The sequence below is a fragment of the Mytilus galloprovincialis genome, chromosome 11 (assembly GCF_965363235.1).
Source record: "Mytilus galloprovincialis chromosome 11, xbMytGall1.hap1.1, whole genome shotgun sequence".
NCBI lineage: Eukaryota > Metazoa > Mollusca > Bivalvia > Mytilida > Mytilidae > Mytilus > Mytilus galloprovincialis.
In genome coordinates, this window is record NC_134848.1 from 43,259,590 (window position 1) to 43,403,768 (window position 144,179).

A 144,179-nucleotide genomic window follows, 5' to 3' on the forward strand; every position below is an offset into this window, starting at 1 on the left:
TGTCCTTTATATTCACTTTTTAACAGTTTTCATCAAATTTGTAAATTTTCACTCACATTTTCCACTGAAACTAACTGGGCCAAGTTCATTATAGATACAGATAATTGTAAGCAGCAATAATGTTTATTAAAGTAAGATCTACAAACACATTACCATCACCAAAACATGAATCCATCTGTGTCCTTTGCTAAATATTCACATACACCAAGGTGAGCGACACAGGCTCTTTACAGCCTCTAGTTTTTCATAACTTAAGTTAACAAATTAATTAACATGCTTAAAATAGACAAAACTGTTTTAACATGTTGATTATTTATTAAATATGATTAACAAAAAAGTTCATACAAGACATGACATATTAATGGTCATAAACACAGTTTTTGATTTTTTTTCCATTGTAATCAGAATGTAAACTAACAGTAATCAAGATAGCAGTTTTCCTTTAAAAGTAATTGATTGAATTACATGTTTTCCGATTTTTTGACTGAATAGTTATTACAATGATACTTGAGAAAATGAAATTAATTATAGCTGATTAATGATAACAATTACAATTTTAAATGATAATTAGTCTGATCCGTTATGATACATAGTTTGTGACAGATTTTTTTTGAAGTCATATTGAAACACAACATAGATTATTCTAGAAAAGTGATTGATTAATTGAATGTTGTTTAATTTACGTCTAGGGGTAAATAAGTCATGCAGATTCAGGACTAGAAGTTATAACCAATAAATAAATTTTGTAGGTCAAGCAATATAACTCGACCGGGATGATATGCTTTAAATAGCGAAATATAGAAAATGAGGGTATATTGAATAGTGAAAGACATTTAACGATTTAACATGTCCAAACAATACCGAAATAATGATCATTTGTCTTTACCTCAGTCACCTTTGGGGTTGGCGTGAATTATGTAAACATGATAGTTTAATTTTTTTTGTAGAAGAAAAGAAAACAAAGGCAACTTTCAGCATTCAACATCAGGTGCAATGCCGACAAGTGTGGTCCATTATTATGCAAATATGCAGGAACGTTGGCGTCGGGAAATGACATTTGCCTTGCATGGATCCTGTAATCTAACAGAAAAGAAATTTGCGCGCGATGGGTTTTTCAAATTGAATGATGACCTCGTTGAATGTTTTTCATGCGGAATCGTGAAGGAGGTCAATCTAAGTAAGTATTTTCTTCTAATATGCATCACCAAATGGCTAAACGTGTCCTTTGTCCGCTCTAATCCACGTCCTTCAGTGCATCTATCCGTATTTTTGAAAGATTTTAACTCTCTCTCTCTCTCTCTCTCTCTCTCTCTCTCTCTCTCTCTCTCTCTCTCTCTCTCTCTCTGGATATGTTATTCAAGACATTTTACATTTATATATATAATTCGTTGTCACTATGATTTAAAGATTAAAAGATAAAAAAAAAATACATGTTTGCAACCAAGAAGCACGTTCAATTTGATGAGAACAGAGTCTCAAAAAGATGTTTCACAATATTTAAAAAAAAATGATTGTCACAGTTTAAAAGTTATTGGGTATACAAAAAGGTGTTAAATGGTTTCTTCTCCAAAATTTTCAAAGGTATCTTATTTTAAATGTTTTTAATATGCACAAATGTGTATTGAAAAGTTCTTGAATAAACCTCCTTACAAGACTTTTTTGTTATCATTGTTATCATTAATTGTTCAGACCATTCTGTTGTATCAATAACCAACAGTTTTCCCCGTATAAAACAGTGATTTTTGTTAGTTGAATAACTACATCTACTAACTTTGTATTGTAAATTTGGCGATGATTTTCTTCAAGAAAGTACTACAATATATAAAAATAAATATGTTCGTGATGAGTAAGGTCATTTAATGATAGCACACATACCCTTTCCCGTTTAATGTACATATGTAATACGTACGGGAAAACATCCATAGAAGAACATCATATATTTGTTTCTAAGGATAAAATGCAACTGACAGAAATCCCCGTATTAGAAAAGCATAGTAACACATCCTCGCAGAAAGAAGTTTTACATCTTTTAGAAATCTCAATCAGCTTTTTTCTGAAAATCTAAAACCGTTTTATATCCTTGGTGTATCTTGTATGAAAATTACAGCTGCTGCCAGCCACCATTGCGCTTTGACAACAGCACTTTTATCCAGCTAATTGGCAGATAGGTATTATAGGAATAAAGATGTACCATGCCAAGTAGGCATTTTAAACTATCATCACTAAGCATGTTACACTTAATTCTCTTTGGGTTTACATTCGAACTGAACTCATACAATAATGAAGTGAGCTCTGTTAACCTGGAGTGTGATAGGTTTGGCAATGCAGTCATTTAGTGGACCAATTGTAAACGAAAAAGTGATGTAATTACTTTAACTTTCCAAAATAGCATGACTTCACAATGTTATCAGCTCTCTTGAACTGCAGATTTCTTTAATCTTTTAAGTTAAAATCATTTTTGTGATACAGTTCAAATCTAAAGAAAAAAATCTCCAAAAAATAAATATTTTAATGGGACTAATGTAGATCTCAGTCACGACCAAGAATAAAATAAGATCTGAATATTGTTTACTTCAAACCAATAGTGGTTTTGTCTTTAAAGCATTTATTTTCAAACCTGAAACTTTATAAAAAAGATCCAAAACATGAAAGTTTTTTCCTCAATGGTATTTCCCTTCCACGTTACATAAGGACTGTGTTATCTGCAAACTAGTATTGTATCATCGTTGAAAATTATTCCAATTATATCAGGATTACCTTTGAATTTAAAATAGTAAGGGAGCTTTCATTCGATTTTTAAAGGAAAAGAAGGGGGAGGTTAGGCTAGTAGGAAAATTTTGTCCTGCATTTTTGTAGATGTAATCTCTGTCCTGCCTTTTTAGTTTTCATTTTATGCGGTTCTGTATTTTTTATTAGTTTACCCTGAAATTTTCTTACATAAATTGTAATCCTGTTTTGCCAAGTTGCTCATCCTGGAATGCAAGTTATTACTTTTTGATAGTGAAAGTTAGAAGATTGTCCACCCTTATATTCAAAGGGAATAGCCTGAAAGCAAAAGGGCATACATACATGTATATTTCAAAATCAATTAATAAATATCTTCAGTGTACCCATCAGAACCTGGAGTACTATTTGTTTTAAACTTTTATAAATCAGCACATTCTTTAAAAGTTAGTTTGCCTTCACAGAATCCACTTTGTTCTTCTGTACGCTTAAAGTTTGCCGTTAGGATTGAAGAATTATGTATCAATGCAATCTACTTTTTTGATTGAATATACTTTTTCATAAAAAAAAATGTCTGTTGTTCCATCAGAATATTTGATTGCTCTGAAATATGTTGACCTTTTCCATATTTTAGTTTTGTTGTTGTGCCCAAGTAAATTGTTATGCCTCACTTGATTAGGATCATTATGTTTCACGGTCTCTGCGTTCGTTCGTTCGTTATCCGTCTGTTCGTCCAATCGGCCGTATGTACCGCTTCCAGTTGAGGCTTGTGTTTAAAGTTTTTGGTAAAGGTAGTTTGAAATCACACAACTTGAAACCTGGTACACATGTTCCCTATGATATGATTTTTTTCCAATTTTATTGCCAAATTAGAGTTTTGACCCCATTGTCACGGTCCAATGAACATAGAAAAATGCTACTTGGGCATCCGTGAACTAAAGATCTCTCAAAGTACTCTCTTGTTGTACTTTCGTATTAACTTGAACTGTTGATACAATTTATAACGTCTTTTTGTTATATGATGTTTACTTATTTAGTTTTATATCTCGTCTCTCTGTTTGCAATTTCTACCAGCTTTAATTAGTGTTTGGTACGACTATAAATTTTAACTTCTAGTCTTGTACTATGATCAACAAAATTGTATATTTTGTAGACAACTATTTCCATTTGTGTTATCGTTACCCGTCTAGTAGGTTCACCCTTTTTAAAGGTCACTCCCTTATGAGATAAAATAAAACAGTCTATTTACATAAAATATATTATAACTACCTGTGTAGTAACACCATTCATATGGATTGTTCTTTTAATGCATTTGCCGTCCCTTATGTTGTCACATTTTAATTTCACTTTATAATGTAACTTTGTTTATATTGAATCAAGTATAAATTGAACGAGTAATTTCTCTTCTTCAAGCCTATCAACTATATTCTCATGGTAGTTGTTTCTTATGTACTCTAATGTCTTTAAATGTAGTAGGAAGTGATTTAATTTGTCTCTCCTTCACTTACGCCGCATGAAGTTCACAAACCGGATTCTTAGTAATCGGAGAATTTTGACCTATCAGGTTGTAACTAAATGTTCTAGTCACTGCTTTCGCTTTGTCTTCAGCCTATTTTGCATCTTAAACTGTGTTTTATAACATTTTCAGATTTGATGAGGTTTCCAAATGGGTTGAGCTCCAGATTTATTCAAAAATATCTCCAGTTTCAGTTGTTCTGGCCAACAAACATGCAATTTGTTCGTCTGATTAGTATATTTGTTTGACATGTTTGTCCTTTGATTGTCCGACATATGTTTTTTGTCCAACCATTCGTCCGGCATATTTTAAGTTTAGATTTGCAGACTCATTTTCTAAACTGACAATTCAAGATTTTATTTGAAAATTGAATTTAAAACATATCGGTATTTTATTACTTCAAAAATAAGTAAAGAAGGCCTAAAACAAAATGTTTGTGTTCGTCCAACGTAATGTCATCATGATGTATGTTTGTACGACATTTCTTTTTTATTGCCTAGTTGTTCAAAATTTATTTAGTTATTCAACTAAATGTTTTGAGATAATGCCATGACATTTTACTAAAAAAAAGACCTTACAAATTATGCATATAAGAAAACTTAAATTTATAAAACCTGCTAGTTTTAAATGTTCATGTTCGTTTGACACAGTGTAGACAGTCATATACATTTCAATTATTGGAACTATTTTCATGTATATTGGGTAATAATAAAACAAATACAAAAGATTTAAGAACTGCTATGTACTAACTAATTTAAAACATCTCAAAGCTCTTAATCTATCGAGAACTTGACAACCAGTGATAAAAAAATGTCTCAGTTAGTGCATTTTTTTTAATTGAATTTTTGTCTGTTCTTTTCGAGCTGTAGAGTGAAAAATTAATTATTTTCTGTTTGACCAACTTTAATTCGATTATCAAGGCAAAAAGTAAAGTCACAAAATTCCGGACTCAAAATTTAAAAAGGAAAGTCCCTTATCAAATGGCAAATCGAAAACTCAAACGAATGGATAACAACTGTCATATTGCACACCATCCGATTCAATATATTTCCAATAGTATTTTTACCATTGCACCATATAACTAAAGCAACTTTTCTTTTGATTTTTTTTGTTGGTCTTATGTCACATATTTGTTACACTGAATACTAAGTCATTCATCTGTATCTATTTGTTAATTTTTCATAGCCACTTTATCATGATTATGAAAACGTTTACACTCTTCTTATCTTTGTAACTTAACATGTTTATATATTGATATGAAATAAATTAGTTGTACTAATCTAAGAACATGTAGTAGTTAAACATTTAGAAAACATGAATGTTTTTCCTTTTTTTTTAGGTATCGAATGGAGAACGTATGAAATTTCAAGACTCCACAGAGCATGCTGTGATGTTAAACGTTAAATTTGTTTTATGCATGCAGATTCTTTTCCTGATATTGACGAATTGATGGAGTACATACTGAGTGGATAGAAATTGGAATCGACATCATGGAAAGTACACAGAATAAATTAACTTGCCTTTTTCATATTTTTAATTAATATGGTGCTAAACATCCAATTGTCTTTACCTTAATTTTATTTTATATTTTACATATTTTAATTTTATATATTACAAGTATTAATCATACATAACGCTTGTCATTTGTTTATTTATTTCAGTAATTTTTTCAACCGGCTATGCAATGTTCTTAATTATGCTTAAATCAGATTTTTTCTGTATTTATAGTAATAATACACAAACCTAGTCATTTGTTTTACAAGTAAATAATTATTTACGTCAGGAATTCATTTTTTTCGCCACCATGCAATGTTCATCATTACACTTAAATCAGGGGTTTGCAGCATTTGAAGATGATATTATGTAATTATATATTGTTTACTATTTGTCATTTATATAACATAAGCCTTCAAAAAATATTTTCAATATTATACTCAAAATATCTATCATAGATACAGCAAGATGTGGTGTGAGCCTTGGCTCACACCGAACAAAAAGCTATAAAGGGCCCCACAATCACTAGTGAAAAACCATTCAAACGGTCTCATGTTGTTATTTCATTGTAAAGAAATAGACGAAGTGTTTAAAGTCTATATTAAGATTTGTTGGTTGATTTTCAGATAACAACAAGTATTTTTCTTATAATCTATGGTATTCTCATATTTACATTGTGCAATAAAACATTATCAAAAAGGTATGTGTACCATTTGGTTGTCAAATTATATAGTTTCTTTTTATTGATAAGAACAATATCAATAAATATGTACGTGTAGTGTGCGCATGTTTGTGTTTCATTGTATAATGGTTACTATTAGGTTGTGCCTACAAAATCATATCATCTAATAAATAGATGAGACATATGGAATAAATGAATACATAAAATGATAGACGGCATACGAATATCACTTTTAAGATTTAATATAATAGTTAATAATAGATGCATTTTTACAAATACTGATTGTAAATTAAATGCATTGTGAAAATTGATTTTCACTAAACGAAACTCTTTGCTTTGTTTTTATATTATAATCTAGGTTTTATATAAACTGTATTGGCAGTAACTGTCAGTAGTGTTAATGTTCCAGACCGTATGAGTATTTGGACCGTACGCGTACGGTCTGGACCGTATGCGTACTTTTTCAAAATACTCATACGGTCGGACCGTACGCGTACGGTCTGACTAATATTTAAAAGTTGGTCAAGTTTATTAGATACAAATGCATATAACAGATCAACATAACTTAACTATCAAATTAATATAACTTAAAAAGTGCAATTGTAATTGAAACAAAAACTTTATATTTTAACTATTTTTCAATTCACGCTAATTAAATATGTTAATCTCTTGTATTAAGCATGGCGATCAGTAATACATTAATTGCATTATGAATTGAAGATATTGGAAGTAAACATAAAGTGTTTTAGAATATTTAGCAACTTTGCCAAAAAATGCAAATGCCGCAAAAGAACATGACCGAACTGCATACATGAAAATGCTAAAAATAATACGTTACTTGAATTGTGTCACCTTGGGCGAGCGTACCAAAATAGGATTCAGATATACAATTACACAAATACCTAATTTCAATTGTTCGTTTGTTCATTTTATCTATTTAATTGTAATAAATTATCAATAACAATTTGTAAAACTAAAAGTAAAGATTGTTTCAATGATACCCATATGATCAAATAACATATATGGTCAGCTCGTACTGGACCGTACGCGTACGGTCCAAATACTCATATGGTCTGGAACATTAATAAAAAATAGTCAAACGAAGTCATGATATTTACCTTTTTATAAAGGTCAAAATATGTTCAATCAACTAAATATGTGTTAAATATAATGTATAAGTATACATTGTAGGTGATTCAATTTAAAAATGCAGATGGGTTACCATACTGCAAATTATGTTTCCATTATCAAGCTGTATATGCTCAATTATGTGTGCACAACCGTGGAAGATCTATTTAGAAAATATATTAAAAAATAGATGCCAAATATATCACTAAAACTTTTCTCTTTTACGTCACTTATATAAATATCATACAAGAGCATTGACTTGTTATGAGAATTGATAATGTACACAGTGAATAAATTGTATATACGCGTAAAAAATGTATTAAACAACATCAACATATCTTTTCAGAAGAAATACGATACGTCTTCTCAGGAATTAAAAGAACATTTATAAGGAGTCTCGAAAAATAAAAACAATTATGTATTTTGTTTATTTCGACAAACATCTGAATGATGCAAACTCTACTAAGTTAGTAATTCATCATGAATAGATTTGCTGTGAAATATATTTACCATTATTTTTCGTTATCTTTAAAATAAAATATGTTAAAGGCAAACTTGTTATAATTTGTTCGCTTATTGGTTGAGCGTAATAGAATATCAATTTCAAAGATGGCGACGGATTTGTCAAATTGACGTTGGCTATTTATTTTAGGTATTTTTGACATATAGCTCTTCAACGGTTTCGGTACTTATACATCCTCGGATTTCAAATGTTTGGCTTTGAGCGTTCCTGATGAAGGTAAATCCAGAAAGCGTTTCGGACGCATGAAATTATTAAACGTGTTGTTTTCAATTTTTTAACACAATCCTGTTTCCTTTCCCCCTATTGAGAAACGATAAGACTTTTCACTGTATATGTACACTTATATAAGCAACACAACCGATTGGTGTCACATGCGGGGCAGGGTTTGCCTACCCTTCTAACGAACATGGAATCGACCCCTGTTTTTGTGTGGTTTGTGTTGCTCAGTCTATAGTTGTATACGTTGTGCTTTGAGTATTGTTTTGAGTAATGTTGTTTGTCTGTTCGTCATTTTTTTTGTCATGGCACTGTCAGTTAATTTATTTTCGATTCATGAGCTGAAATGTCCCTTTGATATCGTTTGCTTATTATTTTTTTTTTTAAAGAAAGCTGACAAGTTCTGTTTGTAGTAGAATATCGCACGTAAGAAAGTCTTGTGCCGTAATACAATAAAAACTATATACAAGTGGAATGGTTACTCCAATATTTTAGAGGTTTGACACAACGGCCTTGAAGGCCTTTGGAATGTCCAGTTGATGTGCAACCCACTCCCTTTTACTGGTAGCCTGTATTAAATACGAGTGTGTGGTGCTAGGTATGATTTTAGATGGATATTTTTCGCCTTTCTTCAAAGTTGACGAACATAGTCAGTGGCGGATCCAGAAATTTTCATAAGTGGGGGCCCACTGACTGACCTAAGAGGGGGCCCGCTCCATTCACGCTTCAGTGATTCCCTATAAAAGCAACCAAATGTTTTCCCAAAAAGGGGGGGCCGGCCACCCTCCCCTAAATCCGCCTCTGATAGTATTATCGATTTTATAAAACATGACGACTCTGGTTTTCTTTCTTTTTTGTATTGTTTTCAACACGTGTTTATATATTATTACTGTTAAACTAGCAGTTTGGTGTGTACTTATTTGTCACGTATCTTACAGCCCTTCTTTTGTTCTTTTTTTTAGGCCGGGTCAAAAACAGTTGAAGCAAATACTAGTCCAATGTAAACCTTGGTTGCTACTTTTGATCATGGATTTCTTATTTGTTCCTCGAAATTTCATTTGTTTTATTCACTTTGTCAGATCGTCCTAGTTTTTTATGTCTTGTCGTCATCTGCAAATATGCGAACTGAACCATTAGTCTTCAAGTCATTGATAATAACGGGGGGAAAGGTTTGGCCCAACTACTGAGTCCTGGGATACTACTAGTCTACAGATACTGGTGTTGAATTGCACCTTTTTAATACGAGTTTGTGTTCTTCATCTCAGCCAGATCTTTATCAAAGTATGTGAATATGTTGCCCTTAAGTCTGTAAGACTAGTAATATGTTTACATGTAACATGTTTTACCTTATAGAAGGCTTTGGAAAAGTCAATTATCAGAACATTTGTGAGTTGTCCCATGTTCATGTTTGCTAGATCATATACGAATTTCTTTCCGGAAGCCATGTTATAACTTAAAATCCAAATATGTATTTTTCATCTCGGATTTTTTTGTTTGTTATATAATTCTTTATTCCTTACAGTAGATCAGTCAGCAATTTTTCGTACCCAAATTTAGTTTGCATTTGAGATTTTAAATCTATACATGCGAGACGTATATTTTTAGTGTTGTAGGCTATATGTATCTTCGAAACCGTCAGTTTGCCATCTTATAGGGTGGTAGGAGTCTTGTTTGTTCCTAAATGGTAGTATGCGTGTCAAACTTTGTAAAAACTATATCATGATCCGATATCATCGAGAGGAAATCTACCCTATGAACTAGACATGGTGCATTTGTAAGAGTGATATCTAACGTTAATTTCTGCAAGTAATTGTATAAGATGATGGTTGCCGATTAGATTTGTTAAAGGATTGATGTGGGGTGCATATTAAGTCAATTCTTTATACATTGTTATACTGTGGTTCTTCCATTCCCATCATGGTAAACATTATCCCCGTCAATAAGTAAGTTTGAATTGGGATGTAACTTAGTGCGATTGGTGATTCCAAACATCTTACGCCTAATTCTTTGGTAGATGTCTTTTAACATATATGCATACAGATTCTAATCTGATACTAAAGTTCATTTAGAAATTACGTGAACCTACTCTAATGACTTTTTGTTGAGTCTTTTCAATAACTGGTGTAGTTTTCTGGGAAAATATCCGAGCTTTTAACATTCAAGTCTAGTCACGTTTCAGTGTATGTTATTATGTGTGGTTGTATGCCCTCTATTACTTTTTCTAATCAATATAGTTTGAGTTTAATAGACCCACAGTTTGCATTTAGAATATGTAGGGTGTGTTTTCCTTTGTGATTGTTTTCTTATGGATGTAGATAAGTGAAATTGTTTCTTACAAGAAGTAGAATCTGCTTCTGAGCAGTTTGATAGGCAGCTAACACTTTTACAGAGCGCTGTTGTTACCACATTACTATATCGCTATGTCACTATAGTTAGAAACATTACAAATCAAGCATTGCCAGTTTAGATATAAGAATATGTGGTATGAGTGCCATTGAGACAACTCTCCATCCAAATCACAATTTGTAAAAGTTAACCATTATAGGTCCAAGTACAGTCTTCAACCTGAATGAATCCTTGGCTCACAACAAACAGCAAGCTATAAAGGAACCCAAAAGTGACTAGTGTTAAACCATTCAAGCAGGGAAATCAACAATATAATCCATATGAAAAAAAGAAACGAGAAACATTTATAAAACCACATCAACAGACCACAATAACTGAACATCAGATTCCTTACTAAGGATAGTTGCAAACAAATGCAGCGTGTTTAAACGTTTTAATAGGTACCAACCTTCACCCTTATCTGAAACAATATTGTAATATCACAACATTGAAAGACACACTATAAAATATCAATTGAAATGGCTTAATGTTGTTGTCTCTTTGATAAATTCACCATTTCCATTCTCAATTTTATAAATCTATCAAATACATATAAACACAAGTGAACATACACTGAACGGATATATTTGATCCATGATAAAATGTAAATACAATATCATTGGTGTGGATCATCTCACCCTTTTTATTGAAAACATAATACACATTGGATGCAGTAGGATAATACAAAATGTACTTAATATTGAAAATTGCTTATTAATCCAAAGTCATTGGACCACGAGCTAGGGGCAAGACCTCGAAATAGTTGTCAAACTGATATTCACTAACAGTAATGTAACTTTATCATGTTTATATCGCATGTCAATGATCTATCACATGTAGTTCCAATCAAACTAACGTGAACAACAACTTAACCATTGTTGTAGTAGGAACAGTCATTATGTAGGCTTTCTGAGACTATCATTGAAGGTCGGACAAAATCTGAAATAACATTTTCAGGGGGAATACACTCATATATTTATTAAACAATGTATCATGTTAAACATCATGAAACAGTCAAATAACAATCAGATTCAGTTTGCTTTTTACTAGAAAACAAACTGGTCACAAGATAAGGTCACTGCAACAAAAAATATTTCATATTTCATTCTGAATATTTCATGGTAACTCTATATACACAATCATTAATTGATGGGTATAATTTAATAATCAATAACAGTTATTCTTCAATGTAATACATATATAAAATAAAACACTGTGTGTCTGAATGGGCATAGTGTTTAAGTTTCCAATTTTGAATACAGAATGGAACAATTTCAATTCAACAGAAATATAGTTTTGCATTATAGGTATGACAGGTATCAAGCATTGATGTTTTAACTGCAATAAATTTACAATCTACTAGAAGTAAAAGATTATTAACATTTTCTAGATAAGGTAAACCCTTCTAAGTATGGAATTCTGATGTATTTTAGAGAGCACTTCCTAACACAGCCAAATGAATGATGATTGACAATAACAATACAAGGGATTGAGAAGTTGTATCTCTGTGATGAATATCACCTTCCTTTTTTTCATGAGTTTTGGTTATGCTGTTATCTGACAGCTGTACCTACCAGTACCTTGTTAATTGTATGTCAACAGAATTTCATAGTCATTTGGTTGAATTACATCTCTACATATAACTGAAAATATGCATTCCATACAAAACTTTTCTGTTGATACTGTGAAAGTACTTAAATTCGTGGGTATCAATGTTCGTGGTTTGAACAGTATTTACATGTTCGTGGGTTTTTAAATGCGTGGATTTTAGTTTTCTATAAAAAAAAATTGAAATTAAAGCCTTTAGAAACGAAGGTAACAAATATAAGTCTTGATTGAAGGAAATTGCAAAGTAAACATTGACCTGGTAGTGATAACACTAATTAACCCATGATAAAGTGATCACCATATTAAAGACCATCAAAGGTGTTAATTAGGCCATAAACATGGCACCTAAAAAAACAGTATTATAAACAAATACTATAAACGTATTTTGAATTGTCAAATAATTCTTATCAAAATCAAGTCCAGCATGAAATTATTATTTCCCATATGTATGTGAACTATGAGGATATAAAATGAACATTTTATCGTACTAGCATATCAATACCGGAAAGCTGACTTTCATCGATCAAAAATATTTTTATGAGAATTAAAAGATCAAAAGTTGTGTAGTTTAGGTTATTAAAGATTAAATAGGTATAATCGTGTGACTGCTATTAAAGTATTCTCAGTTTTGGCGTTATTCAATATATTCTCTAGTTCATATCAGTAGTCAAACCTACCGATGGGGATCTTTCCATGTCTTGATTTGGACAACGGTTGTTTTATTTCGTTGGACACTTAAATTTGTGGATAAATTCATCCACAAAAACCACGAAAATTGATACCCCACGAATAAAAGTACTTTCACAGTAATTTTCTTATGATATAATGGGAAGAAAATCTACTTAAATAATTCTACAAACATATACAATCTGTAATACCTTCTTTTTCTGATTTTAAGAAAATTAAATCCATAGTAAGCAGTAATGATGTATCTTAAATATGTTAATGAGATATTTGATATGAAAAACATTCACTGTCTTCAAAACAAGATGTATTTACTAATCGTCTAATACTTCTGTATGTAAATTGCTGTGTAGTAAGGCAGATAACCTGCAAATTCTTGGTTATAACTAAGATATATTTAAAAGACTTAACTCTGTCAAGGTATGAGTGATGAATATTGTTCCGTTCAATGTATTGCTGTTATTATTATTGACTGAATGTTATGAACTAACAGAACTCTGTATAAATTTCTATGTATGTGTAACTGGAATATTTGATTGAAAGAAATAATCAAAAATTATAAACTAGACAGTAACTTTCGTTGAAACAGACACCAAAAATAGTAAGCAGGGATTTGTAGCTTTTAAATGTACATACAAAGTTAACATGAAACAATAAAATGAATTATTTGTTAACAATCAAAAACTGATTTATACAATATTGAGAAACAGTTAAAAATATAGCTTACTACAAGTTCATCAGTATTACATTTGTAGAAATATATCTAATTGTGTCATATTCATGTAAACATAAAGGCTATTAAGTTCACATAGTGCTTGCCTTGAAATAAGTTTGATAGGGTAATCATGAATTTTCCAAGTATACACAATATTTAATAAATGCACAGTGATCCCTCTTTTATATTCAGTGTTTTATATGCAAGTGATTCAATATATATTAAGTACTCAGCAATTCTAAACATTCACAAACTTCTTTTATCCTGTCTTGCATTTTTTTTAAATAATACAACATAACATTTTTTTAAAATTTATAACAATTTATAGATAACAAGTTCCCATCAGACAAATAAAGATTTATCATAAAAAAGAGAGACAACTCTTGTTAAACAGAAATGCCTGACAACTTTTTACCAAATAAGGATTTAAAGAAAATGGCAGTGGCCCAGCAGTGTACATTTCTAACATCTCTGACATCAACTTTCCTTAGTTTTACTCTGTTTACTACCTTCATCCACCACACAATTTAACTCATTATTCGAATTCTTATTACTTGTTTTACCGTTGTAACTATTCAAACTTTTAGAACTTTTCTCAGCATCGCTATCCAGTCTCAGACTACCCATATCACTGCTGATACTTTCTGTTCGTTGACTTCGACTACTTGTATCTGTTTCGCTACATATACTATAAGATCTTTGATAATCGTAATCACTGGTAACACTCTCAGTAGTTTGACTTTCTGTTCTTTGTTTATCTATATCACCACTGGAGCTGTCCTTTCTCTGTATCTTCACTTTGTCTATATAATACTTCAGTTTGTTCATGATGTCTACGGGTGTGGAATTCGTTGTTGGTGATGATGGTCCTGCACTGGAATTACTAGAGGACGGCAAACTTGGTCCTACACCTGAAATTATAGGAAATAGAAGATAAACAGTCACCATAATAATCCAAATTATTGAGATCCACTAAATTCATATCATCTGTTTATTTTTAGCAGATTTTGAAGAAATTTAATTGCACATGAAATATCTTCTTAAAACTGATTTTCACTTAAAAAAAACCCTGCATGTGGCAGGAGTATTCAGTTCAAGTTCAGAAATACTAAGGCTTTTTTACCCCCAGGAATTGATTACCTTAGCTGTATTTGGCAAAACTTTTAGGAATTTTGCTACTCAATGCTATTCAACTTTGTTCTTTATTTGGCATTTTTAATTTTTTTGGATTCCAGCGTCACTGATGAGTCTTTTGTAGAAAAAAAGTGCTTCTGGCGTTTATATAAAATTTAATCCTGGTATCTATGATGAGTTTATTCAATCTTATTTGAGTACACTCACAAGATTAAAGTTCTCTCAGATCACCTGGCTTCCTCCACAAATTAAAACTGTTTGCCACATAGAGCTGATATTTGTGAAAGTGGCATTAAAACCACACAATCAACCAAAGACATATTCTTACAGTGGCGGATCCAGGGGGGGGGGGTTCCGGGGGTGCGCACCCCCCCTTTATTTTTGCCGATCAATGCATTTGTATCGGGACATATGTTTTGCACCCCCTGCACCCCCCCCCCCCCTTTGCCCTGGGTTAGCACCCCCCCTTTCGAAAATTCCTGCATCCGCCCCTGTGCCTGATCATATTAAAACTGCTTCAGTTATACAAATTTCTTACCTCTAAATGTCATTGAGCCTCCTGGAGATTCAATTGGAGTGGGATTCATGAATTTCTTCGTTGTTGCTCGTCTCAGGAAATCTGACAACTGTGCCATTGTCAAATTATGATGCAGTGTCTCTAACGCTCTGATAGACGGCACCATGTTAAAACCTTCAAAAGCTGAAAAATAAACAATCACTATGTTACAAATATAAAAAATATGTTAAAAAAACCTTTTATACCCTAACCTAAATTATATATAAGACTGTGATCACTTAAGTAAGTTCGCTTGTCATGTTTTGGAATGTTTGTCAGATTTTTTGGAATCCTCTGGTTTTATCCATTTAGATGCCTTAAAAAATTATGCCCATTGACCCTCATTTTACTTTTATAAATCTTTTACATGCATAATTAGAAGCCATCTGTAAAAGTCTTATAAAATCTTTGAGAACTTAAACTAGTCAATGATACAGCTATGAAAAATCAAGAGAGATTTCCCTGCCATATTTTCAGTGGCTAACATCTTGAAAACAAGCAAATTGACCTATACTTTATGTTTTCTCTTTTTGTTCCTTTATTAATTCTCTATCAATATATACTAGTGTATGAAAACCTTATTATTTTGAAACTGAGTAGCGAACTTCCTTAAAGCAGTATATAAAGAAGACTGAACAACAATTGAAGTTAAGTATATGCCACAAATAGTTGAGTTGTATCAGAAAGGTTGCCATTATAATTGGAATCGAAAATGAAAAGACAACATAGTAAAGAATGAAGAAAACTTTCTCTTCGAGTAAAGACGTATAAATACCAAGAGGTAAGTAAATTACTGTAAATTCAGAAATTATTGTGTGCATTTATTATTTCGATCTTTGAAAAATGAACAAAAGTGTGAGATTGGACTTCAACTTCATCCAAAACTACCTTGACCAAAAACTTCACAGACGAATGAATGAACAAAAGGACGCACAGACCAGAAAACATAATGGCCATAAATGGGGCATAATAATAGGGACTAATTATGATAATATTTATAACGTTCCATTTTGTCACAATAGGTTTTTAATCTCTGAATTTAAGACATGCTTTCATTTTTTAGATTGTGTAGTTTCAGATGGGGTCAAATTAACAACCAAATTAAATCAAAGTGCTTGTAAGCACTGAGGGTAAAGATTGCTTCAATTTATCAGTGGGAAGAAACATTAAATATTGCATTTTGTAAAGAATTGGTTGTAGTTGATTTAACAGAAATTCTAGACAAAAGAATATAACTGCAATTTTTAAAGATGGCTTTAAGAATGACATCATTATTTTTTTTTGAACAGTTATTAGATTCTTGCACCTTGCAAAAGTTGACAAGTATAACACCATTTGAGCCTTGCATATCTGAGCACATATTACATCCATAAATTTCTGGAAATGTTCATGGATAAGATGTATAGAATGTTAGGATCAATGCACTATATTTTGTGTATCAAAAAGGTAGTGATAAATCTTGAAAGATTTAGATATCAAGTCAGTCCCATAAGGTTTTTATTGCATTTCATGCAATCTGTACCTAAAAAACAGACTGAACATTTGGTCTCTTGTATAGAGTTGTCTCATTGGCAAACATACCACATCTTCTTTATATAACGCCAGCAATATATTATAACATAAAAAATATTTGTTGTTGAAACAGAGAATAAAAATCAACAATCTCAAGATCATACAAAAATGAAGCAAGGGCCTTAGAAAAAAAAAACTAAAGTCAAACTGTATGCAAGTTGTTGATGCATTATAAGTTATATATGTAGAGAACATTTAACATATTAACACAAGATACAGTAACACTAAGGAAAGGTTTCAAGGTTTTGACATGCAGGGTAAAAAATGTTTTGTATTTTGTATTTCATATAATTTTGTTTTTGTTTCAGCATTTCATTCTTTAAAAAAAGCAACTGTTTATGATTAGAGAAAGAAAAACTGTACATATAATACTATGACAATTTGAATTTTATAACAATCCTAATACCTGTATTTCATGAAATCAGTATCATATTTGTTTTTGCTTATTTCAAAATACAGTATGATAAACACATGCTAAAAACTATCATATTCAAAACATTAAAATCAGATCTGCAAGGAGGAAAAACAGTGGGAACAACAATAAAATACAGTCAAAAATAATAATTTCATAAAGCAATGACTCTTTTCTGCCTATATTTTTTTCTGACAATCAAAAGTATTCATCAAATTATAGATTGTGTCATTTCTTTCTTTCTTTCATAATGTGAAATTATTCTATGTTAGATTCCACAGTGCTGTAGTACCATTATCTATTCAACAATAAGTAATTAAAGGACAAAAAAGTGTATACATAATATGAGTTGAGTCGAATATAAATGGATGCAACTGTCATATAAGTGAGAGGTTTAGCGCTATAAAACCAGGTTTAATCCACAATTTTCTACATTTGAAAATGCCTGTACCAAGTCAGCAATATGAAAGTTCTTGTCCATGTGTTTTTGATTTGTTTTGTTATTTTGTCATTTGATTAGGGACTTTACGACTGAATTTTCCTCGGAGTTCAGTATTTTCGTGATTTTACTTTTTATGCAAATGAATATCAACACATCTATTAACTGTGTGTGGGTGAAAAATTTTGACGTAAAGACTCAAACTGTTTGAACATTGGAGTTGTTATGAGAATTCTACAAATTAGACTAGAAGTTATCTTTTATTTCATATTTGAATGTTCTAAGACCTATGAAAGTCTTATACATACAGGTATATTTATACATGTACTTGCATAATGTCCTTTTCTATTCGACAAAGCTCATGTGTAATAATTGTTTATTCAACAATTCATACAACATTTTGTATACACAATTTTGTCACTCTATTACCTTTCAAATCACAAAATAACTAAGCAAAGAGTCATTATAAGTCTCTTACAAAACTAACATTTTTGACTGTGTGTGAATAATTAATTTAAGCAGTAGTTGTATACTCACTAAGACAAAAAGCCATGCAGTGACACAAACTCCTGTAAATACATTTAAAACCGGGAAAGCAAGCAAACTTACACACACACAGCTTAAGAATGTGTTTCACAAGAACCATGCAGATATCAAGAAAAATTTGTTTGGATCTATGGGAGTATGTACAATGATAATTGGGAAAAGATTTTGATCTATCTGTCAGGTTGAATTTTTTATTGTGTCCAGTGTAAAATAGTTCATGCTATTGGGAATAAAGGGATTCTAACTCATCATTTCAACAAGCAGGTTTCTAGATCATGGCTTTATATTGGGTAGTGAAAAAAATATACACTTTAAAGGAGAAAACATATACCCATAATTTATTGATATATTTGTGGTAAGAATTCAAACTCTAATTTGGACTTCCTGAATGTTGAAAGTCTTTTTATTGCTAAATAATCTCAGACTGGTAAAATCAGCAACTTTAATGAAAACCTAATCAAAAATTTAAAATTGAAGTTTTTGTTCTTATTCTTCAATTTTTTTTACAATTACTCGTACTGAAATTGATTTGAAGAATGATCATCAAACAAAATAGACATAAAAACAAATATTGATACTTTATAGATACTTTAACATACAAAATAGTGTAGACTTTGAACGACCAGATAAACAGAAATCACAATAAATTACATCTTTATTGAAGACATTGGAGCAATTCACCATAAAACTTTGCAGGCCATGCCATACTCCTTATAGGAATCATTTCATGTTAGACATTATATGTAGTTTTAGTTTTCAAAATAGATTTAAATAGAAGTAGAGTTATTCCCCTTGACAGACAAGTTTTAGGCAATGTGTTTGATTTTCTAATTTGAACATGTGGTACACAAGTCTCCTAAAAGATTCTTTCTAAATTATAGTAATGGACTATATAAGTCTTAAACTAATGAAAATTGGTCAGTCAACCACTTTTCCTAAAGTTTAATGGTAAAATAACAAGCTCAATTTGTTATTGAAACTTTTGGAAGTTACCTTCAAAATGACAAAAGAAAAGATCTTTCGAACAGTTTCGAAACAGTTTAGCAATTTTTTGGCTGTTTGATGGAATTTCTGCCCTTTGCTCTTCAGATGCCAGTCAAGGGAAATAATTCTAACTCTAATAACTTAAATATAACCCTATCTAATGACAACATTGCTAATTTTATTTGATATCTGCATGAATTCTTAGTGATATATACCAGGACTAGTGATAAACGAGGCAGACTTGGCTCGAATCATTTCTCTCACAGTCTTGTCTTCTAATCCTGCAGCAAAACAAGACAAAAAACATTTCAAGACTTAGTTCCCTTTCCCTTTTCTTAAAAGTTATCTTCTTTTTCAAATTCTTTAAAGTTATCTACCTTTCAGAAATTCTTAAACTTTTCTCCTTTCGAATTTCTTCAAAGTTATCTCCCTTTCAGAAATTTTTTGAAGTTATCTCCCTTATTATTTTCCAAAGTGTTATTTCCCTTTCCCTAGTAACCAATCTATCAGATGTATGTCAGTTATTGTTTTCTTTCCCGTAATTTATTTGTGATGCATTACAAATTTAATTTCTGTAAACCAACATATATTTGTACCCAATTTAATTCACTTATTTTGCTATTTATAAATAGAAAAGAAAAGTTAATATAATGAGTTGGAAATATGTCTTTTAGATGAGTACACAATCAAAGTTAGAAAATCTTTAATGATAGCCTCTAAAAAAATGTATAAAATAGCTAAACGCAAGAAAAATATCTGCTAAAATAAGCTGATTTTCAGCGTCCATAAGATTTCCACCCACACAAATGTTTTCTGCTAAGATTAAACTTTACCACAGTTCGGGTGATTTGTAATTTCAATCTTTTCTCAGTGGCAGCTGGCAAATAGCCAGTTTGCTGTCCAAGGAAGTAATATTGCTGATTCTTAAATTGTACAATCAAAATTGACCATGGTTTTGAAAAAGATTTATAAATTTTGAAATTTTATTAATTGTAAAAATTTGAATGAACAGTAGTCAGTTGTATTTATTTTGCAGTTTGTAAAGACAAAATCATCCTGAAATGAAGTTAAATTTACAAATAAAGAATGAGTATTGACTAAAAAAACTGTTATACAATGAACCTTAATAAAACAAGAATGTGTCCGAAGTACAAGGATGCCCCACTCGCACTATCATTTTCCATGTTCAATGGACAATGAAATTGGGTAAAAAATTTAATTTGACATTTAAATTAGAAAGATCATACCATAGTAAACATGTGTACTAAGTTTCAAGTTAATTGGACTTCAACTTCATCAAAAACTGCCTTGACCAAAAACTTTAACCTGAAACTCCCACTTCCATTTTCTATATTCAGTGGGCCGTGAAATTGGTGACAAAAGTCTAACTTGGCTTTAAAATTAGAAAGATCATATCATAAGCAACAAGTGTTCTTAGTTTCAAGATGATTGGACTTCAACTTCAGCTTCATCATGTTCATCAAAAACTACCTTAACCAAAAACTTTGACCTGAAGCAGGACAGACGGACGAAAGTACGGAAGAACAGACAGACGGATGCACAGACCAGAAAACATAATGCCACTCTACTATCGTAGGTGGGGCATAAGAAAGCACACAATTAAAACATAAAAGTTTAGGAATTAATCAAAATCTTTTATAAAATTTGCATTTTAAAAACACTGATGACAAAGCAAAATTTTTGTGTTTAGAATTGAATTAATGTTTATTCATTATTTTTATGTTGAAAAACAAATCAATGTATAATAAAGTTAGTAGACTAGCCAGTGACATAGTAGTTTAACTACTTAAACCACTTAGAAAATCAAATATGGAACAGAACGGCTGATTTAAGGAAAACACCAAAAGACAGGTAATAATATTATAATGCCTCTCTACTTTTAGATTTGTGCATTAAAAAAAACATTCTGAAATCATCAACATGAAGGCAGTATTTAAATTTACAAACTATAATAAAGAATATATGAACTTTATTTCAATTTAAATTTCAAACAACTACTTCATTTGTAATATTAAAAAAAAAATATAAAAAATTTTTTAAAAAATAAAGAAAGAAAGTGCAAGCTATCGTTTCCAATAGTCTTCTTGCAATAAAATATTGACAATATGCAATGCTAAAATGTGATAGAAGCTTGTGATTTTTGAAAGAATTACATAGATGTATTAAAGTTGCAGAACTTAAAAAAGCCTTCTGCTACCTCTTGTGTGGCATAAATAAAATTACTATTTAAATATATATAATTTGAAAGTGAAATACTCCAGCAATAATTGAGGGGCCTGATGGGGGGTCTCATCACAATTCACGAGTTGATTTTTTTGTCAATCACGATACACAGAAAATAAATTTCCATGATTACGGATCACGAAATTATAAAAAAAAAATCTGTAGAAAAACAGATCACGATAGCGAAAATGAGCCGATAGCGAAGAACAAAAATAACCCATCAGGCCCCTCATAATTATTTATAGCTGTTCTATTTAAAGTAGTGTCAGCTTGTCAAATCCACCTATTCATTGAAGTGATCTTAGAATGGGCAAGACTGCTAGACTGTCCCCTTTATCCCACCTATAAACTGGGAATTTTATTTACTTTTCAGTCATCTTTAGTGGAGTATATCTGATAAATTAAAGAAAAGGTTTATAGATTTTTAATTACAAATTTTTAGAAAACCTTTAGTTACATTAAAGGACATGACAGGTCTGACCCCTGTAACAAGATTGAATCCACAAAATCCACCTGAACTGTGGTGTAAGTACAGTGGATTCATTTTCTTGGGTTCCAATAAAATGTATTAACATGGATATTCAATATCATTGTTTTGCCTAAGTATTTCCAGGCCTTGCGGTCATAAAACTTTCAAGTCTGTTTTTTGTACTCGTACTCGAAAATCAACCAATCAAAATGCTGGATTTCATGTTTCGAAAATGAATTTGTGCTCTGAGCACTGAGCAAAGTTTTATGACTTCAACCCCAGAAGTGTATTAATATTTGTACTTTGTTGAACTTGTAAATTTTTTTTATTTACCTATACTTGTGAGATCAACCAAAATTTGATATCCAATCATATAAGAAAAAATCCACAGTATCAGTGGCGGATCCAGGGATTGGAACCCCCATTTTTTGGACGATCAATGCATTTGAATGGGGACATGTAGTTGGAACCCCCCCCCCCCCCCCCCTTGTCCTGGGTTAGGAACCCCCCCTTTTTAAAATGGCTGGATCCGCCCCTGAGTATACAACTCTTTGTACACTTTTATTAATCTTTTTATATTTGTAAGCAGTAAAACAAATCTATGAAAGCCTAAGCCAATCACAGTTTAGAAGATTGTTTGTTTAATGAATCAAAATATCGCAATTAAGTTTATAATCAAAAACTTTTTTAATATTTGAAATCTTGAAGCTCCATAACATACTAGAACAACTTCCTTCACCCAACTACACTGAATACCTAAACATAGCAGATACTTTTTTATAAAATATATCTCACCTTTAAATGCTTCTGGGTTGAGATAAAATAGACTAGAAAATGAATGACGGTGTTTGTCTGTGGCGATCGGTAGATGCACAGTGAGGTATTGTCTCTCTACAAAGTAATCTGTAATAGAAAATGATTGACGGAGTTTATCCAAGGCTGTTGGTAGATGCATAGTGTGGTATTGTCTATCCACAAAATAATCTGCAAGTAAAATAATTGATGATGTAGTAAAATTAACCAGAATGTTTTTAAACCATTACATCATAAATCAAGTATTTTCAGCTTTAAACTAGAGGTATAAAAGTTGACAGAAGGAAAAACAAGCACACTTAGTAAATCCTGTTATACTTGCACATAATAGTTGCACTCATTTTTGAAGGTATTGTGACCAACAGACCTTTATAAAATCTATGATAAATGAAACTAGAGGCTCTAAAGAGCCTGTGTTGTTCACCTTGGTCTATGTCCATATTAAACATAACCAAAATCTACGTTTCCCCCTATGTTTTATTTTTAGCCATGGTGGCCATCTTAGTTGGTTAGCTGGGTCATCGCAAACATTTTTAAAACTAGATACCCTAATAAAGATTGTGGCTAAGTTTGGTTAAATTTGGCCCAGTAGTTTCAGAGGAGAAGATTTTTGTAAAAGAGTACAAAAATTTACGTAAAATTGGTAAAAATGACTATAAAGGGCAATAACTCCTTAAAGGAGTCAACTGACCATTTTGGTTATATATATGTTCCAGACCATATGAGTATTTGGACCGTACGCGTACGGTCCGGACCGTATACGTATACTCGTACGGTCCGACCATACGCGTACGGTCGGACCGTATGAGTATACGCGTATGGTCCAGTACTAGCTGACCATATGTAACATGTTATTGGATCATATGGGTTAAATTTAAATACATATTTATCACAATTTTTTATTTTTATTTTTACAAATTGTTATCATTACAATTAGATAAATAATATGGACAAACAAACAATTGAAATTAAATATTTGTTTAATTGTATATCTGAATCCTATTTTGGTACTCTCGCCCAAGGTGACACTTGCTACCACAAGTAACGTAATATATTAATTAAAATTTCACATTTACATGTTTGCAGTTCATGCATGTTCCTTTCCATTTGCATTTTGTTGAAAAGTTGCTAAATATTGTAAAACAATTGTCCTCCCACATTGTGTTTACTTCAAATAACTTCAATTTCAGTGATCATCATTCAGTTAATGTATTACTGGTCGACATATGCATACTAAATACAAGAGATAAACAGATTTAATTAGTGTAAATTCTTTAAATAGTTAAAATATAAAGTTCTTATTTCAATTGCAATTGAACCTTTTTATATTAATTTGAGAGTTAAGTTATGTTGATCCTTTATATATGCATTTGTATCTAAATAAACTTGACCAACTTCTTAATATAAGTCAGACCGTACGCGTACGGTCCGACCGTATGAGTATTTTGAAAAAGTACGCATACGGTCCAGACCGTACGCGTACGGTCCAAATACTCATACGGTCTGGAACATATATATATATATATATATATATATATGTTGACATATTTGTAGATCTTACTTTGCTTAACATTATTGCTGTTTTAAGTTTATCTCTATCTATAATAATATTCAAGATAAGGCCAACTGAAATTAATAAGTATATTTTCATCCAAATTTTTGAAAAAAAATGGGGCGGGTGGGAGGATTTTATTTTTTAATTTTTATTTGAGCTGCGTCGGATAGAAATCGACCTTATGCAAATTAGTATCAATACATCTATTTACCCCATTTGGGTTGACAAAAATCTCATTGGGAAGTATATAATTGTTTGAAAACTGATTTGTTATAACTAGTTTAAGAACACTTAAAAATTGACCAATATTTACCTTTTAATTTCGTATTTTAATGTACCAAAATCATTCAAAGTCATATAGCTGAATATGTAAACGTACATTTGCATAAGGTCGATTTCTATTCGACGCAGCTCATTTCTTATGCAACCCTCTTGTTACGTGTTATTCAAATATTCAAGTGTAATAATAAGCTTATATTATGTATATACATATATAAGGAATCGTACATAATATTTCAAATCTTAACATGAATAAAAATCTCTAATTGGCAACCACTGTTCTACATGTAATTGCTGCTTTAGAGTGTCTTTTTAAGCGACCATTTTTTGTCTCCATAAAATGAAACAAATATGCAACTAAAGAATTACGAGTTCAGAATAAAATGAAACCGTTTTGAAAACGAACGGGTTGGTGCTTTTATGATTCTTCTTATAGATGCAAATATAATTAGTATGTAAAACATAAACTTAACCAAAAAGGAGAAGATGTTTAATGGCTCTATTGAGGGTATTGGGACACAAGATGTTTGTGCTGTTTGTCAACAAAAAAGCCATGGCTAAATCTAAGTGTATGTTTGCCGACTTTTTGAACTCAATTATACTGTTATAAATCTAACAAGTTCGTGCTTGCGTCATTTTAATTATACAGTTATGGTTTTGTACGAATGTGCTCCACGATTCGTGCTCTTTGGGTATAATTCACAGTCCAAAATTCCTGTCACAAATTCATTTTATCAATAAAAAAATCAACGGTTTTCTAAATCACAGAAATTTGTGTCATGCCCCGATTTGCCATCTTGGACACAGCGTATTACTTGTAACCCAACTATTTCATGCTCTTCTTGAAATTAATTTCTATTCTCAGTAGACGATTTTGTCATCATAGAGTTGCAGAATCTTTTCTGATTACTCGAAGTAATACGTAAACCGAAATTTGAAACTGGAAGTTTGGAAGGAAACAAAATTTTTGACGGTTACCAGAAACGGAGATGAAAAAAGCAAGATTGGTAAAATTTCAAAATAAAAAAATCGGGGCGGGACGATTTCAGAAGGGCGGGCGGGGATGAAAATCTATCAATTAATTTTAATTGGCCTAATAACCAAAAACAGCACAATGTCCTTAAAGTTACCAATTCAGGGGCAGCAACCCAACAACCAGTTGTCTGATTCATCTTAAAATTTCAGGGCAGATAGATCTTGAATTGACAAACAATTCTACCCCTGTCAGATTTGCTCTAAATGCTTTGGTTAAAGAGTTATAAGCCAAAATCTACATTTTACCCCCAATGTTCTATTTTTAGCCATGAATGCCAACTTGGTTGGTTGACCGGGTCATTGGTCACATTTTTTAAACTAGGTAACCCCAATGATGATTGTGGCCAAGTTGGTTAAATTTGGCCCAGTAGTTTCAGAGGAGAAGATTTTTGTAAAAGTTAACGACGACCGACGACGACGACGGATGGCGGACGACAACAGACGCCAAGTGATGAGAAAAGTTCACATGGCCCTTTGGGACAGGTGAAAGTGACAGGTGAGCTAATAATAACAATTGTGTAGGAGAATGATATGCAGATATATTGACGCTGAAATAAACTAAATGTGTCAAAACGCCAGAAATGGCCCCGAAGCGAAAAAAAAAAAAAAACAAGTCTGGACATAGACATGAAAAAAAGTCTATATAACTGTTATTGCCATGAAATTTTCAGGCTAAAGCCTGTAATACCAGCTGAAATCAGCAGATCAGAACGAAACATAAACTTGAACTGTAACTCATCATACATCATAGAGAACTCACATACCATAAATCAGCTCAATATCTGAAGCAGTTTTGAAAAAAACTCTGTGTAATGGTTTGTTGGGGAAGGACAGAATGACGGAATAATGGACAAGGGTAAAACTATATGGCCCCAACCACTTAGAGGGCGGGGCCATAAAAAGCAGTATATCATGTGAGGATTACAAAGGTTACAATTGTTATATTACTATATTATCATTGTCAATATTCATCCTTTTCCATATCCGCCTGGGTATCATACTATGATCAATATATCAACATGAGATGTTATATTAGTCCAGGGATGATAACCAGGCCAGTATGGATTGGACACACATGTATAAATCTTTTTATCATATACTATCATATTAATGCAAAGTATATGATAAACAAGAATGTGTCCCCAGTACAGGGAATTGCCCCATCCACACTATCATTTTCTTTGTTCAGTGGACAATGAAAATGGGGTAAAAACTCTAATTTGGCATTAAAATTAGAAAGATCATATCATAGGAAACATGTGTATTAAGTTTCAAGTTGATTAGACTTCAAGTTCAACTTCATCAAAAACTACATTGACCAAAAACTTTAACCTGAAGTGGGACAGACGAACGAACGCACAGACCAGAAAAAATAATGCCCATAAAAACGGGGCATAAATAATATTAATATAATATCAATACCTGTCCTAGGATCTTTGGGATTCTTATCTTCCAAACTACGACTTCTTTTTTCTTCTAGACTCTGGGATTTTATGGATTCTAAAAAATAAAAAGAAAAAACTCATATTTTCAGTAATACATATAATTCCTCTGTTAAAATACTTAAAAATTCAAAAATACATATCAGAAACAATTTGCATTCTATAGACCAAAAAATGCTAAAATATTCCTAGAAACAAAACTTACTGGATAAATATATTATATATATCTGATGTTACTTTTTGAATTATCATAATGATCTTGTTATATGACAAATGATATCATACATGTTGGTAATATAATCAAACATAGATCTTAAATTTTAAATTTTAAATGAAATTTCATAAGAATGCTGCAGTTCACCCTAGTTCAAGATATATATCTAACACATTACATTCCAGACCATGTGATAATAAATAGTTCAGTCAGACAGTTATTTATAAGCCTTTTGTCCAATAATATTAATGAAATATCCCATAATTTTCTTTCTACAATTCATCCAAACTAATAATAATTTTGTACTTGAGAACATTTGTTAGCAACAAATTCAAGTATTTTAGTACTTTTTCCCACAGCTTAAGCATTATCCTATTCCCTTGATGCAAGCTTGATTATTAATGAAATGTTGTTATATATAGCACTATGCATTTTTTTACCAGATGTCTATTCCACAGCTCTTTATATTCATATTTTTACATTTGAACACAACACACAACCAAGGAGCATTAAATATGTTCAGGTCCACAGTTCTACATACTCTACATTTTTATAAATGAACATAACATGCAACGAAGGAGCAACAATATATTTTCACATTTACAGGTCAAAGTTCTATACACATATGCATACAATAGAAAATTCACCATGCAACGAAGGAGCAACAATATATTTTCACATTTACAGGTCAAAGTTCTATACACATATGCATACAATAGAAATTCACCATGCAACCAAGGAGTAATATATATTCTACCTAGCTTTTACATACATGTAGGAAGATACAGTGGATTCATTTACTTTCATTGTGACCAATTTTTCATGGATTGACAAAAAAAAAATATATTGTCATGGATTTTTAATTTTATGGTTTTACCCAAGTTTGAATACAAACCTATGGAATATTTAATTCATTGAAAATTTGGTATGCATGGTTTGCTTAAGGTGGTACCCAACACTTTGACTAAAATTAATTTGGCTTGTTTAATTTTCTTAAAATTTTGACAAAGTATTTACTTTGACCCTTTGGCAAAAACATAAAAATTTGAACCAACCGTTTTATCAGAAAAATTACACAGGTTATATAGCAGTTTGACAAACACTTATTTTGATCACTGAGAAGCTTAATATTCCCTTAACAACACAACGTAATTAAAACGTTTTGCTGACTTTACAGAGTTATCTCCCTGTAGTGTTCGGTACCACCTTAAACCCACAAAATCCATTGGTATCCTACGAATGATAATGAATCCACATAACGCAATAAGAACATACCAAAATATTCAGTAATTTCTGGGGCTGGTAATAAGGAATGATATAAAACGAATCAGAATAATCTCTCAGCTAACATAAGGCCAAATAAAAATATATGTGTGGTTCCAGTTACATACTTTTGAAAAATAGGGTCGTTAAGTCGGTAAATTTTATCTATTTTTTTCTAAATTTTATTTAGGATTGTCAAAATCCGGAAAAAAATCGTGTGTTTACCGAAATTGTGTCCAGTATTACACACGTCAATACCGGAAGTCGGCCATTTAAAAAGTGTTTGGTTGCAAAATAAAGACAGTCATTTACGTTTTTCATTAATTTTGTTGCATTTTGACAACAAATTGTTATGAATTCTTGCACTTTACCAATAACAGATACTTGAAATTCAAATGACAAAAATCTACGAATTTTATATTATTTTAATTCACAATCCTCAAAATTAGATCGTTTGAAATTTAGAAATAAAAAAAAGTTCTAGGGTCGGGAGGTTTAAACTAGGGTCGGTCGGGAACCACACATATATTTTTATTTGGCCTAATATACACATAGTTTACATTCAATTGAAGTTTATATTACCACAGCTCAAAGAAGAGTGCACAGGCTAAAATGTCTTATAAAAATTAGAAGTTTAGAAAATTGACTATGGGATAACTCTAGATCTCCACCATAGATCAAACCATGTAAAAGTTAACAACTTTAGGTCACTGTACAGCCTTCAATAATGAGTTACACCCATACCCCATAGTAAGCTATAAAAGTTCCCAAATGCCTGAATGATTGAGTTGTTATTGAACTTTTTGAAGATAAGTGTTTAATACAATTATCATATAAACTTAACATTATCCATGTAAATGAGGTGAAGGTCAGATGAAGACAGCCAGACAGACATGTACACTATAAAATCATACCAAACACCAAATATATAAAGCACATTTTGTATGATGAATGTCATGAGTGAAACTTTGTTTGTGTACTTTTAACTATAATAATAGGAGCAAAGTGATTCATGTCAATAAGAAGCCTTTGTACAGCCATGTAAAAAAATTATTTAAAGAGACATTTTAAAATATGCAACAAATATTAATAAACTAAGTTGAAAAAAATTATATAACAGGCATTAAAGAAGCAACAATATTACAGCTGTTATACTTGAGTGTGTGCAATGCATTTAAGATTGCCTTTTTATTGGTCCCCAGGTTATCTATATGTCAGTGATAATGGATTGGTGATTAATGTATAGGGGCTAATATAAACTGAATGATAACAAGTTTTAAAATCTTATAATAATAAGGATATGAACCCTTCTTTAAAGAAAGACTAATTAGCTGAAAAGTTTTTCAATTGTGATTGTTTACCAGGCCTCACGGTCATAAAACTTTCGAGCATGATTTTTGTACTCCAACTCGAAAATCAACCAATCAAATTGCTGGATTTCATGTTTCGAGCATGATTTTTGTGCTCCGAGCACTGAGCAAAGTTTTATGCCTTGTTTGAAAGAAGACAACTCCAAGCCAACCAGTCTGTACTGAAACTCCTAAATGCTTAAATTATGGCAAATACCAATTTGTGGTTGACCTTGTTGAGGAGCACATTCAAGGAATCCTGCACTCACAGAGAGCATGCTATCATTAGACCACCAGTGTCAACTTTCAATATTAGCCAATCAAACAGTTAACAAAAGGTTCAGTAAAAATTGGGTCTGAGCATTTTTGAAAATATTATTACAATACATGTTCAAGCAAACTTAAATAACATGCATTGTTGACACACTCAGGCTGAACCTAAAAGTGGAAAGACATTTTGTTGTATTTGTGCTGTAAATTCATGCAGGTCAGAATTATATGACAAGAACAAATTTAGACTACTGTGGATTCATAATTATTCATTGGATACCAATTTTCGTGAATTCCAAGTATAAGGGAAACAATGAATTTAATGCTAAAAAAATCATGTATCATCAGTGGACATTAAAATACTCGAAAAATCACTCATCATCAAAAAGAATGTTGGCTTCCTTAGGCTAAACTACAAAATTGAATATCCATGAACAGCAAATTCACCTCATTCCACAATAATTGATACCAATGAAATAATTAATGAATCCACAGTACTTTTTGGAAGGTTTAAACATGATATAATGTACATACTAGGAAAATTAACATCTTCAAGATATACACTGCCTATAACGAAATAATGAAATAAAAGTTTAAAATAAAATATAACACAGTCACATACGCCATGTAGCTTTCATGCAGTTTGTACATACAGGAATATTTGGAATAGAGAAATTGGAGTTTGCCAGATCTTTGATAATCTCAATCTCTAATAAGGACAAGTTTAAGTTTAGCTTACAGCGGATTCCATTGAGTGTGTAGCAAAAGTTAATATATTTGGTTAGCTTGCTTGTTAGCTGAACCGTGAAGTCATTGTAAGGTAAGGTAAACAACCCTACTTTAAGAATAGACTCATCTGACAGAAAATCAATCGATCCATCTGTTGGACTATGCTACTTCGAAAGGAGGGTAGTATACCTTACCTTATAACGACTTCACGGTTCAGCTAACAAGCAAGCTAACCAACGATATTACCTTTCGCTACACACTCAGTGGAATCTTCTGTAAATACAGCTTGCACTCCCAACTGTGTCAGAAAATATCAAAAGGTCTCATTGGTTTTTAAATGGATCTTTTTTAAAAGCCTTAATGATAATGGATGGCTGCTTAACATCCAGCAGCAAATTAGTTTGCATACTCAGGATGTGAACAAGTTAATGTAATATGAATATCAACTCTGCTTTGTACTAGACCGACACACTCAGCAGGATTTTATATGTGCTAGTTCACAAAAAGACATGTCAATGATCTTTTTTTAGATTTTCTGAAACAAAAACTTCAGGAAAGCCTTAATGCTATTTTTTTTGTCTTTTTCATAATAGAACATTATAGGCTCCAACATCAACACAGTATGGAATTTTGTCAAAAGACAATGCTTATGTTTGATTTTTTCAAGAAAAAAATCTTCAGGAAAAGCTTGACCACAACCTACAAACCAATAAAATCTGTATCCAAAAAAATGCAAAGGTTTATATTGAATACCTAGACACAAATATTTTCTGAATCAGGGAGTTGTGGCCAACACTAAACAAGACCAACCAAAGTTAGAGATTAATTGATTGCAAATTGTAGAAAAATTGATTATCAGATATCAAAATATGAGTTCTTATTACATGTACTTCTTAATTTACAGTAAGTGTTCAAAATTTTTTGTTTCATATTCCATAATCTGTTTCGCATTCAATAATTTAAGAGAGGCAAACCAATAAATTGTACTGAGACCAGAAAATTTTAAAAACATAATCTCTAAAGTTCTAAAAACTTAAAACTGAAATGCATATCAATCAATAATATGAGATATATTTTCTCAAATCCACATTGACAAGAATATTTACCATGCCTGTCATAAACATAGTCAAAATACTAATTCTAAAACAAGACTATTATATAGAACAGTTTACCATCTCTCTGCACCCAATATTTACCACAAAATAAGGAGATAATACATTTAGGACTGTTCCATATAAAGCAAACAAAATCTTTTCAATGGACTTGTTTCAAATAAAACAAACAAAAGTGTGTCTAGACTTTTTCTAAGGGCATTGAAAATAATCTTTTGGAGATGTGCTTTTGCAGTGAAGGATTAGTGAGGGAAAAAATGTCATTTAGTTTTGAAACTGCTATCTTTGATTATACAGGAATAGAAATGGTGCTTTTCAAATAGCTTTTAAATTGGTGGTAATATTAACAGTTAACATATACTTTTCTGATAGTAATAACAAATGAGCTGTGACTGATAGAAATCTAGCTTATGCAAACGAATATTAATACATTTCGTACATCTGTTACCCTTTTTCAGTTGAAAAAAAACTCTACAGAAAAACTTGTAACTGTTAGAAAATTGAGCTGTTATAAGAACCCTACAAATGAGACCAAAACTCATCTTTTATTTCATATTAAATGTTTCAAAATCAACTAAATAGATATAGGAAGATGTGGTATGAGTGCCAATGAGACAACTCTCCATCCAAGTAACAATTTATAAAAGTAAAGCATTATAGGTTGAGGTACGGCCTTCAACACAGAGCCTTTGCTCACACTGAACAACAAGATATAAAGGACCCCAAAATTACTAGTGTAAAATTATTCAAACGGGAAAACCAACGGTCTAATCTATAAAAAAAAAAAGAAAAGGAGAAACGTGAAACACATATAAAAAACATTAACAAAAAGTTTAGATCTTATACTTGTGCAAATGTACACCCAATTGCACTTAAGGCAGATTTCTATTCGCATTACTCAAATACATTTGTAAAATTAGATGATTTCCCTAGTCAAAATTTGTCTCTTGTACATATTTTAATAAAATAATACTCATCAGACCAGATATATATGACTTACTACATAAACTGTTAAAACAATGAATATATTCAGAAAAGAATGACCCTTGCCTAAACATTTCATTAGAACTCAATTAAGACTAAAAACTACTAAATATATATATGTTGGTACCAAATAAATAAAAGTACAACAAAATAAATACATGAATGAAACTACAGTACAATAAAGCGTGCCTCATGTGGCTTACCTAAAGTGTGAGTCGTCTCTTTACCTTTGTCTTCAAAAAGTTAAAATAGTATGTGATGATTCCGCAGTGAATAATAAGGTATGATACATGTATGGACTATTTCAGGAAAAAAATAATGGAAAAGGGGGGAGGGGGGGGGGGGGGGGTTAAATTGTGTTGGGTAAATTACCTTTGTTTTAAAATATAATGTGATTCTGCAGTGTATGATAAAGCATGATACATGTATGGACTATTCAGCGAAAAAATATAGGGCATTGTAGGTGGCTAATTTACCTTAATCTTAAAAAGTTATAATACAATGTGATTTTGCATTGAATAATAAAACATGAAACATGTACAGGCTATTTCAGGGGGGGAAAATAGTGGGGCTAAATTACCTTTGTCTAAAAAGTTAAAATACAATGTGATTCGGTAGTAAATATTAAAGCATACTAAATGTAAGGGCTATTCCAGGGAAAAATTAGGGGGCGGGGAGTAACAGAATTGCATATGATTCCAGTCCTATCACCACCCTCCTCCTTCCCCCTTCTCCTCCTTACCCATAGATCTTATTTTCATTTATATCAGCAGAACTATTTTGGATTCAACTACTATTACCCACAGCAAGTAAAATTCATTTTCAGACCTAATCTCCGATACACTTTTTCCTGGAATAGCCCTTAATAGTAAAATTAAAATAAAATTTGGAGATGGCAGTGTAAAATGAGATAGTCTGGATATAAATGAAGGTCAGGATTGTATGTATATTATGATTTAATGTGCAACATTTGTTCTTGACGTTATACAACAGTCACTTTTCTTTTGTGGCATCATACATTATCTATTGTGACATCAAAATTTTTACAGGAACATTAGAGTGGGGGGCAGATATTCGCCAGGGACACAATTTCGTCGTTTTATGATTTTGAGGTGTCAACACTTCAAAGGATGGCTAAAATGGAAGAAATATGCTGATAAACTATCATTTTGTAACAAATATGATTATTTTTTAAACTTAAACAAAATTGTGGCACTTACTGCAAAGGACCAAAAAACAGACAACGATTTTCGGTCAATTTCCTGAATGAAAAACATGATTATCCAAGAAGATTTTCGTAGTAATTTTTTTACTGATTGGCCTAAATTTCTGTTTTTTGAAATATCTGCTGTTCATCTATAATGTAATTTATTTGATAAATATTATATAAAGCTGCAGTTATTTGGTTTTAAATAGATGTGTAAAAACGGCGAATATGTGTCCCCCATTGACAAAACACCAGGAAATTTCAAACACCCTTAAATCTAACTTTACAGATGATTATTTTCAAACAAACATGTTTTCAAGCTTAGGAATGTTTTGCATTTGAAGTTATCTTCATATAGAAATATCAGTATACTTTAAAAACATATAGACCTGAACATAAACTGCAGAAAACATGGAAAGATATGGCGAAAATGAGCGCCCCACTCTAGAGATATCCAGTTATGGTAGGTAAATAGCGATAAGATGTATGAAGTATATGTGGCAGTTCATTAAATTCCATGAAAAATATTGAATAAAACTTGAGGGTTAAAGGTTATATACAAAGCTGCTAATGGATAAATCTACAGTGGTTCAAGTTAGTCCAATCAGCTAAATCTGTTTTAGCTACAAGCACAAAACTGGATTTTCAAGAAAATATTTCTGTAAGTCCACCAATTACATTCTCACTTGTATTCCAGCTAGTAGCTAAATGTGCAGACTACTGTTGATAATTATATTAATGACTGGAAGCTACAAATGTACCCATTAGTGCTAGTAAGTCTTGTCACATTATATATAATCAAGTGAGTTCGAAAAACATTAAATTGCTCTTATGTTTGATGGACCAAATTTTATTTATTACTTTTGTTAACAACCCACTTCATGATTACTGTAAATTTAGAAATTATTGCGATGTTTTTATTATTGCGAAAAATGCGACAGGGTTATAATCGCAATAATCTAAACTTGCATTTTGGAATATTTTATATGAATAAAAAAGGATTTTTCTCAATATCGCAAAGATTTAAATCGCATTTGAGTCTAAAATGACAAAATCGCTATAATAAGTGCACGCAATAATTTCTGAATTTACAGTATTATCTCTTTCAACTTGAACCACTGTTGTAATATTTAATGTTGGTCAAACATTAATTTGGAGATAAAATAAATTATAATTATTTTTTAGTGTTAAGTAAATAAACACCATACCTAGATTAGCTCTAGAGTCAATACCAGCTTGTTCTGACTGTATTGGGATGGGTTGGGAAACACTTTTACTGAGGCTTTCTGTCACACCCTGTTCAAAGTTGTCATTATCCTAAAAAAAAAGAAATGCTTTATATCATAGTTTTGTTCAGAAATTCAAAACTTTTTTTCTTTCAAAGTAATCCATCAATACATTATAATTGATTGATTGTTGGTTGTTTAATGTCCAGTGGCAAATATTTCATGCATGTTCAGGACAAGAACACATAAACAATAAATACACTAGGTTGGACCTGTAATCGACTGTGTGGGATGAAAGTTGGGGAAATATTACACTAGGAAAGCTTTGAACAACAGAATGTATCGGAAAGGAATAAGAAACAAAATTACTGCAAAGGCTGTTTAAAATGCTGTTCTCAAAGTTTCAACTATCCTATACTGAAAACATGTTATACTTCAGAGAGATTCAACCATAAGTTTGTTCTACTTGCATGTAAAATTAAAGTAATTTAACCAGAAACGGATGAGTTTAAAATAGAGAATAGGAAATATCAATGTGTACCAAGATCCCTATGAAGCTTTCCATAAAAATAAATGGATGTACAAAAGAGAATTCATAAAATATTCACTATAACTTCTTACCTTGTCTGGAGAAACACTACTTTTCTTTGAATCAGACCCATCTCCCCAGTCCCATTCTGGTATATTAGGGTCTGGAGACTGAGGCTCAATAGAGGTCTGCTTCTTCTGTAATATAATATAGAATATTAACTTACTTAGGCTTCAATTTACAATCAAAGTTTAAGATGTGAAATTAGTGTAAAATCATGTTATATATATTCATTATAAAAAGCTTTTTATCGGCTGATTTGTAGTGTACTTATATTTTATTTTGTTTGTTAGGTTCTCTGCATGTCCATTTCAACGCTTTCATTTTTACTTATTTTTAATGAAAACAATTTTTTAAAATGTGCATTTGGTGCATCAAATCAAATGGTGTATATTTTCAATAAATATTTTTTCTTTTCATCAATATCTAAGGGCTATTCTATTATTAAAATGAATTTAATCAATGGGAGACAACTTTGAAACTATAAATACTGAAAAATAAAGAATATAAATGATCAGAATGAAATATTTCTAATTCTTTAAATTGAACTGTTGAAATTCATTAATGGGAGACAACTCTGGAACTATGAACATACTACATAGTGTCTTAGATTTAAATTATCGGAATCAAACAATTCTTGTTATTCAAACTACAAGGGAGATAACTCTTGAAAATTAATTAATGGGAGACAACTCTGGAACTATAAAAACAAGGAATCATACAAAGTGTCTTACACTCTTTAAATGATCGGAATCAAACATTTCTGATTCTTCAAACTCCTCATTGGTCTCTTGTATTACCATTGGTGCTGAGAAAGATCTACTCTGTGGCTTTGTGATGTTGACAAAGGTGGGATTCAAGGGTTCAGGTGATTTATTGATAGACTGCAATGACAAAATGTAAAAAATAACATCACAAATATACTGAACCTAGAGGAAAATACAAAGAATCGCATATACAAAACAAAAACCACCAAAAAATGAAAGACAATACATACACATTGACGAGATGTATAAGTACTGAGCCACGTCAAACCGATATCACATAGAACCGTAATTTATAATCATGGGTTTAACTGAGAAATACAAACACAGGTTATTGTGTTGATACTTTTTGGTTTGATCAGGTCGTCAAAGTTTGATTCAGGTTTTGCCTTTCAAATTTTCAGGCCTTGAGAATCACTGAAGAGACACTAATTGTTGAAATGCACAGCTGGTGTAGTAAAATTGTACCCTTTGTATTATATACATATTTCTATACATTTTCATCAGAATGTTACATGTGTGAAAAACATATTTTCAATTCAACATACAAAAGGTAAACATATTACACATAAGTATGCAACAAAAAGACTTGACAAAATTTGGAATTGTAATTACTTTGGATTCATTTATTTTTGTGGGCACCAACTTTTGTGAATGAAGGAAAACTTGCATGTTCATGGACATTTAATTTTGTGGTTTAACCAAAGTCTTTATACAAGCCTTTAAAAAATTTGTCATTCGTTGAACATTTAATTTCGTTGTTCGCCTATACCCACGAAATCAACAAATATTGGTATCCAACGAATAAAAATAAATCCACAGTATACCAAAAAAAAAGTAAATAACATTATATTCCAAAAGCTTCTAATTGCATGTTCACAACATATGACTCTTTTCCATATTCACATAAAAGCTAAACTTTTGTTTCAGTCAGCTAAACAGAGAAGTTATCTTGTAGCTCAACCTTTTACTCAGGAGATTGGTTGATTGGTGGAAGTTATCTTGTAGCTCCACCTTTTATTCAGGAGATTGGTTGATTGGTGGAAGTTATCTTGTAGCTCCACCTTTTATTCAGGAGATTGGTTGATTGGTGGAAGTTATCTTGTAGCTCCGCCTTTTATTCAGGAGATTGGTTGATTGGTGGAAGTTATCTTGTAGCTCCGCCTTTTATTCAGGAGATTGATTGATTGATTGGTGTTTAACACCACTTTTAAAACTATTGTGCTATATTTATATTGATGATACTTCTGATGTGAGTGTGTCTGTAGATTTACTATCTTCTCCCCAGTCCCATTCTGGTGTACTCTGTAGATGGTACTTACCTCTGATGTGAGTGTGTCTGTAGATTTACTGTCTTCTCCCCAGTCCCATTCTGGTGTACTCTGTAGATGGTACTTACCTCTGATGTGAGTGTGCCTGTAGATTTACTATCCTCTCCCCAGTCCCATTCTGGTGTACTCTGTAGATGGTACTTACCTCTGATGTGAGTGTGTCTGTAGATTTACTATCTTCTCCCCAGTCCCATTCTGGTGTACTCTGTAGATGGTACTTACCTCTGATGTGAGTGTGTCTGTAGATTTACTGTCTTCTCCCCAGTCCCATTCTGGTGTACTCTGTAGATGGTACTTACCTCTGATGTGAGTGTGTCTGTAGATTTACTGTCTTCTCCTCAGTCCCATTCTGGTGTACTCTGTAGATGGTACTTACCTCTGATGTGAGTGTTTCTGTAGATTTACTATCTTCTCCCCTGTCCCATTCTGGTGTACTCTGTAGATGGTACTTACCTCTGATGTGAGTGTGTCTGTAGATTTACTATCTTCTCCCCAGTCCCATTCTGGTGTACTCTGTAGATGGTACTTACCTCTGATGTGAGTGTGTCTGTAGATTTACTATCTTCTCCCCAGTCCCATTCTGGTGTACTCTGTAGATGGTACTTACCTCTGATGTGAGTGTGTCTGTAGATTTACTATCTTCTCCCCAGTCCCATTCTGGTGTACTCTGTAGATGGTACTTACCTCTGATGTGAGTTTTTCTGTAGATTTACTATTTTCTCCCCAGTCCCATTCTGGTGTACTCTGTAGATGGTACTTACCTCTGATGTGAGTGTGTCTGCAGATTTACTGTCTTCTCCTCAGTCCCATTCTGGTGTACTCTGTAGATGGTACTTACCTCTGATGTGAGTGTTTCTGTAGATTTACTATCTTCTCCCCTGTCCCATTCTGGTGTACTCTGTAGATGGTACTTACCTCTGATGTGAGTGTGTTTGTAGATTTACTATCTTCTCCCCAGTCCCATTCTGGTGTCCTCTGTAGATGGTACTTACCTCTGATGTGAGTGTTTCTGTAGATTTACTATCTTCTCCCCAGTCCCATTCTGGTGTACTCTGTAGATGGTACTTACCTCTGATGTGAGTGTTTCTGTAGATTTACTGTCTTCTCCCCAGTCCCATTCTAGTGTACTTTGTAGATGCTACTTACCTCTGATGTGAGTGTGTCTGTAGATTTACTATCCTCTCCCCAGTCCCATTCTGGTGTACTCTGTAGATGGTACTTACCTCTGATGTGAGTGTTTCTGTAGATTTACTATCTTCTCCCCAGTCCCATTCTGGTGTACTCTGTAGATGGTACTTACCTCTGATGTGAGTGTTTCTGTAGATTTACTATCTTCTCCCCAGTCCCATTCTGGTGTACTCTGTAGATGGTACTTACCTCTGATGTGAGTGTTTCTGTATATTTACTGTCTTCTCCCCAGTCCCATTCTGGTGTACTCTGTAGATGGTACTTACCTCTGATGTGAGTGTGTCTGTAGATTTACTATCTTCTCCCCAGTCCCATTCTGGTGTACTCTGTAGATGGTACTTACCTCTGATGTGAGTGTGTCTGTAGATTTACTGTCTTCTCCCCAGTCCCATTCTGGTGTACTCTGTAGATGGTACTTACCTCTGATGTGAGTGTTTCTGTAGATTTACTATCTTCTCCCCAGTCCCATTCTGGTGTACTCTGTAGATGGTACTTACCTCTGATGTGAGTGTTTCTGTAGATTTACTATCTTCTCCCCTGTCCCATTCTGGTGTACTCTGTAGATGGTACTTACCTCTGATGTGAGTGTTTCTGTAGATTTACTATCTTCTCCCCTGTCCCATTCTGGTGTACTCTGTAGATGGTACTTACCTCTGATGTGAGTGTGTCTGTAGATTTACTATCTTCTCCCCAGTCCCATTCTGGTGTACTCTGTAGATGGTACTTACCTCTGATGTGAGTGTGTCTGTAGATTTACTATCTTCTCCCCAGTCCCATTCTGGTGTACTCTGTAGATGGTACTTACCTCTGATGTGAGTGTTTCTGTAGATTTACTGTCTTCTCCCCAGTCCCATTCTGGTGTACTCTGTAGATGGTACTTACCTCTGATGTGAGTGTGTCTGTAGATTTACTGTCTTCTCCCCAGTCCCATTCTGGTGTACTCTGTAGATGGTACTTACCTCTGATGCGAGTGTTTCTGTAGATTTACTATCTTCTCCCCTGTCCCATTCTGGTGTACTCTGTAGATGGTACTTACCTCTGATGTGAGTGTGTCTGCAGATTTACTGTCTTCTCCCCAGTCCCATTCTGGTGTACTCTGTAGATGGTACTTACCTCTGATGTGAGTGTTTCTGTAGATTTACTATCTTCTCCCCAGTCCCATTCTAGTGTACTCTGTAGATGGTACTTACCTCTGATGTGAGTGTGTCTGCAGATTTACTATCTTCTCCCCAGTCCCATTCTGGTGTACTCTGTAGATGGTACTTACCTCTGATGTGAGTGTGTCTGCAGATTTACTGTCTTCTCCCCAGTCCCATTCTGGTGTACTCTGTAGATGGTACTTACCTCTGATGTGAGTGTGTCTGTAGATTTACTATCTTCTCCCCAGTCCCATTCTGGTGTACTCTGTAGATGGTACTTACCTCTGATGTGAGTGTGTCTGTAGATTTACTATCTTCTCCCCAGTCCCATTCTGGTGTACTCTGTAGATGGTACTTACCTCTGATGTGAGTGTGTCTGTAGATTTACTGTCTTCTCCTCAGTCCCATTCTGGTGTACTCTGTAGATGGTACTTACCTCTGATGTGAGTGTGTCTGTAGATTTACTGTCTTCTCCCCAGTCCCATTCTGGTGTACTCTGTAGATGGTACTTACCTCTGATGTGAGTGTGTCTGTAGATTTACTGTCTTCTCCCCAGTCCCATTCTGGTGTACTCTGTAGATGGTACTTACCTCTGATGTGAGTGTGTCTGTAGATTTACTGTCTTCTCCCCAGTCCCATTCTGGTGTACTCTGTAGATGGTACTTACCTCTGATGTGAGTGTGTCTGTAGATTTACTATCTTCTCCCCAGTCCCATTCTGGTGTACTCTGTAGATGGTACTTACCTCTGATGTGAGTGTGTCTGTAGATTTACTATCTTCTCCCCAGTCCCATTCTGGTGTACTCTGTAGATGGTACTTACCTCTGATGTGAGTGTTTCTGTAGATTTACTATCTTCTCCCCAGTCCCATTCTGGTGTACTCTGTAGATGGTACTTACCTCTGATGTGAGTGTGTCTGTAGATTTACTATCTTCTCCCCAGTCCCATTCTGGTGTACTCTCATCTGGTGAACGGGTACCATATGCATGTTTCTGAAATAAATAGAAATTAAAAAAAACTTTGTCCAATACATAAATAAAGGCATTAGTAGTGTACTGCTGTTTAAAACTAGTCATTATTGGATTCAGCCAAAACGAATCTGGGTAACAAACTAAAACTGAGAGATCATCATCAATGCCCAAGACTAATATTTTGGAAAGTGTGACAACTGAGAGGTTAAACAAGAATGTGTCCTTAGTACACAAATGTCTTATTCCCAAAATCATTTTCGATGATCGGTGGACCGTGAGATTGGAGTCAATACTCTTTTTTGCATTTAAATTTGGCATTAAAATTAGAAAGTTCAAATCATAAGGAACATGAATATATGTGAACTAAGTTTCAAGGATTGGACTTCAATTTAATCAAAAACTACCTTGACCAAAAACTTTAATCAAAACTTTAACCTGAAGGGGAACAGACAGACGAACGAACAGAAGCACAGTTTTTGTTTTTGTAGATATTTTTTATGAAATATCAGGAGAAATCTTTTTCAACTTAAAAATTTCAGAAGCTCTTATAAAGGATAAAGACTATTATATTGTTTTCCAATAATATCCTTGCATTTTACATTCTTAATTGCAAAAGTCTTCATTTTCAAATATGTTGATATTTCAAATTTCAGCGGCTTTATACATTACTACCCTTTTATCCTTTTAAGGTGGTACCTAACACTACAGGGAGATAACTCTGTAAAATCAGCTAAATGTTTTAATTATGTTGTGTTGTAAAGGGAATATTAAGTTTCTCAGTGATCAAAATTGGTGTTTGTCAAACTGCTATATAATCAGTGTAATTTTTCTGATAAAATGGTTGGTTCAAAATTTTTGAAATTTTTATATTTTTGTTAAAGGGTCTAAGTAAATACTCTGTCAAAATTTTATGAAAATTAAACGAGCCAAATCAATTTTAGTGAAAGTGTTGGGTACCACCTTAAAGATATAAATAACTGTAACATACGTTTTTCTTCAGTTTTGATTCCAAAATGTCTGATTCCTCTAACTCCTCTGTTTCCTGGATAACCATTGGTGCAGACACTGGCCTATCGTAATGCTTGTTCTTTACTATCTCAAGTCTTTTCTCATCCAGTGTCATCGGTACTTCATTACTCTTCTTTATCTACAAAGAAAAAAATATATAATGATAATAATTTCTTTATTTAAAGAGCGTAACTCAATAAGAACTAGTCTAATTTTTATTGAAGTCCTCAAATATTATTCAACTTGCATAGAATTTGTAAGAAAATGATTATAGCAATGTTTCTAAATTGGACATAACTAAAATGAAACCTGTCTAAACTAAATCTCTTGAAACAAATAAAATTTCGAACCTACTCAATTCTTAGACAAAACCCCTTTAAATTCACAAATTTATTTTGTCTTACTATTTTTTTGCTGTTATTTGATGCTGTCCTACATCCTGATCCAAATGGGAAAGAGAATGCTTTATCTGTACAGGTGTAAGCTCCAGGACTAAAATGAAGTTCTATGTGAAATCTCTCATCTGAAGAGGGATCCTGAAAAGAAGAAAGAATATCATAGATTAAAAAAGTTTCAATTGGAATTTTTAAAACCAATTGGAAATCAAGTTTCTTCTGCAAAATAAACTTTAACTAAAATTAGACACATAAACAATGCTATAGTTTTTTTTCTTTCCCTAAATGTACAAATAAAATCAGAATGAATATGTAGAAACAAGAAGCACACCTATCAGTATTGCCAACCTGTTAAAAAATCAAAAGTTTGCTTATTGGTCTTTTATATGCATATAAAGATATGAGTGCCAATGAGACAACTGTTCATCATAGTCACAATTTGTAAAAGTTAACCATTATAGGTCAAAGTACAGCCTTCAATATATTATACAGTGAAACCTGATTAAATCGAACCCTGAATAAACCGGAAACCTGTCTAACCCAAACTTGTCCTGAAGACCAATCATATCACATTTTATGCATTGTGAACCTGATGAAACCAAATACCTGCCAAAACCGAACAAAATCTCAAATCTTTTCATGTTCACCTGTCCTTAATCAGGAAACTGATGTACAGTGGTTGTTGTTTGTTGATGTGATTAACAAGTGTTTCTCATTTTCTTTATAGATTAGACCTTTGGTTTTCCATGTTTGAATAGAATTACGCTAAACATTTTTTTAGCCTTTATAGCTTGCTGTTCGGTGTGAGCCAAGTCTCCCTGATGCAGACCGTACTTTGGCCTAAAATGGTTTACTTTTGTAATTGTGACTTGGATGGAGAGTTGTCTCATTGGCACTCATACCACATCTTCTTGTATCTATTAACCTATTGTCTCATTGGCACTCATACCACATCTTCTTGTATCTATTAACCTACCTTTATAGTTTCTTTTAAGATAACAGTGAAAAAATCAACCTTATTTGAATTAAAAATGTGTGCAAGCTGATTTTCACATGAAATCTAAAAATATTAAGAACCCATAAAAGCTCTTTAGAGGAAAACCAACCTTTGTGGGATCTTCAAACATCATTATAACAATCTGTGTCATATAGTTCAGTTCTGATGTAGCACTCAAATAATTCATAGCTTTCTCCCATTGTTCATCATTATTCTCCTACAAAATAAAAATAAACAAGAATGTGTCCAAAGTACACGGATGCCCCACTTGCACTATCCTTTGGTCAAAAGTCTAATTTGGCTTTAAAACTAGAAAGATCATTTCATAAGCAACAAGTGTACTAAGTTTCAAGTTGATTGGACTTCAGCTTCATCAAAAACTACCTTGACCAAAAACTTTAACCTGAAGCGGGACGAACGAACGAACGAAGGAACGAAGGAACGGATGAACGAACGAACGGATGGACGGACGAACAAATGGAGCCACAGACCAGAAAACATGATGCCCCTCTACTATCGTAGGTGGGGCATAAAAATTAATGTCTTTGTCATTTCATCTCTTGTGGAGAATTTTCTCACTAGCAATCTTATAACATCTTCTTATTCTTATATGTCAAAGCCACAACATGATATAAATAGCAATTATGAAACAAATGTTCAGGTATAGTTAAACCCCCAAAATTAATTAAGTGATTGGATCTGTGCATGTTTTTGGTAAGCTGTGTTTTTTCCAGTTCAACAAAGTGTGACATAGAAGCAACAACCATTCTGTTTCTCTTATAAACGTTATATGCTTCTATTTATTTTTTTAATTGCTTAACAGATATACAAGAACCATGTAATTCATTTGTTTGTTGCTGTCGGCCTTATTTGCCTAGGTTTTTTTTTATTAGCATAATCAGTTTTCACTTTTAAATTGTGAAACATATTCATGCCAGGGACATTTATAGCTTTTTCACTTTTAAATTGTTAAACATATTCATGCCTGGGACATTTATAGCTTTTTCACTTTTAAATTGTTAAACATATTCATGCCTGGGACATTTATAGCTTTTTCACTTTTAATTGTTAAACATATTCATGCCAGGGACATTTATAGCTTTTTCATTTTTAAATTATTAAACATATTCATGCCAGGGACATTTATAGCTTTTTCATTTTTAAATTATTAAACATATTCATGCCAGAGTATATTTATAGCTTTTTCAATTTTAAATTGTGAAACATATTCATGCCAGGGACATTTATAGCTTTTTCATTTTTAAATTATTAAACATATTCATGCCTGGGACATTTATAGCTTTTTCATTTTTAAATTATTAAACATATTCATGCCAGGGATATTTATAGCTTTTTCACTTTTAAATTGTTAAACATATTCATGCCAGGGACATTTAAAGCTTTTTCACTTTTAAATTGTTAAACATATTCATGCCAGGGACATTTATAGCTTTTTCACTTTTAAATTGTTAAACATATTCATGCCTGGGACATTTATAGCTTTTTCACTTTTAAATTGTTAAACATATTCATGCCTGGGACATTTATAGCTTTTTCACTTTTAAATTGTTAAACATATTCATGCCTGGGACATTTATAGCTTTTTCACTTTTAAATTGTTAAACATATTCATGCCAAGGACATTAACAGCTTTTTCACTTTTAAATTGTTAAACATATTCATGCCAGGGACCTTTATAGCTTTTTCACTTTTAAATTGTGAAACATATTCATGCCAGGGACATTTATAGCTTTTTCACTTTTAAATTGTGAAACATATTCATGCCAGGGACATTTATAGCTTTTTCACTTTTAAATTGTTAAACATATTCATGCCAGGGACATTTATAACTTTCTATATAGTATTGAAGGACGCCTCCGGGTACGGGAAGACCTGTTGGTGACCTTCTGTTGTTGTTTTTTTCTATGGTCGGGTTGTTGTTTCTTTGGCACATTCCCCATTTCCATTCTCAATTTTATTGGATGAACTCTTGTTGAAGGCAAAACAGTGCCCTATAGTTGTCTACATTCTAAACCTTTGAATTCTGGTGGATGGTGGTCTCATTAATTGGCAATCATACCACATCTCCTTATTTTTATATTGATAATAACAGTTAAAGATGGAAGGGGGCAGGACCTTTTTCTGGACATCGAGAATGGGTGTTTTTAAGCTCGAGATTTCAGGATTGATCCTTTGGGGATCCGGGAAAATTTTGAATTTCAGGATGTTGGGATTTTAATTTCTTTAAATTTGGGACCTCAAGATTTCATGTATCCTGAACCCCTCCAACCCCCCTCACAGGCAGTAACTCAACCTTACCTCAAAACCAAGTGACAATAACAGATCTTAACACTTTAGTAATAAGATAAAGAATTATCAATGGCATTTCTAAATGTAGTGTATTTAATGATGTAGTTTTTTCCCTGGTTATAAATACTTACATTACAGAGTCCTCCAAATCGTAACATATTCAGTAAGGAATGAATGTGGCTTTCACTGGTAAAATACAGCCTTGTCCTCACAAATCTCTCAGGGGAGGAAACTCCTTTGGAATATCTAATTAAAATAAATACATGTGTGTCATTGCAGTTGTGAAAAGGTGTTTAATCCAGGTCTTCCAATTTTGATATAATTGTTCGATGTATCACTAACACACTAACAGTGCCAGTAGCAAATAGTTGATATAAATTAGAAAGAGAATTAGCAGGAAATACCTCAAGTAATTTAGGGGTTTTAAGTAATGGCAGACAAATTTGCCAACAAGTGTAAATATATCATGTTTTCGTCATGGACAATCAATTAAAAAAAATGCAATTAAACCCTTATTGTGCTGCTAACCACTGCTTATTTTCTACTTCATTTGTGTTATCATATATTAAATCACTTCTATGCCATGGCATATTACCATATCTTTATGTAAACCTACTGAGAATTAAGTCTGGTACTTTCATCGTCAGGGTCAGGCATAACACATTGTTCTATATCACTTCTGATCTTTCTCATTAAGGGTGTACATAAATTCTGGGAAATGTGTAGCTTCTCTTCTACTGTTATACCATACTCCTATGGAAACAAAATATGAAAAAAAAATGAAAAAAGTTGCCCTCTTTGTTCCTACATTATATCTTTTGGTATTTTGAGTTGTTTAGTTGCAGTCTCATTGATGATTACCAAACAAGGTCTTTTAATAATATACAAACACAAGTGTTTGTCCTTCATTTCTTATACAGTGTTCCAGCTAGGATTTGAAAATAGAGGGGCGCGTTTTTAAAAAGGGCACTTTAGCGCGTTCTCACTGAAAAAAATCAGATACTTAATATTACCACATAAAGACATATTTTTAGCAAGCATGTAGCTAAGTTAAATAGCTATTATATACAAGTTTAAAAATCATTTATTTAGAACAAATAAGTTAAAATCAAACTGATAGCAATAGTAGACATTACTATATTCATTTCTCTTTCAGAACTACAGATTTTTTCAAAGAAGAGTTCAAATGCAAATAAATATTAAACAACAATGACAAATCTTCTGTTTTTCTTTTTGAAGAAGGTTGTCACACATTGATCAAGATTTTTTTCAAATTTAGTTTCATCACAGTTTAATTTTACAGTTAATAGTAAAATCACAAAAATACTGAACTCAGAGGAAAATGAATTTAAAATAATTAATATTTTTGTTAATGTCTGTGTTTTCAAGTTTGCCCTGTGACTTGTCTTTATCAATTTGACCTGAGAGAATATTTTCTCCACCTCTGCTGTACTGAGTGGTTGTACATGTCATATTGCAACACTGAATAGTTTCAGGGTCCATGTCAAATGTATTTGCCAGAGCTTCTATCTCTGTATAACCATACATTGTTTCACTGTTATCTGTTCAATTCAACAAGCATCTCCGTATATTTCATGTTGACCGTATCTAATAAAATCAATAAGTTTGTCAAAACGGATTTCAATCACAGGCACTTGTTTCTATCCATTGGAAGACCCCCTATCAACGTATATTTACGGAAATATACGTTGATAGGGGGGTCTTCCAATAGATAGAAACAAGTGCCTGTGATTTCAATAAGAAAATTGATACAAAAATCAGACTTTCGAGAGCTCCGTAATTGGCACAATAATAAATTGATTCAATTTTGTAAGTCTATTATCAATTCAACAAGCATCTCCGTTTACTTCATGTTGAGCGTATTTAATAATATCAATATTAAAGTTAGTCAAAACGGATTTCAATTTAAGAAAAAATGATATAAAATTGGACTTTCGAGTGCTCCGTAATCGGCGGAATTTACAATAGAAGCAACAATTGCGATATTTGATTGAAACCTTTCTTCTTCTCGATTTTTCATAAAGGTAAAGAATTAAATTATTTTTTTACTTTTGATGGTCATTATTCTTGAAAAAAGATGTAATAGACTGACAAGTCTTTGATATTTTCTTCTTGTCATTTCCGAGTTGGTCAATTTTTCTTTTTTTCGTCGGCATTTTGCGTGTTGACCTATTGGAATGATTCTTTTTAAATGAACGTTATTTTATAAATAACAAATACGATAGAAATGAACACCATTCACATTTATTTTATAAATTCTATTTTGCATCGTCAGGTGTTAAAATAATCAATTCATTTAACTTCGATGTTTGGTGCTTCAGGGCAAAGGGATTAGACAGGGTCTTAAATTTCACCTGATTAAGTAATTGACTCTAATCAAATAGGTGATTATATACAGGTAACAAGTGTCAACAATTTTAATCTGTTGTCTTAATGAAGTGTGTGTATAAAGAACTCAACAAAATGGCGATGATATGATGAGGAAAAAAGATCGTTTTTTAAACTTTTTTTCAAAAGGGCACAGAGGGGCGCTTAAAAAGGCAGAGGGGCGCAAAATTTCGGGGGCGGGGCGTGGCGCCCATCCATTTCATGCTAGCTGGAACACTGTTATAAATCTAATGGATTGAGAGGCTATCAATTTGCAATATAAAAAAGACCCAAATATTTGTCTATGGTATATAACAGAAATGTACAATGGAAATCATTATCATTTCTAAATTGATTCTCTTTTTTTTTGTCAAGGTGTCCCAGCTAAAAATCCATCAGAGCTTTTGGAATGGCAGAATATACTTTATCATATTCAGATGAAGAGTAAATTTCAAAGTTTAAATCACTACGATATAATTTGAAAAACAGCATCATAAATTTTAACAAAAACAAATCTAAAAGACAATGGCGATAGTTTCAAGTCAGTCTCTGGGTTGCGTGATTTTCTTGCCATATTAAAGACTCATTGGTAGCCTTCAGCTGTTTGTTTGTTTACTCTTCGCTCAGGTTGTTGTCTCTTTGACATATCCATTCTCAATTTCAAGATTCTGATTAAGATTTTACGAATGAACTGCCCTAGTTGACCTAGTAATTAAGGGGAAAACTTGTCATAGGAAGTTATGACGTACAGATATTAGCTTAGTGACAACCATTCTTTCTGAGATAAAGTACCAATTGGAAGATTATATATTATCATATATATATTATAACCATACCTGTGGAATAACTATGTCTGCCAAAGCTTTAGAATATTTAAACAGCTCAGTTGCTCTCTCATACTGTAAAGTTTTCTGGTTGTGTTGTAGGTCATACTTGATACAATCATAAATATCAGGAATTTTACTGATTTCAAATCGGCCATCTTTCATTCTAAAATCTTTTTCTAGCTTGGCCCATCGTCTTATCAACAATTCCCAGCTTTCTCCATTATATAACTTTAGATCTAGAAAATTAAAAAATAAAGCTGACAATAAATTAAATTTTTTTTTAATGAAAGTAAATTCAACAAAATAGTATTTTAAATCCATCAAGATGAAAGATAATGATAATAAAGTTAGATATTCTTTTTATAAAAATAAAATCAACATTTTTATGCCCCATCTAGATAGTAGAGGGGCATTATGTTTTCTGGTCTGTGCCTCCGTTCGTCCGTCCGTTCGACCGTCCGTCTGTGCCTCCGTTCGTCTGTCCGTCTGTGCGTCTGTTCGCTTCAGGTTAAAGTTTTTGGTCAAGGTAGTTTTTAAAGAAGTTGAAGTCTAATCAACTTGAAACTTAGTACACTTGTTCTCTATGATATGATCTTTCTAATTTTAATTCCAAATTAAAGTTTTGACCTCAATTTCACGGTCCACTGAACATAGAAAATGATAGTGCGATGTTATGTTTTTCTCTTTCGTATATGAATGCAACTATGTATTGCACTTCCTTTACTTGCATAACATTAGTGCACACTCATGACAGTTTTAGAACTAAACAATTATTTCCTACTCAAAGTCATACCTCTGGTTCTGTGTTCCAGCTTCAGATTTCTAACTTTATTGGTCAATTCCTGCACCATTGCATAAACGTATTCACAAAATTTTCTGGGATTCTTAATGTAGTCTAATGCTTTAACTAAAGATTCGTTTTTAGTTGGTGCAAGCTGAAAGAAACAACAAAAGTCATGAAACTATATTAGATAAAAGATGATAAAAAAATGTAAAAAAAACTATGAGCTAAGCTCTCCAATTCATTCCCTATGCTCCCAATATCTGATAATCCATTTACTGATTTAGTATTTATGAATAAACAAGAGTGCACACACTGAAATGTCTCGCCTTCTTTACTGATCATTGATATTATGTTGATAGTCCTAAGCTTTATTACAACTGTCACATAAACGTTACATTAACCAAGATAACTAAACAAAGACCAATGAACCATGAAAATGAGGTCAAGGTCAGATGAACCATGCCAGGCTGACATGTACAGCTAACAATGCTTCCATAAAACAAATATAGTTGACCTAATACTTATAGTTTAAGAAAAATAGACAAAAACACAAAAACTTAACACTGAGCAATGAACCGTGAAAATGAGGTCAAGGTCAAATAAAACCTGCGCGACTAATATATAAATCATAAAATATTTCCATACACTAAATATAGTTGACCTATGGCGTATAGTATCAGATAAAAAGACCAAAACTGAAAAACTTAACTTTAACCACTGAACCATGAAAATGAGGTCAAGGTCAGATGACATCTGTCCGCTAGACATGTTCACCTTACAATCATTCCATACAACAAATATAGTAGACCTATTGCATAAAGTATGAGAAAAACAGACCAAAACACAAAAACTTAACTATAACCACTGAACCATGAAAATGAGGTCAAGGTCAGATGACACCTGCCAGTTGGACATGTACACCTTACAGTCCTTCCATACACTGAATATACTAGCCCTATTGCTTATAGTATCTGAGATATGGACTTGACCACCAAAACTTAACCTTGTTCACTGAGCCATGAAATGAGGTCGAGGTCAAGTGAAAACTGTCTGACGGGCATGTGGACCTTGCAAGGTACGCACATACCAAACATAGTTATCCTATTACTTATAATAAGAGAGAATTCAACATTACAAAAAATCTGAACTTTTTTTTCAAGTGGTCACTGAACCATGAAAATGAGGTCAAGGACATTGGACATGTGACTGACGGAAACTTCGTAACATGAGGCATCTATATACAAAGTATGAAGCATCCAGGTCTTCCACCTTCTAAAATATAAAGCTTTTAAGAAGTGAGCTAACACCGCCGCCGCCGCCGCCGCCGCCGCCGCCGCCGTAGCCGCCGGATCACTATCCCTATGTCGAGCTTTCTGCAACAAAAGTTGCAGGCTCGACAAAAATGCCTAATAACTGTTGCCATGCTTGCAGAAAAAGGTTTGTCCCTGCATCACTTTTTTTTTGGAAGGAGTTGTGAATAAAAATCCCCCTTCCTCTTATACTGCCTTCATTGTTTAATTATTTAGTAATGCTGAAACAGATTCATTTCTTTCACAGGAATTTTGGATGTGACAGTATTTCTGAAATGATCCATTTACTAAATATGAGGAAGTTGAAATATCTTTGGTTTCTACTCATTATTCTTACTTTCTGTATTTCATCTTCAGTAAAATCCTTGTCTTCATTTAGTATCTGTGTCAATCTGGACTTGACACTATAAATAAAAAATATGGACATATATAGAGTATTAGTTTACACTTGGTACTATATAAAAAAGTATTGGATATAGGCAATTTAGTTTGTTAGCTTATACAATAACTGTCTGCTGATTTGATGCAGTATAATATCTAACTGATCTTAAATCACCCATTTCAGCTTTTAAGAATCATGGGTAATTTCATTGGTGTTACACGGAAATACTATTTGCGTATCCATAATTTAGGCCATTGTAAAATAGAATATTGTTGAATTGTTTGATGTATGCTTTTGAAAAGCTTTACCAGAACAATTACACTGGGAAAACTTAACCACAATAGATCTTAAGACCAATTGATTATTAATAACTTACGATGAAATATTTGTGTCCAATTGTGAGTAGAACTTGTAAAATTTGCCGAAAAAAAAGACAAAACTGAAAAATCATATGTATGCATGTTTGAACAGAAATTAATCATCAAAATAATTTTTTTTATTGAAGCTGCTTTTAAAAAGTGCAATGATATGAAGCAAGCTTATTTACTTTTAAGCTGACAAATGCCCAATACAACAGCTAGGTACTATCACTAGGTAAATTCTGATCTGAAACAGACATTTTGTTCAGATCAAATTGGCTGTATCAGACTAAAATTCATAAACTAATGACAGGCAATAAATCATATACAATACACAAGGTTAGGCAAAGTGATGCAGTTGGGTAAATATCCCTAATGCGCTTCAAAATGAACAACTAAAATATGCTACTGAGAACAGGCAATAAGATGGACTAGCTAGGCCATGATAAATACAGACAACAGGAAACACATCCATTACAGGGGGGTCTCATTGGGGGGTTCCGATCCCGGATCCCGCTTACTGTTTTGTCAGATTCCTGTATCCCGCTTAAACTATGTACGTAAGCAATTCTCATTTTTTTGTCATTTCCCGGGTCCCGCTAGACCTCATTTCCTGTTTCACGACACAATTATTTGACTTTCACGTGTCACACTTACAAAAAATCTGCAATCCCGCGCCACGCTTAGACCCCAATGAGACCCACTTACAGAAGAAGAACACATACACTGAGAAAACAGTATTTACCACACGATTCAAGTATTACTTAAAGGAAACATGCAAGTTGACGAAATACATACACAGCTTGTTTTGAACAAGACAATCTCCGTAACAACTCAAGAGGTAAACTAAAATCAAAATTAAGACAATGGCTGATTAATTCAATTAAAAGTTTCCCTTTACCAAACATAATAAAACAGGCAGGTAAATAAATACATAAAAAATAAACCAGCCCATAAAAATTTGGAACAGATTTTACATTGAACCAGGTGCTCCGCAGGGCGCAGCTTTATACGACCGCAGAGGTCGAACCCTGAACAGTTGGGGCAAGTATGGACAAAACATTCAAGTGTGATACAGCTCTGAATTTGGATTGTGATCAAATTTTTGACATTATATGTTTTTTTTTTACACAAAACAAATGTCAAGATTTTACAAATCAATTAAAGATTTCTTCAAACTTTTTAAATCTAAAATTAAATAGTTGACACAGCATAGGTTTCTGACACAGAATGAATGTGGTCTAATGAACTTAAAAGTTTTTTTTTTGCCTTTGAGCAATTCACTATGCTGTTGAATATTAATCCTCTCAAAAAAATGTTTGAAGAAATTTTCTTTTTATTTATGAAATCTGAAATGAGAAAAATTTAAACCCCCCCCCCCTTTTTTTCACATCCCCGTTTCCCTTTTTCCAAAACTGATATCAATTCAAATTTCTAATGGAGTTTGCAACAATAACTACTCTTTTAAATACATCATAAGATATTAAAATGTAAAATAAAGTGCTTGTTATCACTGAATGGTAAAGATTGGTTGGTAGTAAAAGTGAATATACATTGTTTATTGTATAAAACAATAAAAAAAACTTCATCAGCAACATTTTATATTGGCAAATTTCCAATGAAGTTATTTACATAAAGTTATTGGCAAATAAAAATAGAAAATGACATCATAGTCATGTCTGGCAAATGTCCAACATACATTATCTAAAAACATTTTAGATAAGATAAGGAAAAAAAGCTTCATCAGCAACATTTTATATTGGCAAATTTCCAATGAAGTTATTTACATAAAGTTATTGGCAAATAAAAATAGAAAATGACATCATAGTCATGTCTGGTAAATTTCCAACATATATTATCAACTACTATTCTATACAAAGAAAGATAACTCCAATTGAAAATTAATTGCTATTGCACAATATTGTGCAATTAGATATTTCTTGCTATTGTGCAATACTGTGCAATTGAAAATTTCTTGCTATTGCACAATACTTGATATGGAATCCTGATTTGGACCAACTTGAAAACTGGGCCCATAATCAAAAATCAAAGTACATATTTAGATAAAGCATATCAAAAAAGCCCAAGAATTTAATTTTTGTTAAAATCAAACTTAGTTTAATTTTGGACCCTTTGGACGTTAATGTAAACCAATTTGAAAACGGGACCAAAAATTAAGAATCTACATACACAGTTAGATTTGGCATATCAAAGAACCCCAATTATTCAATTTTTGATGAAATCAAACAAAGTTTAATTTTGGACCCCGATTTGGACCAACTTGAAAACTGGGCCAATAATAAAAAATCTAAGTACATTTTTAGATTCAGCATATCAAAGAACCCCAAGGATTCAATTTTTGTTAAAATCAAACTAAGTTTAATTTTGGACCCTTTGGACCTTAATGTAGACCAATTTGAAAACGGGACCAAAAATTAAGAATCTACATACACAGTTAGATTCGGCATATCAAAGAACCCCAATTATTCAATTTTGATAAAATCAAACAAAGTTTAAATCTGGACCCTTTGGGCCCTTTATTCCTAAACTGTTGGGACCAAAACTCCCAAAATCAATACCAACCTTCCTTTTATGGTCATAAACCTTGTGTTTAAATTTCATAGATTTCTATTTACTTATACTAAAGTTATGGTGCGAAAACCAAAAAAAATGCTTATTTGGGTCCCTTTTTGGCCCCTAATTCCTAAACTGTTGGGACCTAAACTCCCAAAATCAATACCAACCTTCCTTTTGTGGTCATAAACATTGTGTTTAAATTTCATTGATTTCTATTTACTTAAACTAAAGTTATTGTGCGAAAACCAAGAATAATGCTTATTTGGGCCCTTTTTTGGCCCCTAATTCCTAAACTGTTGGAACCAAAACTCCCAAAATCAATCCCAACCTTTCTTTTGTAGTCATAAACCTTATGTCAAAATTTCATAGATTTCTATTTACTTAAACTAAAGTTATAGTGCGAAAACCAAGAAAATGCTTATTTGGGCCCTTTTTGGCCCCTAATTCCTAAAATGTTGGGACTAAAACTCCCAAAATCAATCCCAACCTTCCTTTTGTGGTCATAAACCTTGTGTTAAAATTTCATAGATTTCTATTCACTTTTACTAAAGTTAGAGTGCGAAAACTAAAAGTATTCGGACGACGACGACGACGACGACGACGACGACGCCGACGACGCCGACGACGCCGACGACGCCAACGTGATAGCAATATACGACGAAAAATTTTTCAAATTTTGCGGTCGTATAAAAATACTTTAGAGGATTTAAACGGTGATACATTGTATTTGGTGTTATGACTTATGTACATGGAGCATTATATATAGCTGCATCTGATCAAAATGGACCTTATGTAAGTGCACATAAACATGTTTATGAAGAAGACTTTTATTGATTTTGGAACATTCAAATACAAATTCTAATGCAACAAGGTTTGTAACATTCATTTTTATTGGCTAATGTCACTTATCTACATGGCATCAATTGGCAATTGATGCTATGGGACGTACGCACAAGCACAGACGGCATATGGCAAACTTTAAATACATGTTTAACGTTGTTTTCAGTCAGTTTCATTGGAATGGAGATAACAATATTGTATTTTAAGTTCCGACGGCATCAATTGGGGATTTGATGGTCGTAAATACCCGTTTACTGTCCCTGCTAACGTGTCGCCAGTAAACTTAATTTGCGACCATCAAATCCCCAATTGATGCTGTCAGAGCTTAAAATACAATACACTTATCTCCTACATAAATTCGGTCTCAGTTTTGTAGGTTATTTAACAGGTCAATTTTTCAAATAGTTACATACTTTGCATAGATTTTTTTTCAATATGAGATAAGATAACAAATTCATTGATATTCATTTGCATAGGGTATATTTCTATCCAATACCACTCATATATAAAAGTAGATGTTTCTTTTGGTTTTTTTATGTGCTTGGGTTGCTGTCAATGATCATTGATCATCTCTTGCAAAAAGCTTATAGTTAAAATTATTTTATTTAAATACTCAAACTTTGTAACACTTTTTTTGTTTAGTTCTTCTATACCCTGCTACACACTTGTACAGTTACACATTAGTATATAAATTATACTTTATATGTACAAATAAATGCAATTTTGTAGCATATTCATTAGACATAAACACTTTTTGCATTATTTTCAAGAGTATTTTCTAATTGTTTTTTTATAAAAGGGTTGTCTTTCTTGAAAGCAGATACATTTACAATGTTTCTGATTTGATTCTTTTGTAGAAATGAGTATATCTATACTTTGAGCTACACTTATATATCTGATATCATTCCTGAAATAATTTACATTGTGGTTGTTTTAACATTAAAAAAAAGTTAAAATACTTTTAAAAAAAATTCTGATAATATATTAGTTTCTGGCTTGAACATCAATTTTTGAAATCATGAAATTTCAAGCCATTCATCAACAATCTGAAAAGTGTGAAAAGCTCTTGTAAGGATTCAGATCCTTAACAATCCAATTAGACACATAAAATGCAAATGAAATATTTTCATATGTTTCCCTAAGTAGCTAAATAAAAATAGTACTTAAGCAGAACGAGCATTGCTATATATAAAGCATATTTTCATTAACAACCCAAACTTAAACTTGATACAGGATGGACCAAGGGACGAAGGGATAGACATATGCAAAGAAATGTAAAACACCACCTTATTATGTAGGTGAAGACTTTTAGCAGACAGTTATAATAATAATATAAGCATGTCAGAATACTTATATATCCTATTGGTTTGTTTAATGCATTGTATTGATGACTGCTCTTTCTTTTTTGTTACTAATTTAAAATTAAATTCAACAAGCTTGCTCAAAAATAAAATAATAATCAGTTTTGATTTGGAAGGGTTTTTTTTATACAAATTTCATTGGACAGAAAAATAAGGCTGACCTGTATTACTCCCTATTTTGGAGTAACAGTATAATTTAATAACTTCTTTCACAGGTTAATTCAATTGGTTAAGAAGTGCATTGATCAATGATATTTTCTGACTGGCACTGAGAATAGAGGCCCGTAGCCAGGAATTTTCAAGGGGGGGTTATTTGGACTCACAAACTCGACTTTTAACAGTCACAATTCGAACAAAACGTTGACTTTAACAGTGCTTATTTGTTTTCAAGGCTACGGGTATGGAATACATCCATGTTCTTCTTCACTTTCTTAGTTACTTTATATTTACATTGAAAGAAAAGTAATGTTAAGCATGTAAATTCATTTTTACAAATTTAAACAGTTAACGACTATGTCACAGTTCACAATATGTTCCGTTGAATATTTCTCTTAATATTGACTGAAAATCAAATATACTAATTAAGCAAGTAAAATATTATTTAATTTGCCTTGGTGTATTTATTTACCAAGTAAATGAAACTCTGAAAACAACAATAACACACATTGATTCCACAAAAGTTGTCTTACTTAAGACCAGGTGTTCTTTAAAAACTTGAAGCTGCCAAATTTTGAAAATATTTCATTTCTGTTGCATTACAAAATTCATAATAGACCCTATTATGAATTTTGTAATGTAACAGAAATGAAATTAAATATATTAAATAGGGTGGATACATATACATTGAAAGCAAAATTCTGAAAATTTCAGGAAGAATTTTTTTTTTAAATTTTTTTTTATACAGATAGTGAAACTTTTTTAAATAATTCAAATACATCTTTTTTAGAAATAATTCTTTAATGTCATGATTTATGCTATTAATTTAACATGGGTAAACACTATATTTGTCAATATCTTAATAATGAGAGTAATGCCTCTGTTTATTGTCAGAAGCATCAGTTGTGATAGTTCAGATTTATAAATCCAGGTTGATTCAGAGCTGCTTGATTATACAGGCATCTGTCTATTGTTTAAACATATTTATAGTGGATTGGGAAACAAGTTTTACAACTTATATTAATCCCTTTCCACTTTGCGGATGCGAGTGCTGCCTTGTAACGGCATTAGCCTGCTCCTTTTCGAAATCTACAAGGGTGTCTTTAACGTGCAAGAGATATGGCTTGCTCTTAACACAGGTCAGCCATTTATCGTCCCCTTCCGACGGACTATCATCTATCTGTCATTTCCTCAACACCATATTCGCAAATGGTGTCAAGGGAGAGCCGAAAATTGAGTTCCTGAAATTTTCATCCCGAACGTCTATTGTAGCATGATGCACTGTATTATTGATTATTTGTGTCTTTGGATTGCTGTATCATTGACAAATACCCAACATCCCATTTTGTTTGTTGTAGACTTTCCTCAAATATTGCTAGACTGGATAAATCATACTATAAAGTAGAAACGATAGGAGATATGGCGTATCTGTAAGTTAGTATAAATTAGTATTTAAAAAAAATATAAGAATATTCCTTCTGTTTAAAACTTTTCCCAAAATCAATGTATTTAGGGGAGACCAACATGAAGACTTTGACTTCATTTATTCCTAAAATGTACAAAAATCAAAGTTGTAATTGATAAATCATATATGTTTGTACTTTTTCACAAAGATTGGGAAATCAATTTTCACTCAGAGATGAGTGTTAAGTCTTAATAAAGTTAACCTCCCCATACAACGTTTCTGGAAAAGCTGTATCTAATTTCCCGTCTTACATGTGCTGGTGTTTAGATTCTCCTTCCTTGTCTAGTAGACCATTTGTATTAGCACTTTTTACCATCTGGACCAAGATTGGAGTTAACTCCCCTTCAAATGCTAACATACCCTGAAACAGAGAAAAATCTTTATCATTTGCAACTGTTGTGCTGTCCCAGGTTAGAGGGAGGTTGTGTGTCTACATACATGTTTAGGCACCACATTTTCTATGTGTCTGTATCATGTCCAGGCCCTCTGATTCAGTGTTTTTGTTAGCTCATGTCTGTCATATTTTTCATAAATGGTATTTTTTGCGCCCCTCCCGAGTCAGGAGCCTCTGGCCTTTGTTAGTCTTGTATGATTTTTAATTTTAGTTTCTTGTGTATAATTCGGAGTTTAGTATGACGTCCATTATCACTGTACTAGTATACATATTTTTTAAGGGGCCAGCTGAAGGACATCTCCGGGTGCAGGAGTTTCTCGCTACATTGAAGACACATTGGTTGTCTACTCTATGGTTGGGTTGTTGTCGCTTTGACACATTCCCCATTTCCTTTATCAATTTTATTATAGGAATTGGGCCATTAATTTTCTCCTTTGAATTGTTTAACATTTTTCATATTGAGTCCTTTTAAACCTGACTATACAGTATGTGTTTTTTCTCATTGTTGAAGGCCATTCACGGAGTTGAAATTGCTTTTATCTCCATTATTTGAGCTCTGGTGGATAACGCCTCATTAACAATCATACCACATCTCTTTATTTCATATTAGTAGTTTATAAGAATCTGTTGACGTTTTTTCTTGTCTATAGCATTATATTTTTTCTTTGATGATTGGTAAGATTGCAAAAATTGTGCTCATCAAAGACAATGATGTTTCTTAAACATATAGATTCAAAAAGTGCAGTAATGCAAAAATATTCGTAGGTCAAATTTTACTATTATACTTAGTATTATGCAACCTATAATTTTTGCATTAATGTCTTGTTAAAAATGCTGGTTGTTGCAGTTTATTCATGAAATTATTACAAACAGCTGATAACAAACGTGCAGGACATTTTGCTACAGTGTAGCCTCCTTTTAAATTCTGTTTGTCAATTCCAAAATTATCTAGAACATTTTATAATATCAATGCAAATTATGAAACTGAATAAGTATTGTGATAATAAAAACTTGCATTCCTATATCTGATACATATTTATGTAACTGTAGATTTTCATAAAAACACATTAATTTATCTCGCATTTTAGTCCACTCTTTAAATTTTGCCATAAATGCACACAATATTTTCTGAATTTACAGTATCAAGTCCTTAAGGATGTACTTAGGTGAGGTTTTGGAATTTGTGTCAAATGTTCAGACTCCTTTGTGTTTTTCCATAGAATACAATCTAAAATATTTTGCCCCATAGCACCCATTTATTTTTTCATATGACACTGAATACTCATGAAAGGTCATTTACCAAAATTTTAAAAGATTCTTGATTTTCTTTCTTTTGTTTTGAGACCAAAATAATACAATGCAAATAAAATATAAGGTAAAAGTCGGAGTCAGCCTTTTCCCGCCATATTTCAAGTCTCAAATATCTCGAAAAGGAGGTCCATGACCTATCAATATTTTTAGCTTATCTTTATCCTTAATTGATACTCTACCAGCTTGTAGTATCAATTTTAATTTCTTAATTTCTTAATTTTTACCTAACCTCACCTAAGTACATCCTTAACAATGCATACTACATTCCTGACTTACCTTAGTGAAAGCTGCTGCGGTCATCTGAACTCTTCCTTCGTCTGATGCATAAATTTTCAGGTCATGTCTGAAGGTGCTGTGTAATCTGAGGAAACCAAGGCCTGGTGTCTCAAACTGACCTGTTCACAAGAAAAAAATCAATTGATAATTAACTGTTCAGTGGCAAATATTTGATGCAGGAAAACAAAATCTAAAGGGAATAAACTAAATAATGAGGTTTAAATTTGACATATTATGTAAAACTGACCTGTTCAACAAAAAATTCAAATGATGATTAACTGTTCCAGGCATAGATTTCCTTAGCCGTATTTGGCACAACTTTTTGGAATTTTGGATCCTCAATGCTCTTTAACTTTGTAATTGTTTGGCTTTATAAATATTTTGATATGAGCGTCACTGATGAGTCTTATGTAGACGAAACGCGCGTCTGGCGTACTAAATTATAATCCTGGTACCTTTGATAACTATTAACACCACTGGGTCGATGCCACTGCTGGTGGACGTTTCGTCCCCGAGGTTATCACCAGCCCAGTAGTCAACACTTCGGTGTTGATATGAATATCAATAATGTGGTCATTTGTTTTTATAAATTTCCTGTTAACAAAAGTTTAAATTTTTCGAAAAACTAAGGATTTTCTTATTCCAGGCATAGATTTCCTTAGCCGTATTTGGCACAACTTTTTGGAATTTTGGATCCTCAATGCTCTTCAACTTTGTAATTGTTTGGCTTTATAAATATATTGATATGAGCGTCACTGATGAGTCTTATGTAGACGAAACGCGCATCTGGCGTACTAAATTATAATCCTGGTACCTTTGATAACTATTACTTAACATTCAGTGTCAAATATCTGATGCAGGACAAAAAATATTCTAAGGTAAACCAGGTGCTCCGCAGGGCGCAGCTTTATACGACCGCAGAGGTCGAACCCTGAACAGTTGGGGCAAGTATGGACAAAACATTCAAGCGTGATACAGCTCTGAATTTGGATTGTGATCAAATTTTTGACATTACATGGTGTTTTTTTTACACAAAACAAATGTCAAGATTTTACAAATCAATTAAAGATTTCTTCTTCAAACTTTTTAAATCTAAAATTAAATAGTTGACACAGCATAGGTTTCTGACACAGAATGAATGTGGTCTAATGAACTTAAAAGTTTTTTTTTGCCTTTGAGCAATTCACTATGCTGTTGAATATTAATCCTCTCAAAAAAATGTTTGAAGAAATTTTCTTTTTATTTATGAAATCTGAAATGAGAAAAATTTACACCCCCCCCCCCCCCTTTTTTTCACATCCCCGTTTCCCTTTTTCCAAAACTGATATCAATTCAAATTTCTAATGGAGTTTGCAACAATAACTACTCTTTTAAATACATCATAAAATATTAAAATGTTAAATAAAGTGCTTGTAATCACTGAATGGTAAAGATTGGTTGGTAGTAAAAGTGAATATACATTGTTTATTGTATAAAACAATAAAAAAAACTTCATCAGCAACATTTTATATTGGCAAATTTCCAATGAAGTTATTTACATAAAGTTATTGGCAAATAAAAATAGAAAATGACATCATAGTCATGTCTGGCAAATGTCCAACATACATTATCTAAAAACATTTTAGATAAGATAAGCAAAAAAAGCTTCATCAGCAACATTTTATATTGGCAAATTTCCAATGAAGTTATTTACATAAAGTTATTGGCAAATACAAATAGAAAATGACATCATAGTCATGTCTGGCAAATTTCCAACATATATTATCAACTACTATTCTATACAAAGAAAGATAACTCCAATTGAAAATTAATTGCTATTGCACAATATTGTGCAATTAGATATTTCTTGCTATTGTGCAATACTGTGCAATTGAAAATTTCTTGCTATTGCACAATACTTGATATGGAATCCTGATTTGGACCAACTTGAAAACTGGGCCCATAATCAAAAATCAAAGTACATATTTAGATAAAGCATATCAAATAAGCCCAAGAATTCAATTTTTGTTAAAATCAAACTTAGTTTAATTTTGGACCCTTTGGACCTTAATGTAGGCCAATTTGAAAACTGGACCAAAAATTAAGAATCTACATACACAGTTAGATTTGGCATATCAAAGAACCCATTTATTCAATTTTTGATGAAATCAAGGAGGTTATATTAGAAGGAGAGAGGACGAAAGACGATAATTACACATAAAATGTTACCGACTTTTCTGTAAGTGGGTGTTAATTACTTGAGATCGACTCTGTCACAGAGGGAGATTTTGTCCTAATTACATACCCGAGTAAGAACGGAAACACCTGAGGTGTCATAAACTGACCGGAAATATAATTATTGACATATTAATACGATTTTTTGTGATATTTTTTATTAAGTAATTAAAAATAAAAAATTTATGTTAAAAGTTAACTTCTAACCAATAGAAATGAAACGAACATCTGTCTCATTGCCGTCAATGTTAGTATCAACAGAAAGTACTTTTACGTTGTTCCCGATAAATTTCTCAATGTTTCAATTGCAAATACTCTTTCCGGTCGTTACCGGTCACCGTAACTAAAGTACTTTGCATATTCGTATATTTTCTATGATTATTACCTGCCAATTCTCATCAACAGGAATTGACAGGTGAAGCGAAAATCTTTGTTTAAAGCAATGTAGTGTTGAATAAAAATCGCACACTAACTTTCCTTTAAACCCTCATAACTTTGTCATTTCTTTATCTTTTTTCACGGTAGACAGACGATTGATTTTGAAATTGCGCGTCCAATCTTTTTCCAAATCGTAAACACCTATACACTGCATTGTTACCAAAAATACACCTGAACTTTAATGACCCACTCACTGATAACAACCACGTGACATATGCGATTTATCTATTAGCCCGAACTGCTCGCGGTAACAGCCTGGTACATCAGAGGGCGATGTCAAGTGGGTGATAAACATGTCGGTTTCTTTATAATTCGATCATTTTTCTCTGATCGAACTGCTATCCTGGGGATGCTAATTTTGTATCAAGCAGAGTGTTCACTCTCCTTCTAATATAACCTCCTTGATGAAATCAAACAAAGTTTAATTTTGGACCCCCATTTGGACCAACTTGAAAACTAGGCCAATAATTAAAAATGTAAGTACATTTTCAAATTCAGCATATCAAAGAACCCCAAGGATTCAATTTTTGTTAAAATCAAACTTAGTTTAATTTTGGACCCTTTGGACCTTAATGTAGACCAATTTGAAAACGGGACCAAAAATTAAGAATCTACATACATAGTTAGATTTGGCATATCAAAGAACCCCAATTATTCAATTTTTGATGAAATCACACAATGTTCAATTTTGGACCCTTTGGGCCCCTTATTTCTAAACTGTTAGGACCAAAACTCCCAAAATCAAACCCAACCTTCCTTTTATGGTCATAAACCTTGTGTTTAAATTGCATAGATTTCTATTTACTTATACTAAAGTTATGGTGCAAAAACCAAAAATAATGCTTATTTGGGCCCCTTTTTGGCCCCTAATTCATAAACTGTTGTGACCTCAACTCCAAAAATCAATCCCAACCTTCCTTTTGTGGTCATAAACCTTGTGTTAAAATTTCATAGATTTCTATTCACTTAAACTAAAGTTATAGTGCGAAAACCAAGAAAATGCTTATTTGGGCCCTTTTTGGCCCCTAATTCCTAAAATGTTGGAACCAAAACTCCCAAAATCAATCCCAACCTTCCTTTTGTGGTCATAAACCTTGTGTTAAAATTTCATTGATTTCTATTTACTTATACTAAAGTTATTGTGCGAAAACCAAGAATAATGCTTATTTGGGCCCTTTTTTGGCCCTTTATTCCTAAACTGTTGGAACCAAAACTCCCAAAATTAATCCCAACCTTCCTTTAGTGGTCATAAACCTTGTGTCAAAATTTCATAGATTTCTATTCACTTAAACTAAAGTTATAGTGCGAAAACCAAGAAAATGCTTATTTGGGCCCTTTTTGGCCCCTAATTCCTAAAATGTTGGGACCAAAACTCCCAAAATCAATCCCAACCTTCCTTTTGTGGTCATAAACCTTGTGTTAAAATTTCATTGATTTCTATTCACTTTTACTAAAGTTAGAGTGCGAAAACTAAAAGTATTCGGACGACGACGACGACGACGACGAAGACGACGACGCCAACGTGATAGCAATATACGACCAAAAAAATAAAATTTTTGCGGTCGTATAAAAACTGAATGCTGAGATTTGAATTTGACCTATTATTAAAATCTGTAATACAATTAACACACAGATTTTTAAATGCGTTAAAAGTCAGAAATTTATCAATTGTTAGTTTCTGTGTCACTTTATCTCTTGTGTAGAGTTGTCTCTTTGGTAATAACACCACGTCATTTTTATATGAACAGTTTTCCCCTGTTGTATGCTAGACCAGAATTCCATAGTACTAGGTCACACAAAGTTCATAACAGATACCTAAATGCAAGGTAGCTCTGCACATTTTTTCCTTAATGTGTATAAAACCAATGCAATTATCTAGGTACAACATCTGCTTAAACTTCTGTTTGACCAGTTTTTGCTCAATTCTGTTGTCATAAGGGCTATTCCAAAAAAAAATGTATGGGGGGTGGTTGGGGGTTGGAAGGCACATTGTATTAATAATACATAGGTGATGGGTATCAGAGCAACTTTTCACACTGTAATGCACTATAATTCTCAATTACAATTGTCTGGGTGGCGGGTGCTGACAAAAACTGCCTTCCAACCCCCCATACATTTTTTTATGGAATAGCCCTAATTACAAACAAAAAGACAAAAGTTCTTGAACATTTATTCAAGCTAGCAGTTTAAAGAACTGTCTACTTCTTAAAAGTTAACTTTACCCTGACCTCCTGGATAAAGGGTTCTGAATGCTTTCCCAAGATCCTCTGCTTGGATTTTTCCAGCTGGAGTTAGCTCCCCTCCCCATTTAGCAATCAGTAACAAAGATGGCGGTCTAGGAATATCATCTATAATATGCATAAAACAAATATTAAATGTTTTACGAAAATAAAGACACAGAAATATATATTTGTAGATATAATTTGTAGCATGTTCAGATTAAATACTTTATTAAAATTAAGAAACTGTAAACATCACAATAAAACATAAAACCAATGAACAAATAATTTACATATTCAAATTCAAATTTCGTTGAAAAATATCATTAATTTTGCTTTTTATTGAAAAATGTATACGAAAAAAAATTTCATTCTAGCACCCTACGCCTAAATCTTTTTTTAATATGTAATAAGCAATTTTAACAAAACTTTCCTTTAAAATGTTTCAATAATCACACGCACCACAAATCTTTTTTAATATGTAATTAGCAGTTTTAACAAAACTTTCCTTTAAAATGTTTCAATAATCAAACGCACCAATCAAATGAAATGCGACCTTCACAGATTTATTAATGTTGTTAGAGATGAATGTTTAGGTGACATCAACAACAACATTGTTAACGAAAAATGATATGATTTCTTATCTGTTCACCAAGATCAAATATTAGTAAAAGATCAGTATCACTACAGAATCACTGTTCCATTTAAATTGATGATTGCAAGCAAGGTCTAAGTACTAATACTCTAAGTAATAATTAGCATGATGAAGCAACCCAGCATTTAGGGACCTGTATGAGTCTAAAAGGGAAATCTGTAAATTGAACCCTTTCCATTTTTTGGTTTGTGTAAAATGATACTACCATAACTATGTAGGGCTAAAAAGAGAAATCTGTAAATCCTAACCCCTTCCAATTTATGTCTTGTACAAATTATTTCCAAACAAATAGCAAGAAGCACCCAGCATTTATGGATACCATTAGAGGATGATAAGAAAAATCTGTAAACCTATAACACTTAATTTTTTTATTTTGTTCGTACAAATGATTTTTTTTTCACACTTAGTATAATAAAGCACTCAGCAATGGTACCAGTTGATAAGGAAAATTAAATCTGATATCAAACCCCTCCATTTACTTAATTTCTTTTTTGGGGGGGGGTGTTCAAATGTTGTTTTTTTTTGCATGCTGACGCAACCAGCATTATAGATACCATACGAGATTCTCAAAGGTAAATCTATAAATCTGAAACCCCTCAATTTTGATTGATGTACAAAGGATTTTTCCCTCCTTGGCATTTTGAAGCACCAAATGTTTATGGATACTAAGAAAATCTACAAATATATTTTTACCCTTAACATTAAAAGCAGCATTAAATGAAGGGAAGGATTTTAATCAAAACAATGAATTGGAGGCGCAGACAAACAGCAACTTATTCTTGTTGTTATATGGTGGTGTTGCCCATTAAGTTACCTATTAAAAGTTTCCGCCAATTCCATTAGAGTTATATCAACATGAATGTACAATATTAAAAAAAAGATTAGTCATGAACAGCTTTTTGTCACTTAATGCAAAAATGATAACTTATAAATTATCATTTTCAAAATTATTGTCTTAAATTCTCAATTATTCTATACCACATACCAGAATTGAATGACAATCACCAAGGGATAACAATGTACTAATATCCAATTCTGTTGAATCAAAGATCCAAATGTTAATGATGAGATTAATGATAAGCTTCAGAAACCAACAGTGATGGCATGAAGCCATATATATATAAATATTAGAATGGATAGTATTTTAATGTTCAGAGTTAATAAAACAATTAATATTAGCTTGTCTCAAATCTATAAATATATATATAACTATATCAAAAAAATCATCAAAATTGTATTAGGAACTGCTGCTATTGAGTAATAGGATTTAATTCTAACTAAGACACCCAATATTTCCTAATAAAAGTAATTTCTTGAATATAAAAAAAAACAGCTAGTTTCAGGGTAAAAGGGAGGTAACTTAATAAGCACACTGCAGCAATGATCAATTCTAAAACTAAAATTACCACTGCTGTCTCCAGTTTCAATTTCTAAGTCAAAAACTGAAATGGTATATATACATATATATAAGTTGAAGAAAAAAATTATAGCATACACTGCATTTAAAAATACCATTGACATTTTATTGTCTAATTACTGTCTCTCTTTTAAAGTAAAGAACATGATCTAGATCTTCATGAGAGATTAAGAATTCTTTTGGTTTCACAGAGAGAAAATGAACTCATTAAATCTTACTTAAAGAACAGGATCTCTTATGTTTTCAAAGTGTTTTGATCTAATCATGAGAACTAATTATTATTATCTAGACATGAGAATGAGAACTCTTTCACTTTAAGCACAAGACAAAATGTCAAAATATATTGATGCTCATGACTACTTGATCAGATAATTTGAATTTTCAATGATATTTTTACTTGCACTGTAGTTTATATGATAATATCATATCTTGAAAGAAGAAACCAATGTTAAATGAATAAATAACAGATATGTATTTTGCATTTTTTCTACCTAATTTTAAGTTATTTTCTCTACTTGGAAAGCTACAGGTTTTAAATTAGAAAATTTAACTGTCTCTAGAGAAGAAATATCAAATAATTGAAAAAGTTGTAGAATCTATATTTCGATATGAAGACTTGGAATATAAAGCCCAGTGTAATTTTGAGTCTAGGTGAACAAATAAATTAAAATAATGCGTCACAGGGGGTCTCATTGGGGGGTTCTGATCCTGGATCCCGTTTACTGTTTTGTCAGATTCCTGTATCCCGCTTACACTATGTACGTAAGCAATTCTCATTTTTTTGTCATTTCCCGGGTGTCGCAAGACCTCATTTCCCGTTTTCACGCCACAATAATTTGACTTTCACGTGTCACGCTTACAAAAAATCGGCAATCCCACGTCATGCTTAGACCCCAATGAGACCCACCTCACAGAATGTAACAAACAAATTAACGTAATAACGGCAAAGTGTATACATCAAATAACAGCATAAAACATATTCATACATCAAGCATAATTCATATATATACATACATATATAAAATGTATACTGTGGATTCATTATTATTCGTTTGATACCAATATTTGTGGATTTCGTGGGTACAGGTGAACCAGGAAATTAAATGTTCAACGAATAACAAATTTGCTATAGGCTTGTATACAGACTTCAACAATACCACGAAATCAAATATCCACAAACATGTAAGTTTCCTTAATCCATGAAAATTGGTATCCATGAAAATAAATGAATCCACATTACATTAAATTTCATATTCATATCTGATAAAAAATATTCTAATGCAATAATGTTCAATATAAAGAAAACAATTCATATATATATAATGAACGTTCAATGTTATATAGAGAAATAATTGTAATAACAATTTTATGTACATGTATATTTATTAAACTGGGAAGGAACAAACAAACAATTAATATGATATGATATTGGTCGCAGATTTTCAATACATTTACTTGCAAACAGCAATTCTATTGGGAAATTAAAACAACATTTAACACACCAACTTATCAATTCTGTAATTTCAACAATTACGTTTTTTTTTTAACTCGTAAACTAAACTGTTGGAACCAACTTTAACTAGAAACTAACATTTTAAAAACGCAATCAAGAGTGACTTTTCAGAACTCATTCAACAAAAAAGGGTCTAACTGAAGAGCGTATTTAAATTGTAATTTTTTTTTAAGCTGATGCAATTTTAGGTAAAAGAAAAATTAACACAACAAATAAATATTTCATTTCTCCCCAGATATTTCATTTAGCATCCTAATAAACACAGAAATTTTGAATTCCATCTTGTTACTAAAAATCACATCTATAACACATTTTCAAGAAAATCTATTGAAACAGAATAACATTCAGAAATAGAGCATCACAATATCATGATGCTAAACCAAAACCTAGGGGAGAAATATAGATTCCTACACTGAAACAAGTGTATTACGATATTTCTCCACTCGAGACAGTTAAATTTTATTATTTAAAATGCGAGGCTTCCCAAGCTTTTTAAATAACTAAAATTTAACTGTCGAGAGTGGAGAAATATCGTAACACACGAGTTATAGTGTCGGAATCTGTTTCTCTGATGATTTTTATCCTTAATTTTCAAAGATTTTTAGACACTTGTGTTCTTTATATGCGACGTCATCGGGCATTGCCGCCTTTTTTCATGGCGTCACAATAGGAAAACTCAGATGAAAACAAAACATTTAGACGTCATAATCAAATTTCGACTAATCATTTGCTGAGAACAGATTTTCACTAGTGAGAAGAAACATTTTTCTCACACCGGACAGGAAATGTGAATATAGCACAAAAATTAGAGAACACTGTTTCTATTCATTTGAAAAGATGTAGAATGAGTTCTGAATTTGTATTTTTTTTATAACAAAACCTGTTAATAGTTAAATTCACACAGTTATGCCTACAAACCCTCACTTGAAGTCCCCAGGGGTCTCCCTGACGGCTGATGTTTTAGCTGTATCTTACGATGGATACCAGTGAATTTGTACCTACGGGTGTTTCAAATCGAAAGTTTATAATTATAAATTATCTCTATCTTCTTAAATAATAACTTGCATGATATACTGTAATTTTAGAAATTTTTGCTGTTTTTATTATTGCAAATATTGCATAGGTTTAGATTTTCAAAAATTAAAAATCCCATCTAAAATTTTGATAGCGCATTTTTAGTACATACAACTTCTAGAATTCAAAATAAATTTAGCATTTTTTATCCATGTCAAACAATTAATTACTATCATAATAATTTGCATACAAAGTTTTCAGAAATTACAGTATATATGTAAATGATTGCAACTTCATTATGAAGGTTTTGAAGCTTAGCAAATTCTAACTGTCCTATGCAGCAATAAATCAGCATACAAATTAGAATTAAAAGGTTAGGGACATTGTTATTCTACTTGCTAAAATAAAGCAACAGCAACAAAAATTAGTTAGTAGATTTGCAATGCTGCATGAAATCTAGAGAAAACTTTGAGTAGATATATATAGGAAGATGTGGTATGAGTGCCAATGAGACAACTCTCCATCCAAGTACATGTAACAACACTAGTACTGGGATCAAAACTTTCACAATCAAACACCATTGTGGTCATTTAACCATGCTTTACAACAAAATAAAAACAATGGGAAAACATGGGTTTCAAGGTATTATGCAAATAACAAAATATAAGGAATGTAAGCAAACAAAATATTAATTCCACACCAAGCAGCTAAATACAGGATACAAACAAGCTTAAAGGTAATGTGATATGTATAAGCATGCCACCTCCATACTGAAACATGCCACCATCACCACAACAATATTAGGACTACACTAATGGTAAACATAGATGTGTAAACTGATTGTCAAATTGTAATCATGAAATTATTAATCATATAATCAAGGTAATTTTTCTCAAATCTAACTAAAATAATTGGACATTACAATTATGATAACATTTTATTTCCGCTAAATGTAGGGCTTTTAAGAAAATGACAACAATCTGTCAATCTTTTAGATGCAGTTTGATTGTGGTATCATTCAAAAGGGTATGGGCTTTGCTCATTGTTGAAGGCCGTACAGTGACCTGAAGCTGTTAATTCCTTTGTCATTTTGGTCTTTTGTAGAAAGTTGTCTCATGTACAATCATACCACATCTTCTTTTTAATATCTCCTTTTTTTTGAATGAGTTCATTTTTGTCTAAATAAATTACAGTATCTCCTTAAAATTTTCAACCAAATTGTATAAATATTATTTAAAACTAGATGTGTCAAAGCGACACCAATGGCCCCGTCCCAAAAAGTTGAAAAATCTGCAATTTCAATATGAACACATGTGGACACAAACATGATGGTAGTCTCACATACCAAAAATCAGCCCAATATCTGAAGGCGTTTAGAAAAAAATTCTGTATAATGGTTTGTTGCGGAATGACGGAATGAGGGAATTACGGAAAGACGGAATTTCGGAATTTCAGACAAGGGTAGAACTATATGGCACCGACAGCTTTGTTGTGGGGCCATAAAAAAGTGACTTCCTAAATTTTATATAACTACCTCAACTTAAGTAACTTGAAGTAATTTCCTTTTATCATGTTTATAGCTATAATTGATATGCTTAAATTTTTATTGATATGCTTAAATTCTTATTTATATGCTTAAATTTTTTTTGATATGCTTAAGTTTGCATTGATATGCTTAAATGTTCAAGCCCAGTAGAAGCAACCGTCATTTAACTGAGTATACAGTAATGATAAATTCACTTCCCCTTTAACAATTTTATGTCTTTTCCCCAAAATTTAGATAATTTTTTCATCATTACAATCTGACTACCATTTGTACAGTTAAATATTGATGATAGTACCCACCCTCTTCACTTGATGATTTCTTTGGGTTACCATAAGGTTGATACTTCAGTTGAACCTTACGATTTATTCCAGAAAAATGACCGTACCTAAAGATTTTCAAATTAGATATGGTCATATTACTCACAGATATCATATTTTCTTTTAATTTAGGGTCCCAGCCAATGATAGAGCTATACTAAACTATCCACTTCCCAAACCCATACTGAACACTAACTAAAAATCCTTAAACCAAACCCTAACCTTGAATGCCCCTATACTTATATACATGTAAACCATATTCCTAAAGTTAAGGGACCCCTGTAGAGTAAAAGGTCCAATTTTAGAGGTCTTTAAAAAAATATCGTAGATAACTCTAAATTTCAAATTCCCCTAAATCATGGTACATGTACATTTTTTGTTTGTCATTACCCAAGATATTAAAACTTTAGTGTGAAATTTAATATAATTATTATTCATTGCATACTAATTTTCATGGATTTCATCAGAACAGGTAAAACGAGAATTCAAAACTTTAACAAAATGTAAATTTCATATTGGAATATACTGGAATAATTTATTGGTACCTATTATTTTTTTATGTTTGCAGTAGAGATAAAATAAGTATGAATTTGATGATATTTTATGATTTAGATCATATAGAATTACGCACATTTCTAGTACAAGTTTGAGTTGTTGTAACTTGACCTTTTTCTCCGCTATCTCAGGATCACTGTTGGCATGGTGCTCATCTAACAAAAATCTTGCTATGTCTAGCACTTCCTGTAATTGTTTCGGCTTCTTTAGTTTTAAGTGACCTGTCCTGTACCCGTCATATTTTTTAAATAATTCAAAGAACCTATTAATAATAGGAAAAACATGAAAAAGTATTAGCAATTGCAGCAATAAATGGTCGTTTGGAGGGGAAATAAAAGACCACTGTTTTATGCCAGGAGGAAATCTTTCAATAATAGTTGAAGTAATCAACATAAAAATCAATATACATGTATGTGTACTAATTATATATATATATAATAAATCCAAAGCTGTCTCATTGGCAATCATACCACATTTTATTTTAATTTTATTATAAATAAATAAAAATAAAAAATTCAGCCTCACCCATTTGCAATACTTTCTGGTACAGCAGTTCAAAAAAGTGTGAGTGAAAGGTTCTTGGACCTGACTTTCATAGGAGTGGATTTTTCAATTTTACATTACAAAATTCAATGACCTACCATATTTCACCCTGATACAGGATCATTGAATTGTTATGGAGGACCTTTAACTGGCTGTGATTCACCATTTCACAATCTAATGCATTCTGGGTAATATTTTCAAAAGCCTAGACATCAAAATGTTGTGATTGGTTTAAAACGTTAAAAACAATGGAAATTGGGCCAATGACGTAATGTTATTTTCATTTTGGTGTACGAACAATGAGATTACCCATAGGCCTTTAGATTCTGAAAAGGCGAATTGTAACCTTCTTTATTTTAATTGATTTTATGTAATCTGTACATGTAATGTGATGCTTACCTTTTATGCTTGACTTCCATCTTCATTTTCTGTTTAGGAGTTCTGTCACCATGGCGAATAACAGCTACCACACAACGTAGTTCCATCCTAAAATATGGTCAAATGAATTTATCAACTTTCTCTTTTATTCTTCAAGAAATTCAGATATGTACCCACAACATTAAAACCTTTTCATGTTAGGGATATTATGTCAAAATGAAATTGGAAGGGTTAGAAGCAATGTTTAAATTGTTGGTGTGGGTCAGGAGCCAATTAATGGATGCACAACTACACAAAGAAAGCATGAAAGTTATGTATAAATTTAAAGTCCCTTGCCCATTCATTAAAATGGAACAGTCCTTGATATTATATGCTGTTCCTGCTGTTATATAAAGGCAAATTTATTATCGGACAAAAGTTCCAAAAAATTTTCCAATAATCGTTCATTGTTCACTTAAAATTTTTTTTAGTTCATATATTGCAAATCATTTTTAACCAACAATAGTTACTTTTTTACCTATAATTGTTAACTTATTATAAATTGTGACTTGAATAGTTGTTTCCTTGGAATGTCCACTCATACAACATCTTCCTATTCATATTATGGTCCATTATACTTTATATGGACCCTGATAATTCACTTGAACAGTCCCTGATTTGAGAGGTACTTTAGAATAAACTTAAATGGACCCTGAGGACAAAGGAATAACTGAAAGTGACTCAAATTAAGCACACGCTTTAACATACATATACATGATACACTGAAACAGACTTTGATCTGATAAACAATTAAACTTTAAGTCATTTTTGACGCTAATGTGGTAAACCGTGTTTACTTACATGGACCCTGATGTTGTAGGCCTGTTTACTTACATGGATCCTGATGTTGTAGGCACCACTGGGATATCTTCTAGAGCTGAACCTAGAACCCATGGTATATGTAACTGTGGAGCTTTGGCTCTCGTTACTTACATGGACCCTGATGTTGTAGGCCTGTTTACTTACATGGACCCTGATGTTGTAGGCACCACTGGTAGATCTCTACAAGCTGAACCTAGAACCCATGGTATATGTAACTGTGGAGCTTTGGCTCTCGTTACTTACATGGACCCTGATGTTGTAGGCACCACTGGTATATCTTCTGGAGCTGAACCTAGAACCCATGGTATATGTAACTGTGGAGCTTTCGCTCTCGTTACTTACATGGACCCTGATTTTGTAGGCGCCACTGGTATATCTTCTGGAGCTAAACCTAGAACCCATGGTATATGTAACTGTGGAGCTTTCGCTCTCGTTACTTACATGGACCCTGATGTTGTGGGCCTGTTTACTTACATGGACCCTGATGTTGTAGGCACCACTGGCATACCTTCTGGAGCTAAACCTAGAACCCATGGTATATGTAACTGTGGAGCTTTCGCTCTCGTTACTTACATGGACCCTGATGTTGTGGGCCTGATTACTTACATGGACCCTGATGTTGTAGGCACCACTGGGATGTCTTCTGGTGCTGAACCTAGAACCCATGGTATATGTAACTGTGGAGCTTTGGCTCTCATTATCATAGTTCTGAAATATTAAAAGAAAATGTAAACATGATTTATTATTCATTAGATGTAAAGGTATTTGCACTGAATCTTTTTTGTAGTAAGTCAGGAATCTAATGTTCAGTAGTTGTCATTTGTTGATTTGGTTTATAAGTGTTTCTCTTTTTTACATAGATTAGACCGTTGGTTTTCCCATTTGAATGGTTTAACACTAGTCATTGTTGGGGCCCTTTACAGATTGCTGTTTAATGTGAGCCAATGCTCCTTGTTGAAGACTGTACTTTGACATACCGTATAAAGTTGTTTTTTTTACAAATTGTGACTTGGATGGAGAGTTGTCTCATTGTCACTCATACCACATCTTCTTATACCTATTATATAATAACTTGATAAAATTGTTCAGAATTCATTAGAAATATGTAATATAGCAAGAAAAATCTGTGTATATATTTGTGAAGGAAATGAAGACGCATTTTTTTTTCTTTAAATCAAAATTTAAAGGGATCGTTTGTTATAGAAAATTTAAACCACATCATTAAAAATCAAGACCATACAGTGACCTTTAATTCCTTAAAAAGCTTTTGTTATTGGAATTGCTTTCTCATTATCAGTGACCTCATATCTAATTATTCATATAAAACTGAACATTTAATTTTGATATTGTTGATTTTATAGTTATTTATTTTTAAAGAAGATTTTTTTTATTTGTGTTACAGTATTTTACTTACCCCAAGATTTTGGCACAATCATCGTAATATTTCGTTGAGTTTTTGACAAAACTAAAACCATTGACATCACAAACATAAGACTGACCATTAGCTCTCAATAAGTCAAATCCACATACATTTTGCTGCAAAAAAATATGTTCAAGTTAACAAGTTTTTACAAAAACATATATGTTTGATTTAGATACCTCTACTTGTATACTTATATAATATAAATATAAATATAGGAATCTGATGTACAGCAGTTGGTGTTTGTTTATGTAATTTATACGTGTTTCTCGTTTCTCGTTTTTTTATTTTATATAGATTAGACCGTTGGTTTTCCCGTTTGAATGGTTTTACACCAAGGGTCCGGAAACGGTCATATATGCCAGTCTTGACCTAAACTGGAAGTATTTTGTCCTAAATGAGTAATTGGGATTTAGGACAAATTTTATTTTTTTTACAGAAACAACTTTGGTCATTTAATGTCATTTCGTTGAGATCGAGTTTCTAACATTGTCTAAATCGTCATTTTGAACTTATTTTTTGTTTGTTATCCTTTTCCTGTTATAAAACTGCCACTCCAGTAAAGTGTTATATAAATCCTGAGGGCCCTCCTAATAACTATAGTAATGCCTCGAGGAAATATTGGCTAATGATCGCTAATCTCTTTACCTGTGTTTTTAATTAAATGTTCTATTGATCACAAGCTCAGAACTAATATCTTAAAGAAATTAAAAGTTCATAACAACACTGTCTGCATTATTTAATTACTTTTCTCAGCTTCGACAATTGTCAATTCTGATTTAAAATTAAATTAAAATTTAATTTACGTAAACAAAATATTGTTTCACTACAAACACACGTGCTTTGTTTACTAATACGCATGCTTGAATTGCTCTTCCAAAAATTAGACACTAATCGTAAATTCAAAATGATTTCATGCTAAATTAAACAAGTTCAACTGTTATTATTAATATTCAAACACTATTAAAGGTAAAACAGTTAAAAAGCCGACGATTCCTGTGAATTTGATAAACAAAACTAATCCCGAAAATGAGTCCGGAATTGGTCGTTTTACTATTGTCGTAAAACATCCGGTTATAATTTTGTCTTCGAAATGGAAAGAAACGTAAGCGAAGTTTGAGAAATTTATCGTTTTGAGTCATTAAAATCATTTCATTTTTAAACTGTTGCCTTCCTTTTATTGCTCAAGATCGATTTTAAGGAAAATGGTAGGGAAATTTCTGAAGTAAATGCGATGCAACAGTTAAACAAGTTTGTTGATGCTACGAGTATGACTGTATGAGCATACACGCAATCTTTGTTTGAAAAAGGGCACCAACTTTTAAGTTATCTGAAAATGACCGAAATTAGGTGAAAAAATTTCCGGATCCTTGTTTTACACTAGTAATTTTGGGGCCCTTTATAGCTTGTTGTTCGGTGTGAGCCAAGGCTCAGTGTTGAAGGCCGTACATTGACCTATAATGGTTTACTTTTTTTTTAAATTGTTATTTGGATGGAGAGTTGTCTCATTGGTACTCACATCACATCTTCCTATATCTATATGTCTAAAGATTTGTGCAATGATACTGATAACAAAAATTGCATTGATTTTCCATGGTGGAATGTAATGATTTTTAACCATATAAATTGTAACTGACTTTTACATTAACCTGCAAAAAGATGGTATCTTTTTTTATATATGTGACATTATAAGGCATCGTTTCATAAATATTTTTTCTAGACTTCACAATGGAAAATTCAGAGGATTAGAAGAAAATATGAGGTCATATTTGTACTTTGACCAATAAAGAAACAATGCATGATTATAAAAAAATTATAAAACTGTATCTATCTATCTTGGTATTTCTGCTATCAGTCACAACTTCTGACTACTACGTGCCGTTGCATTTGTGGCATGGCCATGCTGTAGATAAAGGTATCAATCAGGTAAGAATAACAGAGAGTAATTCACTTACTTTAAAGGCAAGACAGACTTTCCTGGCAAGTAGTTTATCTTTGGCACTAAGTATGACAGGATAACGGATTTCTTTACCACTCTTATCTCTCTCAACCTTCCCATCCAATGCTGGAGATTTCCTGGCTTCAGCATGGGCATAATCTGGGCCAACTGTATAAACCTGTTTTTAAAGTACAGCCAAAATTATGTAAATTATTTATTCAATATGTTCAACAGCAAATATAGTCTGGTGACATTTTAATGTATCTGGACCATAAAAATAAATGCAGTCAAATCGAATGGTTTTACATTAGTCATTTATAGCATACTGTTTGTTGTGAGCCAAGGTTCCATGATGAGGGCTTTATTTTTACCTATAATGGTTTACTTTAACAAATTATGACTTGGATAGAGTGTTGTCTCAGTAGCACTCATACCACATCTTCTTCTATCTAAATATATATAAATATACTGCCATAATATAGTTAATACAGATGAAAGTGGTGTTAAACAACAACAATCAATCAATACTAATCATAACGATAATTACCTTGACATCAGTTCCGTCTGTTGGCATAAACTCTTCATAGATATAAGATCCTTTGTTCCGTAAGTAACTACAGTTGGAATATATACTACTCCTTGAACCAATCTATGAAGAAATGAATTAATTGTCTTTAAGCTATAGTGCCCTTTTACTTCAGTTACTACCATATAAACTTTCTACATTTTTTTTTATGCACACATTTCTACTATAAACATGATAAATGTAACTCGATAAATATTTAAACAAGACAATAAAAAGACACAAAGAATCATTTAATTCCTAAATATCATTTACCAAAGCTGTCTTAGGTACATACACCTAATAAGGAGGTCTCATTGAGGTTCTGATCCCAGGATCTCACTTACTGTGTTGTCAGATTCCCATATCCCGCTTACACTACCTACATATTAAGCAGTTCTCATTTTTTTGTAATTTCCCTTGTCCCGCTAAACTTCATTTCTCATTTTTCACGCCACAATAATTTCACTTCCACGTGTCACGCTTACGAAAAATCAGCAATCCTGTGTCACATCTAGACCCCAATAAGACCCACTAATAAACCTTTATTCACCTAATCTATCATTGGAATTGTGGGTAATTTCATTACCGTCTTTAAGACTGTATAGTACGCAGGTTTTAACCCTGGGATAGATTTCTCAGAAGAGGGGTAACAGGGTTCTCGTTAAGACACATACATGTATATTGGTCCTTAATGCTTGAAAATCGAAAAAGATGCGTCATTTTTGAAACCTGCGAGTCCTTAAAGACCCATCCTCATTGTATCCCCTTAATAGTCCCAAACACATCTTTTTGCCTAGACGTTTCATGATCGCCAACATAGTTTTGACAATAAAGCTAAACCAGAAGTTGATGTTGAAAAATTTATGTGATGCTTAGCATGCTTAGATCAATATTTTTGTTGACTAATAACTAATTATTTTAGATTAAACGTATTTCATCCTTAAATATAATAATGCTATTCAAACTAATTAATAAGTATGTAATAGGGGCCAATTTAAAAAAAAAAGTATTTGAAAAGCGTGAATATTTCCATGTGTTGAACATCACGTACATATCAATTGAAACAAAAAAGTAAATTTCATGCATACATTAATTTTTAGACTTTTTTTCAGGTAAAGAAACTCAGCCATTAAGCCAGGTGCTGGGGTGGTCAGGAAGATCATATTTTTGTTATGATTAATATTTAATTGAGCACTAATTTATCAACATAAATGCTACAATTCATTTATCTATTGTGTATTTAAGAATATCCTGTATTCTGTACAAGATTCACCGACTACGATTTGCATTTTAAGAACTTCCTGATAAATTATATCCTGTTGTTTACAATCAAACACATCTGTGAATACAATAAAAAAATCAAACATTGTTTTCTAAGTTATTTATTCTGCAATAATATTTTCATTATCCTGTCATGCCTGTAATCAACCTGGACTGAAGTTCAATTGACCCAGAAAAAAAAATCGTTTTCAATGGATGTATTTTACCGAGTTTTTCCATAAAGTCTAGGGGTTAAAAAATCCAATAGCCCGACGCCCGGGACTACAGCATTTAGGCCTCGGGTAACCAAAACTTGTAACCCAATATGCCCGACGGGCTAGTAACAAAAAAATCTTGGTGTTTCTAAAATAGAAAGAGGAAAAATCCCCTCATCACCATTCTATCTTAGCCAATCAGATTCGACTACGTTATCTGGGATTCCCAGAAGTTTTAAAATAAAACAAATAACACTAGGTAGATCCCATACTTTCAATATCAATTTGTCAGTACAGGGGGTATTGTGAATTGCTTAAACAACCTGATTGTACCTCCTTCTGAATAATTTATTGCAATATAAATGTGAATCCCTTTTGACAGCAGAAACCTGACTTTTGTCATACATAAATTTTTTGCTGACATAAGTTTTGGGTTTCCAATTTGAAAAAGTCTACTGTACAATGGATAAAAATTGTTAAGTTTATAGAATTCATTGTCATTGCAGCAAACTCTGAATTTGTAAGGCATACTAGGGCTAGCAGGTCAGTTTTGTTGGGCTAGAAGTTCTTCCAACAGGACTAGTAAAATCCTGCTACCAATTAGCCCTGGGCTAGTGAGCTATAACAAAATTTCTTTACCCCTGAAGTCTCTGCCTAAAAAGCATGAGAAGAAACTTTTTTTTCTCAAGTTTCAAAGGTAAAAAGGGGGGTGCTTATTATGCATGGGTGCATTTTATACATACCAAAAGACGGTATTCCTGTATATCAAAGGGAAAATTATATTACTCCATTGGTTTGATATGTATAGATTATCAATTAATGGTTCCTCAAACCAATTGGAGTTTCTCTGCTACAATCTCATTGAAGGGTGACATTGGTGTGAGATTTGGCATAAAAAACAAGAATGTGTTCACAGTACACAGATGCACCATCCGCAGTATCATTTTCTATGTTCAATGGACCGTGAAAATGAGGAAAAATCTCTAAATTGGAATTAAAATTAGAAATATCATAAGGAATATGTGTACTAAGTTTCAAGTTGATTGGACTTCAACTTTATCAATAAAGGGCTGCGCTTAGGCGCATGATACGCCCGTTGCTCTTTTAACTTGTCTTTTATGCTTTAAATGAATTTATATGATCAACTAGAAATAGTGTGAGCCCTGTCAAATACAAATAATAAATAAAAATGCACAAAAAAATTGGCACTATTAAGGCTACCTCAAATTTAACTAAGTTTGTTTTCTTAATTTTTCATCCATACATAAAATTTTGTGAAAGTGTTAGTTATAGTCCCAAAATTGGAAAAATCCCCCCTTTTTTAAGCATAAAAAATTCATAACACGGAAATGTAAAATCTGAAATTTATAAAAATTGAAAGGGAGCTTACATTAATAGATATAAACAATTCACCAAAGTTTCATGGACATTGGTGAAAGCCTTTTTGAGTTATTGTCCGAAGTGTTAAAAATCACCCTTTTTTTTATGAATAAAGCCCCATAAATCCAAAACTTAAAATCTGAAATTTATAAAAATTGAAAGGGAGCTTACATCAATAGATATAAACAATTCACCAAAGTTTTGTTCTAAGTGTTAAAAATCACCCTTTTTTTATGAATAAAGCCCCATAAATCCAAAACTTAAAATCTGAAATTTATAAAAATTGAAAGGGAGCTTACATCAATAGATATAAACAATTCACCAAAGTTTCATGGACATTGGTGAAAGCCTTTTTGAGTAATTGTCCGAAGTGTTGAAAATCCCCCCTTTTTTATGAATAAAGCCCCATAAATCCAAAACTTAAAATCTGAAATTTAAAAAAACCGAAAGGGAGCTTACGTCAATAGATATAAACAATTCACCAAAGTTTCATGGACATTGGTGAAAGCCTTTTTGAGTTATTGTCCGAAGTGTTGAAAATTCACCCTTTTTTTATGAATAAAGCCCCATAAATCAAAAACTTAAAATCTGAAATTAAAAAAAAACGAAAGGGAGCTTACGTCAATAGATATAAACAATTCACTTAAGTTTCATGGAAATTGATGAAGGTGTTTTTGAGTTATTGTCCGAAGTGTGGACGACGGACGGACAGACGGACAGACGGACAGACGGACGGACGGACAGACGGACAGACGGACAGACGGACGGACGGACAACGGTATACCATAATACGTCCCGTCCCGGGCGTATAAAAACTACTTCTATCAAAAACTTTAACCTGAAGGGGGAAAGACCGACAGACAAACACGTATACAAACGAACAGACACATAGACCAGAAAACATAATGCCAATAAATGAGGCATAAACAAGAATGTGTCCTCAGTACACGAATGCCCCACTCGCACTATCATTTTCCATGTTCAGTGGACCGTGAAATTGGGGTAAAAACTCTAATTTGGCATTAAAATTAGAAAGATCATATCATAGGGGACATGTGTACTAAGTTTGAAGTCGATTGGACTTAAACTTCATCAAAAACTACCTTGACCAAAAACTTTAACCTGAAGCGGGACAGACAAACGGACGGACGAACGGACAGACGGACGGACGAACGGACAGACGGACGGACGGACGAACGGACAGACGGACGGACGGACGAACGGACAGACGGACGGACGGACGAACGGACAGACGGACGGACGAACGGACAGACGGACGGACGCACAGACCAGAAAACATAATGCCCCTCTACTATCGTAGGTGGGGCATAATATCGTAGGTGGGGCATAAAAAATAACTGCTATGAAAGTTCCACTAGTGCTGAAAGTGGTGTTCAACACCAACCAACCAACCAACCAACCAACCAACCAACCAATCAATCAATCAATCAATCGATCAATCAATCAATCAATCAATCAACCAACCAACCAACCAATCAATCAATCAATCAATCAATCAATCAATCAATCAATCAATCAAATTCAATCAATCAATCAAGCAAATTCAATCAATCAATCAAATAAGGTTCACCCTAAACACATATTTTTAAAGATGTTACCTTCCTAAACAACCTCTGACTGCCTCCCCCTGCTGCAGCAGGGAAGTAGATATAAACATTATGGTCCTCAGCTGACACGGGTTTCTCCACAAATGGTTTATGGAAGACTTGATTCTCAATCTCTATAGCATCTTCATTGTCAGTGATGGTATCTGTGAAGCAAATAAATATCTATTTTAAACAAAATGTAAAAGACACAATAGCTTATAAAACACTCCTAATTAAAATTATCTGAGTAACGCAAAGCCACAAATATATAACTAGGGGTAATCTCAGATGATCTGGAAGGGTACAAAAATTCTGCTCCACATGTGGCAAGCCACCATGTGTTGAATTGTTCATGGCAAACAATGTCATTTAACCCTCTTGTTGGACTAAAAGTTAGCTGATAAAAGACCAGGGGTCGGTTTCACAAAAAAACTTACGACCATGATTGATCGTAAGTCATGTACAATTCAGTATACTTAAGATCAATCTTAGTCGTAAGTTTTTTTGTGAAACCGACTCCAGGTCCACACAACATCATTTTGGATTTTAAAAATAAAAAGATTCAACATAAAACAAGATCTTTACAGAACCCTTTTCAAACCCTTTTACCATTGTTATGCAAAAATTAGTAAGAAAACAAGAATGTGTCCCCAGTACATGGATGCCCCATCCGCACTATCATTTTCTATGTTCAGTGGACCGTAAAAATGGGATAAAATCTCTAATTTGGCATTAAAATTAGAAAGATCATATCATAGCCATAGGGAACATGTTTAATAAGTTTCATGTTGATTGGACTTCAACTTCATCAAAAACTACCTCGACCAAAAACTTTAACCTGAAACAGGACAACCGAACGGACACACAGACCAGAAAACATAATGCCCATAAATGGGGCATAACAACATAAAACAAGACCCTAACAGATAATACTAAAAGTACAAGAAATCAAATGGTCACTATTATCCCTTTTACCAATATAGGCTAAATATAAGACCTTTAAAAAAAATTTGGACTGAAAAATGAACTATGTAAAAACCAAGTGAGCACTTCATTAGTGAATGATAAACAATACCAGCCACAAACTTACACATTTCTATTTTAAGAACTTACAAGATGTAGACAATTGTCTTTTGTCTCTATTGAGAACAGAGTACAGTATCATGGATTATAATTTCAAGAACTTACAAGATGTAGACAATTGCCCTTTGTCTCTATTGAGAACAGAGTATCATGGATTGTAATTTAAAGAACTTACAAGATGTAGACAATGGTCATTTGTCCCTATTAAGAACAGAGTATCATGGATTGTAATTTTAAGAACTTACAAGATGTAGACAGTGGTCCTTTGTCTCTATTGAGAACAGAGTATCATGGATTGTAATTTTAAGAACTTACAAGATGTAGACAGTGGTCCTTTGTCTCTATTGAGAACAGAGTATCAGGGATTGTAATTTTAAGAACTTACAAGATGTAGACAATGGTCCTTTGTCCCTATTGAGAACAGAATATCGCGGATTGTAATTCTAAGAACTTACAAGATGTAGACAGTGGTCTTTTGTCTCTATTGAGAACAGAGTATCGTGGATTGTAATTTTAAGAACTTACAAGATGTAGACAGTGGTCCTTTGTCCCTATTGAGAACAGAGTATCGTGGACTGTAATTTTAAGAACTTACAAGATGTAGACAGTGGTATTTTGTCCCTATTGAGAACAGAGTATCGTGGATTGTAATTTTAAGAACTTACAAGATGTAGACAGTGGTCCTTTGTCCCTATTGAGAACAGAGTATCGTGGACTGTAATTTTAAGAACTTACAAGATGTAGACAGTGGTATTTTGTCCCTATTGAGAACAGAGTATCGTGGATTGTAATTTTAAGAACTTACAAGATGTAGACAGTGGTCCTTTGTCCCTATTGAGAACAGAGTATCGTGGACTGTAATTTTAAGAACTTACAAGATGTAGACATTGGTCCTTTGTCTCTATTGATGTAGACAATGGTCCTTTGTCTCTATTGAGAACAGAGTATCATGGATTGTAATTTTAAGAACTTACAAGATGTAGACAATGGTCCTTTGTCCCTATTGAGAACAGAATATTGCGGATTGTAATTCTAAAAACTTACAAGATGTAGACAGTGGTCTTTTGTCTCTATTGAGAACAGAGTATCGTGGATTGTAATTTTAAGAACTTACAAGATGTAGACAGTGGTCCTTTGTCCCTATTGAGAACAGAGTATCGTGGACTGTAATTTTAAGAACTTACAAGATGTAGACAATGGTCCTTTGTCTCTATTGAGAATAGAGTATCGTGGATTGTAATTTTAAGAACTTACAAGATGTAGACAGTGGTCTTTTGTCTCTATTGAAAACAGAGTATCAAGGATTGTAATTTTAAGAACTTACAAGATGTAGACAGTGGTCCTTTGTCCCTATTGAGAACAGAGTATCGTGGACTGTAATTTTAAGAACTTACAAGATGTAGACAATGGTCCTTTGTCTCTATTGAGAATAGAGTATCGTGGATTGTAATTTTAAGAACTTACAAGATGTAGACAGTGGTCTTTTGTCTCTATTGAAAACAGAGTATCAAGGATTGTAATTTTAAGAACTTACAAGATGTAGACAGTGGTCCTTTGTCCCTATTGAGAACAGAGTATCGTGGACTGTAATTTTAAGAACTTACAAGATGTAGACAGTGGTCCTTTGTCTCTATTGAGAACAGAGTATCGTGGATTGTAATTTTAAGAACTTACAAGATGTAGACAGTGGTCCTTTGTCTCTATTGAGAACAGAGTATCGTGGACTGTAATTTTAAGAACTTACAAGATGTAGACAGTGGTCCTTTGTCTCTATTGAGAACAGAGTATCGTGGACTGTAATTTTAAGAACTTACAAGATGTAGACAGTGGTCCTTTGTCTCTATTGAGAACAAAGTATCGTGGATTGTAATTTTAAGAACTTACAAGATGTAGATAATGGTCCTTTGTCTCTATTGAGAACAGAGTATCGTGGATGAGGTATCCCATGCTTTATCAGAGTCTTGTAGACCTCTCTTCTATCCAGTAAAGTGTACTGTGATTCTAAATCATTAATGACAAATGGCTTTCTTAGATTTGTGTATGCAATAGCCTTATCTAAAGGAAATCCTGAAAGTATAAAAAAATAACATATAAACAGTCTAATATGCACAAATGCTTTAATGAATGAATGCTTACGGTAGTTATTTTGTCATTTCAGGGCATTAAGCTGACTACAATGTATGCAGAATGGGTTTTACTCATTGTTAAAGGCCATACTAGAATTTACAGTTGTTAATGTTTGTGTCATATATATGGTATCTTGTGGAGAGCTATCTCATTGGTAATTATACCACATCTTCTTATTTACATCAGGAGAGTTTGAAATGAATTTTTGCTTGCTTTACAAGTAATTAAAAAAAAATTAAAAAATTGTGGATTCCAACCCCCTGAACTCAACTTCTAGATCTGTTATGCAAAGGGTGACATAATTGTTTCCCTCAGAGGACCAACAATACATTAACTTTACCCAATACCCTTTGATTTTCTTATAATCCAATGTTAATGTTATATCATTTGGTCTCTTGTGAATAGTTTTCTCATTTAATTGGCCACCATACCACATCTTCCAATAAAAGTTCCAATAATATATTTCTAAAAGTACTTGACATAAATATTAAAACCTACCTGCAGAAAAGAAAGAGATAAGAACATCAACAATGGGCCAGTCTTCTACTGGACTATTGAGGATTACATCTTCATCAAATAATAGTGTATTCAGCTGCATATGTTTATGGAGTCGAGTCAGGATTTCATTCATTGGCTTGGAGTTGGATTTCTTACTCATAGCACAGATACCTACAGTGATTTTCTTCATTTCATCTAGGTAGTGCTCCTTTGTAATAAAAATAACAAAGTATTAAAGCTGTATTTCAAACTGTCTGAGAATTGACATGTTTCAGATGGACAGACAGAGAGCACATTACATGTAGCCATCATGGCACACTAATATAGCATAATATTGCGCATTGCAAAGTTTAAACTAAGGTTTTTTAGGTTAATAAAAGCATATTTTAAAAAGTTATGAAAAAAAGATAAGTTAATACTAGTTCAGTTATTGTGTAGCAAATATTTATATGTAAATTAGATAAAAAAAAAAAATTGTGTAATATTTCATTGTATTTATTAATTTTTGTCCTGGCTTGAAGATATCCCAAATAAGTAAGTCTACTTACATTCTGTGGAAGTCCAGGCTTGACTAGGATATCTACTTACATTCTGAGGTAGTCCTGGCTTGACTAGGATATCTACTTACATTCTGAGGAAGTCCCGGCTTGACTAAGATATCTACTTACATTCTGAGGAAGTCCTGGCTTGACTAAGATATCTTCTTACATTCTGAGGAAGTCCTGGCTTGACTAGCATGACTAGGATATCTACTTACATTCTGAGGAAGTCCTGGCTTGACTAGCATGACTAGGATATCTACTTACATTCTGAGGAAGTCCTGGCTTGACTAGCATGACTAGGATATCTACTTACATTCTGAGGAAGTCCTGGCTTGACTAGGATATCTTCCCCCATAAAGAAGACAGGCCTGACATCCTCCACAGGAGACGTGTCTGCTTTTTCATTGACATCCATATTCTCCCAACCTTCTGCCATTCAACTTTTCCCCATTACTTTATCTGTCATAATTTTATTAATGGTGATTTTAATTTTGTCCTTCTGTAAATAATTCAGGTACCTGTAATGACAATTAAAATAAGAAATAGAAAAACTTTAGGCTTCAAAATTTATCCAAGGAACCTGAATTTCTAGCAATGCATTATATTAGGCATTAAGGTCATTTAAATGTATTTCAGTTGAACCTCTCATTAAGGATTTTTTAAGGCATTTCAGAGATTGATGACTTTTTAGTCATGGCAGGTCCATCAGTGAATTTATAATTTCTCTCTGCATGACAAAATACAGCAAGGAATGACATAAAATTTACCTTATATTCAGACTTTTGATATAAAATTAATTTGCACAGTATATGTAGAATATTGGAATCTAAGTAATTCTTTATTATCTTTATCTCTTTATCAATATTTGAAAAAGGTTTATCAAACTTTAATGCCCTTAATAATAATATCATTGTTTGAAGTAGGGAGAACAAACTCAGAGGGAACAGAATCAGGGTGAACTGACCCAATTCCGCCCAGTAGCCCAGGCTTGTAAAATTGCTGCCAGGCCTGTAAAATAATCACTACAGGCATGACAGGGGCACTGAAGCCAACAGACTTAAGTTTTCCCAAATTGAGCTCCAAAACAGTCAAATTTTGCTCAACAAATATAACTTTTACAGACATTGTCCAACTGGGCCAGGCATGAATATTAACACTTTTGTCGAACAGTTGAATATATATGTCATACATGTATTAGCGTACATCGGCGAATATGAAATTTGGGTATCTGGATGATTCATTCCAACTCAGATTCGTACCAACAAATTCGTCCCAAGTTGCTTCATCAATTCGTTCCAACTTTTCCAATCAAAGAGCAGATTGCTCTGAGGGATACGATTGCCGTTGTCATTGACACAAGTATACATATAGCTGGATAATATTATTTTCAAAACTAATTCAACTGCACATTTAAAATAGTTACAAAATAGCCAATCACGGATAAAAGTGTATGAACGATGTAATCAGCCCTATGTTTTATTTTTGTACTATCAATTCCAAGTTTACTTTCCACAGCAGTCACTGAGACTCAGACTGAGAGAAGGTATTTCACTTCGTATCTTATTACCTATTTTCCTACGTTAATTCTAGGAGGAACATTCCTAACTCTTTAAATATTTAATTTCCTTTGGGTCAGTGATCATGACTCCTTTCCGTACACATTTTCGGTTTAAAATGCGATCGTTTTTAATATAATACGACGTTTATTGACAGAACAAGCTAATACTCAGAATTCACAGCAGTTACTTCCGGAAGGGAGACAACTCGAAACGATAATATGGAAGACTCCATTTCGCCTGAAGGGGTGTTCTACGATGATGACTACATTTATTTTAATTTAAATGATGCATATGATTTAAAATTATGCAACAACAATAACCTTCAATAGCAGACATACATAGAAAAGATCCCATGAGTTATAAATTAATTAATTGAGTGGAGAATCCAGAGCAACCATTCAATCTAAAACCCCTTGAAGTCAAGAAAACTATACGCATGCGCATAATTTCCAAAACAAACCCTAGAGCAAGAACGTATATTAAATGTTTGTTAAACGACCTAGATGGTTCTCTATTTCTTTATGGAAGTACAATCTCAAATATCAGTTTCATAACGGTAACATATAAGAAAAACTCCACTTCAGTTCTTAAATGACGGAAGTAGATTAATCGGAATTCAGAGAACTCTCGCATATTATCAAAACTGGGAATTCCCTCTGACGTGTTTCTAAATTAATAAAAATACTAAATATAAATACTGCTTAATTCTGATTTTCCGTGTTGTTTAAAACACGCATATAAGTCAAGGGAATTATCAAACATGAAGATTATGAAAAGAACATTATAGGAAAGTTGTTTAAGTTCAATCCCTTTGTTTGTTTTTACCTTTTAAAGCAAGACAATCATAAGAATCTGAGATATTCCTTAATGTTTAGAATAAAACGATTGACGTGAGGGCAATGCTCTGAGCCACCGGTATAAGTCTACAGATTGCTTGAAAGCAATCGTATCCCAAAAACTGGTCAGTTCGTTCCAACTTATTCAAGAACAGTATTAAACAATATTAACCATTTAAATAGCTTTATTATTTTAATTTTTAATGCTGTACTTATAAAAAATGAATATAAATATGTATCTAAAAAAATTCTATGGTTTATTAATTGGGAAGAACGATATATTGGGCATGATATATATTGAGAATTATTAATTGTTATGGTAAGTATTTCATGACAAATTTAATATTTTAAATATGAATAAAGTAACTAACTAGTGATATTTTCAAAGAAACAGTTATCATTATAATTGATTATTGTATTTCAATGATGTGCGCATAACAGTTGTTAATGCAGTTCATCAAAAGAATAATATCGTACTAATCTTGGGTCATAAACGCTTGTCAATAATTATTGAAGGCTGACATACCACATTTGCTATGTTTTTCTTACGTGCATCGTTACTACTCATTAGCACTGGTTGTGTATTTTTTACAATATAAAAATTAACTCAGTGTCCTTGTACGAAACTGAAATTAAAGTAAGCAGCCACAAACAGATCACAGTCCAGGATGATGGAGCTCTGGAACAGCTATAGAAGACAGCAATTTACAGTTACCCAGCTGATGACACTTATCATTGACCAGCAAAATGAAATATGTGAAATACTGAAAGACTATTGAACAATTATCTATGAACTGTTAGGATGAACATATGTTATTGAAAAATGATCTTTAATATGAAAAATGCTGAAAAAATGGACAAGGAATTGCCGATTTTTGCTGTGCACAGTAGGTTGATTTACACATATAGTATATACGGACATACATTATAAAAAAGTTGGAACAAATTGTTTAGTCTGATTTAATAATGAACTTAATCAGGTGGAACACATTGTTAAGTCTGATTAATAATGAAATAAATTAGTTGGAACGAATTGACAATTGACTTGGTACGAATTGTCCAAATCTGGAACGAACTGGCTTGGAACGAATAATCGGACTTGGAACGAATTTTGTCCAGTCAACTTTTTTGCAGAAAAACTATTTTTTACTACAAATTTTATATTTCCGTATTATAAACATATATCGCTGCAAATTTTATAAATTGCTATTACGACCTTCCCATGGATAGAAACAAGTGCTTGTGTCTGTAGCTGTGGCAAGGACATCTCAGTCGTCGGACAAAATGACTGATACCTATAAACAGGTAAACGGCCACGGAACTGGCATAATTAGCTTTGTGTTTATAGCTCACCTCAATCAGGATATAAATAAACAGATAATAAACAAATAATACGGTGATCAATGCGTTCAATATAGTATACTGCGTTTTGTCATTGCTTTCGATTATGTTCTGCTACACAGCCGGATGTTTATTCAAGGGACGTAATCACTGTGCAGTGCAATCAAGTACTTTTTGTCGAATGTTGGACAAAAAGTCACAGGATATCCCCGGCTTAAAAACATGAAATCCCGAGGTCCCAAATTAAAAAAAAAATCTAAATACCGCCATCCCGAAATTCGAAAAAAATAATTCTGGGATCCCGAAAGCATAGATTCCCGAAATCCCGAGCTAAAAAACAACCGACGTCCCGAAAAAGGTCCTGCCCCCTTTCAGGAACATATATTATGTATGACGTCCAGGTGCTGTTCCCACTAAAAAAATGTCCTATCATTCCAAGATGGAGGTAGATAGGGTGTCTTCCTCCATCTTGGATTTGAAAATACAAGAAAACAAGGTCTAGATCTTCTCAGCAGACACAACAACGTTGAATCAACATTGAATAAACGTCAGATTTCAACGTTGAATTCATGTTGAAAAGTAGTGTTGGATTGAAAATTGATATGACGTTGAAAACATAACGTTGTTTCAACGTCAGATTTCAACGTTGAAAATAGGTTGAATTTTGGTCTAAATTTGGTCGAGGTTTGTTGAAAACAAGTCGATTGGTGGTTGAATTGTGGTTGTTGTATGTTGAAATCAGGTCGAATGTTGCGACGGTTTACCAAGTTTTGACTTAAATAAACTTGAAACTAGGACTCAAAATGATCAAACAGTTTTGTGTGGGTCTCCTTTGAAGAGTAAAACAAGTTTAAATGCTCAGGAAACAAATTTTAAATTTTCAACAGGTGCGTGCTCTGAACAATACCACGGTCGTGTCAGATTTGAAGATAGGGACGTGTTGCCGGGTGAGGATTCTCGGAATTTTAAGTCTCAAAAACAAACACATAGTTTGTCTAGCCAAAATTACCACACAATAGACCAAGGGGGTTTCGGGAGTTAAACAATAATTGTTTTCAGGATAAGGGATTCACCACTTCTTACAATAAACACAGTCCGTGTTTCTCACAAGTTCACCTTAATGGTGAAAATAGAGAATCTTTTGGGGGTTACCATAACTGTACAAATACAGGAACATCAAATGTTGGTATACAACATAGTAGGAGACCAGATCAAATGTTTGATAGGGTTTCATTGGGAGAAAATAGAAATGTGCCGTCACATCAAAGTCGGAATAGTATGCAGATGCCAAGGAAACAAAAAGACCCAGATACATATGATGGTAAACATACCGAATGGCCTGATTACATATGCCACTTTGAGCAAGTAGCTCTTTGGAATAGGTGGTCCGAGGATGAAATGGCAGCCCAGTTAACCATGTGTCTACGTGGGAATGCCCAGCGTGCCCTTAGTGAACTCTCTAGGGAAGAATTGTTTAATTTTGAGAGATTAAAACGTTCATTGACCCAAAGGTTTTGTCCACCTGAACGAGAAACAGCTTACCGTTGTGAATTTAGAAACAGAAGGCGGAAAGGAGAAGAGTCAGTAGCCGATTACGGTTATGCACTAAAACGATTGGCCACCCACGCATTTCCATCAATCCCAGTTGATATAAGAGAAAGTCTTATAATAGAGCAGTACATTTCAGGGCTACCTAATCTAGAACTTAAAAGACATGTCCAGTTTTGCCACCCAACATCACTTCATAGGGCAATTTCACTTGCTCTCGAATTTGAGGCATTTGAAGGTAGTCAAAGTAAACCTATTGCAAGGAAACCAAAGGACGAGGATATTTCACCCATGTGTACGTCAATTAAGGCAAACTCAGGGTCCGACAATAACAGTTCGCAAACCTCTATGTTTTCTAAACTAATTGAGGGTATGCAGGAGATCCAAAAATCAATGCAAGCAATGATGCAAAGTCAAAGAGATAAAGGAAATTTTAGGGGAACGCAACCTTACAAGAATCACACAAACAGGAGGAAAATACAATGTTTTTATTGTAAGGAAGAAGGACATATGAAGAAGAACTGTCCTGTCCTTGAACGTGAAGGCTTGACTTCGAAGCAAAATATTAATGTACAGGGGGATAATCTTGTTGAGTCCGATCCTTTAAATTAGCTCGGACTGAGTTGGAGGCCACAAACTCAGTCCCAAACCCTATTAATTTTGAAAATTTTGAAAGGCCGTCGTCTTTAATTAGGTTATGTAATATTTCACAGTATTGTTGGTATGCAGATGTAAGAATGCTTAACACAGACATTAGTATGTTAATTGACACAGGATCCGATGTCACTTTGTTGTGAAGTGAAGTTTTTAAGGAATTGAACATAAGTAAGTCGTTACTAAAGGGGGTGTCGAACCAGCTCACAACTGCAGATGGCGATTCACTTGAGGTCATGGGTAGGACCACAATTCCACTTTGTTTAGGTGGAAATGATTTTGAACATTCTGTAATTGTAGCCGGCCTGGGGGGACTCTCGGGTATTTTAGGTATGGACTTCCTTTGTACGAACAGAGTGTCTATTGACACTGCAGAAGGAAGGTTAAAATCACCAAAATTTGAGGTCAAATTAAAACGTCATGCGACGTTTAATAATGTCTGTGCTAGGGTCCATCTTACAGATACTGTGCATATTCCTGCTAAATCTGAAATTTTTGTAGAAGGAGAAATTAGGGGGAATTTTTACGGGAAACAAGAAGGTTGCTTAGAACCATTACCTGAATTCAAAGGCGATACTCATCTTTTAATGCCAAAGTCAGTTGTTAATTTGTCAAAATCAAAAGTAATATTTTCAATTTTGAATCCTACAGCGGATCCGAGAATTCTTAAAAAGAATGTACAAGTAGGGTCTGTACAACCAATTGAACAAGTTTTAAACTGCAATTCGGAATCAAGAAATCAAATAAATGATAACTTTACTTTGCCCGAAATTGTAATACCAGAGCATTTGCAACCGTTAGTCGAGAGATGCTGCGAGAAATTATCAGCAGAGGAACGAAAACGCTTAGAGAGCGTAATTTATCAATACGCGGATATTTTTGTCGGACCGGATGGGAAGTTGGGACACACCGATCTTGTTAGACACGAAATCGACACCGGAGATAGTAAACCAATAAAATTGCCTTTACGGCGATTACCGATTATGCAGCGAGACGTAGCCGAAGCGGAAATCAATAAAATGCTAAACCAGGGCATTATTGAACCAAGTCACTCGCCGTGGGCCGCTAATATTGTCTTGGTGAAGAAGTCTGACGGCTCTACTCGATTCTGCGCAGACTACAGAAAAATTAACTCTATAACGAAAAAGGATGCCTACCCCTTACCGCGCATCGACGAGTCCCTTGACGCCTTGTCTGGAGCTAAGTATTTTTGTACGGCCGACATGGCAAGTAGTTTCCATCAGGTTTCCGTAAAACCAGAAGACAGAGAAAAAACTGCATTTATCACCCATAAAGGCCTTTTTCAATTCAAACACATGCCTTTCGGCCTCGCCAATAGTCCAAAGACTTTCGAACGCCTAATGGAACTAGTAATGTCAGGTCTGCAGTGGGAAAAATGTCTTGTCTATCTTATCTAGATGACGTAATTATTTTTGGAAAAACTTTCACACAAACATTAGAAAATTTAGTTTCGGTATTTGATCGCTTTCGTAGTGCCAATCTTAAATTAAAACCTAAGAAGTGTGCCTTCTTCAAGGACGAGATAAAATATCTAGGACATATCGTATCTGAGTTTGGCGTTCAGTGCGATCCAGGAAAAATAGAGGCCATTAAAAACTGGCCTAAGCCTCATAACGTTGGTGATGTCCGTAGCTTTCTAGGCATAGCGTCGTACTATAGGAAATTCATTCCTAATTTTTCCGATGCGGCGTTCCCGTTAACACAGCTTACTCGGAAAAATCAAAAGTTTACGTGGACAGAGAGTTGCGTTAACGCTTTCGACCACCTTCAACATGCCTTAACAACAACGCCGATTCTAGCATATCCAACTCGTGAAGATCCATTCATTTTGGATACCGATGCCAGCCTTTACGGTATCGGCGCGGTCCTTTCGCAGGTACAAAACGGCGTAGAGCGCGTTATTGCTTATGGCAGTAAAACACTGTCACGGTCTCAGATAAAGTATTGCACAACTTACAGAGAACTTTTAGCGGTTGTTGTATTTGTAAAGCAGTGTCAAGCATTACCTCTACGGTAGAAACTTTCTTCTGAGAACAGATCACTCCTCGTTAGTTTGGCTAAAAAACTTTAAGAAACCGGAAGGTATGGTAGCTAGGTGGATATCTCTGTTAGACACTTACGACATGACTATACAACATCGGAAGGGCAACGCGCATGGAAACGCAGATGCACTTTCACGAGTGCCTAGACGACGCTGTAAACGCGATAACTGTTCAGAATGCATAAGTAATACGCCATGCACTGTTAGCGCTATCAATACAAATTCAGGGGATTCAAAGCAGCCAACTCCAAATACAAAAATCGTGTCCGATTCAAACTGGGTACAACAATGGGGTGCAGAGGATATACGTAGACTGCAGCACAAAGACAGTAATATAGCTACTGTATTGCACTATCTTAAACAGTGTACTGAAAAACCACAGATCAGTACTCCCGATCAGGATATGTCTGCCTTACTGCGGCAGTGGGATTTGCTCTTCATCCGTGATGATTTGCTCTGTCGTAAATTCTTTGAAATCGGTAGTTCGATTACCAATCAGCTCGTGGCACCAAGAGAGTTGCGTAAGGACATTATGCTCCAGTTGCACAACAATCGGAGTGCTGGTCACTTAGGACGGGAAAAAACTTTAAATAAAGTTAGGTCGCGGTTTTATTGGCCGTGTATGACTAGCGATATAAGTCGATGGTGTCAGACTTGTCCATCTTGCGCGAAGCGGAAAAGGGGACCAGGGAAAGGGAAGTATCCCATGCAACATTGCACTGTTACGCGTCCGCTTGAGTGTATTGCTATAGATATTATAGGGCCGTTGCCACAAACAGACAACAATAATGAATATATAATGGTTATTGGAGATTATTTCAGTAAATGGAAAGAGGCATATGCTTTGAAAAACCATACAGCGCAAGCGGTTGCAGATAAATTAGTTACTGAGTTCATTTGTAGATTCGGGGCACCGACAAGAATACATACTGACCAAGGAAGAGAATTTGAGTCTAATCTGTTTTCGGAAATTTGTAAACTCCTAGGAGTGGATAAGTCGCGTACTACTCCGTACAAACCGCAATCGGACGGTATGGTAGAAAAGTATAAGCATACTGCACAGAATATGTTGGCAATGTATGTGGATTAAAATCGCAGACTGGGACGACCACTTGCCTTTTATAATGATGGCATATCGTGCCGCGGTACACGAAAGTACCAAGTGTACACCAAATTTGATTATGCTGGGGAGGGAAGTATGTCTGCCTATAGACATAATTGCTGGCACACCGCCTAGTGAAACAGAGTTTGAATGTCCTATTAAATATGTAGAATGGGTTAAGGATGCTATGCAAGAGTCTTTTGCTTTTGCTCACGAGAAATTAGAAGCAAGTTTTCTTCGACAAAAACGTTTTTACGACGTCAAGCTTAAAATTCGTTCCTTCGAAAAGGACCAGTTAGTGTGGTACTGGTATCCCCCACATGCAAAACGGAAATTAGGTGTCGGTTGGACCGGTCCATACAAAATTATAAGAAAAATTTCTGAGGTCACTTATCAGATCGAGTCGAGTCTAACAAAGAAAATGAAAATCGTACACGTAGACCATTTAAAAAGAGTAGAAGGAAACGGCTTCAAAAATGAACTGTCAAATGTCGATTCAAGCCTCGCGACCTTAATGGATCAAGGATCTCTGGAACATGTAAACTCGAACGCAGAAGAATACCATTCCGTTTCTTACACTGAAAATGAAACAGTTTTAGATAACTGTACAGTCAAAAATAACATGAATAAAGACAAGGTTATACATAACTCTCCTAAATACAGCACACGGGGTCGCTTGATACGACCAAAACTTCAATTTTCACTATAAACTAGCTTCTTATGCAATCTATTAAACAAAGTTTATTAATACTGTTATATCTGAATAAAACTTTAGACCTACATTATGTAGATATATCACAAGGCTGTGACCGGGAATGCTAGGAATTTACATGTACGTTTGTACATTTTATTTACCATGGGCCTTTTCGTATGAGCTTTCGGTAATGTGCAGATGTATAGGAGAATTTAGCAGCCTTTTTGTAAGGGTAGGAGAATAAGGTCAGGTTAGACGTCAACCTGATTTTAAAATTTTGGAAGCTGGGGGACGCTTCTTATAGCATGGGAACAGTCAGCATGGATGTCTACATAATGATAAAAAAAAAAAAATAAGTATAAATCGTAGGAATTTGACCAGAAAAACTTTTACCCATATTATACCAAACATTTTTTTTTTAAGTATCACTCTTATTCACAGCATGGAAAATCCGGATGTATTGGAATACAATGAGGAAGAAATGGAAACAGAGATGTCGGAACTGACAAAAAGCATTGAATTTTTCTTTAAACCTGGGGGACGAATGCAATGTCCAGTGGAGGATTGTGGAGCTAAGTCTTTTGAAAACAGAACAAAGTATCAGAGACATTGGGAGGAAAAACACACTATGAAGTGTGTGAAGTATGAATGCTCAGTAGCCGGTTGTCTAGCTTCCTGTCGAAGAAAACATGACATTAAAATCCATTTGGTTCGCCAACATTATATGACAGATATGAGATTGATACAGTCTGCTGTAGAGAAATGCCAAAAGACACAAAGGAACAACAAAGGGTTTATTGACCCTGGTTTTTTTATATACAAAAACAGAGTGTTGGTACCTGATTCTGCCGGATCACCAGAGAGATGTGATTCAACTAAAACAAATTCAGCCAATCAGTTAGTACCTTCACCTTCAGACAAGACTGCTCATGAGTCACCTTCACCTTCAGTCAGGTCTACCAAGCAGTTATCGTCCGTTGTGATTTCTAACCAGCAGTCAGCTTCTTCGGATGTGAATCCCGCTAAGCATCTTGGCTCTAATCCCGTAGTTTCAGTCCGTCTGGTATCATCACCCACTCCGTCTATATCACTTATTTCATCTGTTCTAGCAGCTACATGTAACCCTACAAATGAGGATGATGGACCAGAGTTTACAGTGTCAGTTCCGAGGAAGTTCCCAACCACTTCTAGAATTTCTTTGTCCGATTATCAGAAAAGATCACACACTACTTCTACAGCTACTACTTCTACAGCTACTACTTCTACAGCTACTACTTCTACAGCTACTACTTCCACAGATACTACTTCCACAGATACTACTTCCACAGATACTACTTCCACAGATACTACTTCTACAGATACTACTAATACAGATACTACTTCTACAGCTATTGTTAGGAATTATAATACCTCCTTTGGGTATTCTGCAATCGCCCTTACTGAAAATTCCAGCCAGACGTCCTGCCTGGATTACCCTCCGATTCAGCTACCAGCCATCCCAGAGAGTGAGTCTGAGTTATCTTTATACTTACTGTTTTTATCAAATAGTATGGACTCGCTGGGAAGAACGAGGCAGGTCGCTAAGGAAAGGTTAGAGACCCTCAGGAAAGAGGGTTCCAAACTTGAGCTTGAACGAAAGAAGAGGAGAGAAGTTGAGGTTGAGAATCGCAGATTACTTACAGAACTTGCCGACTTAAAATGGAAGGACCAGCTATTCAGGAATATGGAACCTTAGTTCTTTTGTTTTGTGGAACTATAATTTATTATATTCGACTGACTGATTGTGAAATTTGTGACAATGATTGTTGAGTGTTAATTATTTATATATTATTAAGCAAGTTGGATGAAAAAGTTAATTGACTATATTTTGTTAAATTTGAAATTGAAATATGTGACATAAAATTTCTAATAATTCAAACTGATTTAAGAAATTTAATTAGAGATCAAGGCTAATGGTTTTGGAAATGAATTTTTTTATTGATTTTCGTTGATATCAATTAAGTGCTAGTTAAAACATAATTAGGGACTTGGTAAATTTACTTGCATGCTTTCATATTGTATGTACTTTGATCTATTGGATATTTTATCGTTAGACTAATGTCGTTCCGACATTAGGTCTTAAGAGAGGGGGAGTGTAATGGTGGTTAGTTTTACCTTATAATTAATTCATATTAAACCTGCTTTGTAATTATAATAGCTTCTAAACTGCCGTACTGGCCGTAGTTAGCTATGAGGTTACCGGGCCTACCGGTCTTCTTCCGGTAGGACCGGCCCGTGCCGGTCTGATGTCTCATGACGTCAGATTAGAGTTTTGCGTTAGTTCCGAACTTACATACTGACTGAGAAAAGAAAACACTGAACATCACCTTCTTCAGGTTGATATTTTTATTAATACTACGTTTATAACCACCATTATGTCTCATTTCGCCATTCTAAACATTTAGAGTATTACATGTATTATTCATTGTAAACTGTGCAAAAATCTATTTGGCTTAGATTAAATCTATATTATTAGTAACGTATACTGTTTTCTAATATTCCGTGAACTCGGGAAAACTCATTCCCGTTACAGTTGAAATCAGGTCGAATGTTGGTTGTTCTGTGGTAAGTGTATGTTGAAATCAGGTCAAATGTTGGTTGTTCTGTGGTCAGTGTATGTTGAAATCAGGTCGAATGTTGGTTGAAGTGTGGTTAGTGTATGTTGAAATCCGGTTGAATGTTGGTTGTTCCTTGAAATCAGGTCGAATGTTTGTTGAACTGTGATCAATGTATGTTGAAAATAGGTTGGATGTGTGCCCAGGTAAACTTTTAATGTGGTAAATGTGGAGAATAGGATGTTGAACAATGGTTGAACTGAGCTTTTTTAACAGCTGAAATTATTACCCTTTATTATATCCATCAATGCCATTTTATGCGTAATAAAACTGTCGCACAACTATATGTTGGTGGTTGGTGTACATGTAGTTTGTAGTTCTGTTGGTATACATTTTTGTGCCTTCACTTTTCGTAATAGACATGATCTTGCTTTACCTATAACTTTTATGTTCACACTCAAAATATGTTTGTGACATAACACAGTAGTTATATAACAAGTTACCCACATATGCCCCTTACAATGTCAAACAAACACAATTAATCTGATTACTTAATTTTATTTTTAAAAAATAGTCCATCTGCTAGACATCTTGTACTGTTGTTCCATATTGTGGTCTCTAATTTTTACATTCGAAACTTGTTACTACAGCATCTGCAACAGAAAAAAAAAACATATTGTACTATCTTTTACATAACTGGGTTAATTTTATTATGCAGCCCAAATAAAGAACACTAGTGTCATATGAATGATATAGTTATTTCTTTAAATATTTATCAATAGCTATCATGACAGGAGTTCAGATAGTAAATAATAAATCAATTTAATAAAAACAAACCTAAAGATTTTAATTGACAAAGATGCAGGACCAATTTAAAAGAAATTGTGACCAAAATCTCACACACTTTTATGTGAAAAAAAAACAATGGTGTATATTTCAATACTCACCTCTTATTATTGGACACCATAGGCATATTTATTCTTTTTACCCGAGATGTACTTTACAGACATGGATTTTTTGGTAAGACATTATCTAAAAAAAATACGTTTATTTAATTACAGCATTTTCAAATTATTAATTCCCTACTGAACTAATAAATAAACACGCTTACAAAATTTGGACATCCAAAACCTTTCATTGGGGACTTTCTGATTTGAATTTTCCTCGGAGATCACTATAATCTATTGTTGTGATCTTACATTTTTTCAATAATTGGTTGAAAAACTTTAAGTCCAATAATTACTATTGTAGCATTACGGGAAGTTTGTCCAGTCGAGAATCAAACATGATTCTGGAATCAGTGGCAGATCCTGACATTTTCATAAGGGTCCACTGACTTAATAATAGAGGGAAAAGGGGGGGGGGGGGCTCAAGTCATGCTTTTAATAGAATGTGCGAATTTTTAGAGTAGTAGGTAATTCATGTGTGAGAACTTCGATATAAAAAATGACATGTTTTATCAGCCTAAAAAAAAATCATATTTATGGTTGTATTTTACAAAAAACAGAAAACTTTTATTTGATCAATTTTTTTCCAACTTTGCCACATAAGGGGAGGCAACTCAAATGCAAGGGCAGATAATTCAGATACTGGTACTTGTACAATAGAATGTGTTAGGAATTTACCTATTTTATAATGTAGCAAGAAAACGGGTCTGGTACGTGACCCCATTGTTTCTTTTTCTTAACGGAAAGCATACTTTTAAAGACATCTTCTCATATGTTATCTCAAAATTCTATGGTGTAGATTACACTTTATTGCAGAAAATTTGGTTTTCCATGTATAATCTATACAAAATTTGTCAATTTTGAACACCGTGTAGAGTGAAAATAAGCCCGGTAACCCATTCTTTTCATTATTATTATTTTTAAAAGCATGACATAAACTACCTTTTGGCAAATTATTAAAAACTTCTATGGAATATAATTTAGACACCCCATCTACCTTAAATCATTATTTTTTTAAAAAATATTACCCAGTAATTTTACTAGCGATTTTCATAAAAATTAAATACAATAAGATGTAGAAATGGATGTAAAAAAACTGTAAAAAAATAGGCAGCTGAAAAAATACAGGAAAATCATAATATTCTTTTCTTGCTTATATTTTCGGACGATTTAAAAAAAAATGGATATTGCATGAATCGGATTCGGTTAAAATATACGATAAACAGAATAATACATGGCAAAATCCGTATCGCATGCTGTATCACCACTCGACCAATATCAGCCCTTGGGACCTTCGGCCCTCGGGACTGATATTGGTTTCTCGTGATGATACAGCATGCGATACGGATTTTGCCATGTATTATTCTATATACTAGAACACACCCGTGATATCACGGGTCCGTGACTGAATTAAAGTATACAACTATGCGCAAGCCTTATTTTAGTATTAGTATTGTCATCTGATAAAGTCATGTCGATTATAAGATACACAGTTTTTCTCTGCTTTCAATTAAGTCTTTCTGTTTGAACCCGTTGAACTGGAACTTATCAGTTATTGGTAATATTAATCATTTTGAAAACAAAAGGTCCTGGAATGGAGTATTTTTTGATCAACAGCATTGTCCTATATAAGTTATAAATAAGGTTGAATTCCTTGCTTTGCTGTTTTACGTCATGCCCACTAACAAATTGAAAACTGTACCTATACGCCTTATTTTTAGTCCAGATTTTTAAAAAACAAAAGGTCCTGGAATGGAGTATTTTTTAATCAACAGCATTGTCCTATATAAGTTATAAATAAAGTCGAATTCTTTGCTTTTCTGTTTTACGTCATGCCCACTAACAAATTGAAAACTGTACCTATACGCCTTATTTTTAGTCCATATTTTTAGTATTCGTATTGTTATCTTAGAAAGTCTTACTGATTAAAATACTACAATAGGTAACAATTTGACAATTTAGTAGTGTCAACCCTGTGGTTATGACCCGTGTATATAGCATATTAGTCCTGAATACAACGTTTGGTGGTGCGCCTGTCAGATACGGAACGTACAGATAAGGTAATAGGTAACAGGTGAATATACTATTGGTATCGGTAGCGGACTCGACCCGGAACTTCTTAATTATTGGCAATATTATTTACGTGGAAAACAAAAGGGCCTGGAGTTGTATCGTTATACTATGAACGTATACCCAAAACAAATGGAAGTTTGTAACGTCATTGACTGGATATACATGATCCCTCGCACGGTCGGTACCCCATACCCAAACTTAAATTGAACATTTTATAGTTCAGTTTCGTCCTTTTCATACGACCGCAAAAGTTTAAACGTTTGTGGGATCGTATAATGGTATGATGTCGTCCGAAGACACATTGGTTTCCGGACAATAACTTATGTTTAGGTGGATAGATCTTTATGAATTTTTTTTTCAGAAGGCTCAATACTGTTACATCAAAAGGAAGGTTGGGATTGATTTTGAGGATGATGGTCCCAACCGTTTAGGAATTAGGGACACAAAACAAGCATTTTTCTAGTTTCACGATAATAACTTATGTATAAGTATTTCAATGCTCTGAAATTGTACGACAACGTTTAAAACCACAAGTCAGAGAAAGTTGGGATTCATTTAAGGGGTTATGGTGCCAACAGTTTAGGAATTACGGGCCAAAAAGGGACCAAAAAGAAGCATTTTTCTAGTTTCCAGACAATAACTTTTGTGTAATTGTATGGATCTCTCTGAAATTGTACCACAATGTTTCATATATAAAAGGGGAGGCTGGGATTGATTTCGTGTTAATTGACCTAAACATATAGGGACTTTTTGTTTACAATTTTTTTAAGGGATTCATATTTTTTCTTCAAAATTTTCAAATTTCGATTTTTGAAAAGTTTCAAGAAAAAATCTTCAATTGCACAGTGTTGCGCAATAGATTTATAAGATCTTTGACCACATTTATTATGTGTCAAAACCTATATTATGTGATCAGAAATTCGATCACAATCCAAATTCACTGTATCAAGCTTGAATAGTGTGACCAAATTTGCCCCAATTGTTCAGGGTTCGATCACTGGTAATCAGGTTGCTCTCAGCGAAGCTTTTTATTGTAATAAGTGATTTGTTAAGATTCGAATGTATCCGAAATAATATTGTTTTAAAGAATTTTCTGTTCTTATAATTTTTTTCCCATATATAATGTCGTCATAATATATATTTTTCTGAATATAAAAAAAAAGATGTGGTATGATTGCCTATGAAAAAAAAATTCCACAAGAGACCCAATGACACAGAAATTAACAGCAACATGTTACTATTACGGCCTTCAACAATGAGCATAGCTCAAACTGCATAGCCAGCTTCTTTCTTTTCTTCGTATAAGCTTCCTATTATAAGGAACACCCCTTAACGGGTAATATTAAAATATTAAAAAAAGGGGGAAGAAACAGGGATAAAATATATTACATCAAGGTAAAATCCAGTGGTGGTGCGCTATACATAGACAGTGAATTGTACAAAAAGAAAAAACCGAATCATAGCATATAAAATATAAAATTATGTACATAAAAATGATAAACCGATCTACAGAAGTCATATAACTCAGATAATTAGTCAATCATATTACCAGCAAATAGCTTTCTTAAGAGCTTTATAACAATAAATATTTGCTACAAAACATAGTGATCTATATGTACAGTAACATTAATGATAATTTATAAAAGTTTAACTACTGTTTCACTTTTTCATTGTCTATGTTTCAGCATCCATATCTTAATGATAACTGTCAGCCGTCTAACTTTTTCAGTAGAGATATTCTTTTGTAATGAAGCTTGAAACAAAAGTGTCTGGTAAACGTTTCTAGCTTAAGAATTAACTCTTCTTTGAATCCAAGTTGTTTCATATATTTTGTACAGTCCAATACAAGTTGCGTAACTGCTAGTTTATTGTTAAATAGCAGTTCCCATGTTCCAGGAGGAGAGTTTTCAGTCACAAGTTGTTTAATGGGTGTGAAGTATTCTTTTCTCTCATTGCATAGAACAGGACACTGTGTAAGAACATGCAAGATATCCTCTATTTCCCTGTGGCATAGCAGGCATGTGGGGTCAATCGTGTATTGGCTGAACTTGTGTTTGTCGGCTTGCACCATGTAAGTCCCTGTCAGCATCCTTACTTTAGTCGAGGCTTTTCGAATCTCTATCAGATTCTGCTCTACTGAGTCCCATACAGGATGAGTTGAGTTTGCATTGCCAAAGTTGAGGTTTAAGAATTTTAAAGATGACATTTGGTGAGCTTCCTCTTTGAGTCTGAGGGTCCAGAAGGATGAGATTTCTGTTTTTACTAATTTCTTCCAGGATAGTTTTGATGGAATTGGAATGTTTTTGTCAAAGATATCCGGTAGATTATATTTTGCTAGTAATAAGGCAGATTGGAAAAAGAAGCTATTGTTGTTGTCAAAGTTCACTGCAATTTGTCTGTTGATGAATTCTTTTATTTTATTGTTGGAGCAGGTTGTAAGGGAATGTAAAAATGTCAATTTTCTCTTGTGAATTTCTGCTTCTACAGGGAGAACTCCGAGAAGTAAGTATACCGCAGGTTTTGCTGTTCTTGTGGCAAGAGCTTGTATTGCACGCAGTGTCCCAATATGGAACCTCTCCAGGATCTGAATCTGAGTTTTTGTTAAAGAAAGGATTTCAAGACCATATAGAAGTCTTGGTAGCACATATGTCCTATATATTGTGTAGGAGATTTTAGGGCTTAATCCATTTGTACCATGCAGTCCTGAATTCATAAGGGCATATTTTGTTCTTCGAGCAGATTTTACACGGTCTTCTATATTTACTTCATTTTCTTTTTTGCTTGATCTTTTTAGGCCTAAATGAGTAGTTTCTTTGGAGAGTTCAATTACATTATCTGATAAGTTCCAGGTGTTTGTTCTGAGATTCTTTGCAGATCCGTAGCAGATGACTTTAGATTTTGTTGGGTGGATATTGTAATGATGTTGATTTGCATATCTTCCAATGGTGTTTAGCATTATTTGTAGTTCTGCTGGATCAGAGCTTATCAGAGCGATGTCGTCAGCACAGGTAGGCGTTCCACAGTATATATCTCCCAGACTGAATCCTGTTGCGTTTTTCTCTAATTTTACAAGGAGATCCTCTACAAATATTTTATACAGATGAGTTGACAATATTCCACCCTGCCTGACTCCTTGGAGTATATTAAAACTGTCACTAAGTTCTCCTTGCCATTTGACTTTGGAAGTAAGGCCAGAGTATAGATCTTTGATGACAAACCATAGATCTGGGTGTATATTCCTATCTAGCGTTTTGTCATGGAGTATCAGATGCTGGACTACATCAAAGGCAGATTGGACATCAACAGTAGCCAGATAGAGAGTGTTGTTTTTCCGTTCACATTTGCATTCTGATATAATGAGACTAGCTATTAGAGGACATAGCCCTTCTGTAAATCCAAATTGTGGATCAGTGTTAGGAGTAATACTGAGTTTGCCAAGGATACAGAGTTCATGGAGTTTAGATATTACAGGGGTTACAGTGATTCCTCTATAGCTGGAGACTAGGCATTGATTTTTTTCCTTTTTAAGTACTGGAGTTAGAATTCCGGACTTGAATTCGATTGGGACAGTTCTGTTAATTAGTATGTTGTTAAATATCTTTGTAAGCGTCGGTGTGACTGTTTCTTTAGCAAGTTTTAGATGTTCTGCACATAGTCCGTACTCATCAGGTGATTTGCCACTGTTTAGATTGTCTATAGCTATAACACTCCCCGATATCACAAATGTGAAACAATTCAAACGATATACAAACAAGAATGTGTCAATAAAACACAGATGTCCCATCCGCACTATCATTTTCTATATTCAGTGCGTCGTGAAAAATGGAGTCAAAACTCTAATTTGACATTAAGATTATAAAGATAATATTATAGGAAACATGAGTACTATGTTTCAAGTTGATTGGATTTCAACTTCATCAAAAACTACCTCGGCCAAAAACTTTACCCTGAAGCGGGACAGACGGACAAAAGGACGCACAGGCCAGAAAACATAATGCCCAAAAATGGGACATCAAACTGAAAGAAACACAAAAATGTAACACAGCAACAAACGACAGCCACTGAATTACCAGCTCCTGACTTCCACGGGGCAGGCACATACATACAGAATGTGACGGGGTTTAAACATGTTAGCGCGGGATCCCATACCTTCCCTTACCTGGGACACATTATTAATAAGTTGTAGGCATACAGAATGTGGCGGGGTTTAAATATGCTAGCGCGGGATCCCATACCTTCCCTTACCTGGGACACATTATTAGTAAGTTGTAGGCATACAGAATGTGGCGGAGTTTAAACATGTTAGCGCGGGATCCCATACCTTCCCTTACCTGGGACACATTATTAATAAGTTGTAGGCATACAGAATGTGGCGGGGTTTAATTTTAAACATGTTAGCGCGGGATCCCAACCCTTCCCTTACCTGGGACACATTATTAATAAGTTGTAGGCATACAGAATGTGGCGGGGTTTAAACATGTTAGCGCGGGATCCCAACCCTTCCCTGGGACACATTATTAATAAGTTGTAGGCATACAGAATGTGGCGGGGTTTAAACATGTTAGCGCGGGATCCCAACCCTTCCCTGGGACACATTATTAATAAGTTGTAGGCATACAGAATGTGGCGGGGTTTAAACATGTTAGCGCGGGATCCCAACCCTTCCCTTACCTGGGACACATTATTAACAAGTTTTATCGGACCACAGATAAATTATCACGTTGTGATTGGTTAAACGCCGTCACGTGGTGACCCCCTATGAGACTGTAGGGGGTTAGTAAGTTTCATAGGGGGTTCATGACGCGTTAATGGTGACGTCATCTATTGCTGTTGTTGTGGTTCATTGTTTATTTTTCAACAAAACGCAGCAGAAAAAGTCCAGCGTCCGATAAATTCGTTATACGGTTAACTACTGACCCCCTACGGATCCATAGAGGGTGAATAAAATTCATAGGGGATTCGGCCTCCGGCCTCACCCCCTATGGATTTTACTAACCCTCTATGGATCCGTAGGGGGTCAGTAGCGAACCATATAACTTATAGTAGGCATACAGAATGTGGCGGGGTTTAAACATGTTAGTGCGGGATCCCAACCCTTCCCTTACCTGGGACACAATATTAATAAGTTGTAGGCATACAGAATGTGGCGGGTTTTAAACATGTTTAATAGCGCGGGATCCCATACATTCCCTTACCTGGGACATGCACATTATTAATAAGTTGCAGGAGAAAAGGTATCAGACAGATGGTAAGAGTGGACGACCATTTGATATTCGGGGGGAGGGGGGCAAGAGGATTTTGAAAATAAATAACTCGGCCTTGATAATCACAAAAATAAATGGTTTGTTCTGTGGTAGTTTGAAAATAAATTACCTGACTTGTAATGTATTGAAAATAAATAACTCAGCAGGTCTAATCGAAAGTATGAGATGGCACCAGATTCTTCATAAATTCATCTTTTTTTAATAATAAAAGTATAAATATTATTTAAATATACTTGAAATGTCTGAAAATTGGTCTCATTTAAATATCTATGGCCGTAACTAAATTGAGGCAAATGTCTCATGTAGAAAATTTTAAAACCAAACGCTTGTCTCCATATCAAATATTGTGTTCACGGCGAGTGCCTTGCAAGAAGCAAGTTCTGTTCTCCCTCAGACGTAGTCCCTGATTTTTCGGAATCAATGGTTCTTATTTATTTGTGTTTTGTTCATTGATTGCCCTTCTGTATTCTGTTAAGGTTGCATTCATTTTGTAATTTAGTAATTTTGTTATCAACTTAATCATGAGTTTAAAGAAAGACAGCAGCCACAGACTTAACTTTGTTAAGTACATCCTTTATCATGCACATTGGTCTTTTGATGTTGTCCCTAGAAACTTAAATCTTACACTGAATTTATACATTTTGCTTTGAGACCAAAATATTGTCAACAAATTATTAAAACAGAACTTGCATTTTCAGATTAAGAAAAAGTCTGGGGAACACCCAGAAAGCATGATTTAGAATCATTTCTTCTATAGCTTCTTGGGCCTTCAGCGGCTCCAAAACCCTTTAAAAAAAATTGTTTTTAAAACAGCTTATTATAACCAGACTTTAATACTGTGTACATATGCATATGATGTGTATATTAAATCCTGCAGAGGAGAAGGATTAATTCTGATTAAAAAGTACATAATAACTTGACTACACATGTATTATTTATAATAAACAAATAATTTACAAATTGTATGTTTTCGAATATTAAAAATATAGTTTTGAAAATAAATAATCAGTCCCTTGCTTCAATGAAAATGAAAAATCTTGCTTCAAAAGTGCAGAGAACAGATAATTAGTCCTCTTAGTTTACAAAAATAAATAACCGATCCAAAACAAATCCTCCTGCCCCCCCCCCCCCCAGAATATCAAATGGTCGTCCCCTAAGATGCATGAATTATAGAAAGATGGAAAGAGAAATTAAAAAAAAGATCTTTATAATAAGAGTATGAAAAGTGATTGGTAAGGGAAAAGAAAGCGGATGATATTTGCAGTCGATATTGTCAAATGCTTTAAAAAAAAAATACAACACATGAATTAATGTATGAGTAAAACCCCACTCCCCTCTTGCTGCCTATTCCTTCCCTATACTCCCAATTCCGACCCTAATTTAGTAATAATGTATTCTTCATGTCAGAAAAGGGAAAATAACGCGTAAAACCAAGGCGAGCAGATACAATAACTACAAACAAATAACCTCAAAACAACTTGAAAAGAAAACAAAAAAGAAACGATCAATTGCAGAGGAATCTTCGGGAAACACTGTTAGACCCAAGATTGGTTGGGAATATCCAACACGACTAGGATGGACACCCCCATGCGCTTGTACCCATTGCGCTATATGACAGTTGTCACTAACATATCACCTATGTTTGATAATAAAACTGAGAATAGAAATGGGGAATGTGTCAAAGAGACAACAACCCGACTCAGTGGCGGATCCAGGGGGGGGGGGGGGTTCCGGGGGTGCGCACCCCCCCTTTATTTTTGCCGATCAATGCATTTGTATCGGGACATATGTTTTGCACCCCCCCTTTGCCCTGGGTTAGCACCCCCCCCCTTTCGAAAATTCCTGCATCCGCCCCTGCGACTATAGAAAAAACAACAACAGAGGGTCACCAACAGGTCTTCAATGTAGCGAGAAATTCCCGAACCCGGAGGCGTCCTTCAGCTGGCCCCTAAACAAATATACTAGATGTTTGTATGTGATGTCCAGAGTCACTGAGAACTGTTGGTCATTTATGACCCCCTGAGATCACCCCCAATTTTTGATGGGGTACATGTTGCTTCGTTTTAGATTTCTAGATTTCTATGTTGTGTCTTTTGTACTATTATTGTTTGTTGTCTATTTATTTTTAGCCATGGCATTGTCACTCAGTTTATTTTTTATCTATGAGTTTGACTGTCCCTCTGGTATCTTTCGTCCCTAGTTTTATCATTAAGTAATTATTTCCCATTACACTTCTATCTCACTTTGGGAAATGATCGGTAATTATAATTATTTTAAAAAAACTTTGATGTGTCAATGTATCTGAATTTTGTTCTTTACATTTCGAATAAAATTATGTTCGTTTTTTTTTTAATACCTATTAAAACTAATGTCAACTTAAAAGCAGTACAGTAACTATTCATATAAATTTGATTTGCATGTTGAAACAAACTACTAGCTATACAAGTGGTTATATAAGTCATCAATAAAAAATCAATATGATCATTAAAATAAATGTTTTATAATGTCTGTGCTATTTTTTTCTCATTTCTTGATAAAGTGAAAAAATATTTCTCTCCACTAGTGAAATATCTGTTCGCGGCAAATGATTGGCCAAAATTTCATTATGACGTCAACTTTTCTTTCTTGTGATTGTTCTAATGTGGCGTCACGAAAAAGGCGTCACAGACAAAGAGCACAAATGTCTGCAATTCGATATTTCTCCACTCTCAGCTGTTAAATACTATAATTTAATTATCTCGAGAGGAAAACTTCGTAACACACGTTTAGCAATATATATTATATATATCTAGGGGTTGAATTCTTTTTGATTGAAGTGAATCATTAAGATTATTTAAAAGCATATCTTAATTTTGACTATCTCCTGTCTATATTATTAAACGCCTTACGGATAAAATGTCACAGGATCGATCGACAGAGAGTCACAGGATGGAAATTCATAGGAAAAACCAAAATTACCAAGCCACTTTAATATTTGTTTTCTTAACAATTATTTGAACTTTTTTTGTCAGTGACTTTTTGAATATGACTTTTGTACTGTGGCTTTATGTCTTGCTTTCTTTATATCGCCCCTTCCTGTGTTTGTTTACTTTTCAAACAAAAGAAGATGGGTGTGTTCGACTGGGTATTTGATTGTACAAGTCACGGTATCAGCACGTGTTTGTGGTATTGGTGTAGTAAAAGGCTAATGGTAAGTTTTGTGTTTTTATATCAAGATTCTTACCTTATTGTGCGACATATTTTTTTCTAAAATTGACATGTTGAGAATGTAATTAGGGATCTACCATTTGATACATACGAAAAAAAGGGGGGGCTAGGATGAAAAATGTTGGCCTGCATTTTTTAGTTGTAATTTCTGTTCTGACTTTTAATTATTTTTACACGCTATTCGTTCCTGCCTTTTATTTTATATTTTACCACGACTTTTTTTTACATAAATTGCCATCCTGCCTGTTTTTGTTAAGTTGCTCATCCTGCCCCTTTTTTTTATTATTATTTCTAATTTAACCGTAGCCGCCCTCCCCTTTGAAATCAAATGGTAGCTCCTTTACTAGAAGAGGGGGGCAATACCTTTTTATGTTAGCCTGTTTTGGCCCTTTTCGAGATGTTAACTGTTATATGTGATAAATTTAAGCTGTTAACTGTTTTCAACCCACTTTGTTAACTGTTATCAGTATTTTTGCATTGTTGTTCACTGTTTTTGCCAACATCGAGGTATTGTTAACCTGTTAACTGACCTGTTTTGCCCTCTTCCCCATAGAACTATAAAGATCGGATATTTAGATGTATTTTAATAAGTTGAAACATTTAATATTAACAATGTAAATTGCCAGGATACAAAACTTTCAGAAAAGATCGCCAGAGTAAGGATGGCCGTGGTGACACCTGTCTTTTACTTATGAAATACACACATTCCCTGGCATTACCTTTATGATATGATCGTGTGCTTTTATACTCTATGTGCATTATGTGTGTTTATGTCCCACTTATGGGCATTATGTTTTCTGGTCTGTGCGTCGTCCGTTCGTTCGTTCGTTCGTCTGTCTGACCTGCTTCAGGTTAAAGTTTTCGTTCGAGGTAGTTTTTGATGAAGTTGAAGTCCAATCAACTTGAACTTAGTATTCATGACCCCTGTGATATGATATTTTAAATTTTAATGCCAAATAAAGGGACACATTCTTGTTATTTCTTCCTTTGGAATACATGTAACTTTTAACTTTTACTGTACCTCTTTCTCTTGTAGTCACAATTCTTCGCATTTCGGTAGTGAATTAGATATGTTATTTAGATTGAAAAATAAAATCAAATGCTGTACCCGGAATAAATAAATATTTTTTTAAGGTCAATGGTTTCTTTATACACCTAAATGAAGCTATTTTCGTTCAGAACGATCGGTTATTTTCGAAGAAATAACCAGGACTATTCCAATTTTCAATGAATAGCGCTTCAAGACATAGAATGTTGGCATGTGTAAGTTTATTTTACAGAATAAGAATTCCTTTAATAGATATCTTGTGTAAGGAATTTAATATTCTGTTTTCTGTTTTCTATTCTAAAAAGGTTTTAGACAGGAACAATCCTTTCCTCCGTTTTTAAAGACTCAGTGGCGGATCCAGGGGCCGGGGTTTGGAACCCCACTTTTTTTAACCGATCAATGCATTTAAATAGAAACATATAGTTGTAACACCCCCCTTTTTTGTCCTGGGTTGGGACCCCCTTTTTTAAAATGGCTGGATCCGCCCCTGGATGTATTAAGATGCGGCTGAGATACAGCCATATTTTGTCGTTTTGTTTTTTAAACCAAGGACGTATATACATGTTTGTTATACGTCAGAGATTTAACTATTGAATTTAAATCAATTTCAATAATAAAATATAAACCCTGCAAGTTGATAAATAACTTCGAGCAGTTGTAACTCTTTAACAATACAACACAACTGTATTTTCTTTTGAAAACCAATACCAGTCAATCATAGGTACAGAGAATAACACAAAAAGCAATGTACAAATACTACAAAGTATGGTCAAAGAACACAGTTGGTTCGTATTACATTTCTTTAGACAAAGCAGAGGCGGATTTAGGGGGTGACAAATGGGCCTGGGTCCCCTTTGTGTCGGAAAAAATTGGTTGACTGTAAACGGAATCACTGCAGCATGCAGAGGCGGATTTAGGGGGGGGGCAGGGGGCACGGGCCCCCCTTTTGAGAAAAAAAATTGGTTACTTATATAGGGATTCACTGAAGCGTGAAGCGATCGGGCCCCCTCTTAGGCAGCCAGTGGGCCCCCACTTATGAAAATTTCTGGATCCGCCACTAGCATGACCTAACTGGGCCCCGCTTAGGCAGTCAGTGGATCCTACTTATGAAAATTTCAGGATCCGCCATGCAAAGGGGCTTCGTTAGTGAAGTAGTCTCAGTAGTTCTACAAGGTAATCACTAGCCAGTCAACACTGAGGTTTTGAGTTCGAATTCCGCTCGTGCAGGTGTCTCGACTCCAATCTTGTTTGAACAGGATTGTCAGTATTACTATCGAATGTCGTTGGTTTTCACTCAGAACTTCGGCTTCCCCCACCCATAAAAACTTACCGCCTTTAAATAGCCCAAAAGTAGCGCTTTAAAGTGACTTTAATACAACAACAATCAATGAATGAATCAATCAATGAATGAATCAATCAATCTTTTAGACAATAAATTTAAATTGAGAAAAATTATAGCACCTGCTCTTTCTCGAAAAGATGTTTACAGTTAAGTGTAGGCTACTATTTGAACAAATAATATCAAAATTGTAGAAATATCTACCAGCTGTAACTCAAAATATGGACAATTCTATGTTAATTGGGTCTAAAATCAAATTTGACGTCTTCAGACCGGGCTTCAGACATACTAATTTTGACCTTTTTTGACTAGACCAAATCTACTTTTTGCTTCTTGTTTCAGTCGAAAGCCATGTACACGCCATCTTGAATTAATCACGTATAGATTCTGATTGGTTGCATTATGATTCGGCTGAGATACAGCAACAGCTATTGACTTAAATGAGATAAAGAATTACAGACTTTTCTCGTCCAGGATAAGACATCAAATGCAAGAAAATTAACTATGTGTATTTCAGTTCCGATTAACTGTCATTAATTCATGTTCGTTTTAGTTATGCATACATTTCACAGATAAATTCAATATTGAAATATCAATTATTAATACGTGTGTATTTGCTTTGTTACTATAGTAGAGTTAATTTACATGACAAATTAAACAGTATAATTTTATAAATATGATTTTCAGTATTTCCAATATTTCATGTTGAAGAGAATTTATAAAGATGAAGATTTTGCATGTGTAGATTTTAGTTGTAAACAAAAGGTGTTGGATTTAGTATCTTTAGTAGCAGTAGTTCAGAAAAGTTATTAATTGTAATTAATTGTTTATTTCACATGTTATTGGCCACTACTTGAGACATTAAGGATCCTTATATAAATACGTTCTGTCTAATTCAGCATTTCGATTTGGTAATTAAAAGGTCAGAGGTTTAATGCATAAGTTAAATTTAGAATATTAAGTAATAGACCAGTTAATTTAATTATAGAGTTTAGTTTGATAGTTTAGAGTCACTTTTAGAATTGCATTACATTTTGTCATATAAACATCTATTGCTGGAATTATATATTATTGTGAATCTGGAGCCTGTTTATCGAAGCAGTCTTAGGATTAGGACGTGTCCTTAGACCAACTTAGGACATATCTTAGAATTTTATGGACTTTTTAAAACAATCCTTGGCGTAGAAAACTATCTTTTAAAATTATCACCATTCGAACGTAAATATATTTCAAAATTAAGATGCTGCAATGTAAAAATTCCAGTACAGCTGGGAAGATGGTATAAAATTCCAAAAGAAGAGAGGACATGTAATTTATGTTTATCTGCAATTGGCAATGAATACCATTATTTATTTGAATGCAATTCTTTATTAGTAAAAAATATCAGAAACCAGCATATTCCAGAATACTATGTGAAATATCCGAGTTAAGCAAAAATGAAAGGACTACTGTCATTGGCTAATATTAACGTACTTAAAATGTGTCTTTATTCATTTCAAAGTTAATTAAAATATTATAATATAAAGTAAAGTAATTTTCTATATATTTCATTTCTAAGTTGTTTTATTTATTTCTTTAATTGTATGTGATTGTATTTTGTAATTTACCTCTTGTTTCACATGTCAATGTAACGGAGTGTTTTTGAAATAAAGCATATCAACCTAAGTGGTTTTATCAAACATGTCGCAACTTGGGAAAATCCTAGTAATTGTCATAACTTTAGGATACCAATTTAGGTGTTAAGATGGTCTTAGGATGATCCTAACTTTAGGATATATTAAGAATGGCTATTTTATGAACAAATATGGCCTGTATTTACTTAAGGTAGCTACCATTTAATTTTTTTGGAGGGTGGGTGGGTGTGAGTGGGGAAGCTTGGATACAAATATTGTCCTCCTTTTTTTGGTAATTTCTGTCTTTCCTTTTTATTTTCCACTCCTGTGGGTTTTTTTTATATTAGCTTAATATCCTGACTTTTTTGACATAAATTTTTATTCTGCCTTTTTTTCAAATTTTATCCTAGCCAATTTATCAAAAAGCATTATTATACCGAAAGAGTTTATGGTGAAGAAAGCAAGGTTTGCCGATTAAGAACATATAATAATGCCAAGTTTATAATTTGAGTACCCAGGCCATATCGTGGTTGTATGGTCAATTTCTAGATTATTATCTGCATACAGTGGCGGATCCAGCTATTTTAAAAAGGGGGTTCCCAACCAAGAGTAAAGGGGGGTTCCAACTATATGCTCCCATTCAAATGCATTGATCGTAAAAAAAAAAGGGGGGGTTTCAACCCCCGGACTCCCTCCCCCTGGATCCGCCACTGGCATATTGATTATGTAGAGTGCATAATGGAAACGAGGAATATGTCAAAAACCGTTTCAAAAACAGAAAAAAATCACAAGGATAACAACGGGTCTTTAACGCTGCGAGCAATCCCGCACACAAAGGCGGCCGCTTCAGCTGGCCTCGTCACAACAATTAATGTATACTAGTTCAGCGTTTGTGTACAAATACTATTGCTTCTCTCGGTAATTCCATGTTATTCTATTTAAGGATGTACCCTTGTGTTGATTCAATGCTAAACATATGGAAATTTTATAGAAAATCCACAGCCTTTATCCTTGTACTCTCATATTTGGCAATTCGATGACTGATAGATATAGGGTTATTGCATGCAGTGCTAGCATTGATTTCCTTAAAACAAGTTTATTAATGTAGTTATTGGTTAAAACAAATAAAAATATGGACCAAATAAAGTACACCTATAAAGGGTGCGCTCGACTTTAGTGACTCAGCACGAGGTATTTTGGAATTTACAGGTTGGTTAGAACTTTTTGTAAAAAATTAATAAACACTAGCACATCATAGAAAAGCAAGTGAGTAATCTATGTTTCAAATTTTATAACAAAAATCTCTGTATTAAAGGCTGTGGATTTTCTATAAAAATCTGGGTTTTTTGTCAAACACAAAGTACTCTTTTTCTTTAAAATGCAATGAATCAGTAAATAATAATGCTTTGCATTAAGTTTCCCCTTGGTATATGTACAAAATGGCCTATCTCTATTATTCATTATATCTATAGTTTTGACACAATTGAAGTTTGAAAAGTTCGTAAAAAATGGCTACAGAAGGGGTCATAAACCTTAATTCTTTCACATTGTCTATTCGGAGAGTAAAAATGTGTATACACGACGTTTTGTGATATCAAGTCCAGCCATTTTAAAAAAGGGGGATTCCAAACACAGGATAAAAAGGGAGTCCAACTTTACGTCCCCATTCAAATGCATTGATGGGCCCCATAAAGGGGGGTCGGACCCCCCCCCCCCCCCCCGGATCCGCCTCTGATGGGTATTGCGCGCTTCATACATTCAACATTGACTTTGGTCGACGCTTTTACACCCCAATGAAGTTACTAAAAGAAACAGCCAATTTTTTAATGCATTTATTAATTCATTCAAATAAAAAAAAAATTGAGTTTACTGGGGCAGTAAAAATAGATAATTAAATATAACTTAAATCTTAAAAATAATATGCTTACAAAATTTTAATGTAATGGATCAGTGGTCAGTTAGAATATTATTGACATGCCATGGGGTTGAATAAACATTTAAATTTCATATAAAAACATTTTATTTGACCATTTCAATTTGAATCGATTTCCTAACTAAATGGAAACGTTTTTCGAATTCAAATATTGGCTGTGGTATTATACTAAAAAGTTGTAAGTAACATTTATAATTTATGGCTTTGAGTTATAAATAAACGAAATTGTACCCTATTAAAGAGGGACGAAAGATACATATCAGAGGGACATTCAAACTCATAGATCGAAAACTAACTGACAAAACTAAAAAATAAATAGACAATCTGTTAAATAAAAATACACAGGACACAACATAGAAAACTAAAGACTTGAGCAACAAGAACCCCACCTAAAACTGAGGGAGGGGGTCTCAGGTGTTCCGGAAGGGTAAGCCGATCCTACTCCACAGGTTTAGATAACATAGTTTACATTCATACTAACAATTGAGATACCATTTCATCTTTTTTGTTGTGTTATCTAATGCCTAAAACACAGTCTCTATAAACTTACCTATAATATACAACAGTCTTAAAATTACCACGACTTAGGGAGCTACCATTTGAGTTTTAGGGGGAGGGTGTCTAAAATGAAATTTAAAAAAAAGCAGGAAGAAAGTTGATAAAAAAAAAAACGCAGGACGAGACACTGCAAAATTTTTATATTTTTTTTATGTGCAAATGTGTTACATGGATAACATAAATAACCACACAAATAAGATAACGTTAATATACTTCAATCATGGTATTAAGGACAATATTTGCTCCACTAATTTAAATGATAGAAATTTACAGTGGTCAAACATTTTAGTTTTAAAACAAAAATTTAAATAGCAAATATTTGTTTCTAATTTGGGACACAGCATTTATTTCATAACAACCTGTGGCGAATTGGTTTTTAATATATTGATTACGATACAAGTGAAAAAACAAAACAGCATTGTAACTTAGGAAAGTACATACATTTCTCTTTTCAATTAAGAAACAGTTTATGATAATAAAAGATATTTTGTATTCATGAAACTTCTGACGTCACCTATTGTTAGTTATGCATATTGTTAATATTGTTTGTAATATGTCATATATGTATACACTGTGCATGTATTTGATTACTCTGATGAGCCTTAAGGCTCTAAAGTTAATAACGCCCTTTAGAATTTGAATTTGTATATATATATATATATATGTTGAATTCCATAATTAAGTCTGTATGTTCTACTGCTAATTATTATCTAATTGTTCTATAATCCGTTAATTGAATTTTCCACTCATTTAGAGAAAATGCTTGTCATGTCTATTCAAGTAAATTTTGGTTTGTTATATAAACTGTTTAATTATTTTGATGTGGCAGATTGGATTAAGTATAACCCGAATAATTCAGTCGTTATATTCCGCTGATCTACGAAGGCCTCGTGTGGGAGAAAATCGGACACGTAAAGGGCTTGAATTATTCGAGTTAGATTAAGTATTACACTGAGTAGTTCCTTATCTTTCCACGCTGAATTATTTAAATTATACATCGCGCTAACCAGAGTAGTCTTTTGTTGCAAGATTTAGTCCCAGAGTACGAGCAAACTAATCGTGTTGTTTATTGTGTGTGTGTGGTTCCAGGCCAAACATAACTCAGGCACAAGATACACCTAGTTTCTATTTGTGACAAGTTTCTGCCAGTGCCTGCAAAGAAACCCAAGGTAACTAAAGTGTTCATCTCTTCTTCACAATTTACGTAACAGTATTCAATTCGCCTTTTCAGAAACTATAGGACTATGGGTAATTTCATCGTTTGTACACCAAATTAAAAATAAATTACGTCATTGGTTGAATTTCAATTGTTTAGAACGTATTTTCCCAATCAAAAGTTTTGGTGTACGCTTTTGAATATATTACCCAGAAGGCATTATATTCTGAAACGGCTAATGTGGCTGTGTCGGCCTGAACAAATAATCCATATGAATTTCTCGCTGCATTGAATATCTGTTGGTGGCCTTCTGCTGTTGTCTGTTCTATGGTTGGGTTGTTGTCTCTTTGACACATTCCCCATTTCCATTCTCAATTTTATGTTGTAAATTTAATGAGGTTAAACAATGACAGCATGGACTGGTCGGGTGTATTTTATTCCATTTATACTGGTTGCATTGATTACACTAAATGTAATAATCTTAAATATCTCATGCATACGATTTATTGTATTATGTAGTAGGTGATTTGTTTGCAATCTACTTTAGATGATGTCAAATATTAGTATTGGTCATTTTAATTCAAATTGAGAAATTTGATTTAATGGCTGGTCAATTTTTATCTTCGCTTACGAAAGGTTCAATAGTTTAATTATTCATTGACCAGCAGATCATGATCATGATAATGTATTGATTTGTATATGGACATAAAATAGAATTTTAATAGTAGACATTGTAGCTGTTTGTGTTATATATTTTTAAAACACCGTTCCACAAATTGGTGAGTTTACTCAAGCATGATATTTGTTTGCAATTGTATAAACTTGACTATATGTATTATTTCTTACGTGTCTTTAGTATAGACAGAATTTATTGTATGCGTGATACTAGCGTATATTTAGTTTTATAATTTTACGTCACTAGGTATAACCGTATACTATGCTTGCTGGGCTATCGGCAACACTTCATATGTTGTATTCATTCATGCCTTCATACTAGTGACCTAATACGATATATATGGGGTCAGTAAATACTTTATGGGATGAGAACGAAGCTCGAATGATATATATTGGGTCAGTAAATACTATATGCATAATGGGGTGAGAGCGCACCGTGTAACGAATTTCTTCACGTGTGGCATTTTGACTAGAGGCCTATCAAAGTGATTGTCTTCAATATTTAGTATTAAGATCCTGCTTCAATTTGTCTATATAATACAGAAAGCAAATGTCCACAATAACAACTTTTTAGCTTTATTATACCCCCGCTTTAAAAAGGGGGGGGGGTATACTGTTTTACCTCTGTCTGTCCATCAGTCCGTCCGTCCGTCCGTCAGTCAGTCCGTCCCATGAAACTTTCGTCACATTTTTCTCAGGAACTACACATCCACCCTTTCTGTAATTTGGTATCAACATTTATATATGTCAGCCATACCGTGTGATGCGTTTTCAGATTCATCACTTGACAACTTCCTGTTTACCGAACACTTGTCTGATTTTACACATGATAGCCAAGTTGAAAATTTTCGTCACATTTTTCTCAGGAACTACAATACAAGGATTTCTGAAATTTGGTTTCAGGATTCATGTAAGTCAGCTATACCGTGTGATGCGTTTTCAGATTCATCACTCGACAACTTCCTGTTTACCGAACACTTGTCTGATTTTACACATGATAGCCAAGTTGAAAATTTTCGTCACATTTTTCTCAGGAACTACAATACAAGGATTTCTGAAATTTGGTTTCAGGATTCATGTAAGTCAGCTATACCGTGTGATGCGTTTTCAGATTCATCACTCGACAACTTCCTGTTTACCGAACACTTGTATGATTTTACACATGATAGCCAAGTTGAAAATTTTCGTCACATTTTTCTCAGGAACTACAATACAAGGATTTCTGAAATTTGGTTTCAGGATTTATATAAGTCAGCTATACCGTGTGATGCGTTTTCAGATTCATCACTCGACAACTTCCTGTTTACCAAACACTTGCATATTTTTACACTATTAATATTATCCACTTGCGGCGGGGGTATCATCAGTGAGCAGTAGCTCGCAGTTTCACTTGGTTTTTTTTATTAATCTATTTCAATCGTGTGTCAATTTCTTCGTCTGTTGAAACCTTCCTGCGATTTCTTTTTTTGTTTTGAAAGGAAAGTAACTCATTAATGCAAACAATAACACTTGTAAGCTTAAATTATGTTTTATAAATTTATTTCCACCTTTCATCATCAATTTCCTCGTCTGTTGAATCCTTTCAGATTTTTCCTCCACACCGTGTTGTTTTTATAAAGGTGTGTGCCATCTTTTTGGTTTGAAAGGGAAGTAACTCCTTACCAACCCCATATGGTAACTAACCCTATATATTTCTACAACACATGGAAGTTTTTAACGATCTTGACTGGCTATACAGCCCTTGCACGGTCGGGATTTTTGTTTGTTATTTTTTTGGAACATCCTATATCAAATTTACATAGTCACCACGTGTAGTTAGCTAACCAATTATATCTCTATAAATCTATAGGAGATAAGATACACATCTTTATCTAGCCTCCTTTAGTAGAGATAGTTATGCAAATAAGATATTAATAAAGGACACATTTCAAATTAAGTTTGAACAGATGAATTAAAACACAAGAAGTTACTTTAAGGATGTACTTAGGTGAGGTTTTGGAATTTGTGTCAAATGTTCGGACTTCTTTGTATTTTTCCATACCATACAATGTAAAATATTTTGCCCCATAACAGACATTTCTTTTTTCATATAAGACTTGATAGCTCATGAAAGGTAATTTACCAAAATTTAAGAAGATTCTTAATTTTCTTTCTTTTGTTTTATGACCCAAAAAAAATACCAATGCAAATATAAGGTAAAAGTCCGAGTCAGCCTTTTCCCGCCATATGTTAAATCTGAAATATCTCGAAAAGGAGGTCCATGACCTATCAGAATTTTTAGCTTATCTTTATCATTTTAATAGATGCTCTACCGGCTTATAGTATCAATTTTAATTTCTTATTTTTTTTAATTTTTACCTAACCTCACCTTATAAAAAATCAATCATTTAAAATTGTTAATAAAAGTCAGAAGAGCTTTAATTAAGGAACAAAACAAGCTTCAAATATTGATAGGTTATGAAGCTCCTTTTTAAGATATATGATATTTTTTTAAATATGGCGGGAAAAGGCTGACTCGGACGTTCATCTCATATTTGCATTGATACTATTTGGGTCTGAAATCAAAAGAAAACATCTAGAACGAGATTATTTTTCTCGCTTGAGCTTGTATGGCGAAAGTGAGAAAAGCAATCGAGTTTAGATGACCAATGATAATCTGTTTATCGCTATTTTACTCATGACGACGTATTCAATTTCTTATTTTCACGTCAATTTCATTGACAACGCCACGTGCCCCCATTGTTTCTAGAGAAATTTTTTCCTATACTAGACTCCGCTAAGAAAAGAGAATATTCAAACATGCTGACGTTTTTTAAGATAAAAATAAAAAGATCTTTCATTTCATATCACATAATGTAAAACATGTTTGCAGTTCACGTACCAGTAGATTCAAATGACATCTTGAATGTTAACGGAAAGTTGTGGTAACTACCGTACATTCGAATATATTTATGAACAACTACCGTATTGATCTTTCACATTCCCTCTATGTTGTATCTATTCTTCTTGTAAGTATTTCAGTTAATAAAGGTGTTCTGTCTCAAATGGGATTGTTATTTTGAATTTTCTAAACGTTTTGTTTAATATATATATTTGTCTATATAAACCTCATGATATTATATTTTAATGGCTTTATGTTGTGTTTATACATCAAATACTTTCTGTTAATATTCCAGATGTATTTGAATCAACTGGTACGTTAACTGCAAACATTTTTACATTATGCGATGTGAAGTGAAGGTCAAGGACGGATGTTTTACTTGTCACTGCTGCTTAAGTTATGGTTCAATGAATTTGAACTTTTTACAACATTTACATTATACTAAAATATTAATATCAAGACGAGACTGACATACCTCTGTGTCAACTACTCATTTAATTTTTACCTTCGTATTTGTAGGTAAATTGAGAAGGCACACGTTTTCTCATCTCTTCTAAAGATAGAATGGATAAAGGCCAGTATTTTAGACTGTTTTAATTTCATATAGTTTCATTAACAATTGGATCATACTTCCAAAATAAAAACACAAAAACGAGACACACTTGTTTCAATTATTTATTTAACTTTGTCTTTCGTATTTATAGGTAAATTGAGAGGGCACACGATTTCTCATCTCTGACGAAAGAATGGATAAAGGCCAGTATGTTAAACTAACAGTTGCTATTATCATAACAGGGATGTGTTTCATGATGTATTGTGGAGTATTCAATAATATAATTGAATTAAAATGGAACTTTAACACCACGTTGATTACATTGAAGTTGAACACACAATTGGTTGAAATGAAGTTGAATACAGAACCGTTCCATTCGTGCACTGGCCTTAATTGTACAAACTTTTTTAAATTCTATTTTTGGAAGAAAAACTATAAATCAGTGGTTTTTCTTGGTGATTCATGTATGTATCGGTTGTTTTTGGCTATATTGGGAAAAAAAAGACCATGCAAAGTTCGAAAACAGGCTGGTCGATGTAACCTCATCTCGTATTTGGGTCAACAAAGACGTTCTAACTGGACCAAACCATCTAGTGCAGAAGGACCTGTTGGGTATGGATTAACACACCCATTTTGTACAGATTGTTCTGGATGTAACAGTGCACTTTTTAGTTGTGGAGAAATCAAAACTGAATATATCTCAGTTGAATATGCACGAGATGTTGAAATCCAGTCAACAATCGGGAATACTACACAAGAAGCCGTTTCTCTGTACTTCAATTCAAACTTTACAAATGTATGCGTGGTTAATTCTGGTTTTCATGACATGGTTCTACCAGCCCTAACAGATCAACTTTATGTTAAGAACGTGCAATTCTATGTGCAACATCTGGTCCACACATGTCAGAATGTAATTTGGATTTCCACGACAGCAGTTAGAGGTGACAAAGGATTTCCTCAAAATAATCGCAGAATTCAACTGTGGAATAGATTAATTAAAGAAATGTTACGTAACAAGTTTCCAAAAGTAGGTTTTATGGATTTTTTCCCTATTTCTAATTCAACAAAAGCGCATAGGGATAATGTTCACTTAACTGCAGCTTTGTATAAGTTGTTAGCAGGTTTTTTTACTTGATTGTGTATATGAAATATTAAAATATTGTTTTTTGTACTGTTCGATTGTTTAGGAGTTTTTATTATATACATGTCTATTATACCTTTATAGCGAATATTTGAAATGACAATGACCCTTTCAAAGCCACAGAAAACGTAACAGAGGTTAATACAAATATACTTTTAGGTTGCACGTTGTAAATACAGATGTTTCTCAAACCACGCCTCTTTTGGGGAGATATATAATATTCATTCATAATTAATTTTGTTTACGTACACGTCTCCAGATATTATCTATAATTATACAATATTGTTATCTCCATTCTAATGAAACTGACAGAAAACAACGTTAAAACATGTATTTAAAATCGGTCATATGCCGTCTACGCTTGCACGTTATGTTTCATTTCGTAGATACATATATTGGGAATGGTACCAGTTAATACACACATGCATAGTGATCAAATTGAAATCTATGTAAAACCTCAAGTCAAGGTAGGGATAGTACTTGGTGAAAGTTTTAACTATGAGAAGTTTGGGCATATAAACGTTGAAAAAATGCCACACAGCCCTATACTTTAACGACTGCTTCAAATTTTCCCATTGTGGGTGCAGTTTGCTGCAGTGTAACTGTTGGCAGCCATTGCAAGGCAATGTTAGCGGGTCCATTCCTGTTTTGTAGCAGTCACAAACATGACTGTTGTCTGGATATTGAGACGGTGCGTTAGGTTTGCAGTAGTCTTTTCCAATTCGATGCTGGAATAATATGTCAAATTGACTGAGCTGTTCTAGCCAGCGGGCAAGTTGACCCTGCGGGCTCTCGAAACGGTAGAGCAAAGTTAAGGAGCTGTGATCTGTCCTCAAAAGGAATCTTTTTCCAAGTAAATAATGCTTGCATTTCTCGGTAAAAGATACCAAGACAAGAAGCTCATTACGAGTTACACAATATTTCTCCTGAGCAGGACTAAGACGTCGGCTGGCGTAGCTTATAACTCTTACTGTATTGTTGACAGGACAGCTCCAATTGAAGTGGTTGATGCGTCTGTGTCTAGAATAAATGCCTGTTACGGAAGTGGATAAGCTAAAAAAAAAAGGCGTTCACGTTAGGAGCGCCTTTGGCGAGTCGAGTGCCATCTGTTTGTCTGTCCTTTATGTAAACGTACATCATTTGGGTAGTAAACCGTACAAGGGATCCGCAATATCGGCATATTTTAAAATTTAATCGCCGGTAGCAATTGGTCAATTCTTAAAACGTCTGAAGCTCCTTAACATTGGAGGGAACTGGGCAACTTTTAACAGTATTGGTAAGTCCAGTATTGGTCATTATATCTCTTGCACTAACATAATATCCCAGAAACAGAACTCTTTTGGAACAGTTTTACATTTAATGGGTATGAATATGAAACCATGATCACTAAAGCTTTCAAATACATGAGTGAGGTAACTTATGTGAAATTCAAAATCCGGACCGGCTATTATCACATCGTCAAGGTATATAAGGTCCATTTCTTACTGTATCAAGACTTTTTCCATTTTCCATTGAAAGGTTCCTGGTGCTCCTCATATATAGCCCAAACGGCATTCGAGTGTATTCAAACAGTTAGTAACATGCTGTGAGGTTGTTTTGCATCGATCCTTGGGTGCAACTTCTTTTTGAAGGAAACCCACTCTGAAGGCCCAGTGTCGAAAATACACTTGCTCATGCTAGGTGTCTAAACATTCTTCGATAAACGGAAGAAGATACGAGTCTTTGCTGGTACTACGTTGATTTTCCTATAGTCAATGCACAATCTTATACCTCCATCTTTTTTCCTAACCAGAAAAAAATGGTACCTACCATTCAGATTGAGAAGGTACAACTGTTTCACTTTGGAGTAGCTTATCGAGGTGCGCTTTTTCATCACTTTAGAATCCTAATGGAGTGCGTCTGAGGGGCTGACGAATTGTCCTTTGCTTCATCAGTCTTTATTTGATGTTGAATACCAGAAACGCAACCAAGATCTTCACCATTTTTATCAATTATGTTTCTGAACTCCATTAAAAGTTAAGGGGATATCAACACAAGCTTTGCTGTGACGTCTGCAGTACTCAAATTTTATTGATAGAATGAACAACATAAACACTACATGCACTAGTATACAATCCCGAACTCAATAACCGTTACAATACCATTGAAAAGCTGCAGGACACAATTATAATTTTTCAGTTACTATTATCCTATAAAGAAATTACAATTATCAAACAAGAAAAATGCCATCAAATTACGATTTCATCCCGATTTTTGTTACGTCAATTTTCTAATCGCCTAGACAATTATAGCGCACTGTTTCGATACCTTGCAATCTTGCAAATGAGTAGTTTTGTCAACAACATGCTATAATTGAGAAAAAATGACTAAAAAGATTTTACTTATTTCTGCTGTCGTCATATTTGGATCGCCGTAAATCCAGTTATGATTATCAGTTTAACACAAGTGGTTCTAGAATTTTTTAATTGATAAAAAGGAGGAGTGGTACACATAACCAGCTGGTATCAATTTATATGTTGTAGACCTATACAGTTTGAGGTCTGCAATTATACGTATGAAATTTGTTAAGTCGCAAGATCGGGAAATGAAGATATTCATGAACTGAGATATGCAATGTTAACATGAAAGCATTCTTACTATCGATCAAGAAAAAGCTTCATTAATAGAGTTGGGGAAATTTCATTTTTTGACAGTATTCATATCCGCCTTGGTTTTTTTAATCATTGACTTAAAAATAAAATGCATACTGAGGAATCACTATGATTCTTTAAAATATAAACTTTCGAGGATTAAGTGGGTACAGGTGAACTACGAATTCATAGATACATCAAATAACATGTTTTCTTAATGCAAGTTTGTAGACTTGGTCAAAATATCGAAAACACACCTCAACAAAAAGGAATGTTTTGCCATAAACGTCTTTGGTGCCCACGAAAATAAATGAATCTACAGTAGTTAATGTTTGTGTTTGGATTATTTGTGACTGCAGCTTTAGTTACGGTAAATTGACTTTAAGCGTTTTACATTATACTCACAAAATAACACAAAAACGAGACATACTTCTGTTTCAGCTACTCATTTAATTTGTATTTTGTATTTGTAGGCATACGATTACTGATCTCGTCTGAAGATATCATGGATAAAGGCCAGTATGTAAAACTAACAGTTGCTATTATCATAACAGGGATGTGTTTGTTGATATATTCTGGAGTATTCAATAATATAGTTGAAATAAAATGGGACACCACATTGATTAAATTGAATTGGGACACACGATTGATTGAATTAAAGTCGAATACAGTACCGTTCCATTCGTGCACTGGCCGTAATTGTACTAACTTTTTAAAATCCTATTTTGGGAAGAAAACCTATAAGTCAGTGGTTTTTCTGGGTGATTCATGTATGCATCGTTTGTTTATGGCTATATTGGAAAAAAAGCGACCTTGCAAAGTTATAAAGCAGGCTTTTAGATGTAACCTTATCTCGTATTTGGGTCAACAAAAACTTTCTAACTGGACTAAACCATCTAGTATAGAAGGACCTGTTTTGTATGGATTGACACACCCATTTTGTACAGATTGTTCTGGATGTAACAGTGCACTCTTTCATTGTGGAGAAACCAAGATTGAATATGTTTCAGTGGAATATGCACGAGATGTCGAAATTCAGTCAACAATCGGTAATACTACGCAAGAAGCCGTTTCTCTGTACCTCAATTCAAGCTTTACAAATGTATGTGTGGTTAATTCTGGTATTCATGATATGATGCTACCAGCCCTAACAGACCAACTTTATGTTCAGAACGTTCAGTTCTATGTACAACATCTGGTTCATATCTGTCAGAATGTAATTTGGATTTCCACGACAGCAGTTAGAGGTGACAAAATATTTTCTCAAAATAATCGCAGAATTCAGCTGTGGAATAAATTAATTAAAGGGATGATACGTGACAAGTTTCCAAAAGTTGGTTTTATGGATTTGTTTCCTCTTTCTAATTCAACTAAAGCGCATAGGGATAATGTTCACTTAAAACCAGCTTTGTATAAATTGTTAGCAAGTTTTTTTACTTGATTTGTGTACATGAAATATTAAAATACTGTTTTTGTACTGTTCGAAATTTTTTTTCTTATATATAAGATGTCCAAAATCTCTTTAATAGCAGATCTTTATAATCATTATGTTCCGTTCAAATCAACTTATTCATGAGTACATTTAATGATTAAGTCATCCTTTTCTTAGCTAGACCTACAGATGCGAAGCAAAAAATGGTGTATACAATACAAATTAACTGATGATTGTATCATGTTTTACAAATTAGATGAAATAAGCTTGCGAGTTGTTATTTTGTTTAACTTAACAGTGACTGATATTCAAGGGTTTATTCTTAAAGTTTTCATGATATGTTGATATGTTTGATTGTATAATATTATTCAAGGGGCTTAATTTTTCTGTTAAATATATCCAGTACAATTTTTTCGTCATGGCCTTCTATCATGTTTTTGTAGAGTACTTGCGAATTTACTGAAATTAAACAATCCCCCTACCCACTTAGAAAACAAAAAAATGATCTAAAACGTTCATGTTGATCTTAATAACACAAATTAGTATGTCATGTTTGGTTTTTTGATACTAACAAACTGCGGTAAATTTAGTACTGTTCCGACAATTCGCCTACAGTAAGATCTGTTCAGTATATGTTCAAATTATTTAGTAGTTTATATTTACCTGAGCAAATCCTCATCGCACTGAAATGTCCGAACAGATAATGAACAGTACTGAATCGACTGCAAGGAAATTGTCGAAAGAAAGTCCTTTATTAAATGACAAACTCAAAAGCAGTAACACATCGAACGACTTAAAACAACTGTTATATTCGAGAAGTTGTACATGAATTTCCCTATGCAGAAAATACTTATTTGGAACTGTTGTATACTTTAGTAGTATCTTGTTTCCATATATATTTTTATCCACAAGTCTGAAAAAAATATGCTTTAGTCAACATTGATTTGATTTAAAGTTTGAAAAATACACATTCTAACAAACAACAATTATTTCAGAACCGTTTGCCCAAATGTTTCTTTTATTCAAAGTAAAATTGGTTGCAACATCCAAAAGAAAACCAATTCCTCATTTAATAAAACATTAATGCTATATTTTCGAGATATAAGCATGATAAATATATTTGTAAATTATAGTATAGAAACTATGAGAACTACTGGTGACATTCGTGTTAAAAAGGGATATAACTCTTTATTGTCCGTCTATTTAAGTTCAAACCGATGCCATATATATTTATTGAGGATAGTAACGAGTACTCAAGTATTCGACCTTTCGAGCGAGTACTCGAGTGCAATTTTTGTACTTGGTACTCGTTTGCCGTTCACCAATCTAAAGACATTTCCCATTTCAGCTGAGTTTGTTGATCAATTCATATTACTGAACAAGAAAAAAAATAAATTGCCCTGCACTGAACCCTACTTTACCTTTGTAACAGTGTTTGTATGTAAGCCAAAAAGTGTCCCATGAAATTGTGTCTGCTTGAACTATAATTCACAGTTGATCACATTTGTAAACTATAAAATAGTGTCTCCCTTTGTGAAAAAATGTGCCTAGTACTTGGACATAATTTCATTGATGTTTTATAAAAATATGTCACAAGGGACAATTTTTCACAGTGTAGCTTTTTTTATGTCCAGAAAGAAGGGAAATAATTTAGCAATCATTGAAATGTTTTAATAATTATTAAAATCATAATTGAAATTTAAATCAAGATAGCACAGATGTAAACAAACATGGAGAGTGGTGAATATAAACAACTATGACTTTTTGTGTGACGGGCAATACCCTCCAGAGTGGTTAATATAAACAGCTATATGACTTTTTGTGTGACGGTCAATACCCTTCAAAGTAGGTGAATATAAACAGCTATATTAATTTTTGTGTGACGGGCAATACCCTCCAGAGTGGTGAATATAAACAGCTATATGACTTTTTGTGTGACGGTCAATACCCTTCAGAGTGGTGAATATAAACAGCTATATGACTTTTTGTGTGACGATCAATACCCTTCGGAGTGGTGACTATAAACAGCTATATGACTTTTTGTGTGACGGTCAATACCTTTCAAAGTAGGTGAGTATAAACAGCTATATTACTTTTTGTGTGGTGAATATAAACAGCTATATGACTTTTTGTGTGACGGTCAATATTCTTCAAAGTGGTGAATATAAACAGCTATATAGATATAGGAAGATGCGATGTGAGTGCCAATGAGACAACTCTCCATCCAAATAACAATTTAAAAAAAGTAAACCAATTATAGGTCAATGTACGGCCTTTATCACGGAGCCTTGGCTCACACCGAACAACAAGCTATAATGGGCCCTAAAATTACTAGTGTAAAACCATGCAAACGGGAAAACCAACAGTCTAATCTATATAAAAAACGAGAAACTAGAAACACGTATAAATTACACAAACAAACGACAACTACTGTACATCAGATTCCTGACTTAGGACAGGTGCAAACATTTGCAGCGGGATTAAACGTTTTAATTGATCCAAACCTTCTCCCTTTTTCTGAAACAATAGCATAACATCACACCATAGAAAACACACAAGATAAAATATCAATTGGCAGGCCTAACTCAATCAAAAAACGTAAATTAATATGACTTTTTGTGTGACGGTCAATACCCTTCAAAGTGGTGAATATAAACAGCTATTTGACTTTTTGTGTGACGGGCAAAACTCTCCAGAGTGGTGAATATAAACAGCTATATGACTTTTCGTGTGACGGTCAATACCGTTCAGATTGGTGAATAAAACAGCTATATGACTTTTTGTGTGACGGGCAATACCCTCCAGAGTGGTGAATATAAACAGCTATATGACTTTTAGTGTGACGGTCAATACCCTTCAGAGTAGTGAATATAAACAGCTATATGACTTTTTGTGTGACGGGCAAAACCCTCTAGAGTGGTGAATATAAACAGCGATATGACTTTTTGTGTGACGGGCAATACCTTCCAGAGTTTAATAATAATGAAAGAAGATTATTTAGAATGTTTCAAAGGCAGGCCAAGCAATTTGAAATAAAAAACAATGAAATGTTTTATACATAGATATAGAAAGATTAGGTGTGAGTGCCAATGAGACAACTCTCCATCCAAATAACAATTTATAAAAGTAAACCATTACATGTATATAGATATAGCAAGATGTGGTGTGAGTGCCAATGAGACAACTCTCCATCCAAATAACAATTTAAAAAAAAGTAAACCATTATAGGTCAATGTACGGCCTTCAACACGGAGCCTTGGCTCACACCGAACAACAAGCTATAAAGGGCCCCAAAATTACTAGTGTAAAACCTTTCAAACGGGAAAACCAACGGTCTAATCTATATAAAAAACGGGAAACGAGAAATACGCATAAATTACACAAACAAACGACAACTACTGTACATCAGATTCCTGAATTAGGACAGGTGCAAACATTTGCAGCGGGATTTAACGTTTTAATGGATCCAAACTTTCTCCCTTTTTCTGAAACAATAGCATACCATCACACCATAGAAAAACATACGATTAAATACATGTTGACAAAAAAACACAGGAGAAAACATTAAAACATGTTATTCATTAGGACAAACTGAAACAGATGTCGCACCTGACAATCCAAAGATGTTAAAATAATTCATAAATTCCTACTGTATATTTGAAAGCAAAATGTTGATTTAGTTTTATTATTTTTTTAATTTTGTAAATTAGATAATTTGGAATTAGACAAGATGTTTATGCAATTAGACATGATTTCACTATAAAAAAATATCCAACAAAAGTCAAAATAGACTATCTTTTCAAGGGACACTTTTACACAGAAGTGGACAATGTTTATAATAAAATTCTGTCCTGGACAAAATTTCACAGGTCATATCCGTGAAATTTTGTCAAGGGGACATCATTTCATGGGGGACTCCATTTAATCCTACATGTATACGGATCAACACTCTCATAGATCAATAACTCATTAGCCGTAAAATAACATGTAATTGCGAATCAAGAGTTGTTTTTACACGTGATTGGTATGAGAGGTACATTTAATTGGATAAGTATTTATTTCAACGTTATTATTCTTTAATTTATCATTAAATATCGTTTTGTATAAAAATAAACTGGAAGTACAGTACTTTGTTGACAAATTATGGGACAAGTCGATATATCTAAATTACTACCTCCACGGGAACAGATGGCACAGATTGGCTTTTAATTCGGACTTTAATTTAACATATCGAATGATTTTATAGGCAAGTGTCGTATTTTATATTACATGAACAAACAAAAACATTGCCATCATAAAAGCTAATATTTAGAAACGGTGTTCGGCTATTCTACACTGGTGTTAAACTGATAATGGAAACTACAATTACCATGATCCCAATGAGGCGACAATAGGTAAAAACAGATCAGTCATTTTTTCTCAAATGTAGCATGTTCTTATCAAGAATTACTCAGCAGAAAAGTTTTTCTATACCATGAAATCATATTTGAACCGTAATTGTGCATTATAATTGTCTAAGTGCTTAGAAAATGGCCGTTGAAAAATTTGGGATGATAATCGTTTTTATAAAAAAGGATAGTCGATATTCCGTAAGTTAAATACTGTTTGATAGATATTGACACTAAAAACGACTATCGGATGGTAAAATGTCATCGTGATCTCTTTTGTTTTTATGTTGTTTTTTTTATATTTTGTTGTTTGTCTGTTTGTCTGGTTGTCTTTAGCTATGTTGTTGTCAGTTAATATTTGACTTATTAATTTGAATGTCTCTTTGGTATCTATTGCCTCTCTTGATAATGTACACGATGTATACGGGTAATTTCTGCCAGCAAATCAATATTTATAATGCACACAACATCTTGAAAAAATATTTATATTTGAAACTGATGTAGTATACTTAAGTAGTGGCCTGTTTCCAAGAATTATATATTTTTACCTACAAGTCTGACACATTATGCTTGAGTCAAAGTAAAAGTGTTTGCAACACGAAAACAAACATAAGTGCTATATTTTTGGGATGTGAAATTATTATCATGATAAATAAATGTGGTGAGCTTATATATGTAAAGGATTCATAAAAATCATCTTTTTTGCAATTTTCAGAAATGCAGATGTTTTAGATTAAATTAAATATATATAGAAAATATGAGAACTACTGGTGACATTCGTGTTAGAAAGGGATATAACTTTTTATTAGCCGTCAATCATGTTTAAACCGATGCATTATATATTTATCGATCACTCGATGAATCAAAATTATATAAACAACCAAACAACATTTAACCTGCATACAATGTTTGAACAGCATAATGCCTGCAACTTAATCTGTTAATACCAAACCTGAGCTTAACGTAGACCTTATATTGGAAAACTTATGCAATGTTGCGCATTTTCAAAAAAACGTATTCCGTAGTTGGCTTAAGCGTAGCCCATATAGGACGTATGTTAGAAAACCTATGCACTGTTGCGACTTTTAAAAAAACGAGTTTTATAGTTGGCCCATAGTAAGTCCATCTTAGCACAGGGTAATCCCAACGTAATTATAAAAATGTATACATTCAACCAATGGTATTACGTTAACCAAATGCTAACAAACGTATGAATGGATATTTCATCTGAATTTGTTAAAAATTTCTTTCATTACTTTATATTGCAATTATCCAAGTTTGAGACGATATACTATTGAATATTTTTCAAATGTCAAAGTTACATCGATGCAAATTCGGGACATTATTAGTTACATAGTATGCTAGTGACCTAATACGGTATATATGGGCTCAGTAAATTCCATATGGGGTAAGAGCGAAGCTCGAAAACCCATATGGAATTTACTGATCCATATAAACCGTATTACGTCACTAACACACTATGTAACGAATTGACTTTAGTTACCGACTATCTTAACGTGTGAAATCTAAACTAGTGACCTATCAAAATAAGCATGAAAAAGCTTCATGACAATTCAAGGTTTGTCAGTATTCATATCCCCTTGGTTTATTAACTCATTGAAGGGGCACTATTAGTTTAAACATATTTAATCATAGTGGATTGGGAAACAAGTTTTGCAAATTATATTAATCCCTTTCCACTTTGCGGGTGTTAGTGCTGCCTTGTAGCGGTATTAGCCTGCTCTTTTTCGAAATCTACAAGGGTGTCTTTAACGTGCAAGAGATATGGCTCTATCTTAACACGGGTCAGCCATTTATCGTCCCTTTCCGACGGACTATCATCGTTTCCTCAAGACCATACTCGCAAATGGTGTCAAGGGAGCGCCGAAAATTCAGTCCCTGAAATTTTCATTCCAGACGGGAATCGAACCAGGAACCTTTGTGTTAGTAGTCCAATGCACTAACCACTACACCACGGCGGCTCTAAGTTTGGGGTATGTTTCTTCGTGCAGTTGAGATATTGTTACAGAACATTAGGGCTGAACGGAATGGGTAGCTGCTTTAACATTTGAAAATGGTAGCTGCAACGTTTGCGATGCCTTTTCATTACCAATCGGACGAACTATACAAGGTGGACACGAGCCTACATATTGGACATGTTGAATCTGTCTGAAACAGTAAAATCTGCCTTTATGTCAGGTGAGTTTTCAATTAGACACAAACACGGAGCCTTAAATAGTATCTGGAGTGATATGGCTACAGATAAAACTATTATCAAAGATTCTAAAAGGTTGAAGAGGCATCGTAGGACTGACAAGGAAAAAAAAACGCTGTACTTCGATGTACATTGTATAATCCGAAAGTTCATGTATCTTTATGATGATCAAAACAGTTAGAAATCAAAACAAGCATAAAGTTGAAGAGCATTGAGGATATAAATGTTCCAAAAAGTTGTGCCACTATAGTGGAGTTACTAAGCCAACAATTTTTCAACTTTAATGGACCACCCTTCCTGCAGGATCAATTATGACTCTTTTTGGTAAGAAACATGTTTATTCTTTAATTTTTGCCTGGTCGTAGATTTGAAATATGGTGCAATGTTTTTAGAATAAGGTCAAAGGTTAGTTGAATTTTTCACTATTGTCAATTTATTTCACAAGAGGTAGTTAAAAGACTCCAAAATTATCTGAATTGTTACTAAACAAGAAATTCATAATGAAATAAGCTGTGACACTTCATTTTCAACTTAATTTGAAAATAATGAAACCACCAAATGCACATTTTAAAGGGAATTCAGACTAGCAACGAAATAGAGGATGGAACAACCGAATCTCAATTATTTTTTTTACATCGCATGTACTTCTAAAGATATATTTCTGAATTTTACGGCATTTATAAAAAGAATCGAAGGCAATTTGGTTTTTGCTTTTATGTATATTTATTGCCAGTCACAAATATTTCACAAGACAATTAAATCAAATGAGTTTAATGATGGACTAACGTTTCAGCGTATATTCGTGCTCTATGAACTTTTTAGGTTGGTTGTGCCTTTGCCTTACAAAAGCACACATGGACCCCTATGTGGTTGAATGGGCTATTTTAACAAATAAAGGGCATGACAACTTTCGAAAACCTGACATCAGTCATAGTTTTCATCGTCGCCTTCTTTCAATATTGGTCGGTGAGTAAAATAATTTCTACAACCATCAGACCCTAGACATGAACAAATATTGGTATACGCGGATGTCTGTTGGTTGCATACACAGTTGTTCTTGCAAGCTGTTTTCCCTTGTCCGTATACGTATAAACAAGGTCTTGAAGGAAATCTACTGATATAGGTCCCTCAAAGAAAACCGAGAGCCAGCCGTTTTTACCCTTTTAACATGTTTAACAACCAGAGTCTTTGGAAAGTTTGATCACTGGTTTAGCAATATGAGAGTTTATCCAAACTTGCGTTTGAAGCATTGCACGCCGGATTTGCTGTAAAAACGTGTTTTCACATGGGGGAATTTTCACAAGACAGGCATCCTTTATTGTGGCAACCTCCACCCTTAGCTTGTTTACATCATCATGAAGATACCTAAACTTTCCTTTCGGATTATACAATGAGGCGATATATGCACTTCCAATATGAACGGCGATTCCTAATCTCCCGTTTGAAAACTTATCGGATTTGGCACAACTTTTTGGAATTTTTGTCCTCAATGCTCTTCAACTTTATGCTTGTTTTGCCTTCTAACTGTTTTGATCATCATAAAGATACCTGAACTTTCTCTCGGATCATACAATGTACATCGAAGTACAGCGATGTTTTCCTTGTCAGTCCTACGATGCCTCTTCAACCTTTTAGAATCTTTGATAATAGTTTTATCTGTAGCCATATCACTCCAGATACTATTTAAGGCTCCATGTTTGTGTCTGATTGAAAACTCGTTTGACATAAAGGCAGATTTTACCGTTTCAGACAGATTCAACATATCCAATATGTATGCTCGTGTCCACCTTGTATAGTTCGTCCGATTGGTAATGAAAAGGCATCGCAACGTTGCAGCTACCATTTTCAAATGTTAAAGCAGCTACCCATTCCGTTCAGCCCTAATGTTCTGTAACAATATTTCAACTGCACGAAGAAACATAATCCATAATAGGTTGGTGATAGTTTACATGAGTGTATTCTGAATTCTTCAAAAAATGGCAACATATGTTCTTTAAAATTAGGAAAAAAACCTGTGCAATACCTTCAGAGCTTTTGGGTGTTTCAGCAAATGAACTGTGACATACATTTGGTTCAATATTAATTAACGATTTTTCACTTAACACCAATTTCTAAATAAAGCAATACCATTAGGTACATAGGACATGTCTTGGATTCTGTCTATTTCCAAATTTGCTAAACTAGCCCGATATATACGTACTTCAGAATAGGATGCACAAAAGACATTGCATTTTCAATATTTTTTTAAGGCCAAACTCATGGTGTAATTGTAATGCCAAAGCAAGATGAAATGGGGTTAACAGGTTTATGTTTAAAGCAAGTATACATTCTGTTATTGCCAGGACTTTTCGCAGTTTGTCGACAGGAAGTTTAGAAACATTACTACGATCTTTCAATGAGCATCAGAATCACGAGGAATTCCATATCATATTCATTGAACTATTATGCAAAGTTAAAAATCCTCATTAAAGTTAAATTATAAGAAATCCGGACTTGGAATGGCTTCGAAACTTTACAATAGGAAGTTTAAAACATTTTAATTCGGAAAATCATAAAATTATCAATGTAATCTAAATTTACAAATGTTGTAACCATTTCGCCATCTGTATACAATGCAAAATCATATGTCAAAAGACATAAAAATGATGATATTCTTTTCCTTGAGATAACAGAACACGCACGAGCCATGCGTTGTCCATCTCTAACTAGGGGTTAAGTTAAAGTTCACATAATTACACATTCAATGAGGTCAAATTATTCACTTGCAAGTAATAATTCGTCATCAATGTTTCTCAGCTACATTTGACAAAATTGAACTATAATGTCTGTTTAAAGCAATCATTATTCACTATTTCACTTTCATTAATAATTGAACAAAAACAAAAACAAAGCATACTTTAGCTTTTCATATATCTCGCAGCTAGTGCCTCTTTAAAACTTTTGCATACTGAAAATCACTTTCATTCTTAAAAATATAATTTTCGTGGATTAAGTTTGTACAGGTAAACTACGTTTTTATAGGTGCATCTTTCATGTTTTCTAAAGGCTATTATGCAGACTTTGTCAAAACCTCGAAAACACAAATCCACAAAAATGGACCCTTTAAACAAACGGATATTAGTGCGTTAGGATTATTTGTCACTGCACCTTAACATTTTTCCCGTTTGAATGGTTTTACACTAGTAATTTTTGGGCCCTTTGTAGCTTGTTGTTCAGTGTGAGCTAAGGCTCCATGTTGAAGGCCGTACATTGACCTAGAATGGTTTACTTTTATAAATTATTATTTGGATGGAGAGTTGTCTCATTGGCACTCACACCACATCTTCCTATATCTTTTTAGTGACGGTTGATTGACTTTGAACGTTTTACATTATACTCATAAAATAACACAAAGACGAAGCATACCTCTGTGTCAACTACTTATTTAATTTTTACCTTCGTATCTGTATGTAAATTGAGAAAGCACACGATTTCTCATCTCATCTGGAGATAGAATGGATAAAGGCCAGTATGTAAAACTAACAGTTGCTATTATCATAACAGGGATGTGTTTCATGATATATTCTGGAGTATTCAATAATATAATTGAAATAAAATGGGACACCACATTGTCTAAATTGAAGTGGAACACACGATTGATTGAATTAAAGTCGAATACAGTACCGTTCCATTCGTGCACTAGCCTCAATTGTACCAACTATATGGCTATATTGGGGGAAAAGAGACCGTGCAAAGTTATAAAGCAGGCTTTTAGATGTAGCCTTATCTCGTATTTGGGTCAATAAAAACTTTCTAACTGGACTAAACCATCTAGTATAGAAGGACCTCTTTGGTATGGATTGACACACCCATTTTGTACAGATTGTTCTGGATGTAACAGTGCACTCTTTCATTGTGGAGAAACAAAGATTGAATATATTTCAGTGGAATATGCACGAGATGTCGAAATTCAGTCAACCATCGGTAATACTACGCAAGAAGCCGTTTCTCTGTACCTCAATTCAAGCTTTACAAATGTATGTGTGGTTAATTCAGGTCTTCATGATATGATTCTGCCAGCCCTAACAGACCAACTTTATGTTTAGAATGTACAGTTCTATCTACAATATTTTGTTCAAATGTGTCAGAATGTAATTTGGATTTCCACGACAGCAGTTAGAGGTGACAAAATATTTCCTCAAAATAATCGCAGAATTCAGATGTTGAATAGATTAATTAAAGAAATGTTACGTAACAAGTTTTCAAAAGTTGGTTTATGGATTTGTGTCCTCTTTCTAATTCCACTAAATCGCATAGGGATAATGTTCACTTAACTCCAGCTTGGTATAAATTGTTAGCAAGTTTTTTTTTTACTTGATTTGTGTATATGAAGTATAAAAATATTGTTTTTTGTACTGTTCGAATGTTTTGTTAGTTTTTATATACATGTCTATGTGGCGAATATTTGAAATTATAATGACCCTTTAAAAGCCACAAAAAACGTTACCGAGGTAAATAAAGATATCAGCTTTTAGGTTGCACTTTGTAAATACAGTCAGATGTTTCTCAAATCACGCCTCTAAAAAGTCTTTTGGAACGATATATAATATTCATAGATAAGTAATTTTGTTTACGTACTGGTCTCCAGATATGATCTATATGTTTCATCTCGTAGAGACATATATGGTGAATGTTACCATTAAATATACACATGCATGGTGATCAAATTGAAATCTTAGTAAAACCCCAAGTCAAGGTAGGGATAGTATAGAATTTTAGTGTAAGTTTAAGCTATGAAAAGTTCGTGGCATATTAATGTTGAAAAAATGCCGCACAGCCCTATACTTCAACGTCTACGTCAAATGTTTCCATTGCGTGTACAGTTTGCTGCAGTGTTGGCTGCCATTTCATGGCAATGTAAGCGGGTCCATTCCTGCTTTGTAGCAGTCATGAACATGACTTGTCTCTGGATAACGAGACAGTGCGTCAGCGTTTCAATGGTCTTTCCCAAATTCGATGCTGGAATAATATGTAAAATTAACTGAACTGGCCCTGTAGGCTCTTGAAACGGCAGAGACAAGTTAGGGAGCTGTTGTCTGTCCTAAAAAGGATTATTTGTCTAGGTAAATAATGCTTGAATTTCTCTGTAAAAGATACCACGACAAGAAGCTCCTTACGAGTCACACAATATTTCTCCTTAGCAGAGATAAGACATCGGCTGGCGTAGCTTATAACTCTTTTTACAACTTCCTGTATCTGTGACAGAACAGCTCTAATTGAAGTGTTTGATGCGTCTGTGCCAAGAATAATTGTCTGTTCCGGAATTGGATAAGCTAAAAAAGGCGTTCACGTTAGGGGAGTCTTTAGCGAGTCGAATGCAATCTGTTGGTCTGTCCTCTATGGTAACGTACATCCTTTCGGTAGTAAACGATAGCACGTATGCGCAATATCGGCATATTTTGAAATAAATCGCCGGTAGTAGTTGGTCAATCCTAAAAAGGTTTGAAGCTCCTTAACATTTGAGGGAACTGGAAATTATCGATTTTTCACTTTGAAATCATAATGGAGCGCGTCTGAGGGCCTGACGAATTGGTCTAGCTTCGCCAGTCTTTAAATGATGTTGAATACCAGAAAAACAACCAAGATCTTCATCATTCTTATCAATTATGTTTTTTAATTCCATTAAAAGTTTTGCAACCTCTCGTTTCTGGTGAGATGTACATATGTAAGGCTGCCTGTTGAATCCTTAATAGGTCTTAAATATTCTTGCAAACTGTCTGTATAATAGGTATTTCGATGTCTCTGTTGTCGATACCAAGATCCCCACTGTCAATGTCCGCTTCTTGTACAAGCTTTTATTTTATGTTGTGTTGGATTGATAACTCTGATTGGTATTTTTTCTTTCACTTTCGATCCAGTTTGGCAACCGTTTTGTAAAGATGCAGTGTCCAAAACACCAACAACACTTCCTTTGGACAGTCAACCATTCCAATCACATTTGTTTCTGACTTGGGCTCCAAAGTGGTTTTCATTGCAACCGTAACTCTAGGTATTTGGTTATCAGTTTCTTTTTGATACCGTCCTGGAATAAGCTCATCTTTCATCAGCAGACCACCTTGTCTGGCCGTTGTTATACCATTTACGTCTTTCAATGAGTCCATTCCAATGACGATATCGTCTATTATCGGTGCAAGGCATACTTGCCAAATGATCTCTGTCTTTCCCAGTCTAAGCTTTGCAACCACATTCATGTCAGTCCCCATTTGTTTTACCGTTTCCTGCATTCAACAAGCAAGCTTTCATACCCGTTGGATCGCTCAACCTAATATCATTTGAAAAAGATCTTGAAAGTACCGTTACATCTGCTCCTGTGTCAACAATAGCATCGACCTTATTGCCGTTGACTTAAACTAGAATAAATAAACCTCTGCCGATCTTATAAACAGGTCTTCTTTCACAATCAGTGCGAATATATTGTCTCCTAATCCAGGTCTTCTAGGACAATCACGTTTATAATGGCCTTTATCGCCACAAAAATAACATCTCGTTGACTGTGTTGTCGAGGAAGTTGGTTTTGAATTTGTCGGCATGGACGTTTCGAAAAACTAAGGATTTTCTTATCCCAGGCATAGATTACCATAGCCGTATTTGGCACAACTTTTGGGAATTTTGGATTTTTAATGATCTTCAACTTTGTACTTGTTTGGCTTTATAAATATTTTGATATGAGCGTCACTGATGAGTCTTATGAAGACAAAACGCGCGTCTGGCGTACTAAATTATAATCCTGGTACCTTTGATAACTATCTAAAAGATCTCTCAGTGCTTTGATTTCATTTCTGTAAACTTTGATTATCTAGTTTGCGAACTGAAGTTGCCAACTGTCTAACGGTTTCCATCTCTCCATATTGGTCATAACTGTTTTCATCTACGTCATTCTTGTCTTTCCAGGTATGCTATATTGGGGTTCTTTTGGCCCTTCAAAAAGTGTTCCGCCACTACTATTCTGGTAGCTCGATACTACTTTCTAGGTATGCTCTAGAAACTAATCGCCTTACTTCTTCAGCAAATTCTTCATTATTTTCATTGTGTTGTCTAATATCGGATATTTTTTTCCGTACAATGGTTGGGAGCTCTTTTTGCTTTAACCTGTTTTCCATGTGACGTGACAGGGATTCAAAATGACTATTTTCCTGTCGGGGAATTGCTGTCATAAATGTACTCGCCTGCCCTTGCAGTCATTCAATGTACCTATCTAACTTTAACTCTTATGTTTTTTTCATTTTTTCTAGCTGCCCTGTTGAATGGGACAATAAACCCCTCATAATCACCCCCTGTCGAATGTGGGAAGTTTTTGGCGAGGAACGTCATTCTTTGCTACTTTTTGTCTTGTCTGCTGCATATTTTTCTACTGTGCAGAGCTTCAATATCACTCGAAAACTGAAGGTTATGCAAATTAATCCAAGGAGTTTGTGTTTGTCCCGGCTGATAAAGCTGCTAATAATATCGTTATTGTTTGACATAAATTTTATATTGAGATTCTGCAAAAGGAAATCACGAATTCACCAACATTTAACTGATTTTATTTTCAGAAAACGACATCTGTAACAAACACAAACTTTTAGCTACTTATTTACAAGCAGAACCAAATACAATGAAAGTACCAACTATGTACTGGCTTCCGAAAAAACCTTACAAATATAGATTTATTTCATCTTCAAGCCATTGTTCCACTACTAAATTGTCTATTCTACTTGCTAGTACACTTGGTTCAATAAAAAAACCTGATAATAAATGGTTCAAATCAGGCCTTTGAAAATAGTGGAATTAATTACTTTTGGAATGTCAGAAACTCGTTGGAAGTTCTTGATAAATTGCATGCATATTTTGGTGATTTTGAATCTGTTCAAAGTTTTGATTTTTCTACCCTATATACCACTTTGCCTCAAATTCTCATTAAGAAAAAAATCACATCCCTAATTAACTGGACATTTAAAAAGTCAGTCTTTATGTCATTTTTTAGTGGCAATAAACAGAAGAACTATGTCAATTGGACATGCTTTGATACTATATATGCGCTTGAATTTTTGCTTGATAACAGTTTTGTTCGCTTTGGAGATTCCGTATATCGTCAAGTTATTGGAATTCCAATGGGGACTAACTGTGCACCACTTATTGCGGACCTGTTTTTGTATTGTTATGAGTTACAATTTATGACTAAAATTAGCAAAGACTCATCGAAACAACATTTGATACAGAAATTAAACAATACTTTTAGACATTTGGATGATATATTGGCTCTCAATAATGACGACTTCAGTATGTATACTAAAGAAATTTATCCTGTCGAACTTACTTTAAATAAAGACAATACTAACATTGACCACTGCCCTTTCCTCGATCTTGATATCTATATCATAAACGGGAAGCTTAATACAAAAATTTATGATAAAAGAGATGATTTTTCATTTCCTATCGTTAATTAACCATTTTTAGATGGTGAAGTTCCGCTGTCACCATCTTATGGTGTTTATATATCTCAACTTGTACGATTTTCTCGTGTATTTAACAACGTATTAGATTTTAGCGAGAAAAATTTATGTATTACTGAAAAATTATTACACCAGGGTTTTCGATATCATAAACTAGTCAAAATATTTACGAAATTCTATCATCGGTATAAGGAAATAATTCGTAAATATAATTCAACATGCAGACATCTTATACATTCAGGTATTTCACATCCAATCTTTTATGGTAATATTCTTTACAAAGAACAAAAATATCAGTATTCACCTCATAAGCTTACAAAACCTTTAAACAGACTCATTAAGAAGGGATATAGTTCCGATACTGTTGTCAGGTCATTAAAGATTGCATATTTTGGCTTTAATATTGATTCACTTATAGGGTCTTTGTATCGGAACTAAACACATTTATTTAAAAAGCAGTTGTTGGCATGACACGGGTTATGTTCTTCTCATATATTTTATAATAGTATGATACTAAACCCCTAACGAGAGGGATTGTGCCTGATATTCATATGATGAAGACATAATCTTTCAATCAGTTTAACTGAGGTCTGGAGCTGGCATGTCAGTTAACTGCTAGTAGTCTGTTGTTATTTATGTATTATTGTCATTTTATTTATTTTCTTTTGTTCCATCTTCTGACATCAGACTCGGACTTCTCTTGAACTGAATTTTAATGTGCGTATTGTTATGCGTTTACTTTTCTACATTGGCTAGAGGTATAGGGGGAGGATTGAGATCTTATAAACATGTTTAACCCCGCCACAATTTTGCGCCTGTCCCAAGTCAGGAGCCTCTGACCTTTGTTAGTCTTGTATGATTTTTAATTTAGTTTCTTGTGTATAATTCGGAGTTAAGTATGACGTCCATTATCACTGTACTAGTATACATTTTTAAGGGGCCAGCTGAAGGACGCCTCCGGGTGCGGGAGTTTCTCGCTACATTGAAGACTCATTGGTGGCCTGCGGCTGTTGTCTGCTCCATGGTCGGGTTGTTGTCGCTTTGACATATTCCCCATTTCCTTTCTCAATTTTATGTTCCTCTCATATATGTTATGATGGTATGATACTAAACCCCTAACGGTAAGGATTGTGCCTGATATTCATATGATGAAGACATAATCTTTCAATCAGTTTAATTGAAGTTTGGAGCTGGCATGTCAGTTAACTGCTAGTAGTCTGTTGTTATTTATGTAGTATTGTCATTTTATTTATTTTCTTTTGTTACATCTTCTGACATCAGACTCGGACTTCTCTTGAACTGAATTTTAATGTGCGTATTGTTATGCTT

At 33.5% G+C, this 144,179-nt stretch overlaps 1 protein-coding gene and 1 long non-coding RNA gene across 26 annotated transcripts; one reads left to right on the top strand and one right to left on the bottom strand.

Annotated features, from left to right (window-relative positions):
- Window positions 1-11,271: 11,271 nt before the first annotated feature.
- LOC143052212 (inositol hexakisphosphate and diphosphoinositol-pentakisphosphate kinase 2-like) lies at window positions 11,272-91,010 on the bottom strand. 23 transcript variants are annotated; one of them, XM_076225185.1, is made up of 36 exons: window positions 90,685-91,010; window positions 87,250-87,454; window positions 86,395-86,602; window positions 85,654-85,836; window positions 82,699-82,850; window positions 78,207-78,308; window positions 77,676-77,837; window positions 75,715-75,836; window positions 74,907-75,008; window positions 73,461-73,547; window positions 72,595-72,780; window positions 71,946-72,031; window positions 67,563-67,598; window positions 65,505-65,630; window positions 60,631-60,749; window positions 58,901-59,010; window positions 53,049-53,096; window positions 51,847-51,913; window positions 50,209-50,350; window positions 49,425-49,651; window positions 46,817-46,953; window positions 46,332-46,446; window positions 44,000-44,107; window positions 42,903-43,034; window positions 42,479-42,637; window positions 41,419-41,511; window positions 36,833-36,982; window positions 36,131-36,235; window positions 35,492-35,600; window positions 33,280-33,309; window positions 30,786-30,818; window positions 27,136-27,213; window positions 22,827-23,015; window positions 19,534-19,599; window positions 15,348-15,500; window positions 11,272-14,586 (listed from the first exon to the last, which is right to left on the bottom strand). In XM_076225185.1, exons 2-36 carry the CDS (start codon window positions 87,370-87,372, stop codon window positions 14,153-14,155), a joined length of 4,479 nt encoding a protein of 1,492 aa, XP_076081300.1. In that variant the 5' UTR covers window positions 87,373-87,454; window positions 90,685-91,010; the 3' UTR covers window positions 11,272-14,152. The 23 variants fall into 23 exon arrangements, with proteins under 23 accessions (XP_076081300.1, XP_076081316.1, XP_076081315.1 ...); XM_076225184.1 differs by lacking the exon at window positions 30,786-30,818 and adding an exon at window positions 28,645-28,668 and having other exon boundaries at window positions 11,273-14,586; window positions 15,348-15,509; window positions 90,685-91,009; XM_076225182.1 differs by having other exon boundaries at window positions 11,273-14,586; window positions 15,348-15,509; window positions 90,685-91,009.
- A 19,585-nt stretch (window positions 91,011-110,595) lies between these two features.
- LOC143052215 (uncharacterized) lies at window positions 110,596-123,747 on the top strand. Of its 3 annotated transcripts, none has more exons than XR_012971041.1 (2): window positions 110,596-110,800; window positions 122,725-123,747. It is a non-coding gene; the product is annotated as an uncharacterized LOC143052215 (long non-coding RNA). The 3 variants fall into 3 exon arrangements; XR_012971040.1 differs by lacking the exon at window positions 110,596-110,800 and adding an exon at window positions 116,851-116,928; XR_012971039.1 differs by lacking the exon at window positions 110,596-110,800 and adding an exon at window positions 118,154-118,477.
- The last annotated feature ends 20,432 nt before the right edge of the window (window positions 123,748-144,179 follow it).

Excerpts from the sequence above, each read along its gene's own strand:
- LOC143052212 (XM_076225182.1), bottom strand. The coding sequence starts at position 87,372 with ATGGCAGAAGGTTGGGAGAATATGGATGTCAATGAAAAAGCAGACACG. Across the intron at positions 75,009-75,714 it reads GATTGTGCCAAAATCTTGGG|AACTATGATAATGAGAGCCA; the intron begins GTAAGTAAAATA and ends TTAATATTTCAG. Across the intron at positions 30,819-33,279 it reads AGAGACGACTCACACTTTAG|GCAGTGTATATCTTGAAGAT; the intron begins GTAAGCCACATG and ends ATTTCGTTATAG.